The sequence below is a fragment of the Panthera uncia genome, chromosome C2 (genome assembly GCF_023721935.1).
Source record: "Panthera uncia isolate 11264 chromosome C2, Puncia_PCG_1.0, whole genome shotgun sequence".
NCBI classification, from domain to species: Eukaryota; Metazoa; Chordata; class Mammalia; order Carnivora; family Felidae; genus Panthera; species Panthera uncia.
This window is the reverse complement of record NC_064810.1, coordinates 85601795-85708987: the sequence shown is the minus strand read 5'-3', so window position 1 is coordinate 85708987 and position 107193 is coordinate 85601795. Positions and strand designations below refer to the sequence as shown.

Sequence of the window (107193 nt, the reverse complement as noted above, 5' to 3'; positions counted from 1 at the left end):
TTTGGGATGAGCACTGGGTGTTGTATGGAAACCAATTTGACAATAAACTTCATATATTGAAAAAAAGAAAAAAAGAAGAAAAAAAGAAAATCTACACTTCAAAGACTGTATCAAGAGATGCAGAAGGGCATTATATCATAATCAAGGGGTCTATCCACCAAAAAGACCTAAAAATTGTAAACATTTATGTGCCAAATGTGGCAGCACCCAAATACATAAATCAAACACAAACATAAAGAAACTCATCGATAGTAATACCTTAATAGTAGGAGACTTCAACACCCCACTCACAGGAATGGACAGATCATCTAATCAAAAAATTAACAAGGAAACAATGGCTTTTAATGACACACTGGACCAGATGGACTTAACAGATATATTCAGAACATTTCATCCTAAAGCAGCAAAATATACATTCTTCTCCAGTGCACATGGAATGTTCTCCAGAATAGACCATATACTAGGACACAAATCAGACCTAAGTAAGTACAAAAAGATCGAGATCATACCGTTCATATTTTCAGACCACAACACTATGAAACTAAAAATCAACCGCAAGAAAAAATTTGGAAAGGTAACAAAAACTTAGAGACTGAAGAACATCCTACTAAAGAATGAATGGGCTAACCAAGCAGTTAAAGAGGAAATTAAGAGGTATATGGAAGTCAATGAAAATGATACACAACCCAAAACCTCTGGGACACAGCAAAGGTGGTCATAAGAGGAAAGTATATAGCAATCCAGGCCTTCCTAAAGAAGGAAGAAAGATCTCAGATACACAACCTAACCTTATGCCTTAAGGAGCTGGAAAAAGAACAGCAAATAAAACCCAAAACCAGCAGAAGACAGGAAATAATAAAGATTAGAGCAGAAATTAATGCTATCGAAACCAAAAAAACAGTAGAACAGATCAATGAAACTAGAAGTTGGTTCTTTGAAAGAATTAACAAAAGTGATAAACCACTAGCCAGTTTGATCAAAAAGAAAAAGGAAAGGACCCAAATAAATAAAATCAAGAATGAAAGAGGAGAGATCACAACCAACACAGCAGAAATAAAAACAATAATGAGAGAATATTATGAGCAATTATATGCCAATAAAATGGGCAATCTGGAAGAAATGGACAAATTCCTAGAAACATATACACTACCAAAACTGAAACAGGACGAAATAGAAAATTTGAACAGGCCCATAACCAGTAAGGAAATCGAATTAGTAATCAAAAATCTGCCAAAAAACAAGAGTCCAGGGCCAGATGGCTTTACAGGGGAATTCTACCAAACATTTAAGGAAGAGTTAACACCTAGTCTCTTGAATGTGTTCCAAAAAATAGAAATGGAAGGAAAACTTCCAAACTCTTTCTAAGAAGCCAGCATTACCTTGATTCCAAAACCAGACAGAGACCCCACTAAAAAGGATAACTACAGACCAATTTCCCTGATGAACATGGATGCAGAAATCCTCAACAAGATATTAGCCAACTGGCTCCAACAATACATTAAAAAAATTATTCACCACGACCAAGTGGGATTTATACCTGGGTTGCAGGGCTGGTTCAATATCTGCAAAACAATTAACATGATTCATCACATCAATAAAAGAAAGGGCAAGAACCATATGATCCTCTCAATAGATTCAGAGAAAGCATTTGACAAAATACAGCATCCTTTCTTGATAAAAACCCTCAAGAAAGTAGGGATAGAAGGAGTGTACCTCAAGATCAAAAAGCCATATATGAACAACCCAACGCTAATATCATCCTCAATGGGAAAAAGCTGAGAGCTTTCCTCCTAAGGTCAGGAACAAGACAGGGATGTCCACTCTCACCACTGTTATTCAACATAGTATTGGAAATCTTAGCCTCTGCTATCAGACAACACAAATAGATAAAAGGTATTCAAATCGGCCAGAAGGAGGTCAAACTTTCACTCTTCGCAGATGACATGATACTCTATATGGAAAACCCAAAAGATTCCACCAAAAAACTGCTAGAATTGATTTATGAGTTCAGCAAAGTTGCAGGTTATAAAATCAATGCACAGAAATCGGTTGCATTCCTATACACCAACAATGAAGCAACAGAAAGAGAAATCAAGAAATCCATCCCATTTACAGTTGCACCAAAAACCATAAAATACCTAGGAATAAATCTAACCAAAGAGGTGAAAAATCTATACATTGAAAACTATAGAAAGCTTATGAAACAAATTGAAGAAGACACAAAAAAAATGGAAAAATATTCCATGCTCCTGGATAGAAAGAACAAATGTTGTTAAAATGTCGATACTACCCAAAGCAATCTACATATTCCATGCAATCCCTATCAAAGTAACACCAGCATTCTTCACAGAACTAGAACAAATCATCCTAAAATTTGTATGGAACCAGAAAAGACCCCGAATAGCCAAAGCGATCTTGAAAAAGAAAACCAAAGCAGGAGGCATCACAATCCCAGACTTCAAGCTATACTACAAAGCTGTAACCATCAAGACAGTATGGTACTAGCACAAGAACAGACACTCAGATCAATGGAACAGAATAGAGAACCCAGAAATGGACCCACAAGTGTATGGCCAACTAATCTTTGACAAAGCAGGAAAGAATATCCAATGGAATAAAGACAATCTCTTCAGCAAGTGGTGCTAGGAAAACTTGACAGCGACATGCAGAAAAATGAACCTGGACCACTTTCTTACACCACATACAAAAATAAACTCAAAATGGATGAAAGACCTAAATGTAAGACAGGAAGCCATCAAAATCCTCAAGGAGAAAGCAGGAAAAAACCTCTTTCTGATATTTCTAATGTTTGCTTGCTTTCTTTCTTTCTTTCTTTTTTTCTTTCTTTCTTTCTTCCAAGTGTTTATTTATATTTGAAAGAGAGAGACAGAGAGACAGAATGTGAGCAGGGGAGGGGCAGAGAGAGATGGAGACAGAATCTAAAGCAGGCTCTAGGCTCCAAGTTGTCAGCATAGAACTGGACATAGGGCTTGAATACATGAGCCGTGAGATTACGACCTGGGCTGAAATCAGATGCTCAACCCACTGAACCACCCAAGTGCCCTCCTTTCTTTGTTTCTTTAAACATATTACAGATACATTTACAAAAATGTTTTTAGCTTATTTTTTGAGAGAGAGAAAGAGAGAGAAGGGAAGGGACAGAGAGAGAGGGAGAGAGAGAATCCGAAGCAGGCTCTGCACTGTCAGCACAAAACCCCATGCAGGGCTTGAACCATATGGTTCTAATAAGTCAGAACCGTGAGATCATGACCTGAGTCGAATCAAGAGTTGGATGCTTAACCAAGTGAGCCATGCAGGAGCCCCCAGATACATTTTTTAGAAGTTTATTTTCATTTATTTTGAGAAACAGAAAGCAAGTGGGTGAGGGGCAGAGAGCAAGAGGGAGAGAGAATCCTAAGCAGGCTCTCTGCTGGCATGGGGCTCGAACTCACAACCTGTGAGATCATGACCTGAGCCATAATCAAGAGCTGGACGCTTAACCCACTGAGCCACCAGGTGCCCCGAGATACATTTTAATTTATTTATTAATTTTTTATTTTTTTTAACGTTTTAATGTTTATTTATTTTTGACAGAGAAAGAGAGAGAGACAGAGAGCAAGTGGGGGGGGGGAGGGCAGAGAGACAGACACACACAGAATCTGAAGCAGGCTCCAGGCTCTGAGCTGTCAGCACAGAACCCAATGTGCGTCTTGAACCCATGAGCTGTGAGACCATGACCTGAGCTGAAGTCAGACACTCAACCGGCTGAGTCACCCAGGAGCCCCAAAATACATTTTTATATACTGCCCAAATACCTGAAGTTTTTTGTGGATGCAATTCTGTTTCTCACTCAAAGGCCTTACTGTGTTTTATGACTTTTGAATGAGAACATGTACTCCGTGAAACTTCATAGGACTCCCCTGAGGCCTAGATTAGAGGTTAGCTCTTACAGAAAAGTTACGTATTTGCTTCTGCCAGTTGCCAAAGAGTACGACCTACTTGAGATAACATTAAACACAATTCTTAGGTTAAGGGTTTTGGATTGTTTAGGTAGTGTGAATTCAGGCAGAAACTGTCTTGAAGATTATGTTGAGATTAGAAAATCTCAGGGAAGATTGTAATTTTCCTGCTCTGCTCAGTGTCAAGGTTTGAGAAAGGCATTTTCCTTGCAATGTCCTGTGGAGCTGTGAGAGTGATTATTTCTAGTTCATTTTTATACTGAGTATGAGGTCCTTGGTGGTCTCAGTTCTAGTTGAGTGGTATATTAACTCTCATGCCTTGGATAGGCCCTGGGCAGTGTTTCTCATCCCTGTGTCCTTCCCCCATACTGTGAGACTGAAGCTCAAGGCCATCAGTTTCTGCAGTGCAAATGTCTTCAAGGTGAAAATTTACTTCAGTACATTTTCCCCCCCTCTAGGTTCCTACTTTCCCATAGTTTTTGTCCTTTGAGTATTTCCAACTTTTGGTAAGCTTTGACCAAAACTTTTTAGTTGTCTGCAGTTAGAGTGAGTATCTTGTTCACAGTGATGGTGAAACCAAAGCCTATCAATTCATAATAATAAAAATATATCTGAATATTCATTTTTAGTGGCTATATTATCCTTCCTCCCAAACATGAAAAAGCTGCTTCATAACACATCTATGAGGTTGTCACCTTTCCATAAAGCATTGGAATGAAATCGACAGAAATATTACAAAGAGAAAGTATAGTCTCGTATACTATCAGGTCTGTTTTATTTCTAAATTAGATCAGAATCAGGTTATGCAGTTTTTTTAATTGAAGTATAATTGACATACAATATTATATTAGTTTTGACTCAGGTCATGATCTCATGTTTCATCAGTTTGAGCCCTGTGTCAGGCTTTGTGCTGATAGCATGGGCCTGCTTGGGATTTTCTCTCTCCCTCTCTCTCTGCCCCTCCCCCACTCATGTGCACGTGCACTCCCTCTCTCTCCCTCTGTCTCTCTCAAAATAAACAAATAAACATTTTTTTTTAATCATGAGGATACACAAATGAACTACTGGGACCTCATCAAAATAAAACGTTTCTGCACAGTGAAGGAAACAATCAGCAAAACTAAAAGGCAACCAATGGAATGGGAGAAGATATTTGCAAACCACATATCAGACAAAGGGTTAGTATCCAAAATCTATAAAGAACTTATCAAATTCAGCACCCAAAAAACAAATAATCCAGTGAAGAAATGGGCAAAAGACATCAATAGACACTTCTCCAAAGAAGACATCCAGATGGCCAACCGACACATGAAAAAATGCTCCACATCACTCATCATCAGGGAAATACAAACCAAAACCACAATGAGATACCACCTTACACCTGTCAGAATGGCTAACATTAATAACTCAGGCAACAACAGATGTTGGCGAGGATGCAGAGAAAGAGGATCTCTTTTGCATTGCTGGTGGGAATGCAGACTGGTGCAGCCACTCTGGAAAACAGTATGGAGGTTCCTCAAAAAACTAAATATAGAACTACCCTATGACCCAGCAATTGCACTACTAGGCATTTATCCATGGGATATAGGTATGCTGTTTCGAAGGGACACATGCACCCCCATGTTTATAGCAGCACTATCAACAATAGTCAAAGTATGGAAAGAGCCCAAATGTCCATCGATGGATGAATGGCTAAAGAAGATGTGGTATATATATATACAATGGAATATTACTCAGCAATCAAAAAGAATGAAATCTTACCATCTGCAACTACCTGGATGGAATTGGAGGGTATTATGCTAAGTGAAATTAGTCAGTCAGAGAAAGACAAAAGTCATATGACTTCACTCATATGAGGACTTTAAGAGACAAAACAGATGAACAGAAGGGAAGGGAAACAAAAATAATATAAAAACAGGGAGGGGGACAAAACAGAAGAGACTCATAAATATGGAGAACAAACTGAGGGTTACAGGAGAGGTTGTGGGAGGGGGGATGGGCTAAATGGGTGAGGGTCACTAAGGAATCTACTCCTGAAATCATTGTTGCACTATATGCTAACTAATTTAGATGTAAATTTTTAAAAATAAAATTAATATTTTAAAAAAAGGCCCAAAAAAAAAAAAAAAGAAATATCAGAAAGAGCAAGACTCTACAATATGACCAGGCTAATATTTAAAAGAATCAAATATAATTCCTAGAAATGAAAAATAAAATAATTTAAATAAAAACTCAAATGACAAATTTAACAGTAGATTAGATACATCTAAAAATATAATTAGTAAACATAGAAATAGATCTGCAAAATAGCCAGAGTATAATACGGAATAATTTTTTGTAATGGAAAATACTGAAGAGAGATGAAGAAACATGGAAAATAAAAAGGGAATGTTTAACATGTGATCTATTCAGAATTTCAGAAATAAGGGAAATAAGTCACAAGCAATATTTTAAAAAGATAATAAACTTCAGAATTGATGAAAACCCAGTCTGTAGATTACAGAAACCCAGTGGGATAAAATAAAAAGAAACCCACATTAGGCACATCACAGAGATATTGCACAGACACCACAACAGAAAATCTTAAAAACAGCCAGAGAAAAAGACAGATTAACCCCAAAGGAATGACAGGCTGAGATCTTACTTCTCCATAACAGGAATGGCAACCAGAAGGCAGGAATATTTGCCAATAGGCTGAGAGAGACCATGGGAAATGTGCAGATGTAGAAAGGTTGAAATTTGTCAGGCAAAGTCTAATGACAAGCAAGCTGATATGAACCTTAAGGTTAAAGAGCTTTTTAGAAATAAAGAAGGTAATAATGTTGATTAAAGATTCACCTAGAAGAGCTAACAATACTAATTTATATGTACCTAATAGCATTCCCTCACTGACAGAACTATAGGAAGAAACAGACAAAACTCAGGAACAAATGATGAGATATTTTTGCATCCTCCCTCAGTAATTGATAACCAGACAAATCAGTAAGGAAATAGATTTCAGCAAAGTAATTAACATTGTAACATTACTTTGTAACATTACTTTGTAATGTTTGGGATGTCCTTTGTAAGTAATTATATTATCTAAGCAATTATGTTTTCTAAATGGTAATATAGAATGCTATCCCCTACAAAATATATATTCTTCTCAAAGATATAAGGACATTTATGAGACCTAACCATAAATGGAGCCATAAAGAAAGCCCCAACAAATGTCAAAGGATTCGTGCAAGTAATGTACTTTTCATATGCTCATGTTATGAAGCTCAGAAAGTGTGGAAAAGTCTAGAGAAGAGAATAAAACTCACCCACAGTTCTACCAGTTAGAGATCACTTCTGTTCATTTACTAGGTTATTTCCCTCCTCTATATTGTTTTAAATAGAATGAGATCATTTTGGATATAGGTTATATTTTTTTAATCTCTTTTCACTTACCATAATAAACACTTTCTTATGTCATGAACATTTCTTTGTAACCCTTCTATTGGCTACATAATATTCCATCAATTGGATATGCCATAAATTCCTTACCTATTTCCTTATTGTTAATTATTGGGTTTTTTTTTTTTCCAGGTTTCTGAGACCATAAATATCCCTGTAATTAACTTTGTGGTATTTACAAGCACCTTTCATCCAAGGACTTCAAAGCATTTCAGAATGATCTCATTTTGCTCTCTAGCCAGTGAGATGACTAGCATTTTTATTCCTTTTTGCCAGCAAAGTATTTCCACTTCTAGCCAATGTGTTACCTGGAGATGTTGTATTCATAGTCTAGGCAGCCCCCACCCCCTTCTGTTGCTTCCCTGCAGACAGAACTGACTTTCCCACCAGCTCTTTCCCACACATTGCTACAGGCACCTTCTGGCTTAGCCTCAGGCAAACTCCGTTTCAAAGAGCTTGAACATACTTCTCTGGCTGTGATCCCTGCAGAAGCCAGCAGCCTCTTCCTCCAACACTGTAACTGGTGTGAGAAGCGTCCTTGGGAAGATGCTGCTGTTCATCAAAGCTTGATAATCCATCTGACACCCATTTCACATGTGTGTGCAACTTCTAAGCATTGGGATGTTAAATTAACATTTCCCTGTAATTTGTTGGTGTTACAGAGACGATTTGGGTGATTATTCTTAAACTCATATTTTTTAAATTACAAAATTATTTAACAACTTCTTTTGAAACAGCAAATGAGGTTGAGTAAAGTCAGCATGGTTCACAGAGTTCAGCAAGAGGAAAGAGCAATAATCCAATCGTGCATCTCAGAAACGAAAATGGGAGACTGTATTGCTTTGGGGAGAAAACAACTATTCTTATATCTAGTTAATTATGTTATGAAGAGGGCACTAAAACTTGCTCCCTTGCATGTTCGTCATCTGACCTTCTGCCATAGAGTAATTCACTTTAATTGTCTTTTCACAAAAGCATTAGTGCATTTCTAGGAGAGAAGTGCTTCTGCCCCCACGTCTTTCCCCTTCTGGTCTGCTCCTTTCTTCTCCGATCCCACCTCCCCCCAAACCCCTCTATCTCACTTTCCCTGGTTCTCACTCAACTTCCCATGAGTATAGTTACAGGATTAATGTGATGGCAGCTGTGGTCTTTACTGTTTCCATTTTCTCAGCTCCCAACTCCATTGGAGCCACTAACAAACCAGCCTTTTTTCCAGATAGAGTGTGTGAACTTGGCTGTGAGGTGTGCCCCTTCCAAGAGCAAACTGGCAAGCTTTTAATATTCCATTCCTCACACACCCTCCGGCATGGCTCTTCTCTCAATTTCGGTGCCCAGTTCCAACCACCCCACTGGCCCAAACCCAGGAGCAGACAGAAGGACCACAGCTTCATTTAAGGCTCTCAGCCCCTCAGCTTTGCATTTCTCTGGGGGAGAAAAGGAAGTCCTGAAGATAGCCCCTTTCACTTCCTCCCTTAAGGAGAAGTGGGTGGCTCAGTCAGTTAAGTGCCTGACTCTTTCTTCATTTTGGCTCCAGTCATGATCTCATGGTTCATAGGATCAAGTCCTATGACTTGAGTTGGGCTAAATGCTGACACTGCAGAGCCTGCATGGGATTCTCTCTCTCCCTCCCTCTCTCTGCGCCTCCCCTGCTCACATATGCACACGCTCATTCGCTCTCAAAATAAATAAATAAACATTTTTTAAAAAGTGAGTGGTTAAAAACAGTGGCTGAAATATAGAGAAAGTATAATGGAATAGTGCCAAGAGCAGTATTAGAAAGTATGCCAAGGCTTGTAGAGACTGTTACTATCCCCACTTTATGGACAAGGAGATGAGGCAGACAGAGATTGCATGGCTTGCCCACGGTCATATAGCTAGTTAAGTGGTGGAACTGAGATTTGAATTCAGTTCAGTTCAGTTGTGACTCCAAGACCCAAGCATGCTTCACCAGGGGGACCAAATGCTGGTGGCAATTTCTTCATCCCTTCATTCAACCAAGAGATATTTATTCAGCACCAGACATGTACTGGGCCATGTCCTAGTGCTAGGGAGCCACAGGAGAGTTTAAAAAAAGGTCCCTGGCCTTCAAAATTTTGCAATGCAAATGGAGGAGGAAGCCAATAAGAAAGGATGCAGCCCCCTGAAGTCAGTGCTGCTGGGGGGAGAAGGCCCCAAGGTCCCTCAGGAGCCATGGCAAGTGGGCACCCTTAGAGGAGGACGACCAAATCTAACCTCATATTCCTTATGGCCGCTCTTGGAGCCACTATGCAGCAAGAGAGATTCTGGTGGTGGCTTACCTCCCCTGGCGCCTCCGGCCACCCTGGAGTGTAATCTGAACGGGGATGCTGAACGGCTGCATGAGACCAGGGGCCTGGCCAAAATGGACTCCTTTCACCTGAGTCATAGCCTCTGAGGGCACAAGAAGGGCGAAGCTTAGGCATCAACGGAAGTGGGGTCCCAGAGGGAGCCGCCAGTCCCAGCGCAGGCAGCCATCAGGAGCAGCGGTGCACAGCGCCCGCTTTCCTGGAGACGTGGGAAGTCGAGGCAGGCTGGGGCAGGGGCGGGTGAGGGGGTGGGGGGGATGGTCTGCATTTTCTCCAAAAGCAGAGTATCAATCCTAGACGCTCAAGAAGACCGTTAATAACCTTCTGCATCCAGACCTTCTCCCCATGGTCACCCAGTGCCTGCCTCCGCCTAGTCACCTGTGTTCCGCTTTGTCACCTATGTTCCGCTTTGTCACCTGGGTTCCGCTCCAGCAGCCAGCTGCATTGCCATAGAGACCTAACCGCTTGTGAAAAGTTGAGGCCCCAGGGACCCTATGTAATTGGTGAGAGACATACTCAGTTCAAGGTTTATAAAAAGAGGAAATGTTTTGCCCTGACTACGTTTCCTTTTTCACAAATTGTCTGTTAGAGTGCAAGCTTAGAGAGTGGATTTTTCCGGTTAATTGCATGTTCCAATTAAGAGAATTCATTTTTATACCATATGTGATTTCCCAAATTTTCAAGGGCCATAAAATAACTCACCATTAAAACTGTATCAAGGGGCGCCTGGATGGCTTAGCGGGTTAAGCATCTGGCTTGATCTCAACTCGGGTCTTCATCTCTCAGGGTCCGGAGTTCAAGCCCCCTCCCCGCACCCTTGGGGGCCACGCTGGGTGTGGGACCTAGTTACAAAAAATAAAAATAAAATTTATCAAGGTTTGAAAAAACTGTATCGAATATCATGTTATCTTTCTTTGATAACCCAGAACACATTTGGAGATGTTTCAATACTTTCAAATCATGAACATCAATTAGCTTACTAAAAGGTGAGTAATAAAATGTCAGATAGACCACTTTTGCCATATGTTTTTAATAAAGGCAATATCATCTTACCATTTTCCAAAACATTACCATGGGCAAGAATGTAAGCATAATCTCTTCTGTAAATATCCGTGTATATATAGCCAGATTAACTGTTACTTGCAGCTATTTAATATTGCTTAAAATATATATTGATATACTTCTGAGAGTATGATATTGTATTGATAGTATTGATATACTTCTTAGAGTTATAGCCTAAGTCTTTTATAAACTATATGTTTCTAATGAACTGATATAATTTGGAATAAAATCTAATAGCAACTAAAACTTTTTCCCTTCTGCCCCCTCCTTGCAACTTAACCTTATAAATATATAACCTTTCTTTTTCAGATGTAGATGTGCTAATAAATTCCCCTGAAATTTGGTATGTAACTCCCTTTGAAGAGGTAAATAATTTGCTACTATTTTTACATATTTGATTCAATCTCAAAAATATACTAATGTTTGAGCCTGTGAGATCCCTACATGGCTCCTGGGACTTGAATCCACCTTTCCTGGGGCCTTCTGGTCATCCCCTTTTTCTGATTCTTACTCCATTATGTGAAAACCCTCATGCATGATCTTTAAAAATTCATCTTAAGAGGGTATAGAGAGAGAAAGTGAGTTATTTCCAATTACTTTTAGTCTCCATTCAAGAGTTCTGAGAGACCCAGACATTTGTTTGAGGTCCTAGACAAGTCAGGGCCTGAATATGTCTGAGGCATAGCTGTCACAATTGACCATCTGAGATTGATCTCAGACCTAGTGCTTTGTTTTCTCTTCCCTTTTAAATAGGGTCAATGACAGGTGAAAAGGAGTAACATAATCTGTTGCCCTTTGATTTACCTCCTACTGCCGCTTCACTTGGTGACTCACCTCTGCCCACCACTACCAGCCCACCTCCCTCTGGCCCCTACAGCAAGTCCCCTGCACATACATACTTCACTCAAGACTCACAGTCCCAAAAATCTAGAATGGTCAGTATGAGTTGCAATGCCAGTGTGTCTATTCAGGGACATGGCAAATAAGGCAGAAGGAGTATGGTGTAAGAGACACCAGGTACGTGTGCCTTCACTATATATCAGGGCGTCTGGTCCCTTCTCTTGGTCCCCTAGACCATCCCTGAGCTCCTGGTTTATGCCTTCCTCTCAGAGTTGCCCGAGATCACTTCCTGCTCCACCAAATATCAGCTATGAGTCAACTGTCAAACCCACCATGTGGGTCCCCTTCCTCTCTGGGCCAGAAGCTTTGGGTACTGGGTTCAAATCCCAGCTCTGTAACTCCAAATAACCCTTTAAACTTTCACTGCCTTGGTTTTCCTCAGTAAAAAGGGAGTAAATAAAACACAGTGTGAATTGTATGAGTATGGTGAGGCTTAATTAGTGCCCATAAACTGTTGAGATGTGTAGATGAAAGGGGATGTTATTGAAAAATGCTGGCATCATGGACTCCTCGCTCCAGAGCCCATAGTCATTTTCCTTTGCATTTAACAAATGCTTTACTCAAGGGGAAAAAAAGAACTACTTTTCCCTTTTATCATGCTGGAGAACCTACTTCCTCATTCTTTTTCACATTCTCTCAATTACACATTACCTATCACAGCTAAGAATTCTGTAGCTGAAATTCTCCATGTTCGTGAACACTATGGCTCTCTTTTCAAATTTAGACATGCACAAGTCATTTACAGCAACCTAAAAAGTATACAACAGCCTACATTCTTGTGTGTCTGTGTGTTTGTAGGTAGGAGAATAAATAAATCCCCAACTGAAACATCATCCCATTATGAGTAGTTTCTGCTGATGCAAGCAACAATTTAAAGTATCAAAAGTAAAGTCATATCTGATCTTACATTCTCTTCACAGGAAAAAAACAACAAAAACAACAAGAGTGTATGATCTATGCCACGCACTTAAGGAGTCGTAACGGGATCTTCCATTGCCTTTATCTTAATGACTGCCTCCAGCCATCTTCCCTAATCAAATAGACACTGATCCTATGACCTAAGCTCATGTCAGAGAAACCAACATCACCCCTCTGCAGATGTTCTTCCTGCTCTAATGAGAAATAATACTAATAACTAACTCTTATTGAGCACTTGCTATGAGCCTGGCACAGTTCTAAGGCTTTACATGTATTAATTCATTCCTTGGGCTTTTGCAAGAGTAGAGAGCCACACTGAGTTATGCAATTTCACAGGAGCCAGAGAACTGAGCGTCTCCTGGCATAAAGACAACTCATTGGATAATTGAAGCAGAAAGTAATAGAAGCAATAGCTGAAATTGTTACATAGTTCAACAGTCCTGGATTTATGGTCCTATTTCAAATCCACTGCAACCAAGTCTTCAGGTGGCACTGGGTTTGGGCATGCTTTACAATATTGCAGATCAAGGTATTGATCGCTACATGAGTGGCACTTGATTTTAAGTGTGACCTGCTATGAAATACAGGTTCCTAGGTCCCATCTCTAGAGGTTCTGATAGAATAGCTTGGTTATAAGACCAAGGAACCTGCATTTTAAAAGCTCCTCATGTGATTCTAATACAAGTGGTCCTATGTTCATTCTTTGGAAACCCCCAGGTCACATTACGGGTTAAATAGGTCTTGGAAGCCTGACCTTGGAAAACTGAACTCTGTCTCTAGTCCCAGATCACACGACCTCCCTGGATCTGAGCTCAGTACAGTGAGGGGTTTAGAGCAGATGATTTAATGTACTTTCCACTTTTAAGATCCACTGAAATATATGAAACCATAAATTTGTTTGCAAGAAAATGTTATCTCCTCTCCCGGATTCACAATAAGGTAAGAACTCCTCACCTCAGCTGCTGAGTGGCAGTGCTCACCTAGAAAGGAAAGAACCCAACCTCCCACCCCACCCCACATCTCCTGGAAGTAGTGATCACAGGCTTCTGAGCAACCCCACACTAGGGATTGTGCTCAGTGCTTTGGGAACATTATTCCCTCAGTCACATAACCCAAAGAGGTAGATACTTCACTAATTTGGAAAAATGAGGCCACAGAGGCCTAGAGACGCTGAATAACTTGCCCCAAATCATAAAACCACAGTAATCAAGGGCAGGTCCAGGCCTCTAAAACAGATCAGATTCAAAGCCTTTTATTGACAGTAATATCCTGCCTCCTCTCTCAGTAGCTAGGGATATGTATGTGTCTTGTTGTTTTTTTGTTTTGTTTTGTTTTTGTTTTTTGAGAGAGAGAGAGAGAAAGAGAGAGCAGGGGAGGGACAGAGGAAGAGGGAGAGAGAGAACCCTAAGCAGGCTCCATACCTAGCATGGAACTACTACACAGGGCTTGATCTCATGACTCTGAGATCACGACCTGAGCCAAAATCAAGAATTGGACACTTTCCTGACTGAGACACCCAGGCACCCCAGGATATGTGTCTTATTATTCAGGTTCTCACAGGAATGTTGGTGGCCAGGTTTTCACAGAGACCAGATGGTCATACGTTTTGATGGGTATTGAGTGTGTCCTAATTACTTTTAGATAAATTCTTGTTCCTGACTTGACCAATTTCTTGGCAAGTGATGTCTCTTCATTAATTTTAATACATCTTTACAAACTATCGAATAACTCTATTCACTAGAACTCAATCAGAATTATCAATTAACTAGAAGTTGTCTGGGTTGTTTTGTTTTGTTGTTTTTTGCTATTTCTCTTTCTGAGGAAAAAAAGACAAATGATAGGAAAATGGATGAGTATCAGAAACTTAATTATTTTTTAATAAAATTCCAGGAGAGTTCCTGGGTTAGTAATGACTCAGGTTAACTCTTCTGTTCCAGGTAAGACACATTTGTGGCCAGTGGGTTCCTGATCTCATGGCAGACACCTTTATGTCAGCTCCTCCTGAACTCAAAATGTTAACTCTGTGAGGGCCCAAATCTGTGTCTGTTTTATTCATTACTGTATCTCCAGCTCCTAGGACCATGCCTAGCACGTGTGCTCCATCAATCATTCTGGAGCGATTGAATGAGATGGACACCACCTCGAAAATTATTCTCTATATGATGTTAAGGGCAACTACTTCTAACCAATTGGGGTAGGTGGGCTTGAAAGATGAAAACATTTGGCTATCCCTGTCTAGGTCTTCCATTTATATCTACAGGCTCTCCACAGTGTGAATTAAAGTTCTAAATGTTGGCTGTGGGGATCCTCAAGGTTTGTAATCATTTTATTCAACAAGCATTTAGTGAGCTTCTCCCAGTACATTCATATTCTGCTGCTATGGTTCTCAAAGGGGATGGTGCCACCCCCTGGTGGGCATTTTGGAAATCTGTGGAGTGTTTCTTGGTTGTCCTTATGATTGGAGGAGACAGCCAGATGGGGCAGATGTCCAGCAAGTTACAAGAAAGCCCCACACAACAAAGAACTGCCCTGAGTGCCATGGAACTTTCCATGTGTCAGTGGGCATTCATGTAGATGAAAAGCGTGTTTATAATGATCTGAGCTAAAACCTAACTTCATTTTACATATAAACACAAAATATCTGTGTTTGTTTTGCACCTTTTTCAATATCCACTGAATTTTCCAAAAATGCATCTATGGTGTAAATTCAGAGACATGTGTACCCACTTTGTCCAGAAATTCATCAGAAGTTCTTCACATTTGAGGAAATCACACCACCATCAGCAAAGCTGTTTGAATTGGCATTTAAGTTACTAATATAATAAAATACCCAATTGACCTACATTGCCAGCTGCCACATGCACAGTGATTATCCATATAGGTGTCACTATCTGTGTATTTCATTGTACTACTGATGTAGCCATGCTCAAGTATTTACATGGAGAATTACATATTTAATGGTAACTTAATTTTAATTTCCCCATATAATAAAGTTTGCACATTATGTTATTTTTTAAATGTATATGGGTAGGTTATATCATCAATGAATCTCATTTCAGAATAGTAAAGTATTTGCTATGAAGGAGGCATTGGGTCTGAAGGGGTTGAACACTACTACTACTGTTATCCTTGTTGTTAAGAAAGTGGACAATTATTTTGCAGGAATTTTTTTTAAGCTTGACTCAACATATTCTTTTCCACGCTTTTCCATACAGAGTGCCATCATCTTTCTTGGGCCACAGGGAACATGTCTATTCAAGTGGATTTGTATCCCATCTCAATCGGCTCATTTAGGGAAATAAGTCCGTTTCAATGTGCTATACAAAGAGAAGCCCACACAATTCCTACCTGAAATTGGAATTTCAGGCTGAAAACATCCAGCCTTCTCTGAGTTTCTAAGTTCACATACCATGCATAAGAAGAGCAAAGCTATGCTTTGCTTCCCCACCCCCTCCTCATCCTTATCACCCCACACTGTCCTCAGTATGTTGACCTCCCTGGTCTTCTAGGACCTGCCACACAGTAGGCTCAAAATAAAAGGCTTGAATGAATAAATGTCCTCTTGAAGATATTTGTGACAGAAGATTGAAAAAGAAGCAGGAAAAACAATAACATACCTAGGAATAAACTTAACTAAAGAGGTGAAAGATCTGTACTTTGAAAACTATAGAACACTTACGAGAGAAATTGAAGAGGACGCAAAGAAATGGAAAAAAAACCATTCCATGCTCATGGATTGGAAGACCAAATATTGTTAAAATTTCTGTACTACCCAGGGGCACCTGGGTGGCTCCGTTGGTTGAGCATTTGACTTCGGCTCAGGTCATGATCTCATGGTTTGTGACTTCAAACCCCGCATCGGGCTCTGTACTGACAGCTCAGAGCCTGGAGCCTGCTTCAGGTTCTGTGTCTCCATCTCTCTCTGCCCCTCCTCTCCTCACACTCTGTCTCTCTCTCTCACTCTCTCAAAAATAAGTAAACATTTTTTAAAATGTCTATACTACCCAAAGCAATGTACACATTTAATAAAATCCCTATCAAAATACCACTAGCATTCTTCTCAGAGGTAGATCAACAATCCTAAAATTTGTATGGAACCACAAAAGACCCTGAATAGCCAAAGCAGTCCTGAAAAAGAAAAACAAAACTGGAGGCATCAGGATTCCAGATTTCAAGCTATGTTACAAAGCTGTAGTCATCAAGACAGTATGGTACTGGCACAAAAACAGACACATAGATCAATGAAAAAGAATAGAAAACCCAGAAATGGGCGCACAACCATATGGTCAACTCATCTTCAGTAAAGCAGGAAAGAATATCCAATGGAAAAAGACAGTCTCTTCAATAAATGGTGTTGGGAAAACTGGATGGCAACATGCAGAAGAATGAAATTGGACCACTTTCTTACACAATACACAAAAATAAATTCAAAAGGATGGCAGACTTAAATGTGAGACAGGAAACCATCCAAATCCTAGAGGGGAACACAGGCAGCAACCTCTTTGACTTCAGCCAGAGCAACTTCTTAGTAAATACTTCGCCAAAGGCAAGGAAAACAAAAGCAAACACGAACTGTTGGGACTTTATCAAGATAAAAATCTTCTGCAAAGTGAAGAAAACAATCAACAAAACTAAAAGACAATCTTTGGAATGGGAGAAGATATTTGCAAATGACATATCTGCAAATGGGTTAGTATCCAAAATCTATAACGAATTTATCAAACTCAGGTCACCTGAGTGGCTCAATCAGTTAAGTGTCCAACTTCGATTCAGGCCACAATCTCGCAGCTGGTGGGTTCAAGCCCCGCATCAGGCCCTGTGCTGACAGCTCAGAGCCTGGAGCCTGCTTTGGATTCTGTCTCCTTCCCTCTCTTTCCTTCCTCCACTCTCTCTCTCTCTCTCCCTCTCTCAAAAATAAATAAGCATTAAAAAAATTTTTTTAACTTATCAAACTCAACACCCAGAAAACAAACAACCCAGTTAAGAAATGGGCAGAAGACATGAATAGACAATTTTCCAAAGAAGACATCAAGATGGCTAACAGACACTTGAAAAGATGCTCAATATCATTCATCATCAGGGAAATACAAATCAAACTCATGATGAGATACCACCTCACACCTGTCATAATGAAAGGGCAGACCTATGCCAGCTGACTCCATCTTGTTCTGTGTCCTCCACCTTGACCACGCCTCCTCCCCTTGAGTAACCTCCTGCTCACCCGTTCAAACTTCGCGATCAAAACATGCCCGGCAACCTGCGTAACAGGACTCCGACCCTTCCCCAGCCAATCGGCTGAGGCCACAGCCATTACCTCACCAACTGCCCCTAGACCCCAATGAAACCTTTGTGCTTTTGAAACTCGCTCTCTCTCCCCGGCATCTCACCGCTGCGTCGGTGCAGGTAGGGGATTGAGCTCGAGCTAGCTCAAATAAAGGCCCTTTGCTTTTTCATCGGACTCAGCTCCCTGGTGGTCTTCGGGGATCACGAATTCTGGGCATAACAATAACAACTAAAATTAACAACACAAGAAACAACAGGTGTTGGCAGGATGTGGAGAAAGGGGAACCCTCTTGCACTGCTGGTGGGAATGAAAACTGGTGCAGCCACTCTGGAAAACAGTATAGAGGTTCCTCAAACAATTAAAAATAGAACTATCCTACAATCCAGCAATTACACTATTAGGTATTTATCCAAAGAGTGGAAAAATACAGATTCGAAGGGGTACATGCATCCCAATGTTTATAGCAGCATTATCAACAATGGCCAAATTACAGACAGAACCCAAACATCCATCGACTAATGAATGAATAAAAAAAACTGTGGTATATACATACAATGGAATATTACTCAGCCATCAAAAAGAATGAAATCTTGCCATTTGCAACAAAATGGATGGAGCTAGAGTGTATTATGCTAAGTGAAATAAGTCAATAAGAGAAAGACAAATACCATAAGAGTTCACTCATATGTGGAATTTAAGAAACAAAACAGATGAATATATGGGAAGGGGTGGGGGAGAGAAGAAAGGGAAATAAACCACAAGAGATTCTTCATGATAGAGAACAAACTGAGGGTTGATGGAGGGAGGAGGGTAGGGGATGGGCTAGATGGGTGATGGGTACTAAGAAGGACACTTGTGATGAGCACTGGCTGTTGTATGTAAGTGATGAATCACTGAATTCTGCTCCTGAAACCAGTATTGCACTCTATGTTAACTAACTAGAATTTAAATTTAAAAAAAAAGAAAGAAAGAAAAGAAAAAGAAAAAGCAGGGAGGTGACACAGCAGGGAGGTTGCCTATATTTTTATCAGATATGCAGACTGGCACCAATTTATTTTAACCAAAACACGTGGCTTTTGTGTGTCCAATATTGTGAGTATTTGAAACATTTGATGAAATTCCCAATTTGCCTCTTCCTTTGCAGAGAAGAAGAGTAAGATTTTTTAACTCATCTCCTTCAGCTTCCCTCCTCCCTCTTGAAATGTCTGTTGCCACCTCACCTCTTTACCCGCCCACCCTCTTCTTCCTTTTCCTCCCAGAGGAAAAGAGTTCTCCTCCTTTTCTGTCCTCTGAAGGATCTTGATCTGTCTCCACTTTTATAACTTCCATCTTCCACTCTCCCTACAAAGATGTCCAGGTCTACCCTTTCCTCTCTTCTTCTCTCTTAAACCAGACAGTAAGGGTGTGTGTGTGTGTGTGTGTGTGTGTGTGTGTGTGTGTAAAACCTTCATTCATTATTTCCTTTGATTTTCCCAACGACCCTTTAAGGCAGCTAATATTATTCCTATGTTACAGTGAGGAATGGGGAGCGGGGAGGACTAAGAAACGCCCCCAAGTCCCATGGCTCATCCGCTAGTGAGTAGAAACATCAGGGTTCCAACAGTCCACACTGTTGCTGTCCACCAGAAAACTTTAGTCTTTGGCCTCTGCTCTCCCTTTTTCTGTCTCTTTTATCCCTCATGGTCTGACCTCCTTTCCCCATTCCTAGGGAGTTACTTTCTTTAAGCATTTAAGATTAATGATCAAATCTATCTAGCACATCTTACTTGTAATAGGAAATTTTAATCACTTATTTCACATTATTTTGTTTTTATTTTTTAATGTTTATTTATTTATTTACTTATTTATTTAGAGAGAGTGTGTGTGTAAGCAGGGGAGAGGGGCAGAGAGAGAGAGAGAGAGAATCTCAAGCAGGCTCTGTGCTGACAGCACAGATGCGGGGCTCAATCTCATGAACTGTGAGATCATGGCTTACGCTGAAATCAAGAGTCAGACTCTCAACTGACTGAGCCACCCAGGCACCCCACATTTTTTTTAATTCACTAATTAATTCCACCAGTGATTCTTTATCCTGGCTACATCTAGATCACCCAGAAGGATTTTTTTTACTTTACACATTTATTCTATAATAGGTAATATACAACCGTGGCTCACCACTCTACAGTGAGGAGTCTTCCTCCTGTCCCTGTAGTCCAGCCACCCAGGACCCCTCTCCAGAGGCAACCAACGTTACTAGTTTCCTGTGTACCCAGAGGTTTTATAAACTACAGACTGCTCTAGGAAACTCAGATTTAATAGGTCAGTATTTCAAAAAGTGAAGGTAATTGTATTTTATTGACAAGGTTGAGGATCCCTAAACTTTTTCTAAAATCTCTGACCACTTCTAAGCCACCAAGATCACAAAGTAAATGTTTTCTACCATTTGGAAAATTAAACCTAACCATATCTCTCCCCATTTGAGAACCCCTCAATGGTTCCCTATGCCAAAATTGCCATACAATTGAATGGGTGTTCTGTGAAAAAACTATACCATGGTCAGATCCACTTGGGAAATGCCTTAATACTGTGTCCAGCATTAGGAAATGCAAAAAGCGTATTCGCGTATTGTCCCAGTTAGCTTTGTTTAGACATAATAATGCTTACGAAGCTCTTAGCCCAATGTCTGCTTCATGGCAGGGCTAAAACAATGTCAGTTCTTGCTCTTATTAACCACTCTATCCTACATCCTATAACACAGTCTCCTTTCTGGGACTTTTCTCATTTGTATAGACTTAACAAATCATTTGTAGCTATTTGTTTAATTCCTACTTTCCTCATTGGCCTGGCAAGCTCCATGAGCATGGGACAGTATATATTGTTCTCCCCTGTATTCCCCTGCCTATCACAGGATAACACACAGTGCTCAGGAAAATCAGGTACCAACTGGACAGTATTAATACTGCCATTTAAGTCAGCGTTCCCCCAAATTTGGCTAATCATAAACCCTTTTACAGTGCAAAAGCAGTTATCACACAAAACAAGTATTCTTTAAAATCTATTTTAGAGGTTCTCGGTCAGTTGACCATCTGACTTCTGACCATCTGACCATCTGACTTCAGCTCAGGTCATGATCTTGCAGTTCATGAGTTCAAGCCCCCGTGGGCTGCCTGCTGTAAGTGAAAACGCCTGTCCCCTCCCCCCCGCCCCGCCTCCCGTGCTCTTCCCCCACTTGCACTCTCTCAAAAATAAATTAACATTTAAAAAATAAATAAAATAAAATATATTTTGGAAAACAGTCTGAAGGTTAAATTCAAGAGCCTTACATGGGCCAGAGCCTGCTCTGCTTTGGTCTCATGCCACTCCCTGTCCATGCTTTCCGGTCTTTTGTTCTTGCCGTCCCCTCCCTGCCCCCATCCTTTGTCTGACCAGTTTGTGTTCATCCCCCAAGACTTCACCTTAACATGGTCCTCCCAAATCAGACTAAAATCATCTACCCTTTTGTCTCGTGTTGTCCTTTTGACTGTCAGCTCCCCAAAGACAAGGACTTGATCTTACTCATCCTTGTCCTCAGGCCCAAGCACAAGGCCTGCCATGTAATCCACAACTTGCAAGTGGTTAGTGAATAAACAACTGATTTTCTTTCACAGTTAAACTTTCATCTCCAGGATGGCGTTACATAAAATTACCAACTGAATTATGGCTTTGGATCTCAAATCTGTGATAACACATTGGACCAAAGGATGCAGTGAATCAAACGTGAATAGAATGAGCCTGAGCTCATCCTTAGGTTGTATGTCATTAAATCTGCATGTGGGTGCAATGAGGTAGGGATCCTCCCCAGCACAGACACTATTATGATTGAGGAGGCTGGTCTCACAAAAGCTAGTGACTGTAACTCAGGTTAGATGAAAATAGAGTCATTCAAAAGCTTAGAACGTCAGAACCATGACTCTGGAGTTATCCCAAGTGGGTCAGGACACAACTCCGGATTTCTATCCCAGGCTTGTGAATAGGAGCGTGTGAATAGGATATGAATAAGAGGTTGGCTCAGATAAACGTAACTTGACACGATAATAATGACGTGAGCTCTTTTGCAATGGAATGGCCCACATTTCAAAGACTTTTTTCTCTAGTGACATGATTCTTGGATAAATGGCTGTTAAATCAGTTAATTTAATTATTGCGTCACTAATCTGGACTTATCTCTTGCATACCAGATTCACACACCCAGTTTCCTCATGCATTCTCCAACTTGTATATTCCCACACAAATAATTGTAGGATTGAATTGCAACTCTGTGTTAGACACCAGGGATCCAAAGACAAACCCTGCAGATTTCCAGCTGGCAAAAAGCTCACAGTCCAACTGGGAAGAAAGGCTAGCAAACAAGTACACAATGCTATGTGATGGTGTATAATTAAATATTGGGAAGAGCTTCTACCAGAGCAAGGAAGAGGAATGACTAGTACCACTCTCGAGGTGAGGGCAAGGAAAGGTGTTTGAGAGGAAAATTCTGAACTGAATCTAGGAGTCTGCTTGACAGACCAGGTGGGCAGTTTTGGCACAGGGAGTTGGACGGCTCCAAGTGGACAGCCAGCACAAGGTCCATCTCATCTCCTTCCCTGGCGTAGACCAGACATGATGTGGTCTCAGCGATCAAGAGTCATTCAATACCATTCTAGAAATAGGTTATTGAGCACCTACTGTGTAGCAGGCACTGTTCTAAGCCTTCCAATATAACAGTGAGCACAAGAGGGGAGGTGCCTACCTTGTGGGAGCTTTCATCCTAGCGAGGAAACAGATAAGAAACAAAGACCCAAATGGAAGAATTCCAAATACATTAATGTGATGAGGAAAGAGAAATGGGATGATGATGTGGAAAGAGATCAGGAAGAGGGCAGGCTACATTGGATGGGAACATGGCATTTAAGCTGGGACCTGAATGGCAAGGAAAAGCCAAGCAGACCAGAAAGCAGAGCACTGCAGGCAGGGACACAGCCAGTGGTGCAAAGGCTCAGAGGTTGGGAGAAAGTTTGGTCAGCAACAGGAACAAGAACAAACCTGATGGTTATGGAAGGGACACCCAACTGGGGGAAGCAGGATCTAAGAGCCTTGGAAGAGGCAAGCCTATTGACCCTTGGCCATGCAAATAGTCAAGCAGAGTGACACTCTGGGGCATCCCAGCTGTGGCCAATATTCAGAAGTCAAGATTATAGCACATCACTGAGGGATATTTGTCCATGTGAGGTATGGCCCTAATCAACATGCCAGAAAATCAGACAGAAGTAGGGCCCAGCCATTAGACCCATTCTCAAGGCAGCACTAGAATACTAAAACTAAGGAGGAGAAACTGAGGCAGCTTACTATGTTCTGAAACTGGCTGCTCAAGCACCAGGACTCACTCCCAGGGTCATCAAGCTCCTAGAGTCCAAGTTGGCAGCAAAGAAACCTGAGTCCCGGAGGCACTCTGAGAGAAGATGTAAAGGCTAGGCTGCTAGACCACCATAAAAGCTAGATCCAGCTATACCTTTGAATCCCAGGGCTAGAGGAAGGAGCCCCACCAGATAGGGACAGGCATAGGAGTAAGGGGGATGGTTATTGCCTAGGGCTCATCAGTAGTGGCTCAAGAACTGACTTGAGAAGAGGGATGAACCTGAGAGGCTGGGGATCATCTCCACCTGTGAGCAATATCTTAATTAATGGCAGCAGCATCCACCCCATCAGTCATCCAAGCTGGAAGGCTGAGTCATCTCCTCTCCTTCATCACCACCTCCACCTCCACCCACCATCAGTGAGTCATTCCAGTCTGCTGCTAACTCCTCTGAACTATCTCTTGAATCTATGCCCTGCTCTCATTCATACTGGACCTGCTTTTGTTGAGTGTTCTTTTTCTCTCACAGGGCAGAGTGGAAAAGGCAGGAACTATAGAATCTGACAGCCTGGGTTTGAGTGCTAGCTCCTCTGGTTACAGTTGTGTGTGGGGTTAGTTGTTTAACCTCTCCATACCTTCATTTCCTCACCTGTGGAATGAGAACAGATACAAACTTCATGTCGTTGTTATAGGGATTGGTGGATGAACTTTGTAAAATCAAAAAAGCTCTATTAGTATAGGTATTTATAATCCGGATAAGCTTATGTTTCCTTAGATCTCAATATAATGTTGCGTAGAAGGGAAAACAAATCCAACCTCAAAATTGTAAACGATAAATGCGAGCTTCTGGGGCACCCGGCTGGCTCAGTCAGTAGAGCATGCAACTCTTGATCTCACAGTTGCGAGTTCAAGCCCCGTGTTGGGCATAGAGCTTACTTTTAAAAAATGCAAGCTTCCATTGAAGTCTCTTAATATTTGTGGCCTTAGCTAGCCAACTTCTATCCTCCCTTCTGTCGGTGCCCCAATTTTCTTTCGGTACTGCTCCTCCTTCACGCTCAATTCTTGTCTTATTTCTCTGTCTCCGGAAGTGACACAGGAGACTCAGTCCTGGCCAATCAGAACATCACACTCTTTAGTCAAGTGTGTGATTTGGGGTAGGCATGTGACTTAATTATAGCCAATTAGACATAAAGGAACTTCTTCGGGGTTAGTACCTGCCATTTCCACCACAGGGATGAGTAGTTGGCCCAGACTGTCCAGTTCACGTGTACCATCCCTCCAGTCACAGGGACTCATTCAAAGATGAATACAAGGCCCCACCTGAGCAAATGAGAATTTTCTTTGAGAATGTCAGGGCAATGGAAGAGAAACCTTCTATATTCACTCAGGGTTGCTAAGCTAGAGAATATGGGCCTTGGGCTATTGTCACCCCTCTAAGGTGTCTGTAAAACAGACAAGGAAAAGCAAAAAGATACAGGAAAGTTGCCTGGATGATAATGTTTGAACCCCCGATCCAGCTGTGCCTGAAGCTATCCACTCCTGGCTATATTTCCCTGGTAAATGAGTCAATAAATTTATTTTTTGCTGAAGCTAGATAGAGTTGAGTTTATGTCAATTTCTAAGCCATTTAGAAGTAACTATCCCTATTTTCTTCTTTCCTTTACAGAAACCTGACCCATTCAGAAACTTTTGAAGATAATGAAGAGAGCATGTGAAATTACCCACTTTATTTTTTTTTTTTAAGTGGGCTCCACACCCAGCATGGAGCCCAACACAGGGCTTGTACTCACGACCCTGAGACCAAAACCTGAGCTGAGATCAAAGTCAGGGGCTTAAGCCACCCACACTGAGCCACCCAGATGCCCCCCCAAGCTTACCCACCTTAAACGTCTAATGATTTACAAAGGAGCAAATCAGCTAGAAAAACAAATTTGTTCTCTGTGCCAATTATTAATCATAAATTGAATCCCAGAACTACCTACCAATATTGGCAGAGTTAAATTATCAGATGCCCATTAGTTTGGCAACAGGGAAACAGGCCTCCATTTAAAGACATATTATACCAGTATTATTTCCAGAGCACACAACTAGGTGCCTGGCTTTGCAGCCACAGAGGCAAAAACAATCAGCAACTTCATAGATTACCCCATCTGATTCACCCAAGCTGAGAAATCTAGGTCACATTTCTCTGCCTAATTAACAACAAAGGTGGGGGGTGGGGGTGCTGCAAAGGAAACCCTGCAAGTCATAACCCTGACTGGATCCCGAGCACCAAATGCAAAGATCTACTTACCCTCTTCAAAGCTGTGTTTTATAGCATGGCCTGTCGATCCTTACTAAGCCTTTGTTAATAAACCAAATGAATTTCCATTCACTCCTCAGGAAGAGAACTATAAAAGCTTAATTTCACAAACCAGATAGGTGCCCAGCCATGCTTCCATTTTGGGTGAGGTAATTCAGATGTGTGGGGTGAGAGGTCAGGTGTAAGACAGCAACATAAGCTGCCTGAGAAAATTTGAGTGCAAACTACATTCTCGTGTCCTAACACTTGGTACTGTGTCTCTTCCTATTTCTTCCTTCCTGAAGTGTTTTCTCTCCTCAAGAAGCTGATTTGTTGAGCCTCTTGCCTTGACGTGGATTCTGTGATTACAGACAACATTTTTTTAACTTTTATTTATTTTTGAGAGAGAGAGAGAGAGAGAGAGCGTGAGAAAGGGAGACACAGATCGGAAGCAGGCTCCAGGCTCTGAGCTGTCAGCACAGAGCCCAATGCGGGGCTCGAATTCACAAACTGTGAGATCATGTGAGATCACAAGCCGAAGTCAGATGCTCAACTGACTGAGCCACCAGGTGCCCCTACAGAAAACATTGTGAAAATACAGTAATGGAAGTTCTGCCTTTGCATCTTCACCTGCGTGATCTCTTCTCTACAGGCATCCCGGGACATGTAGGCAGAGATAAGGAGGGATAGAGTTTTTACCACAGAAATGTCAAGCGGAAAGACTCAGTACTCAGTCTCTGACATCCAATTATATGATTTGGGATCAACAGGAGCACCATAGATTTTGGAAGCCAGGCCTTGCAGGACAAAAGGATTTGCTAAATGCCTTTATGTTCCTTTTCAACAAAGAGGAAGCAGGTCTGGTGAATTCAGAAGTTTAATTTCCTCAAAACCATAGGAGGAGGTGGCTTCTTTTCCCATAGAACACAAGGCTGGTGGTGTAAGGTGAAAAATCCCTGAAGGCCGTCTCAAGCCTGCACCAAGGGGGGCACTGGGTAACTTCTTACACACCTGAACTGGAGACACTCAGGGGTGAGGGCACAACTGGAGGGCTTTCCCATCCTGCTGCCATTAGCGTTCAGGGCTAACTTTCTCTTCATTGAAATATGAATTCAGGAAATCAGAAGAATCCAAAACAGATCATCCACCCACAATCTCACTCCTCAGCTCCAAACTCCAAATTTGGAAAACGGACGGAATTCATTCCCACTTTGTTTACATCCTGTGTGTCTGTTTTGGGCTGATTTTGCTGCAGCTGTGACCCAAACTCCGTGCTATTATATTCTGAAACTATAAACTTGGTTCCTTTTCCAGGGCCACATCTGTGACATTGAAAATGAGGCCAGAAGGTCGCTGAGTTGTTTCTCAGCATCCAAAGTGGGTCAAGCAGAGACACAACTATCTCCCCAGGTCCACTCACTCCAGCAGGCAAGACCCCAGTGGCATTAAGCAGCCTGAATACTCCCCAGCTCCCTCCATGTGGGAGCTCACCTCTCTAAGAGTTTTGCTGGATGCACAAAAACATCAATAACATCAATCCTTTGGGGTAGGGAGCAGGGGGGGCTCATCATAACAGGATTAGGAAAATGGCCAAATCAATTTAAAATAAATGATAGGGCCAGTGTCATTCATTCAAAAACTATTTGTTGAGTAAGTATGTGCCATGTACCAGATGTCAGGATAAAAGATGTACAAGGCAGGGCACCTGAGTGGCTCAGTCAGATAAGCATCTGACTTTTGGTTTTGGCTCAGGTCATGATCTCATGATTTCATGGAGTCGAGCCCCACATCGGGCTCTGCACTGGCAGCACAGAGCCTGCTCGGGGTTCTCTGTCTCCTCTCTCTCTGACCCTCCCCCACTCATGCTGTCTCTGTCTCTCTCAAAATAAATAAAAATTTTAAAAACTTAAAAGTTAAAAAAAAAGATGCACAAGGTGAATCTACTACACCCACTCCAACCCATCCCCAGCTGAGCTGCTGCAGGACTGCTAAGGCTGTGCACTGCACACCTCAGGAAGGCACCATTCACACCAGCTACCATGTGAAAGATGCCCCTGGCAGTTTACAACCCTACCAGAGGCATTCCTATTCCTGCGGAGGACAAAGCCATAAAAAAAATAATTGTGGGTGACAAGTATAGAAATAAAGGTATGTGCAAAGGGTCATGGGAACCTGGTCAAGTAATGAAATGTCTCTATCCATCCTGTTTGACACCCACAGCAGCCCAGGGTTTGGATGCCTCTGCACATTCCTGCATGGTTCATTCCTGTGCATCCAGGAAAGCAATTCATACTGGATCAAAGGAAGATTTCTTAGCTTCCAGATCCACTCCCAACGCACAGCTCCTGGGCAGTAGTGAGGTGTGGGGCTGACTTTTGATGCTCCATAGCCTACGGAGCAGATGACTCAAGAATCCTAAACGCTGATGACTCCTTTAGCCTTTTCTTCCCAGGATTATGCTACTGATTGGCTGGTGTTAAAGCGTAAAACCAGGTCTCCCTGGGTGGCTCAGTAGGTTAAGTGTCTGACTTCGGCTCAGGTCATGATCTCACGGTTTGTGGGTTAGAGCCCCACGTGGGGATCTGTGCTGGCAGCTCAGAGCCTGGAGCCTGCTTTGGATTCTGTATCTCCCTGTCTCTCTGTTCCTCCCCCACTCACTCTCCGTCTATCTCTCAAAAATAAATAAACATTAAAAAAATAAAGAAAGAAAGAATAAAAACAACAGGTGGTTAAAAAAAATTTTTTTTGAGAGAGAGAGGGTGCGAGTGAGCGAGGGGCAAAGAGAGAGGGAGGAAGAGAGAGAGCATCCCACAAGGGGGAGAGAGAGAGAGAGAGAGAGAGAGAAGCAGGGCTCACCTGAACCGGGGCTCATGTTTTTGTTTTTGTTTTTGTTTTTTACCTGAAGCAGGGCTCAAGCTCACCCAATGCAGGACTCTAACTCACGAACTGTGAGATCGTGACCTGAGCCGAAGTCAGAGGCTTAACAACTGAGCCACCAGGCGCCCAAACATTTTTAAATTTAATCCCTTGGGTGGTTTTCCCCATTTTCTAGAGGGGAAACCTTAGTGCCAAGTTCATCAGATCCTTTGAGCATCTCTACTGCTGGGGGGTGGCAGGGAGCAGCTGAGGACATCAAATGACGTCAGTCGCCTTAGTTGACTCAAGGGACACATAGAAGAATCCCACTTCAACCACCCACAGGGACAACATAACTGAAACAATCACCCTCTGAGACAAGATAATGTTTAGAGTTACAAGTCACAAGTTAGGATATTGTCTTTCCTGATTTATATTATAATTCTTTGCTTTACGCATCAAAGTGAACCAATTACACAGATACCAAAGAAATAAAGTAACCCTAACAGAAATCAGGCAAGAGATGAAAAGCGGCTTCAAAAAAGACTAGTTTTATGTGTCTGTTAAGTAATAATTGAATAATAATCTTAAGTAAGTAAATATTACAAGATCAATAAATAATAACAACCATTTCTCGAGCCCTCACCATGAGTGGAAGCCCTTGCCATCACAGGAGGAAATTTAGACCCAGAGAGGGCATGTCACTTTCCAAGAATACACAGTAGTGAGTATCATGACTAACATCCAAATCTAGGTTTTTCTCACCCCAGGGCTTATTTTTCTCATCACTATGAATAATCAATAATGATAAAATTAAAACTTGTGATGAATAAATAGATTCAATAAAACTAGAGTATGCCATAAATCTATTATCCTTAACGTTTCAGATTGCCCCATTTCCTAAAGAAAGTGTTGTGTTGGACTCCTTGCCTTTTTTTATTTTTCAACATTCTGCCTGGGGAACTCGGTTGGTGATTAGACTCATGGGGAGGCCTTGAGGGGCCTATACAAAGTAGGATGACGCCGGCACCTGCTGCAGGGTTTTCTCTCATCTTCTTCCTCGGGAACCTCCATGCTCCACAGTGATACCCAGGAAAGGAAGGCGCGTGTCTTCTTTCCCAAACAGTCTCAATTATGTCTTCCAACATTCCTACATCCCGAGGACAGGACGCTTCAAAAGTCTGGACTACAACTAACTACAAAGACCGTCAGGGCAAAAGGAAGAGGGTAAAGGGAGAGAGATATGACCATATGCGGCTAGAAAGTGAGCACCTGGATCACATCAAGGATCCAACCTGAGAATAGCGGACTCCTGTTAACCAAGCCACCCATTTTCCGTGACCACCTAACCTCTTCTCACCTTGGCTCTTCATAAGGGCTGGAGCTTGTGCTAAAACCCTCATGTCCTGACTTCCTCTTTTGGTCCTCATGGGTATTAAAAATTACAATCAGAGAGATGAGACGATTGGAGAATATTTATTTCTACATGGTCACATGCACTTTGGTACCTTACATACACTATTTCATATAACCCTTACAACAAGTCTATGAGGTAAATGTATTTATTCCCCAAATGAGGAAACTGAGGCCCATCGAGGTTAAGTAGCTGCCCCAAATCACACAGCTAGCACTGGGAGCTTACAACTCACAATCTCTTGTTAAATTCTTTGAAATTCATGCTCCAAGCCACTCAGAGCTGAACTTTTACAATAGCTGCCTAGAACAATAGGCTGCATATCTGGGAGATGTGATTGAAATCATCTAACCCATCACTATCCAATTAGATATAATGTGAGCCATGTATGTAGTTCAGATTTTTCTAGAAGCCACATTTTATCTAATGTTTATTTATTTTGAGAGAGAAAGCACATGTGAGAGAGTAGGGCAGGGACAGAGAGAAGAGAGTCCCAAGCAGGCTCTGCACTCCTGAAGCCAGGCTCAATCCCATGACCCTGGGATCATGACCTGAGCAAAAGTCAAGAGTCAGATGCTTAACTGACTGAGCTGCACAGGCAACCCAAATTGTAGCCACATTTTAAAAAGTAAAAAAGAGGCAGGTGAAATTAATCTTAATAACATATTTTATTTAACCCCATAGATCCAAAATATTATCATTTCAGTATGTAACCAATACAAACAGAAATACTATTAATGAGATATTTTACCATCTTTTGCATACTTTGAAATGCAGTGTGTATTTTACATTTGTAACACATCTCAGTAAGGATGCCAAATTTTGAGCAGTTAAAATAAAATGTAGTCCTACCAATGTTATAAGATTGTATTTAAGGGGCGCCTGGGTGGCTCAGTCAGTTAAGCATCCGACTTCGGCTCAGGTCCTGATCTCGCGGTTTATGAGTTCGAGCCCCGCATCAGGCTCTGTGCTGATGGCTCAGAGCCTGGAGCCTGCTTCAGATTCTGTGTCTCCTTCTCTCTCTGCCCCTCCCCCAACTTGTGTTCTGTCTCCCTCTGTCTCTCAAAAATAAATAAATGTAAAAAGAAATTGTTTTAAGGTTGTATTTAAAAGAAAAAATTATTACACTGCTTCCATTTTTAATTTAAATTCAAATTCAATAAAATTAAATTAGAAAATTCAGTTGTTCTCAATCCCATCAACCACATTTCAAGTGTTCAATAGCCACACATGGCCAATAAGTGGCTACTCTATTGGACAGTGTAGATCTAGCCCAAACCCTCTAGACTTACTTACAAAGAAACCAAAGCCCAAAGAGTTTGTGTCTCGCTCAGCGTTGTTGCCAGTTGGTAGCTGAGCCAGAACTAACCCAAGCTTCCTAACACTGACCTTTCTACCACACCACCGGTAGTTAGGCACTATTGAACTTATGGACTACTATGGTTGATTTGCTGGCATTTGGGGGATCATCCCTCAAACTAACCACATTCCTATACCAGCCCTCTCCCTCCTTGGTTAAGTTCATCAAGGTGATTCCTGCTTCCTCACCATGATTCACTCACTCTGCAAACCTCAGGCACTGGGTGCCCCAAAGTTGAGTCCCATGTAGCCCCATTGAGAAAGAAAGCTAAAAGTATGAATAAAGACTTTTTTTTAATATATGACTAAATGACTTCAAAGTTAGTCCTTTTAACACTATTTTCAGGGACAACTTAACATTACATGTCAAGAATTTTTAAGCAGACTTCCACCTTCAACAGGAAGAATATAATGAACTTCTCTTGGTAACATTACTTTATGGGTAGGAGAATGTGATGCTAAGAAATTGGGCAATCTACCTAAGATTATATAAGAATTCAGGAGCATGCTTCAGGTTGGGACATTTTCTATTTCTGCCCTGGATCTAGCTCTCTTCTAAGTCATAGCATTTCTCTCAAATTATTTGTATTTTTCAAACAAGCAATGAGATCTGAATTTAAAGCAGAAAAGATTGATGTGGAATAGCCCAATAATTGAGACTTTTATTGTCCAAACAAAAATCAAGGTAAAACTAGTATATTTAATTCAAGATGCCATTCATGTTAGTAACAAGGTGATGTATAAATAATACCAAGAGCAACAGACACAGCACTGTCTACAGAGACTAATTTTTCACATTGATTTGAGAAGAGTCCTTAGCAATAAGATACTCATCAGGAGCAATGTGGAGGTCTAGTTAGTCCTGAAATTGATTCACATCTTATCACATGTCTTAGATCTCATTTTTATAGACAAAGGTAGACCGGTATTGTTCTTAGCTGATTGTAGCATGGAATCCTAAGCCTTGAAATATGTATGGAATGACCCAGAAAGAATCATCATTCCCTAGGAAACAGATATGCTGAGTGAGAGCTGGAGTTGGCCTGCTGAATAAGGAACTCGTACAATGAACCTCAGAGAAAATAAGGGAATGAATAATAGGGGGAAATGAGGTGCCTCACAACAAATCCTGAGAAAAAATAAGACCAAAAAATAAATACAAAAAAATGCAATTTTTCTTATTTCCAGATTTTGGTTTTGAGATCAAGTTGTTCCTCTGCTGATGTGTGACAAATAACAATCTGCCTGTTAGAAGCATCCACATAGTGTCTTCATTTGACTCCCCTGCCACAGGTTAGGTTTTCAAGTATCCAAAGACTACGATCTTGTCTCCTCCCCAAGACCTTTCCTTCTCCAGGTTAATCATCCTTGGTTCCTCAACTCTTCTTTATAGGATCGATTCATGCATTCAACTGACATGATTGAGTCCTATTATATGTCTCGTGATGTTCACTAAGAACACAAAGATGATTATGATGCTGCCCCACCCACACCCTTCCTGCCTCAGGGCTTATTTCCAACAGACAAAAAATACTGCAAAGAATGTGTTGATTTGCAATGAATTAAATTATAATTCCAGGTAAACTGTGTTGAAACAATGTTCACACTTTGCACACTTTTTTGAAAACCTTTCATGTACAGAGCTATATTAGGCATTTCTAAGACACAGGATCCTTAGAAATAGAAGAGAGGAAAGCAGTTTTTGCCCTCAAGAACTAAAACTTTTCTTTAAGATATGACTGTATGTAGTTTTATGACTGTAAAACTATTCTCGTGCTCATTAGTTATTTATACACACTCTCCTCGAAAGGGCAGAAATTTTCCATCTCTTTGCCTAGAAAGTCATGAACATGGTCAAATCAAAGCAGTGACTGCGTGTGCCTGCATATGTTCACATAATAATAAGCATCATCTTTGTTTCTTTCTGTTCTAGGCTATTAGCTTTCAATACCCCCTAGTTCCGGAAAGTCATTTATTCATTCATTTATTCAATGAATATTTGAGTGCCTGCCATGCACCAGACCCTGCTCTAGGCTCTGGAAAAACAGTGGTGAATACAAGAGACCCAAACTCCTGCCCTTGTGGAGTTTAATCAAAAGCTGTAATTTCATTTTTCTTTGAGAAATAAAGATTTACAAAATTTCAACCATCTCAAGCATTATTAAAAAACAAACAAACAAAATACTCTTAATAAGAAAAACTTTTTTCTGGATAGAAAAAAAATGTTCAAATGCAGAAACTACCAGTCATTATGTTGCAAAGTCAACCTGTCAACTCTGTTTAGAACAACATTTAAAGACGTACAGAAATGCTCCAGCAGCTTATTTATTAGTAACAGCAAGTAACTCTATCCTACTTTTCCTCTCTATCCTCCACTTTATTTAAGGAGAGGGAAGACACATTCCTCCAGGAAATTGTTTCAGAGAATCCCCTTCTCATTTGACTCATTTCCAAGTAAACATTAGTTTCCAGATGAACTAATTAGTCTGATGGGAATTTAAATGTCTTCAAAACACTGATTAAAGGGGACTCACCAGTTTGGGAATTGATCAGACCATGCTATGCTTTTGGCTTCTAGGTAATAATTAACTGGAGGCCTTCCCCAAGCAATGAACATCCTTAGATGTCCTCCATTAAATGATTTCCTGATTGCAACGTGTAGGAAAGTTTTCCTGTGCCCTCCCTTGATGGCACTTACTCAAATCTTACCAAGAGTCACTTGCTCAGGCTCAAGGACAGAAAACTCATGAACCACCTGGAGGTAACATCAGAAAAGGAGAACTGACTGGTTACAACCTCTTCCCCAAAAACTTAAACTGCTCTTGGCAGATTTCAAAAAGGTTGGCAATGACCACGAGACTCCATTCTCTGTCAACATCCACCTATATTACTCATGAAAGGAAGGACAGGCCAAATTTACTGAGAAAAAGGTATGCAGTCCAACAAATAAAATGAGTAAGACTTAAACAGATGCTTCACAAAACAGAAAATCCAAACTGCCAATGAAAAGGCACTAAATTTCATTAGTCATCCTGGAAATGCAAATGCCAACCACAACAATATATACTCTACTGGCAGTGGAATTGCTACAAAAAGAAGGAAAGGAAAAAGGAAAAGGAAAGATCAAATGTTGTTAAAGATGCAGAGCCACTGGAACTCTATTCATACATCGCTGGTGAGGTTGTACTGTCACCTTGGAAAACAACTTGGTAGTATCCAGTTAAGTTGAAGATCTGCATACCCAGTGATGTAGCAAGTATGTTCCTGGGTATATATCCTAGAGAAAGTATGTACATGTAAACCAGAATACATATATGAAAATGTACATAGGAAGCAACCTATTTTCAGTAGAATGGATAAAAGTATATATTCTGTATACTCATCCAAGAATATCACTCAGCAACAAAATTGATAAATTTCAACTACATGTAACAATAATGGTGACTTACAGCATAATGTTGAGCAAAAAGCCAAAAGCAAGATGCAAAAGAGTATATACAGTATGATTTATATACAGTTTTAAAACAGGCAAAAACTGCACAATATTGTTTAAGGATATTGCACACATAAGCAGTATAACTATAAAGAAAAGCAAGAAAATGATTAACATAAAAGAAAGATAACAATTACCTTTGGGGAGTGAATAGGGGTTGAGATCAGAAATTAATACATGGAGGAGCGCCTGGGTGGCTCAGTCGGTTAAGCGTCCCACTTCAGCTCAGGTCATGATCTCCCGGTTCACAAGTTCAAGCCTCATGTCGGGCTCTGTGCTGCCCCACCCCCCCAAAAAAAATTTTTAAAAATAATTAAAAAAACATGAAATTAATACCTGGATTGGGACGAAGCGCTCACAATGTTCAATTTCTTAACGTGAGTGCCAGTTACATGGGTGTCTATAAATACTTGTTAAGCTGCACAGATACATTGCTGCATGTTTCTGAACAAATGTGCAATATTTTACAATAGAAGTGTTTTAAAAGCTGAGAAGGGGTGGCAGGCTAAATAAACCATCAATCAACTGCCTCACCTTTCACCTGGATGGTTTATTAATTTTGATGCTTCTTACTTGGAATACCATTTTTCACCTGTGGGAAGTGAAGAAATAACTTTTTTTCCTTTTCTTTTAACATTTATTTATTTTTGAGATAAAGAGACAGAGCGTGAGCGGGAAAGAGGCAGAGAGAGATGGAGACACAGAATCTGAAGCAGGCTCCAGACTCTGAGCTGTCAGCATAGAGCCTGACGCGGGGCTCAAACTCACCAGCGGTGAGGTCATGACCTGAGCTGAAGTCAGAAGCTTAACTGACTGAGCCACCCAGGTGCCCCAAGAAATAAGAACTTGAGAGATGATGTTTATATAATAGATTCTCTATACATAATAGAAAAGCAGAAGAAAAGAGAGTTTAGCAGAATAAAAAAATTAAAAAAAAAAAGAATTCTATGACTGTGAAGCCTAAACATTCTAGTGCTAATTTCACTGCAAAGTCTGTGATATAAATCCCTGAGTTCTCTAAATCTCCATCACCCTGCAGTAAGGGAAAATAGTGGGGAAAAAACACTTGCAAGTGAAGCATTCAGAGCATATAAAAACTTCATTCAGAAAAAACAAACTTCAATCAAATCTTCTATGAAAACAAACAAGCAGTGAAGCATGTGACTCTTGATCTCAGGGTCTGAGTTCAAGCCCCACACTGGGTGTAGAGTTTACTTTAAAAAAAAACAAAGCAGCGTGACTTCAAGAAAGTGACTTCAGAAAAAAGAAAAACATGCAGGAAAAAAAATGCAAGACACAATCGCACCACTGAAAGTTTCATTACTTATTTATATCAGGGACTCCAATAAAGACCACTCCACTCACTCACTCACTTGCTCAGTCACTCATTCATTCAACAAACTTTATTGAGTCTCAACTCTGTTAGGCATTGCGGGTATAAAAACTGGTTGCTGTCCTGAAAGGGCTTATAATTGAGTAAAAAAGAACATGTATATGCACTTCTCTTGTTAGTTCCCAATTGCTGAAACTTATCCAAGTTCCAAACACTATATGCTAAATCATTAATCATTATTATCTTGTTTAATCCTCATAAACAATCCTTTCAGGAGGTCGGCAATTGTAGAAACAGACTCAGATAGATTAAGCAATTTACCCAAGGGAAAACACCCAGTAGGCTAGAACCTAGACTTGTCTGACCCCATAGCCCACGCCTTTTTACTCATGGTATAGTGCTTTTTCGTTTAGAAAACACAAAGAGATGATCAGCTAAATGCTGTACATACAAACCAGATATTTGCTTCCTTAGTACTGGAATTTCTTACCACACCAACTATTACTCAAGCAATTTTCAATGAGAAAAAAACTATAATGCTTTGGAGTGTAAGGCAAACTTCACTTTAGATTACCTTAACCAGAAACTTCTATAATTTTCCAAAATCTTAATTTAGGGACATTTAGAATGGAAAGGTAAATTCAACCAAAACAATTCTTGAATTCTCAAGTTTCTGTAAAAATCTGGGACCTTAAAATTGCACACCTGACACTCTTCAAGTTTTCTTTCTGATTCCGGAGTAGGGTTTTGTGTTCCTGCTTCCCCTCTTAAATTTCTAATTTCACAACTAACACATGTGATTAAAGACAAATCATTAGGTTCCTCTTGTACTTTACTATCGCCACCTGGAAAGTACCCTCTGCATCCTGAGTAAAGGAAGAGAGGGACACTCTAGGCAAAGCTATCGAGGGGTAGTCCTCCTGTTCCCCTCTTGTGTCTGGGAGCTGCCCACAGCCTCCTGCAACCAGGCACATGGGCTGTCACACAAGGTCACCAGCAGATGGTGTGGGAGGACCCCCAGCTGAGGAACTACTCAATGTGCCTGCCATCCCACTCCCTCCAGAGAAAGGGGAGCTTTTGTAAGCGGACATCTGGAATCTTGACTCACTCCCAGCTTTCTCTCACTCCAGGTATGTTCTGGTTGGAGCAACCTGACCTTGATGGTCAGCGTCTCGATGCACTCTAGCATATGAACATATGAACATTTTCATAAACAACTTAAGCAAAATGAAAAATACAAGTGTACTTTGAACTCTCCCACTCCTCCCCCAAAAGTAGTTTTGACTACATTTCTCACATGTTTTGCAATAATTAAGAAGAGAGGATGAAAGAGACACCCTGGGGAATAAGAAGGTGGAGGAGGAGAGGCAAGGTTTTCCTCCATCTTCTATCAAAACTAAGCACATAGCAGACTGAGCAAACATAGCATGGGGATTGAGATGGGCAGAGATGGAGGAGAAGGCACCTCACTTGGACTTTTAAGGATATGGCACGACACACAGAGGGGGAAAGGAGGCACATTACAAGAAGAAAGCAGAGCACAAGACCTGTTGGAGAAATTTGGAGAAGTCCAGTTTGGCTGTCACCTAGCACAGACGGAGGATAAAAGGAGATAAAGCTAAAGTTTGAACAGAGCAGAAGCCCTAACCCTAGATAACAGTGAAAATCAGGCTAAGGCGTTCAAAAAACTCAGAAGGTAATTTCTTTTTTTTTTCCCCATATATGAAGTTTATTGTCAAACTGGTTTCCATACAACACCCAGTGCTCATCCCAAAAGGTGCCCTCCTCAATACCCATCACGCACCCTCCCCTCCCTCCCACCCCCCATCAACCCCTCAGTTTGTTCTCAGTTTTTAAGAGTCTCTTACGCTTTGGCTCTCTCCCACTCTAACCTCTTTTTTTTTTTTCCTTCCCCTCCCCCATGGGTTTCTGTTAAGTTTCTCAGGATCCACATAAGAGTGAACACATATGGTATCTGTCTTTCTCTGTATGGCTTATTTCACTTAGCATCACACTCTCCAGTTCCGTCCACGTTGCTACAAAGGGCCATATTTCATTCTTTCTCATTGCCATGTAGTACTCCATTGTGTATATAAACCACAATTTCTTTATCCATTCATCAGTTGATGGACATTTAGGCTCTTTCCATAATTTGCTATTGTTGAGAGTGCTGCTATAAACATTGGGGTACGAGTGCCCCTATGCATCAGCACTCCTGTATCCCTTGGGTAAATTTCTAGCAATGCTACTGCTGGGTCATAGGGTAGGTTTATTTTTAATTTTCTGAGGAACCTCCACACTGTTTTCCAGAGTGGCTGCACCAATTTGCATTCCCACCAACAGTGCAAGAGGGTTCCTGTTTCTCCACATCCTCTCCAGCATCTATAGTCTCCTGATTTGTTCATTTTGGCCACTCTGACTGGCGTGAGGTGATATCTGAGTGTGGTTTTGATTTGTATTTCCCTGATGAGGAGCGACGTTGAACATCTTTTCATGTGCCTGTTGGCCATCCGGATGTCTTCTCTAGAGAAGTGTCTATTCATGTTTTCTGCCCATTTCTTCACTGGGTTATTTGTTTTTCGGGTGTGGAGTTTGGTGAGCTCTTTGTAGATTTTGGATACTAGCCCTTTGTCCGATATGTCATTTGCAAATATCTTTTCCCATTCCGTTGGTTGCCTTTTAGTTTTCTTGGTTGTTTCCTTTGCTGTGCAGAAGCTTTTTATCTTCATAAGGTCCCAGTGGTTTATTTTTGCTTTTAATTCCCTTGCCTTTGGGGATGTGTCAAGTAAGAAATTGCTGTGGCTGAGGTCAGAGAGGTCTTTTCCTATTTTCTCTTCTAGGGTTTTGATGGTTTCCTGTCTCACATTCAGGTCCTTTATCCATTTTGAGTTTATTTTTGTGAATGGTGTGAGAAAGTGGTCTAGTTTCAATCTTCTGCATGTTGCTGTCCAGTTCTCCCAGCACCATTTGTTAAAGAGACTGTGTTTTTTCCATTGGATGTTCTTTCCTGCTTTGTCAAAGATGAGTTGGCCATACGTTTGTGGGTCTAGTTCTGGGGTTTCTATTCTATTCCATTGGTCTATGTGTCTGTTTTTGTGCCAATACCATGCTGTCTTGGTGATTACAGCTTTGTAGTAGAGGCTAAAGTCTGGGATTGTGATGCCTCCTGCTTTGGTCTTCTTCTTCAAAATTACTTTGGCTATTCGGGGCCTTTTGTGGTTCCATATGAATTTTAGGATTGCTTGTTCTAGTTTCGAGAAGAATGCTGGTGCAATTTTGATTGGGATTGCATTGAATGTGTAGATAGCTTTGGGTAGTATTGACATTTTGACAATATTTATTCTTCCAATCCATGAGCACGGAATGTTTTTCCATTTCTTTATATCTTCTTCAATTTAGAAGGTAATTTCTTTAAGTGTATAGTCCAGTGGCTTTTTGTATCTTCATAGAGTTGGGTATCTATTGTTACAGTCAATTTGAGAACATTTCATTACCTAAAAGGAAACCCCCTACCCCTAACCATCACTCCCCACTACCTCTTGTCCCTCCAACCCTAGATAACCACTAATATACTGTCTGTCTCTATAGATGTGCCTATTTGGGTCAGTTCATATCAATGGAGTCATGTGATAATATGGTCATTTGGAACTGACTTCTTTCACTTGGTATATTTTCAAAGTTCATCCATGTTGCAGCATGTTATCAGTACTTCATTTCTTTTTATTGATGAATAACATTCCATTGTGTGGATATATCAGATTTTATTTATCCATTCATCAGTTGATGGACATTTGGATTGTTTCCACCTTTTGGCTATTATAAATAATGCTGCTCTGAAGATTTGCATACAAGTTTTTGTGTGGATACATGTCTTCAATTCTCTTGGGTATAAGTACCCAGGAGTGGAATTGCTGGGTCATATGGTTCCATGATGAACTTTTTGAGGACCTGCTAGACTATTTTCCAAAGCTATTGCACTATTGTATATTCCCACCAATGAACGAGGGTTCCAATTTTCCCATCTTATCACCAACACTTGTCATTATCTAACTTTTTTATTATAGCCATCCTACTGGGTGCAAAGTGTTATTTCATTGTGATTTTGATTTGCATTTGCCTGATGACTAATGATGTTGAGCATCTTTTCGTCTGCTTATTGGCCATCACCTATCTTTCGGGAAATGCCTCTTCCTTTGCCTATTTTAAATTGGGTTATTTATCTTTGTATTAGGTTGTAATAGCTCTTTATATGTCTAGATACAAATCTCTTATCAGATATATATTTGGAAATTTTTTCCCAGTGTGTGGGAAATGGGGGTGTCCTTTGAAGTACAGGAGTTTTTAATTTTAATAATGCCCAACTTATCTATTTTTTCTTTTATTCCTTGTGCTTTTGGTGTCATATCTAAGAAATCATTGTCTAATCCAAGGTCACAAAGTTCATTCTTAGGTTTTCATCTAAGAATTTTATACTTTCAGCTCCTCCAGTTAAATCTTTGATCTGTTTTGAGTTAATTTTTGTGCATAGTGAGGAGAGGCAGAAGATCATTTTTTACCTTTAATCTTTTAAACACATCAATTTAGGTTTCAGAAAGATTTACCTGTCAGGAATATGTAGTATATATTAGTTTGCTAACAGACTAAAGGTGGGGAGGCTACTGTACAAGTCCAAACATACAGTTATAGAAGCAGCAGCTAAGGAAATCAAACTCCTTGAGGTAGGGGCATAGGCATCATTTTTTTAAAAAACTCACAGGTGATTCTAATGTGCATTAAGTCCTTAGAGGAAGAGGTGGAAAAATACATTGTCGAATGATAAATGAAAGGCAAATGCAAAACGGTCCTTCTGAGGGGCCATGTCTAAGGATTAGTCCTGAGGTTGCTCTAGTGTGGACTGACCACTCCCAGGAAAAAAAAGAGGTACAGCAGGACCTCTTCTTACAGAAGGGCTGGAAATGGGGGTGCCTGGGTGGCTCAGTCAGTTAAATGTCCAACTCTTGATTTTGGCTCAGGTCATGATCTCATGGCTCATGAATTAGAGCCCTGCATTGGACTCTGCACTGACAGTACAGAGCCTGCTTGGAATTCTCTCTCTCCCTCTCTCTCTCTGCCCTTACCCTGCTTGTGCGAAAGAAAGAAAGAAAGAAAGAAAGAAAGAAAGAAAGAAAGAAAGAAAGAAAGAAAAGAGGGAAGGAAGGAAAGGCTGGAAATGCCCAGTGAGTGAACATATGTTGCTAAAATTTTAGAAAAATTACCTCAGAATTTAATAAATTTGAGTCCTTGTTTTAAATTACCTATAAAGCACATTTTTCTCTTTTGTAATAGGTAAAAATACTGTTTTGGACACCATTCTTATTTCATGAACTTACAATAGATCATTATCTCCACACGTTCCCATCAGTCGCATCTCTACCCCAAAATGATTCTTGAGGACCTGGTCATGGAAATTCACCTGATGAGACAACTAAGTTTAATTTGGAGGTTCAATTGCAAAGGAAAGAAGTGTCTTTGGGGAAATGCTTTCTCCACTCAGAAGCAGGAGACTAATTATAAGAAAAACACCTTAGCAGATTGAACTGAGGCATTAACATGTTGGGTTAATTAGCATTTCCACCCTGAGGAAGCTCAAAGACAGTTCAGCTGATCTTTGTGAACTAGGTTAAGCAAATACTGCATAGACTTTAATCCTAGGAAGTCTAATTGTAAGGTTGCTCAGAACACACTACAAACTAATTGAGTGACCCTCAATCCTGGCCACTCATTAGAACTTCTGAGTTGTATTTCTTTCTTTTTAAAGCTCATTCCCCAGAGTTCCTTGTTGAGACATATTTGTAGTAGGTTCGGAGTAGCTCCATTTTTAGAAAGCTCCACAGGTGATTCCTATGCCAACCAGGATTTAGAATCAGAGAACCTATCTGGAATGAAGAAATCTGGTTCTCACCCAGGTCTGCCATAATTAACTACTTTAAGCTTGAGCCATTCCCTGAAATCTGAACCTAGGTTCCTCATTAAGAAAAGAAAGGTAGGGGGGCCTGGGTGGCTCAGTCGGTTAAGAGTCCGACTTCAGCTCAGGTCACGATCTCGCGGTCCGTGAGTTTGAGCCCCACGTCGGGCTCTGGGCTGATGGCTCAGAGGCTGGAGCCTGCTTCCGATTGTGTGTCTCCCTCTCTCTCTGCCTCTCCCCTGTTCATGCTCTGTCTCTCTCTGTCTCAAAAATAAATAAACGTCAAAAAAAATTAAAGAAAAGAAAGATAATAATGACCATAACAACTTCCCAATGACTCATGTAAGAAAAAACTGACATTCCAGTTTTCACAAAAGTGTTCCAAAATGTATTATACAAACACTGAGTCATTGTCATTATCAAATCCAATGGCCACCTTACTTTACTCAACAGTTCACCAGTATTAGACTCATTTGGCCTCTCCTTTCTTGAAACACTGTCTTCTAGGGGCTTCTGTGACATGACAGTCCTCTCGTTCTCTCTTACCTCAGGGACCACTCCTTTTCCATGCTGTTTTTGGCTTCCCTGCTCTGTTGGAGCTCTAAATGTTGGGCCATCCAGGACTCAATCATTTCCCTTCATGTTCTCTCTATGTACTCTCTCTTGGTGATCCCAACCAATTTTGTGAGATAAGCATCTCTACAATCATGACTCCCAAAATTTATGTCTTCAGCCCCAACCCTTCAATCTTCTCTCTCTCTCCCTCTCTCTCTCTTTCTGTGTGTGTGTGTGTGTGTGTGTGTGTTCACAAGGAATTAGCTTCTTTGATTATGAGGGCCGTCTAAGCAAATCCAAAATCTGCAAGACATGCAGTCAGGAAGGGAAGATCTGGCAGGCTCAAACTGTGAACTTCACAGGCAAAGGCTGAAGCCATCATTTTCTCTCTTCCTTTCTCTCTCTCTCTCTCTCAGGCCATCTGACAATTATCCAATAATCAAATAATTCAGTGAACATTCTATGCTGACACTTGGTATCCCTGGCATGTGGTATTGTGAAGCACTAGGACAGTCTTCTCAAAACTTCTACTTGAAGAGATTTTGGAGTCTCTCTCCCTCACTTCCTTCTGGTCCACACACTTTAGTAAGGTAGCTTGGCCAATGAATGTGGCTATCCCGAGATATAGATCATTTCCTTTTTCTTTGTTCACATTTCACTGAGTTGTATGGATATAGAGAATCAAAATTCGGATATAGACCAAAGTATCCTACTACAGTTAATTTGCCTTTCTGAATCATTTGCATGGTAATTAAGTTCACTTGGCTCCTAATTGTGTAAGATACCGTTTTGAAAACAAATCCTTTTTTCTTTATAATTTATAAATTGTGGGATTTTTTTTTCCTGTAAGGTTCTTTGAAGTTCTATCCTAAAATATTTTCTTGAGTTAAAAGGAGAAAAGAATACCCCTTTCTTGAAAGTTTTCTCTCTTGAACTACAATTAATTTATAATATAGGATGCTTAACAGATATCTCTAAGGAATGATTTTTTTCTTTTAAGAAATAATTGACATATATTAGGCTCAGGTGTACAACATAATGATTTCACATCTGTATATATTGCAAAATGATTACCCTAATAATTAGTTTAGTTAACATCCATTGCCACAGAGTCACAATTTTTTTCTTGTGATAAGAAATTTTAAGATCTACTTTCTTAGCAATTTCAAATATACAATACGGTATTACATTACATATAATCTATAATATATTATAGATTATAGATTATATATATATAGATTATATATAATCTATAATCTATACTACATTATATTCATATAATAATCATACTATATTACATTATACTATATATATTATTATATACATACTATACATTATAATCATATATAGTTGCTATGCTGTACTTTACATTCCCAGGACTTACTTATTTTATAAAAGGACAGTCCGTTAAGCGTCTGACTTTGGCTCAGGACATGATCTCACAGTCCGTGAATTCCAGCCAGGAGTTGGGCTCGGTACTGACAGCTCAGAGGCTGGAGCCTGTTTCAGATTCTCTGTCTCCCTCTTACTCTCTGCCCCTCCCCCACTCGTGCCCTGTCTCTCTCTCTCTCTCTCAAAAATAAATCAACATTGAAAAAAAAAATTTTAAGGATGTTTTTACCTTTTTACCACAATTACCCATTTCACCCACCTCTCAGCCTCCTCATATGTAAAGGGAGAGTAAAATATATACCGCGCAGGGTTAAGAGGTTTAAATACGTACAATGCCTAGCATCTCGCAGTTTCATAATAATGATACTGTCGCTAACAAATGATTCTGCAGAATTTACAGATTTCTAAAATTTAAGGTTTTAAGGCTTTTGATTTTAGGTTCTAAATTAAGTTTTAGAAATCTTTGATGCACATGAGAATTCTCAAGGAAACTTTTAAAAAACTGATGTCAGGCTTTACCCTTGAGATCCTGATCTACTTAGTCTGGAGGCTGGGCTTTTTAAACACACACACACACATGCACACTTTTTGTACGTGATTGTTCATGGTAGATTCCTTTGTAATAGCCCCAAAATGGAAACAAGCAAAATGTCCTGAAAGAAACAATGGAATACCATTCCTCAAGAAAAAAAGAAAAATCTATTGATACAAGCAACAAGTTAATGGATCTCAAGGATTACACTATGTGGGGGAAAAAAAGCCAATCTGAAAAGGTTATAGGTGCATGATTCCATTGATATGACATTCTTGAAATGACAAAATTATAAAGATGGAGAACAGATTAACGGCTGTCAGTGGTTAGAGATGGAGTAGAAGAGGGAAGGGGGATGGGGACCATAAAGGGGTAACGCAAGGATCTGAGTGGTGATCGAGTAGTTTTGAATCTTGATTATGGTGTTGGTTCTATGAATCTACACATGTTAAAATTGCATAGAACTACATAGACATTAACATACAAACGAGTGCACATAAAACTGATAAAATCTGAATAAGATCTGTGGCTTGTACCAATATCAGTTTCCTGCTTTTGACATTGTGCTATAGTTACCTAAGATGGTACCGTTGTGGAAAACAGGGGTTCTCTGTACTGTTTTTGCAATCCTCTGTGGATCTATAATTATTTCAAGATAAAAAGGAAAAGGAAAAAACTATCGCTTCACGCAACAGTTTGTATAGGTCTCAAGGGCATTTATGCAGAGTGAGGGAAGCCAATCTCAAGAGGCCACATATTGTGGACTCCATTTATATAACATTTCTCAACCTGACAAAAAGTAGAGATGGAACACAGATTACTTGTCAGAGGTTAAATGGTAAGTGGAGAAAAAGGAGTACATGTGATTGTAAAGGGAAAATATAAGCCAGAATTTTGTGGTTATGGAATAGTTCTATATTTGTACCGACATGGATTTCCTGGTTTTGATACTGCACTATAGTTACACAAAATGTAACCATTAGGGGAAACTGAGTGAAGGGTACCCAGATCCTCTCTCTATTGTCTTTGCAGCTTCCTGTGAATCTACAACTATTTTGAAATAAAAAGTTAAAAAAAAAAAGACCCCCCAGGTGATCTATATGAACACAAATTTTTGAGAAACACTGATTCTGTTAACTCAGTCACAAATACTAAATAAGCAGGAATACAATTATGATTTGCTCAGACCATTAGTTAACAACCTAGTTACCTGGAGCGCTAAAATATATATATATACACGCGCCAAGGTAACTAAGTTAGATTCTAGCACAATGAATCTCAGATTCTGGGGTTTGAATTCTGCATTTCTAACAAGATTTTAGCGATAAATAGTGAAGAACAATTTCTGCCAAGAAAGGAGCACCACTAGGGGCGCCTGGGTGTCTCAGTCTGTTAAGCCTCTGACTTTGGCTCAGGTCATGATCTCGTGGCTCGTAAGTTCAAGCCCCAAGTCAGGCTCTGTGCTGACATCTTGGAGCCTGGAGCCTGCTTCGGATTCTGTGTCTCCCTCTCTCTGCCCCTCCCCTGCTCATGCTCTCTCTCTCTGTCAAAAATAAATAAACATTAAAAAAAAAAAAAAGAATTCTACATTGGATTTCATTTTCCCTTGCAATTTTGAAGGCATTTCCTTATGGTAGTCCAGCTTTCCTCTCCTTTGCATATGATCACTTCCCCTCCCATCCCTAGAGTTTTAGAACCTTCTTTTTAACCCTAACATTTTAAAATCTCACGATTTTTTGTCTTTGTGTGGGATTTTTGTTGTTGTTGTTCATTCAATTTGCTGGGCCCTCAGTGGGCTCTTTCAATCTGGAGACTCCTGTGCTTCTGTTCTGAGAAATTTTCTTGTATTTTTTTCCTTGATTATTTCCTCTTCTCTTTTCTATGTTCTGTCTTTTGGGAACTCTTTTATTTGAAAATTGGTTCTGATACTTTCCTTATACTTTCTCTCCTAATTCAGACCTTTTTTTCCTACTGTGAAGGAGAAGTCTATCTTCCAAGACTTCTATTAATTTGATTTTTAGATTAGCTAATGTATTTTTATTATAAAAAAAAAAAACACCCTCTTTCTTGACCACTGAATATTCATGTTTAAAGTACCGTTTTCTTATCTCATGGATTCAATATCTTCTCCTCGGATTGCTTCTTCTCCTCTAGATGTTTTAAATGTTTTATTTTCTCATTCATATTAAATACTTTTCTCAAGTCTCTCATGGTCCTCAGGTGCTGTCCATGTTTAAGAGTAAGGCACCAAAAAAGCTAGTTAGAAACTAAATGTGGGCTTCACTATAGGGTGATCAGGCTAGGACCCAGCTATTTCTTTTGGGGCCCACTTTCCCTGCTGCCGTATCTGTAAGCTTTTTCTTTGGAACAACTGGCATCCCGAGAGAAGAATCTTCCCATTTCTAATCCCAAAAATTAGTCTTCTGACAACTGAGCTGGGCGGGAGGCCACAGTCTATTAATTGTGTAAACTTTCCCTCACTTCCAGTAGACTCTCCCTCCCCTTTGCTATTTCTCATATTCCCAGAACTAGTCTCTCTAATTCAACCTCTTTACAGAGTAAACTCTCCACCTTCTATTGAGGTAGTGACTTGGAGCCTAGGTATGTAGAGAAAAAAAGTTCTAGAGGCTTTCTTAATTTGTTCTGGCTGCTATAACAAAAATACATAGACTGAGTGTTTAAATTTTTTTTAATATTTATTTATTTTTGAGAGAGACAGAGACAGAGCACGAGTGGGGGAGGGGCAGAGAGTGAGACACACAGAATCTGAAGCAGGCTCCAGGCTCTGAGCTGTCAGCACAGAGCCCAATGTGGGGCTCAAACTCACGAGCTGTGAGATCACAACCTGAGCCAAAGTCAAATGCTTAACCGACTGAGCCACCTAGGCACCCCTATAGACTGAGTGCTTAAACAACAAATATTTATTTCTCACAGTTCTGGAAGCTGGGAAGTCTAAGATCAAGAAATGAGAGGGGCACCTGTGTGGCTGAGTCAGTTAAGCACCTGACTCTTGGTTTGGGCTCAGGACATATCTCATGATTTTGTGAGTTCAAGCCCTGCATCAGGTTTGGAGCTGACAGTGCAGAGCCTGCTTGGGATTCTCAGTCTCCCTCTCTCCTCTGCCCCTCCTCCACTCTCACTGTCTCTGTCTCTCTCAAAATAAATAAATAAACTTAAAAAAAAATTTTTAAAAAGACATGGGCAGATTTGGTGTCTGGTGAGAGCCTGCTTCCTGGTTCAGAGACAGCTATCTTCTCACTGTGTCCTCAAATGGTGGAATTAACAAAGGAACTCTCTAGGGTCTCTATAAGGGCACTAAACATGAAGGTTCCATCCTCATGACCTAATCACCTCCCAAAGGTGCCACCTACTAATAACGTCATATTATTGGTTAGGATTTCAACATATGAATTTGGCGGGGGGGGGGGGGCAAGGCGGGGACAGTAGTAGACAGAAATATTCAGTCCATAACAAGTCCTAACTCCTTTCTTAAGTAGACTTTAATTTTCATGTAGACTTTCTCAAATGTTCAGTCTCACTCATTCCTATGCCTGCTGTATCTAATTCAGGTCTTTCCAGGATACTGCTGTGAAAATTGGCTTGCTTCTTGGAGTTACCCCCTTATAGGCAGTTGGATTTGAGAAAATGAAAATCAGCCCTGGTGGTAATCATACTGTGATATTCCTAAAAGAACATAAACAATGTTTCCAGTGGACGGGACAAGGTCACATAGACAGTATTTCTATACAGAGCTACACCACAGCTGCCAAAATGACTAACAATCTTTTCTTGGGACTGGTGCTTTGCTATCAGTGACATGCCCAGTCTGGTTTTGTTCCTTCAGTTTCCTGAACAAAGATTTCTGAGATATCCAATTGCTGAAATTCCCCTATTTCTCAACTACATCCCATCCAGCGATGGCACACTTCTTTCCTAATCCCCCTTTAGAATCATGCAGCACAGACCAATCCTGTAAGAATTCCTTCCCAATTCTTCCTTACTGAGATGCTTCCAAGATTCCTCTAGCGTGTGTTCTCTCTTGCTGCAGAAAACTAAATAAACATAACTTTGTTTAACTCCCGGTGTGTTTCTGGTGTGCTCCACCTGGTGAATGTTGACAGAACGCAGAGCTCTCTGTGGTCTGCTAAATTAACTAACCCTTGTGCATCTACCTTCCAGATTCTAAAATATTGTTGACCTCTCTCTGAGGTTGTATTCTCTCTCTCCAGCTTGTTGTGGACCAATACTCTATGGCTGAAGATGCTTTGTATTGGATTTCTATCACTTGCAATGAGTTCTTGCCGGTGTTAAAGGAAGAAAGTATACTGAGACAGGAGTCAATGAATGAACAAATCTGACACAGCATCTGCCATGCTAGGCATGTAAGCTATGGCACTGAATCCTGACCACATATGTATATCTTCAGACCTAGTCCTTCTACAAAGTATTAGACCTGCCTACCAAACTCCAATTGTATGTCAAATTCAACCGGACCAAAACTTAATTCATCCTCTTTTGCCACCAGGTTTGCTTCCCTCCCCCTTGTTTAAGCCAGTTAATCTACCATTCAATTAGTCACACAAGGCAGACACTGGGAATTCTGTCTGTGCTGTTTCTTCTTCCTCACCTCCAAACATCCTATTGTCACCAAGTTGTGACAATTTTACCTCCTAAATATTTCTTGAATTTGTGTTGATTCCTCCATCCCTAATGCTACTACCCTGTTTCAGAGTCTTTATCATTGGTCACCTAGAATATTGCCATAGCTTCTAACTCTTCTCTCTACCTCCAGGGAAGCAACCCCTATTCCATACTGTTCTTGGTAAAATGCAAATCTGAAGTTTATGCTACTGTTTATCAATAGGTTCCTACTGGCTACAGGATAAACTCTAAGCTTCTTGGTTAGATAAACAAAACCCTCCCATACTTGGTCACTGTTCCATTTCTCCAGTGTAAGAATGCATCCACCTTCAAATGTAACCCTTTCTTCCAGAAATGCCAAAACATGTTGTTTCTCATTTCCTTTGTATGTGCATTCTCTCTGGCCAATAAATTCACCCCTCTTTACCACATGGCTAATTCCGGCCAATTTTCCAAGAAGCCCTTTCACCGTGGACTCACCAGCCCAGAGAATATTTGTCTAACCCAAAAGACTATCAGGTTTTCATGGGTGGGGGCTTTCTTTTATTCAACTTTGCCTTCCCCAGTAAGTAGCAAAACACAGGCACATAATATGCATTCTACAAATTATTGCTATCAATTTAAAAAATACAATATAATTGTATATTTTATGTAAGCCTCATGGTAACCACAAAGAAAAAACTTATCTTAGATACACAAAACATTGTGACAAAGAAGTCAAAGCATATTGCCACCAAAACTCATCAAATCACAAAGGAAGACAGAAGAGAGGAAGCAATGAACAAAGGGTCTACAAAACAGCCAGAAAACAATTGACAATATGGAAATAATAAGTCCTTAACTATCAATAATTACTTTAACATAAACGGATTAAATTCTCTAATCAAAAAACATAGAATGGATGAGTGAATTAAGAAAAATAGATCCAATGATATGTTGCCTACAAGAGATTCACTATAGTTTTAAGGTCACATGTAGGCTACAGTGAAGGGATGGAAAAAGATATTTATTCCAAGCAAATATTGACCAAAAAAAAGAAGAGCTAGACTTTACTAAAAGAGACTTTACGTTAAAAAATGGAAAGGAGGTGCCTGGGCCTGGGTGGCTCAGTTGGTTGAGCATCCAACTCTTGATATCAGCTTAGATCATGATCTCATGGTCATGAGATTGAGCCACTCAACAGGCTCCATGCTGGGTGTGGGACCTGCTTAAGATTCTCTCTCCCTCTCCCCCTGCCCTGCTCATGCACACATGTGCACTCTGTCTCTCCTCTCTCTCTCAAAAATAATAATAATAACAATAATAATAATAATAATAAAATTTTAAAATGGTCAAAAAAGACAAAGATGGTCACTATATAATGATAAAGTGGTCAATTCATAAAGAAGATATAACATTTGTAAATATTCTTGTACCCATCAGTGCACCTAAATATATATAGCAAATATTAACTGAACAAAAATGAGAAATAAACAGCAATGCAGTAATAGTTGGGACTTTAACACCCCACTCTAAACAATGGATAGATCAGACAGAGAATCAAAAAGGAGACTGCAGATTTGAACAGCACTATAGACCAAATGGACCTAGCAAACATATACAGAACATTCATTCCAAAGCAGCAGAATACACATTTTTCCAAAGTGCAAGTGGAACATCTTCTAGGATAGACCATATATTAGGTCACAAAACAAGTCTCAACAAATTTAAGAAGATAAAATTACATGAAGTATCTTTTCTGACCACAATGGTATGAAACTAGAAATCATAACAGGAGGAAAGCTGGAAAATTCACAAATATGTTGATATTAAACAACACATTCCTGAACAACCAGTAGATCAAAGAATAAATCAAAAGAGATTAAAAAATATCTTGAGACAAAAATAGAAACACAACATACCAAAACTTATGGGATGCAACAAAAGCAAATCTAAGATAAAAGTTTATAGTTATAAATACCTACATTAAGGAAAAGGAAAATCTTGGAGCACCTGTCTGGCTCAATCAGTAGAGCATCCAACTCTTTTTTTTTTTTAATGTTTATTTATTTTTGAAAAAGAGAGACAGAGCATGAGTGGGGAAGGGGCAGAGAGGGAAGGAGACACATAACCCAAAGCAGGCTCCAGGCTCTGAGCTGTCAGCACAGAGCCTGACACAGGGCTCAAACTCGTGAACCACAAGATCATGACCTCAGCTGAAGTCAGACGCTTAACCAGCTGAGCCATGCAGGCACCCCTCCCAAATCCTGATCCCAAGACTGTGATTTCAAACCCCACCTTGGGCATGAAGACTACTTTAAAAAAAGAAAAGAAAAAGATCTCAAACAACCCAACACTGTGCCTCAAGACACTATAAAAAGAACAAACTAAGCCAAAATTAGCATAAGGAAAGAAATACTAAACATTAGAGCAGAAATAAATGAGATAGAGAATAATAAAATAATAGAAAAGATTAACGAGAGTTAAGAGTTGGTTCTTTGAAAAGATAAAATTGACATTTAGTCAGACTATACACTGACAATGAAAAATCCGAAAAAACAAGGAAAACAATCCCATCCACAATAGCATCAAAAATAATAAAACACTTAGTAATAAACTTAACCAAGAAGATGAAAAAATCTGATCACTGAAAACTATAAGACATTGATGAAAAAAATTAAAGAAGATACAAATCAGTGGAAAGATAACTCGTGCTCATGGACCAGAAAAATATTGTTAAAGTGTCTATACTGCCTAAACCATCTATTACATCTATAGACTCAATGCAATCCCTAAGAAAATTCTAATGGCAATTTTTTTTTACAGAAATCAAAAAAAATCCTAAATTTGTATGGAGGAAGGCCTTGAATATCCACAGAAATCTTCAGAGAGAAGAACAAAGCTGGAGGCATTATGCTTCCTGATTTCAAGCTATATCATAAAGCTATAGTAATCAAACTGTTACTGACATATAAAGAACTTATCAAACTCAACACCCAGAAAACAAATAATCCAACTTAAAAATGGGCAGGAGACATGAACAGACATTTCTCCACAGAAGACATCCAGATTGCCAAAAGACACCTGAAAAGATGTTCATCATCATTTATCATCAGGGAAATGCAAATCAAAACTACAATGCGATATCACTTCACACTTGTCAGAATGGCTAAAATCAACAACCCAGGAAGCAACGGTTTTGGCGAGGCTATGGAGAAAAAAGGAACACTTGTGCCCTGTTGATGGGAATGTAACCTGGTACAGCCACTCTGGAAAACAGTATGGCGGTTCCTCAAAAAGTTAAAAATAGAACTACCTCATGATCTAGAAATCTCCCTACTGGGTATTTATCCAAAGAATACAAGAACAGTAATTCAAATGATACATACACCTATATATTTATGGCAGCATTATTCACAATAGCCAAAATATGGAAGCAACCCACGTGTCCATCAATTGATGAATGGATAAAGAAGATGTGGTATACACAATGGAATATTATTCAGCCATAAAAAATAATGAAATCTTGCCATTTTCAATGACGTGGCTGGAGCTAGAGAGTATAATGCTAAGCCAAATAAGTCAGTCAGAGAAAGAAAAATACCATATGATTTCATTCATATGTGGAATTTAAGAAACAAAACAAGCCAAGGAGGGAAAAAAAGGGAGAAAGAAAAAAACAAATCAAGAAACAGACTCTTAATTATAAAGAATAAACTGATAGTTACCAGAGAGGAGAGGGTGAGAAGATAGGTTAAATAGGTGTTGGGGATTAAGGAGTGCACTTGTCATGATGAGCATAGGATGATATGTGGAAGTGTTGAATCACTATATTGTACACCTGAAACTAACATAAAACTATATGTTAACTAATTGGAATTAAAAATAAAAACAAAAAAAATATGGCAGTTCAAGAAAATGTAAACAAAAACCAGATACTGAGATAAAAACAGACACAAAGACCAATAGAACACAACTGAGAACCCAGAAATAAGCCAATGCATTTATAATCAACTAATATTTGACAAGGTAGCTAAGAATACTCACTAGGGAAAAAATAGTCTCTTTGATACATGGTGCTGGGAAAACTGGCTATTCACATTCAAAAGAATGAAACTAAACCTCTTTTTTACATCACTCACAAAAGTTAACTTTAAATGGATTAAAACTTTAATGTAAGCCCTGAAAGCATAAAACTAGAAGAAAACATAGGTAGCAAAGTCTTTCACATTGATCTTGACAATTTTTTTATATGACACCAAAACTAAGCAATGAAAGCAAAAATAAACAAGTGGGAATACATCAAACTAAAAAACTTCTGCACAGTAAAAGAAAATACTAACAACATGGAAAGGAAACCTATATAATGGGAGAAAATCTTTACAAACCCTTCTATCTAATAAGGGGTTAATATTACAAAATATATATGGAACTCATCTCAATAGAAAAAAAAAATCTGATTTGAAAATGGACAAAAGACCTGAACAGACATTTTTCCAAAAGAAAGATATACAGTGGCCAAAAAGTATATGAAAATGTGCTCAACATCACTAATTATCAGTGAAATGTAAGTCAAAACCACAAAGAGCTATAACTTTGCACCTGTTAGAATAGCTATTATCAAAAAAAAAAAAGATAACAAGTGCTACATGTATTTACAAAAATGGGAACACTTGTACACTGCTCATGGGAATATAAATTGGTGCAGCCACTATAAAAACACTATGGAGGGGGCGCCTGGGTGGCTCAGTCGGTTAAACGTCCGACTTCAGCTCAGGTCACGATCTCACAGTCTGTGGGTTCGAGCCCCACGTCGGGCTCTGGGCTGATGGCTCAGAGCCTGGAGCCTGCTTCCGATTCTGTGTCTCCCTCTCTCTCTGCCCCTCCCCCGTTCATGCTCTGTCTCTCTCTGTCTCAAAAATAAACGTTAAAAAAAATTTAAAAACACTATGGAGGTTCCTCAAAAAGTTAAAAATAGAGCTATCATATCATCCAACAATTCCACTTCTTTGTATATATCTGAAGGAAATGAAATCACTGTCTTGAAGAGATATTTACACTACTATGTTCACTGCAGCATTATTTACAAAAGCCAAGACATGGAAACAACTTAAGTGTCCATCAATGGATGATGGATAAAGAATCTGTGGCATATATACACAATGGAATATTATTCAGCCATAAAAAAGAAGGAACTTCTGCTATTGTGACAACATGGATGACCTTTGAATGTGTTATGCAAAGTAAGTTAAGTCAGACAGAGAAAGATAAATACTATATGATCTCACTTGTATGTGGAATCTAAAAACAAACAAACAAACAAACAAAAAACAAAAAACAGACTTCTAGAAATGGAGAATAAATTGGTGCTTTCCAGGGACCAGTGGGGAGGTGATGAGGGAAGTAGGTGAAGGCGGTCAAAGAGTACAAATTTTCACTGATAAAATAAATAAGTTCTGGTGATGTAATGTACAGCATGGTGACTACAGTTAACAATACTGTATTGTATACTTGAAAGTTGCTAAGAGAATAGATCTTAAAAATGCTTGCTACATGCAAAAAAAAAAATGGTAACTATGTGAGGTGATAGATGTGTTAGCTAACCATCTCGTGGCAGCCATTTTGTGACATATACATATAGCAAATCATCATGTTGTACACATTAACCTTACAGAATATTATATATCAATTATCTCTCAACAAAGCTGGAAAAAATAATTTAAAAATGGATCAAAGACTTTGGCAGAAAATAAAAACAATTTTGAATTTGCACTCTCCATAAAAATTTCGAACAAAATGTCACTAAATAATGTTAGCAAAAGCTTACCAAAATAATCAAATAAATATTTTTTTGGTCATTTTACTTTCTCTTTCAGTTTCAGCCTATGCGTATGCCTTTGAATTTGAAGTAAGTTTCTTATAAGCAGCATACTGTTGGATCAAATTTTATTTTATTTTATTTTAGTATAGTTGACACACAATGTTACATTAGTTTCACATGCACAACATAATGATTCAACATCTCTATGCATTATGCTATGCTCACCACAAGTATAGCTACCTTCTGTCACCATACAACACTATTGAAATACAACTGACTATACTTCCTGTGCTGTGCCTTTTATCCCCTTGACTTACTTATTCCATAACTGGAAGCTTATATCTCCATCTCCCTTTCACCCATTTTCCTCACACTAGATCAAAAAAAATTTTAATCCATACTGCCAATCTTTTAATGATATATTTAAACCACTCACATTTAAAGTAATTATTGATATGCAAGGGCTTAAGCATCATTTTATTATTTGTTTTCTGTTTGTTTCCTCTGTATCTCATTCGTCTTTTCCTACCTTCCTATGGATTAATTAGACACATAGGATTCCATCTTGATTGATTTGAAGGGTTCTTTTAGTATATTACATTGTATGGATTTCTTAGTATTTGTTCTTTTATTAGAATATACACATGCAAGTTACCATAGCTTACTGGTATGAATGTTTTACCACTTCATGGGAAATGCAGAAACCTTATTTCATTTAGGTCCCTTTGCCCTCTCCACTTTTTAAAAAGAGTCATCTTATGTATTTCCTTTACACACAGTGTGCACCACATTAGATAATGTTATGATTTTTGCTTCAATAATCAAATATGATTTAAGAAACTCAGGAAGAGGCTAACACACACACGCACGCATGCACACACACACACATCTTGTGCATGTGTGACTTCATATTTGTGCTGGTATGTTTTAAGTGTAAATTTCAAGAAGTGGGATGTATCAATCGAATGGCAACTTTATCTGTAATTTTGCTAGTATTGTCCAGATCTTCCCCCAGGTGTTGTATCATTTTGCATTCATGAAATCACCTGTTTCCCCATAAACCTCTCTGAAAGAGTTCATTTTCAATTTTTTGGATTTATGTCAATCTGACAGTGAGAAATGATAGCTCAGGATAGCTTTAATCTGTGTTTATATTATTATGGATTAACTTGAGCTTTTTTTTCATATATTTAAGGGCCATCTCTATTTCTTTCTCTGTGAACTGTTTTGTCTCCATTTTTTAAAAGGTTTCCTTGCTTCCTCCTCACAACCAACTGTGCTTACTTCTTATTGGCCAGACCTATTTTAATACTACCTCTATCTTCAAGGAAGTCTGGAAAATACATTTTGGCCTCACATCAAGTCAGGATTTAGTTCATAAGGAAGAAGGCAAGATAGGGAACTGAAAATCTCAGTCTCAATTTATCTTGATTTGCATTTAACCTTTAATTTTCAGAGGTCCTTATAGATGTAAAAATGAAGTAACCAGAGAAGGAAGAAGGGTTAATAGTGATAAGCTAGGAAAATGTGACAGAATGACTTATGCTGCACTCAATAATGTTTAGTTTCTCCTTGAAAAATGAGATTTCCCTCTCTGCTTAATATCATGAAGCCAAATAAATTAATAGAAACAGAGTAATTCCCTCTCCACATCCCCACCCCATAAGACTGGTTATTGTGTTTTGAAATTCTTCCTGCTTTTTGTAAACTGGCAAAGACTAAGAGCTGGAAATATTCTTTAAAGTACAAATCTTTGGAGTTCTGTTTGTAACAAATTTTGAATATATGAAAGTAAAAAATTCATCTTTCATAAATCAATGATATGAAAAATGTGGGAAGGGGATTTCTCTGACTTAATTGAGACTATATAAACATGACAACTAGTTTTCATTATGGGCTTTATTGGATCTTGTTTTTGAACAAACCAACTGAAAAATGATATTTAGGAGAACAGAAATTTGTGTCTTTGATGATACTGAGGAATTAATGTTCTTTTTATTAGGTGTGAAAATGCCCACATTCTATAGAAAATTACATAGGACTGAAATGACCTATGATCTTCTTAAAATGCTTGAGACAAGTGAGAAAAGGATAAAAGGAAGTAAGGGAGGGTGGGAGAGCAAAAGGAAAAAGAAAAGATAAAGCAAGTAAAGTATGGCTTGATAATTACTGAAAATGGTATGCTGAGTATATGAGGGTTCATTGATTATTCTCTGTAATGTACGTTTGAAAAAGTTTATAAAAGCTATGAAAAATACCCAAAGAGCATGCAGATTAAAAATGGAAAAAATAGGGGCACCTAGATAACTCACTTAGTTAAGCATCCGACTTTGGCTTAGGTCATGATCTCATGGTTTGTGAGATGGAGCCCCACATTGGGCTCTGCACTGAGAGCACGGAGCCTGCTTGGGATTCTCTCCCTCTCTCCCTCTCTCTCTCTCTCTCTGCCCTTCCCCACTTGTGTTCCCCCTTTCTTTCAAAATAAATAAGTAAACATTTAAAATTTTTTATTTAAAAAAATAGAAAAAATAGGGGGTCCTGGGTGGCTCAGTTAAACAACCTACTCTTGATTTCAGCTCAGGTCATGATCTCACAGTTTGTGATTTCAAGCCCTCATAGGGCTCCACGCTGACAACGCAGAGCCTGCTTGGAATTATCTGTCTCCCACTCTCTCTGCACCTCCCCTGCTAGTTCTATCTCTCTCAAAATAAATAAATAAACATTTTTTTAGAAATGGAGAAAATAGGGGCACCTGGGTGGCTCAGTCGGTTGAGCGTCCAACTTCAACTCAGGTCATGATCTCACAGCTCATGAGTTCGAGCCCCGCGTTGGGCTCTGTGCTGACAGCTCGGAGCCTGCAGCCTGCTTCAGATTCTGTGCCTCCCTGTCTCTCTGCCCCAACCCACTCACATTCTGTCTGTCTCTCTCAAAAATAAACATCAAAAAAAATCTTTAAAAGAAATGGAAAAAATAAATTTAAGTGAGATTCTCATCCAAATAAACTACCCTTTGAATATATCAAACCTCATCATTTTTATGAACAAATCAATGACGTAATCTCTTTAAAAATTCTTTTTTTTTTAATGTTTCAAGTTTTTATTTAAATTCTAGTTATTTAGCATATAGTGTAATATTAGTTTCAGGAGTAGAATTTAGTTATTCATCACTTACATATAACACCCAGTGCTCAGCACAAGTGCCCTCCTTAATACCCATCATTCACTTCCACCCACCTTCCCTCCAGCAACACTCAGTTTGTTCTCTATAGATGAGTCTCTTTTTTTCCCTTTACCCTATTTTCATCTATTTTGTTTCTTAAATTCCACGTATAAGTGAAATCATATGGTATTTGTCTTTTCTCTGACTTTTTTTCTCTGAAAAAAAAAAAAAAGTGAAAGTGCAGAAACTTTTTATCTTGATGAAGTCCCAACAGTTAGTGTTTGCTTTCATTGCCCTTGCCTGGAGAGACATGTCTAGTAAGTTGCTATGGCTGATGCCAAAGCAGTTGCTGCCTGTGTTCTCCTCTAGGATTTTGATGATTTTCTGTCTCACATTTAGGTGTTTCACCATTTTGAATCTATTCTTGCGTATGGTGTAAGAAAGTGATCCAGTTTCATTCTTCTGTACGTTGCTGTCCAGTTGTTCCCAACACCATTTGTTAAAGAGACTGACCTTTTTCCATTGGATAATCTTTCCTGCTTTGCCAAAGATTAGTTGACTAGAGAGTTGTGGGTCCATTTCTGAATTTTCTATTATGTCCCACTGACCTATGTATTTGTTTTTGTGCCCGTACCGTACTGTCTTGATCACTTCAGCTTTGTAATATAGCTTGAGGTCCAGAATTGTGATGCCTCCAGCTTTGTTTTGCTTTTTCAAGATTGTTTTTTCTATTCGGGGTCTTTTGTGGTTACATATAAATTTTAGGATTGTTTACTCCAGCTCTGTGAAAAATGCTGGTGATATTTTGATAAGGATTTTATTAAATGTGTAGATTGCTTTGGGTAGTATAGACACTTTAACAATGTTTGTTCTTCCAATCCATGAGCATGGAATGTTTTTCCGTTTATTTGTGTCCTCTTCAATCTCTTTCATAAGTTTTCTATAGTTTTCAGAGTATATAGATCTTTTACCTCTTTGGTTAGGTTTATTGCTAGATGTCTTATATAGGTTTTGTAATTGTAATTGTAATTACAATTGTAAAAGGGATCAATTCCTTGATGTCTCTGTCTGCTGTTTCATTATTGGTATATAGAAATGCAACAGATTTCTGTACAATGACTTTGCTAAAATCGTATATCGGTTCTGGATGGTTTTTTTTTTTTTTTAATGTTTATTTATTTTTGAGAGAGAGGGGCAGAGAGAGAGAGATGGAGGGATACACAGAATACGAAGCAAGATCCAGGCTGTGAGCGGTCAACACAGAGCCTGACTCGGGGCTCAAACCAACGAACCATGAGATTATGGCCTGAGCCGAAGTCGGACGCTTATCCAACTGAGCCACGCAGGTGCCCCAGTTCTGGCTGGTTTTTGGTGGAGTCTTTTGGGTTCTCTAGATAGAGTATCATGTCATCTGCAAATAGTCAAGTTTGACTTCTTCCATGCTTTATATTTCCATGCTTTATATATCCATGCCTTATATTTCTTTTTGTTGTCTCATTGCTGGGGCTAGGAATTTCAAGACTATGTTAAATAACAGTGGTGAGAGTGGACATCCCTGCCTTGTTTTCGACCATAGAGGATAAACTCTCAGTTTTTCCCCATTGAGGATGGTATTAGCTGTGGGTCTTTTGTATATGGCCTTTATGATGTTGAGGTATGTTCCCTCTATCCCTACTTTGTTGAGGGTTTTTATCAAGAATAAAAAGAGCTATACTCCAGCTCCCACTGATGGCAGTGAGCCAGCGAAGGCTCCCATTGGCAATGGAGACATCCCCAGCCAGTTTATACCAGTGATGGGCAAAGTGTGCACCCGGCTCTTGGTGTCCCAACCAGACCAGGAGAACATCACCAGTTACCTCCAGCTCACTGAAAAGTGCCTGACTCATGAGGCATTCACAGAGATGCAGAAGAAACAGCTGTCGTCTTAGAAACAGCAAGTGCTGAAGTTCCTCAGCATGGTCCCACACAAAGCAGCATTAGAGATGCAGAACTACCAGCAGCAGAAAGGCTGGGCATTCGGCTCCAACTCACTTCCTGTACCTGGGTCTGTGTGGATGGGGATGACGGGGGGGGGGGGGACCCAGCAGTGGTTCCCCATGCCTCCCCAGGCCTTCCCGCCTGGCAGGATGGGCCATCTGAGCCCTTCAGGCATTGGGGGCGTCTTTCCCCGACATGCCCACACTAGCCCCAGCCTTGGGAGTCAGAGCCCACAGAACCTGTGGTTTGCCAACTCCAGAGGCAGCAACAACATGTCTAGCCAGAGCCGCAGCTCTGTGCAGAGCACCCATTCTCTCCCTGTCCATTTCTCACCCCAGGCCATTCTCATGGTCCCTGGGCCTGATCACTCTGAAGTCTTTTTGTCTGAGCATGATAGAACACACCTTGGGTGGTGAGCATTTCCTCTTTCCCTGACCCAGCTCCCACCTACCCAGGATCATTTCCACTTCTGAAATGAGCAACTCAGAGCATCCTGAGGGGTCCCCAGGGGAGCCCAGCCTCCAGGGAGGACATGACTGGGATGACAGGCTACCTTATCTTGGGCCTCCCACCAGTTCCTGATCTTCCTCCCTTCCTCTCTTTCCTACCACAGATGGGACAGACAAAACCTCCACCATCTGATGGGACCCACAGCCCAGCGCACGCACAGCTTCCCTGGGTGGTGGTGGAGGGGGGGAGGGCTAACCCCCAAAGGGCTTCTCCATGACAGTGAGAAGGTGAGCTGGCTCAGCTATACATGCTAGTAATTCTCTACCCTCTCATCCTTTTAACTTTTGTTTAACATTGGCACATGCCTTGCTCACTCCCAGGCTCAATGAGGGATCTCTGTGGAGGCTCAGGTAAGTAGGGAGCAACCAGGATAAAGGGGGCAGGGACCAGCCAGCCCAACTGCCCCTCCTTCCCTCCTTCATCCGCAACCTGGCCCCGCCCCACCCCTGCTCCTCCCAAGGGAGTAGCTTCCTCCTATCTTGTGGGGCCTGCTCAGAACCACCTGACATTTGCAGAGAGAGAAGTGGGGTAGATAACCTGCTCTCCTGGATGTTATTTGAGAGGAGCTGAGGAGAAGGTGGTGGATGAGGGGAGGAGCCTCTTTCTCTCTCCTCGCCACTTTCTTCTCCTTCCCCATTCCCATCATTCCCGGAGGACAGGAGCCACCCTCCGTTCCCTCACTTCCTTTCTGCCCTGTTTATATCAGAGGTTCTCTACAATTAATTTCTTTGGCCTATTTAAGATGCATATTTATATAGTTCTTAATGGTTTATCTCTCTTATCATTCCCTCTCATTTTTAGAATCCCCAGGCCTCTCTCTGAGCCAAGAAAGTGGCAGGGGAGCCTAAATTTTACGAGGGGAAAGGGTAAAGCAAGACCCTCCTCCAGACCCCCTAGACCTTCCCCACTTCCCGCCCCTCCCCCAGCCCTGGCTCTCCAGATGCAAAGGTTGAAGGCCAGAAACTAGGGCAGCAAGTGAGGTCAGGAAATCTGTTGCCTTAACATCCCCTTCCCACAACCAATACACACCCTTGTCCACTCCCAGGTCTTCTTGCTGAAAGACATGGGGGAAAAGAATAAGGGAAAGGATTATTTGGCTTTTGGTTTCTTTCCCCACCCTCTTTTCTTTCATCCTTTCCCCACCCTCTACTCTGTCATGACCTCACTTAAGTGGAACACTATATCATAACCCAGAGATTTGTCCCAGCCATGGAGTCATACAGACCCTCTGGTCTCTCTATTCCTGCTGAAGAGTTGTGCTGGAGCCCAGGTGGAGGGAGGGGATATGGGGGTTCAGGCTGTAGGGAATCAAGGGCCCCCTATTCCAACCCCATCTTCCTACTCAACCCACCCCCACCCACCACTGGGACATTCTCAACATTTTCACACCAAAAAGTGGGAAAATGTTATTTTTAGGTATATTTTATGAATAACTTTCATTATGAATATGGTTGGTAACCATTGTGTATGTTGTTAAAGATACAAAATGTTGGGGGAAAAATGAATGCTATACTTGTTAGATGCTTTCTGGATCTATTGACAGGATCCTGTGGTTCTTTTCTTTTATTAATGTGGTGTATCATGTCTATTGATTTGTGAATATTGAACCACCCTTGCAACCCAGGAATAAACCCCATTTGATTTTGGTGAATGATTCTTTTAATGTACTGTTGGATTTGATATGCCAGTATTTTGTTGAGAATTTTTACATCCATTTTCATCATGGATATTGGCCTGTAATTCTCCTTTTTAGTGCAGTCTTTGTATGGTTTTTAAATCAAGGTAATGCTGACACTGTAGAATAATTTGGGAAGTTTTCCTTCCATTTCTATTTTTCAGAACAGTTTAAGAAGAATAGGTATTAACTCTTTTAAATGTTTGATAGAATTCCCCTAGGAAGCCACCTGGCCCTGGACTTTTGTTTGTTGGGAGATTTTTTATTATTGATTCAATTTCTTTGCTGGTTTTCAGTCTGTTCAAATTCCCTATTTCTTCCTGTTTCAGTTTTTGTAGTTTATATGTTTCTAGCTTTATCCATTTCTTCCAGATTACTATTAGCATTATAATTTTTATAATATTCTAATTGTTTGTATTTCTGTAGTATTGGTTGTCATCTCTTCTGTCTCATTCATGATTTTATTTATTTGGGTCCTTTCTCTCTTCTTTTTGATAAGTCTGGATAGGGAGTTATCAACTTTATTAATTTTTTCAAAGAACCAGCTCCTAGTTTCATTGATCTGTTCTACTCGGTTTTTTGGTGTTTTTTTTTTAATTTCTATATCATTTTTTTCTGCTGTAATATTTATTATTTCCCTTCTTCTGCTGGCTTTAGGCTTCATTTGCTGTTCTTTTTCTATTTCCTTTAAGTGTAAGGTTAGGTTGTATATTTGAGATTTTTCTTGCTTCTTCAGGTAGACCTGTATTGCTATATACTTCCCTCTTATGACTGCTTTTGCTGCATCTCAAAGGTTTTAGACTTGTCATGATTTCATATTTATTTGCTTCTATGTATTTTTTTTTATTTCTTCTTTAGTTTCCTGGTTAATGCATTCATTCTTTAGTAGGATGTTCTTCAACCTCCATGTATTTGTGGTCTTTCCAAACTTTGTGTGTGTGTGTGTGGTTTTGATTTCAAAATTTCATTGTGGTTGGAAAATATGCATGGTATGATCTCAATCTTTCTGTATTTGTTGAGGTCTGGCTTGTGACCCAGTATGTGATCTATTCTGCATAATATCCCATGTGCACATGAAAAGAATGTGTATTTTGCTGCGTTAGGATGAAATGCTCTGAATATCTGTTAAGTCCATCTGGTCCAGTGTGTCATTCAAAGTCATTGTTTCCTTGTTGGTTTTCTGCTTAGATTATCTGTCCATTGATATAGGTGGGGTATTATAGTCCCCTACTATTACTGTATTATTATCAATTAATTTATTTGTTTGTTATTAATCATTTTACATATTTAGCTATTCCAAGTTGGAGGCATAAATATTTACAATCGTTAGGTCTTCTTGTTGGATAAATACCTTTATTATGATAAAGTGGTCTTCTTCATCTCTTGTTACAGTCTTTGGTTTAAAATCTAGTTTATCTTGGGGCACCTGGGTGGCTCAGTCAGTTAAGCGTCTGACTTCGGCTCAGGTCATGATCTCACGGTCCGTGGGTTCGAGCCCTGCGTCGGGCTCTGCTGACAGCTCAGAGCCTGGAGCCTGTTTCAGATTCTGTGTCTCCCTCTTTCTCTGACCCTCCCCTGTTCATGCTCTCTCTCTCTGTCTCAAAAATAAATAAACGTTAAAAAACAAATTTTAAATCTAGTTTATCTGATATAAGTATGGCTACTCCAGCTTTCTTTTGACATCCATTAGCATGATAAATTGTTTTCCATCCCCCCACTTTCAATCTGCAGGTGTCTTTAGGTTGAAAATGAGTCTCTTGCAGGCAGCACATAGATACATCTTTCTTGCTTTTTTATCCATTCTGATACCCTATGTCTTTCAATTGGGGCATTTAGTCCATTTACATTCAGACTGATTCTTGCTAGATATAAATTTAGTGCCATCGTATTACCAGTAAAGTCAAAGTTTCTGGAGATTTTCTCAGTTCCTTTCTAGTCTTTGTTGCTTTGGGTCTTTCTTTCCCACTTAAAGAGTCCCCTATAATATTTCTTGCAGGGCTGATTTAGTGGTCATGAACTCCTTCAGTTTTTGTCTGGAAAACTCTTTATCTCTCCTATTATGAACGATAGCCATGCTGGATAAAGTATTCTTGGCTGCATATTTTTCCCATTTGGCACATTGAATATATCATGCCACTTCCTTCTGGCCTGCCATGTTTCCGAGTAGAGATGTGCTTCTTCCCTTATAAGTTAGGGACTTCTTTTGCCTTGCTGCTTTTAGGATTTTTTTTATCTCTGTATTTTGCAATTTTGATTACAATATGTCTTGGTGTTGGCCTGGTTTTGTTGATTTTGATGGCAGTTCTCTCTGCCTCCTGGATTTGGAAGTCTGTTTCCTTCCCCAGATTAGGGAAGTTTTCAGCTATAATTTCCTCAAATAAACTCCAGTTTCTCTCTCTTCTTCTTCTGGGACTTCAATGATACCAATGTTATTACATTTCATGGAGTCACTAAGCTAAACTTGCTTCGATGTTACCCTCTCTTAAGGATCCATATCAATTTTTCTATTTCAGAATGAATTTCACATTTCAAAACACATTTTGGAGGAAAGCTTAAAATGAGAAGGAATGGTACTAAGTAAATTTTTACTATTAAACATAGTTTGAACACACAAAATGAGCTAAACATTTTACCAATATTTACCTGTGGTACAGATTTCAGGCATCCTTTCCTTTTTTCCTTCATTCACACAATAAATATTAAGTGATTACTCTGTGTCAACATTGTGCTAGGCTTCAGGATCTACATTCAACAAGGCAGACTCATTTCTTACCTTCACAAAGCATACAGTCCACTTGGGAAGATGCCACAGAGCTCCTATCTACCCCCTCCCAGAAGTGGTATTTTATGGTGATTAGCATTCATAATGAATAATTATGCCTTCAATTTTTTGACTCCCATTGCCAACAAGGAAAGCAATGCTATTCATTTTGGGCTAGTCAAAGTTTGAAACAGGTAAGTCATCTGGATATTCCCAATCGTCAAAAGCAGCCCCCATGGTTATCATTTGGTATATGGCACCACTTGGTGTGAAATGTGAGAAGTGCTACATGAAAATACTACAAGAAAATTATAGTTCTAATAGATTTACATGGATTTTCATTGTGACCTGGTAAGACTGCCATAAAAGTAATCAAAAACATAGTTTTGTTTTTTCCCCTCCACAGTGGCTACTATAGTTATCTTACAAATGGTAGGCTTTCATAAATGCTTGTTAATTGAATAAATAATTGAACTTAAAGTCCAAAGACACTCTAATGGAATACAGATTTTAATAGATTCTGTTCTTTGGCCTCAGACCACAATGAAGGGAATGTATAAATTCAGCCCGTATATCAGTCAATGATTATTGATGAATTAGTGATTCTTCAATAACAATCCCAAAGCTTATCAATTTCATACAACAAAATTTCTTGTTCATGTCATGTCTGTTATGAGTGCTGATAGCTCTTCAGTCAGAGGAAGGGGAGGCTAGGGAAGCAAGTGCTAGAAATGAAATGCTTCCACCTAGAAGTAACACATAACACTTGTACAGACATCTCAATGGCCAATGCACATCATGTGGTTCTACCTAACTTTAAACAGGGCAGGGAGTATAATCTCCTGTATGCCTGAAAGCAGAGAGCACCAGACATTGGATATTGTGCAACAATAGTAACACCTTCCGCAAATCTATACAATCAATGAGTTTTCTTCCTAGGGACAACAAATATACCTATTTGCTGGGAAAATGCTTCCTCTTTGTCATCTATTAATCTCAATCTCCCTTAATATGGTTCAGTCTTCAGATCTTTGCAGGTATATATGTCTGAGTTTAAATCTATCAAATGGATACAACTCTTGACCTTCATTCCCAGATGCTGTAAAGTCAGTACTCTAGAAAAGTGCTGTACAGTATACAAGTTATTATTAATATTATAATAAGGAAGTCTAGTCAGATTTTATCATTCATTAATTTGTTCATTCCATTAAAGAAAAAATAAAGACTAATAGCAGTTGAAGATTCAGCACTGAGTGGAAAAGTTTGATAGCCAAGCAGAGAACTTGATCCAGAATACAGTCTAGGTAGACTCTCAGTGATAAGGTTCAGGGAAGGGAAGATGGAGTGTCTTTTAAAGCTAAAAGACTGTCTCTGTTCCATTTTAAGGAAGCAGAGTGTGAGTGGGCTGACTACGTACATCTGGTTGCTGGTTTTGAAAGCATTGGGCTGGGGCACCTTGATGGCTCAGTCAGTTGAGTGTCCAACTTCAGCTCAGGTCATGATCTCATGGTTGGTGAGTTCAGGCCCTGGGTCGGGCTCTGTGCTGGTAGCTCAGAGCCTGGAACCTACTTTGGATTCTGTGTTTCCCTCTCTCTCTGCCCCTCTCACACTAGCATTCTCTCTATCTCTCAAAAATAAGTAAACTTACACAAAAAAAAGCACTGGGCTGGCTGTTTAGAGGACCTCTGTCTCAGTGGTTCAAAATTATGGAGTCCAGTTGTCTCTATTGGGGATGTAAGGTCCCTGACGCTAGGCTATGGCATGCAGCTGCCTCATGTCTGAGTCATAAGTATGTCACTCAGTCAGGTCTGCACTAGCATCAGCAAGCTAGGTGGCCAGGACAATAAGTTGAATACCTAGATTCTCTACCTGCCCCATCCTTTTAGACCAAGTAAGGCAACCTGTCATATGGTCCCATAACATTTTTCACTTACTTTATATAAGTTTAGTCATCACATTCTAGTGCCATCTAATTGCCTATCTTCCCTACTGTACTATAAGGAACAGCAAGGCAAGCATATGTCTATCCGGATCACACTATATCCCTAGGACCTAGTATAGTGCTGGACCCAAGGTATATGTGCAGTGAATATTTTACCTAAAAAATGAATGAGTTGGGCACTTGGGTGGCTTAGTCGGTTAAGCATTTGACTTCTGCTCAGGTCATGATCTCACAGTTCATGGGTTCATGCCCCACATTGGGCTCTGCATTGATGGTACAGAGCCTGCTTCAGATTCTCTGTCTCCCTCTCTCTCTGCCTCTCCCTACTCTCTCAAAAATAAATAAATATTTTTTTAACTTTTTTTAACATTTATTTATTTTTGGGAGACAGAGCATGAGCAGGGGAGAGGCAGAGAGAAAAGGAGACACAATCCAAAGCAGGCCCCAGGCTTTGAGGTGTCAGCATTCAGCCCGACGCGGGGCTCGAACCCACAAACTGAGATCATGACCTGAGCCAACGTCAGATGCTTAACCGACTGAGCCACCCAGGCACCCCATAAATAAATATTTTTAAAAAAAGAAAACATTTACTTTATTTTTTTAATTTAGATCCAAGCTAGTTAACATACAAAAATAAAACACTTTTTTTAATTAAAAATGAATAAGGGTCTATGCAAGACACTGCTAAGCAGGGAGATGGAGCAGACTGGAATATAATAAAACCAGAATTCAAAGTCTGTGGAGAAACAATATGATAAACAGGGGTGAAGCCAATGTTTGTGAGAAAGGAAGTTTATGCAAATTGGGGGAACCAAATTAAGAAAAAGAATATAAAATTATAAATACAAAATGTGATTTAATTTAAATACAAAATTACACAAGAATATAAAATTACAAATACCTCATTTTGGAAGAGATTCATGCAACTGAGGGGACTTGAGGCTTAAGCATTGTTTCCTTCACAGTAAATGCATCTCTGGTGTAAGTGGACCAATGTACCAAATACTGTTGAGTCTCTGAAGAGTGATAAGATATCTCTGCTAGGGAAAGTCAAAGATTTCACAAAATACATAAATTGTGAGCTTGATCTTACAGACACAAACAAGGTAAAGAAATTGCTGAACCACATCCTGAACCACACAGGCAAGAAAAGCTAGAGCCTGTCTGTGGAAGAGTGAAAAGCCTATTTGCTAGGATGGGGTTGGGCGGGGAAAGCCTTAGGATAGTGGCTCTCAAAGCATGATCCTAAGGTCAACAACATCAGCAGCACTCAGCTCCAGCCCAGATTTATCCAATGAGAAACTGGGGCTAGTGCACAGAAATTTATAGTATGACAAGACCTGCTAGTGATTCTGATGCAATTAAAGTTTGAAAACCAATGCCTTAAGAAGTTAATTGAGCATCAGATGAAGCTACTCTTACAAATTTAATTTCAGGCTGCTATCCACGATGGAGAGAAATGCGAAAAAAGTATTATGACAGAAAGAGGGTGAGAGAGTTCTCTTCATCTCACACCCCAAAATAAATTACAAACTAAAAAGCTAAAGTAAAAAATGCAACTAGATATTGGATAGAAGAAAAGTTTATTTCAGCATAAGGCCAATAATAGAATCTGTAAAGGAAAAGATTAATAGACACGATTTCACAACAGTTTAAAACATTTGCACCATTAACAAAATTGAAAAGCAAACAACAAACTAGAAAGAAATATATGCAATATATATCTCAGATAAAAGGCTAAAAATTTCCATTTTCTTTAAAAAGATAAATAGCCTATAGAAAAATGGACAAAGAATACCAACTGCAAATTCTCAAGAGAAATACAAATGGCCAATAAACACGAGAAAATATTCAAGTTCACAAAAATATATATATAAATTAAAACGGAATACTGTATTTTATTTAGCAAATTAGCAAGCATTTTTTAAGATAGAAACAACCTAACCATCCACTATTTAACTGTATGGTTGCTTATAGTAGAATTCCAAGGTGCCATTAACATTAATAGCATAAAAAATATTCATGCCATATTTGAGTGGGGGGAAAAGCTGTTATAGAATAACATAAACAATAATATCCAAATTTTTAAAACAAATTCTAGATGGATATAGAGTTTTAAAAAATGTACAGCTCTTGAGCAAAATGTTACCATTGGTTAGCTCTGGGTTGTAGGATTATGATACCTTTTCCTTTTGTTACTCATACCTTTCTATTGTCTCTTTTATGGAATAAAGATGTATGCCTTTTCTAATCAGGAAAAAATTAAGCTGTGCTACAAATGTGATTTTAAAAAGTTGGAAGAAAGGATGATTCAATAGCCCTTTAGTCAAAATTATAGATCGCAAACTCTACAACTTGGTACTTTTTTGAGATCTGAGGGTTTCATCCCTGCCGCCACCACCCTCCCTTTAAGAGGAAGGAGCGGAAAAGGGAGAGGCAAAAAATGAAACTGGAAAACATACTCCAGCTAATCAAAGAACATCAAGTAGCCTCTGCCTTGTGATTATGCTAAAGGACATGTAAACATTGTGATGCTCTTATTTACTTCTCTGGTTAAGGGAAAATCATGTGGGTTTGTTTGTTTGCTTAAGTAATGCGCTGAAGTGGGGGGGTGGGGGTGGGGTTTCTCTTACTGCAAAATGTTTTGAAATAAAACTTCAGCCTAAAATGTAATGATTTCGTTTGGCACAAGGCTAAGCGAGAGCAAAACAGTAACTTAAAATGGTCCCATACCACCCCCTTGTGGCTTCCACTGTGTCACATCCGGAAACAGCCCAGCCAGAGGAGAGAAAGAGGCATACTGTTCTTCATAAATTCAACAAACGTGTCCATTCCCTATTCGGTGGCAGGTACTAACTATACTAGGATTAAAAGATACCACTAAATCTCTTCTTACTTTATTCAGGCCACGGCTGCATTCGTAAACATTCACTTATTTGGGCTGAGTATACACTTAAAAGTTGAGGTCATAAAAATTGAGCCTCACAAACTGTCTCTTTAAAATCAGGCTTTATCTTCTGGGATACAGCTGGAGGGATCGGAGTAAGGTCTGTGATTATTACTCTCCAGCGTTTGGTTGGGTAGCATGTGGTAATCAGAAAAAGCACAATGGCCATGGATGAAAAGACACAGATTGCGGCCCTAACTATCCGAGTGACCTTGAGCATGTGATAATCCACATGGGCCTCATTCATCTACTTAACAATTATTGTAACCCGGGTGCTGAGGTTACAAAAATGAATAAAATCTAGTGTCTAGTCCTTTGCTTTTCTAATTTGTAAATTGGGACTGACAACTTCAATTTACTATTAAAAATTAAACATATGACCACACTTGTACAGAGATCATTTATGAAACCGTGTTCACAAATTTACTTATGCTTGTTCAATTTAATCCTCTCTACATCTGCTCCTAGTAGCTCACAATCAGAAAAAGAATTAAATAATCAAATCCAATCCCCCATTATTTCACATTCATTCCACCGGGATTTCTTGAATCAAGGCTTCCCACTGAAGCCTAGTAACGACTCATCGATCTTCAAGATTTTCACCTTCTTGCCCTGGTAAACAGCATCACAGCCCTGCGTAATTCTTTGAAGGGGCCTCGGTAAAACCGTGACTCTGCCGTCTCCCTTTACATACGCAGCAAGCATCTGCCACTCTGGGGCTTGAAATGCCATTTGCCACGCCTAACCCGTCCCAGACCACTCTAGCACGCCCCCTGGAGGAGCCGGGTGGGAAAGGGGCCGCTGGCACGCAGCGCTTCTCCCACTTCTCTAGGGGCGGGAGAAAGGGCTGAAAGCCCGCCCGGGGCGGGGGGGGAGTCCCCTTGGTGGCCTCGTCGGGAGCAATTCTAGGGAGTGGAATCACCCGCTCCGCATGGGAGGGGCGGTACCCCGTCCGGAAGAAGCCTGCGGCGGCGCAGAGGTGCCAGCAGGGGGCGCGGGCCGAAGGGCCACCCCCGGGCTAAAGGCCGGTGGTCCCTCCCAAGTCTGGAGTGCGGCGTGGCCTCGCAGCCCGATTCCCCCCCCCCCCCGCCCTCCCCCCTCTCACTCTCACCTAGTCACCTCCCCGCCTAGTCGGCGGGCCCCTGAGGTGCGCGGCGCAGGCGCGGAGCGAGGCGGTGAGTGCGGCAGCAAGCCTGGGCCTAGGGCCTGGCGGGCAGGGCGTGAGGCGCGCGGGAGGGAGAGGGGCTGCCCCGCAGGAGCGCCCGGGAGCGCGAGGGCCACAGTGGCGCGGCCCCTCCTCCCGCGCTCGGGCGCCTTGGCCGCCGCCGCCTCGGAGCTGCGCCTGGGCTGGCCGGACAGGCCCTGGGGTCCCGGTGAGTGTGAGGGAAGAGCGGGCCGGCGGTGTGCGGGCGCAGCCTCCCACGCGAGAGGACATGGAAGACCGGACGGCGTCTTTTAAACTGAAACCCTGCCTCCGTTTTATGGCGGGATGCCGGCCCCTCCCCCATCCCGAAGGCAGTTCCCCCTCCCGGGGAGGACGCCTAGGCCCCCTGCGGCTCTTTCCTTATGGCGCCTTTGGGGCCGGGGTTTGGGAGTCCCCGCTGGTCACCCGGCCCCTGTGGGCCTGGCGCGTGGCACGGGCGTGGAGGCGGCTGGGTCCCGGAGGCTCCTGCGCGGCCCCTCCGACAGTCGTGTCCTACGGCGGCTGGGCTCCCGCCCCCGGTCGTGCGGGGCGGCTTCGAGACCCTCTGGCGGCGCATCCCTTGTTCGCCCCGAGCCACAGCCGCAGAAAGCAGGCGTTGGTTCTGGCGCTCCAGTCTCAGGGCGGTGGCCTCGGCCCCTTGTTAGGGTGCTTATACACCCCTTTGGTTTTCTTTTTCAGCATAACCTGGGACGCAAGTAATTTGAAGCAGTTTATCTCTTTACAAAGATAAAAATTTGTATTTCAGGGAAGACACTCAAGTTGGGCACACAGTTGGTTCTAGTTCAAAGACTCTCCCGAAACATTTTTATGTTTCAATTCTTTTAACATCTGGAGCGTATATACTTATTTTGAAATGAGGCTAGAAAAGAACTTGCTGTTAAAATGCTGTTGTAAAAATAGAGCTTTGGATTGTAAATACTTGCCTTATTTCTGTATCTGCTAGAGAATATTTACACTGAGTGAAAGGCCTTAAAATGTTGATCTTTTTGATACAAGTACTAACTGCCTGTTAATGTGGTGTTTTGTACATTCTTATTGAAAAAAAATGACAGGTGGAAAGAGGCTGATATGTATTTTTTAAGTTGCTTTTAAAAAAAATTGTTTCATGTGTCAAACATGAAACATATACATTTTTACAAAAATGTAAAATGTTAAGGTATATATACCTCAACATAGGGAAATGCCTAGATGTCTATACCCCAAAATGCTAATGGTTTTTCTGGGTGAATAGATTCTAGGTGATTTAATTAACTTGGTTTCTAAACCTTTTCTTAATTTTCCTGCAGTGACATGTATTACATGTGCAGTTTAAGTGGGGAAGAGGGAGTGAATGATAAGTTGCATGTGATTCAGAATCTTACCCATGAGAGGAAGACTAGTGAGCAAATGTTTATGTGACATCTCTGAGTAAAAAGCCAAACTTCTTCATCAGGGTAGTTATGTATACAAAAAGTCCATAAGAATATTTGCTGAAATGAAGGATGGATAGCATTTTTGGTCTTGAGTAGGCATCTTAGCATCCTGCCAAAGCGGGGGGTCTGATAAATGTTTGGATATTGTTCAGCCCTGAGTAGGAGTCAGACCTTTCCTGATCAAGCTGATCCTATTCCTCTCACCTGAATCCATGCCAGCTTGCAACATCAATTTTAATGCCATGCTTGGTTTCCTTTCCTTACTTTTTCATTCTTCTGGTTGGAAAGAATTTGAAGTGTATTCTGAAATTGCAAGAAGATACTGTAATGTTTGGCTGACAGTTTTAGAGCATTTAAAACATGAAGTGTGATGCTCTGGGCTTTTTAAATGTTAGAAGCATACAGAAGAGATATTAGGAATAAGTCTTGAAATTTTAGTTTATTACATAATGGGAAATTTTTGATTTTTTAAGGCACTTGACTGGGAAGGGTTCAAGGAATGCTATTTGTGGTAGGTGAGGCATGATAGATAGATAGATAGATAGATAGATAGATAGATATAATAGATATTTCTATAAATCTCACTGTTGTCTGTTTCTTTGGGTGATTTCCTTCCCTTCCTCCCGGTGGTGGCTAAGTAAGAACTGGAACCAAGATGTAACTTACTGGTGATAGTGATTAGCAATGAAAATTACTTACACAGAGTTAGTTCAGAACTCAGAAGGCATGCTTTTTCATCTCTGGTTCTGCAACTTAGATGACTTGACTTTCCCTGAATCTGTTTCCTCATCAGTAAAATAAGATAGAGAAATGTTCAGTAAACTAAAAAGCACTGTCTTAATACTGTGTTATCACATCACCTGTAGTGCTAATTAATACACCCAGAACCTAATGAAGCAGCAGACAGTATGTACACTTATCATTAGAAATGAGATGGTCTCACTAATGGTACCAAGTTCTACCTGCTATATATATTGCTTTGATGGTAAGAAAAGCAGCATGTAAAGGTGGCGGAGAAAACTTCAATATCTTTTTCTGACATTCCTTACTTGCCCATTTCTACAGTGAAGGAACACTAACCTGAAATGGAAGAGGTAGTTCTGATTCTGACACTAATCTGTTACTTGAATTGGGGTGATCTCTTTATTTCCCTATTTGTTTTCAAAGCATGTGCTTTAAAATTTGATCTTTATTCAAATTCCCACTCTACCAGTTATTAAGATTGTCTTTATTTAATCTTACTATGCTTCAGTTTCCTCATCAATAACAAGGGGTAAATAATTTTGAGAGACTGTTGTACATTTATCATGTTATAGGATTAAATAAGATAAAGTAGGTGCACAACCTGTTACGTGATTGGTGCTCAGTAAGTGGTCATTGTTCTTATATTGTTGGATAATCTATAAGGACTTAAACAGTTTGAAGTCTGATTTGGTTTGCTTTCATTCTATTTGCTTTCATTATGGCTGAATAAAGTAGGCTGATTTATATTCCTGTTTTGGTGTTAAAATATAGCTATAGCTTTAGAAGGTAAGTTTATTTCAGAGAAATATGACACATATATATTTATCAATTTTTAGTGTTTATACAGTATATCCAAAAGCTTATTTATACTTGAATTATTTCCATATAATTTTCTAGTTAATTAAAGACCTGGTGCCATTGTATTCTTGAGTCTCAGAAGTGAACTACATTTTTGCTTATATGACTTCTGTTGTGTATTTTGCTACAGGCTATTTTTTTACCATCTGTGAAAACTTCCCTGTAATTCATTTCTCCTCACCACAGTATTAAGAATTATACCAAGTAAGTGGAATGTGGCAAAACCAATTAGTCAATTTTATAACAGTCTGTGGAAATTCAATCACTTAATGATGATTTGATTAATTGTTTGAGTAAATGATTAATCATTAAATGATTGCTACCTGTTTTGTTCTCAGTAGAGTGTTGAATGTGACCTTACAAGTAAGAAAAGGATTTTTTCTTGAAAATTGTATTCTGAGCTTCTATGTGATGAGTATATTTTTTGAAAGTCAGGAGATAAAGATTTGTGACAATATTTTTTGAAGGCATTATATCCACCTTTAGATTGAAAAGTGTATCAAAATATTCTCAGTTGTAAGAAATTATTCTTAACATGGTACCATAAGAGCAATTTTTTTTAAATAAAAGCTAAGAGTACAGCTTATTGTAATTGTCCAGTATTCACAATTACATGAACATTTGAAATGGATTTCTCAACCTCACCAAGAGAAAAAAAAAAAAAAAAAAAAACAACGCAGATATTGGTGTCCTACTTTTAAACTTGATCAGAAAAATAAATCCAAAATACAAATGGAGGCATTATTTAACATTTCTCTTAGGAAATAGATTTTCAAGTGGCACACACATTTCTTATTGCCAATAAATTCTTTGGTTAGGTGGAATTTTTATAAAATATTAACAGTCTTTATTTTTGATACTTTTGTTAAAATTTTTCCATTTTCAGATTGAAAAGATATGAATGAATATCCTAAAAAAAGAAAAAGGAAGACATTACACCCTTCTCGTTACTCAGGTCAGTAGACTTTTAAAGTTGGGCCATGGATTAATTCCCATACAATTGTATTCTTACCCATTTTCTCATAAATGGATCAGATAACAGTTAAATATCTGGGTCCATTTTCAGGTAAGAGAAAACTTTAAATTCTCTGAACATACATTGTTCATTGTCTACCATGTGCTAGGCACACATCGGAACTTTACAAACATTATTTAATACAATTTAATGGTTGATAGATACTTAAAATTAGATACCCAAGGTTGCATACTTATACAGCATAATTGAGATTTGTCTGTGTGATTCCCAGACTTGTTCTTAAGGCACAACATTAACCTTGGTGGGAGATATTTTGCATGATTGCGGAAAAAAATGTTTTATTCTGTACATTATTTTCAGAAATGTGAACTTCCATTTTGATTGTGTTATTTTAGATCTTTTGGTTGAGGTTGGCTCTGCTGTCTTGGTAGCAAGAGAGGTCTTAAGAAGAGAAGTCTTTGTGACCACATGTATTTGAGACAGTCTCTAGCATACCTATTAACCCACCCAAGCTACACATTCTTCATATCTGAGGAAATTAAATCTAGTTCAGTGCTTGCCAGCTCATCCCATACAAGACTTGAAATGACTATTCAGAAGCCCTAACTGATCCTCAGACCATTTCCCCTATGCCTTGGGTTTTGCCTTCACTATATGGCAGATCTTGGTAGTTAATTCAATGTTTTTTGCAGTTAATACATTATCACATATTTATAATTTGTGGAATTCTGACTATAAGGCAAGTCTATTTTTGTGTGCTTCAAGGTGTTATATTGTAAATTGTGTAATTTGTGGTTCTTTCAAAGCTCAGTTATCAGGTCTGAAATGTAGAAGCTTTCAGAATTAAGGGAAATGTTAATACTTTATTACAAATATGAAAATTTCAAATATGAAAATATGTTGGATAATGGGATGGCTGTTATTAAGTGTATGTATGTTTATCTGGAATTTGTAAAATTTTGCTCTTATGTTCAGATTCCTCTGGAATAAGCAGAATTGCAGATGGATTCAATGGAATTTTTTCTGATCATTGTTACAGTGTTTGTTCTATGAGACAACCAGACTTAAAATATTTTGACAACAAAGGTATATCTAATATTTTCCGAAATATTCTTTAAGTTGCTTTTATGTATTTGTATTTCTTTGAAAATGTGGGTGAAAATGATGATTTCTAAGTGGGCAAGTGTTTAAATTTCTTTAAATGTAAGGAAACAATTTTTTGTAAGAAAACAAGTATGTGAATTTTTTATTTTTAATGTTATTTCAGACCTATAAATAAAAACACATTCTCCTAAGTCCATTTTAGGTGGCTAGGAGTTGATGGCAAAGTGAGACCAATCCAGAGTTGGGAGGATTTATGAAGAAAGGTTAGGAATAGTATTACGTACAGTTCTTCCACTTAGCTGTAGTCTAGAGGGCTAATGGAAGGAAGAAACAGGGTGAATGATTTAGTGTTTTTCAATGTTGCATCTTCTATTGAGGCTTTTCTAGAGCATTGGGTAAATGATAACAACTTGCATTTGTTCTTTTCTTTGCAACCATCAAAACTGCCAATTTCCTTGAACTCCTCTCATAGACACAGAAACATAAATTTTTAAAAAACATGAGGCGTTGGAGACATCTGTGTGAACTCCTGTTTGGCTTAATAGAGACATAGATGGTTACATACAGAGATATTTATAGATATGTCTCTGTATATCTGGCAGTGTACACACATTTTTGGTCTGTTAGCCGAGAGGGCCTAAAAGAAATGACACCCCAGTAGGAGTGAGCACACCAGTGCCCAGATTTTGGTTTCTAAAACCATTCTCCAGTAAAAAGAACTGGTACTTAGAGAAATGGCTGATTCTAGTTCTGAAGCAGGAAATATATGAGACTGGAGCATTTTGTAGTGCCAGAAAATAAGGAGGTACTCAAAACACATACATACACACACAATACAGGTATGTCAAAGGAACACAGGGGCTGACTGAAAGAGCTCCCAGCAGCCAAAGCTGAAACAATTAGAGAGGAAAAAAAAAAAAAAAAAAAAAAGAATTATAACCCAAAGTATAAAATAAATACACATGAGTTCATACTGATATGACTAAGTAAATAAGAAAGGAATTTTTTTTTTAAGTTTATTTATTTATTTTAAAAGAGAAACAGAGCATGCATGGGGAGGGGGAGAGAATCCCAAGCAGGCTCTGCACTGTCAGCACAGAGCCTGATGTAGGGCTCAAACTCAGGAACCATGAGTTCATGACCTGAGCTGAAATCAAGAGTCGGATGCTCAACCGACCAAGCCACCCAGGCACCCTCATGTAAGAAAGGAATCTATACAGAAGAATTCCAAGTTATTTATATGAACACTCCTCCCTCAAGGAGGTGGAGCATGACTTCCCACTCCTTAAGTAAGGACTGCAAGCAGGGACTTCCTTCCAAAGTAGAAGAGTGACTTTACAGCAGAGAAACCTGCTAAATACTACTTCAACCAGGTAATCAGTCTATAGTAATAAATCATGTTAATAGTGTGTACCCTTTATATGATGTGGTAAAAATGGTAGTTTGCCTCTCTGGTCTACCTCCAGTAACCCATAATCCCAGTCTAATCATGAAAAAAACAACATTTCATTAATGGGACATCCTACAAAATACCTGACTTGTACTCCTCAAAACTGTCATGATCATCAAAAACAAGGAAAGTCTGAGAAACTGCCACAGCTAACAGAGGCCTAGAGAGAGATGACAACTGAATGTAATGTGGAATCTTAGGATCTTGGAACAGAAAAAGGACATTAGGTAAAAACTAAGGAAATCCGGATAAGTATGGACTTTAGTTAATACCATCTTATCAGTATTGGTTATTAATTGGAACAAATGTACCATCTTTTTGTAAGAGAATAGAGAAACTGGATTCAGGTTATGTGGGAATTCTGTGTACAATCTTCTCAAATTTTTTTTTGAGAACTTCTAAAAATTTAAAGTCTATTAAAAACAACACTGACATGATGTTGAAGCCCAGCGTTTTCTATTGACCTGTATTTCAGTTTCCCCATGCTAACTTTAAAACATTGGGGCTGGGCTAAGGGAATAAAGGTTTATTCAAAGTCAGAAATTTAAACTTAAAATTCCTGAGTAACTTTAAAAAGTAGATTGTAGTACAAATGGGGCACACGGAAGCAAAAGCAGTTGCTTGATTGGACAGATTTTTTGGGTATCTGTGGTATATGGATAACATCTCTTTTCCTGGCTAAATCTAAGTCCTTTAGTTCCTATCAGAATTCAAAATTATATCGAAAACGCTTAGTGCTTTAGTAATAATTAATATTTAATACTTTGGTATAAATAATAAGTATTTTTCCAAATCTCTTTCTACAGATGATGATTCTGATACAGAGACATCAAATGACTTGCCAAAATTTACAGATGGGATCAAGGCCAGAAATAGAAATCAGAACTACCTGGTTCCCAGTCCTGTACTTAGAATTCTAGACCACACTGCCTTTTCTACAGGTTAGGGAAACTAGTTAATAGCATTTATTTATTTTATATACATTAATAAAATGTGTAAAATAAATTTTGTACCAATTATTTATTTAATAGGTCTTATTTAATGATAATAATAGACTTATTACATTTTTTCAGAAAAATCTGCTGATATTGAAATTTGTGATGAAGAGTGTGACTCACCTGAATCAGTCAACCAACAAACACAAGAAGAGAGTCCTATAGAAGTTCACACCGCTGAAGATGTTCCAATTGCTGCAGAAGTGCATGCAATTTCTGAAGATTATGATATAGAAACAGAAAACAATTCCTCTGAGAGTCTCCAAGACCAAACTGATGAGGAGCCGCCATCTAAACTTTGCAAAATTCTTGACAAGAGCCAAGCTTTGAATGTGACTGCCCAGCAGAAGTGGCCTTTACTGAGAGCTAATAGCAGTGGCCTCTATAAATGTGAACTTTGTGAGTTCAACAGCAAATATTTTTCTGACTTAAAGCAGCATATGATCCTGAAGCATAAGCGTACTGATTCAAATGTATGTCGAGTATGCAAGGAAAGTTTCTCTACCAATGTGCTTCTGATCGAGCACGCCAAACTGCATGAAGAGGATCCCTACATTTGTAAATACTGTGATTATAAAACAGTGATTTTTGAGAACCTCAGCCAGCACATTGCAGACACCCATTTTAGTGACCACCTTTATTGGTGTGAGCAGTGTGATGTACAGTTCTCCTCAAGCAGTGAACTCTACCTACATTTCCAGGAGCACAGCTGTGATGAACAGTACTTGTGTCAGTTTTGTGAACATGAAACAAATGATCCAGAAGACTTGCATAGCCACGTGGTAAATGAACATGCATGTAAATTAATTGAGTTAAGTGATAAGTATAACAATGGAGAACATGGACAGTATAGCCTCTTAAGCAAAATTACCTTTGACAAATGTAAAAACTTCTTTGTATGTCAAGTATGTGGTTTTCGGAGTAGACTTCATACAAATGTTAACAGGCATGTTGCTATCGAACATACTAAAATTTTTCCTCATGTTTGTGATGACTGTGGGAAAGGCTTTTCAAGTATGCTAGAATATTGCAAACATTTAAATTCACATTTATCTGAAGGGATTTATTTATGTCAATACTGTGAATATTCAACAGGACAAATTGAAGATCTTAAAATTCATCTAGATTTTAAGCATGCAGCTGACTTACCTCATAAATGTAGTGACTGCTTGATGAGGTTTGGAAATGAGAGGGAATTAATAAGTCACCTTCCAGTCCATGAGACAACTTGATTATTTTCTTTAACTGCCATAATATTAATGTAAAATAATAAATTTGACTTTTGGAGATGTTAAAATAGATGATTTTAAGCAACTTATGAGAATCGTCTTTAACAAGTAAGATTTTTTTTAATTGTCCCATTTTCTTAGCATTGCTACATTTTTCATTACATTTATAATGGTATCCTAAATGTGGTATTTTCAATGCAGATAGTTCATAGTTTTAACCACTATTGGTGTCTTGTTTCTTACATACGCTCTGATTTCATGAATTGATGAGAAAGAGATATACTAAAGAAACTAGACCACAGTTTTCCTTCTGTAACCATGAGTGCTATTAACTTTTTTAAACTCAAGACAAGCTCAGTTTTTTATATATAAAGTCATTAAAATGCAATGTAACATACAATTAAGTCCACTGATACTCCCATTAATAAGAACCCAGACTCTCCTTCTTGCATGCCCCATCAGGAATTATCCTCAAGGCTGTCAGTAGACTCTCCATCTGTGTAATTCTTTTAATAACACTAGGAGGCAAAAGTTACAATAGGAAGCTAAGATCCAGTTTTGTTGGCAGTCTTTATTTTATTCTGTTTCAACCCCTATCCATGAGTTAAATAATTTAAGATAGGAGTGAGGAGGAACTGGTAAGGGCATTGACAATAAAAAGTAACATTTTATAACTCACAACCTGTTCACAATTTATTTTAAGTTATGCAACAGCAAAGTCAGCCCAAACTTCCAATGTCAAATCATTTATTGACTGAGAAAACCCACTATAGTGGGTATATTAACACTGTAGTGTTAACATAGAATTACGAAGATCTGAGAGATAAGGTGTTCTTGGTTTGTAGATGGCGGTCTTTATTCACGTGCTGTTCTCTTTGTGTACAAGTCTGTCTCCCAAATTTCCCCTTTTATAAGGTCACCAGTCATAACTGGATTAGTGCTAACGCTAATGATCTTATTTTAACCTAGTAAAGACCTTATCCCCAAATAAGCTCATATTTTGAGGTACTGGGGCTCAGGACTTCAACATATGAATTGGAGGATGGGAGGAAGAGATATAACAACTACAATTCAATAGCAGCTTCTTAAATAGCAGTATCACAAAAATAGAATTTTGTCTATCATTGGACTCCAATAAACACTGCTGCTAACAATATTCTTGTTCAGGAATATTGATATAGTTGAAGAGACCAATTTACAACATATGGTTCTCCCACTACAAGAACCATGGAAATGTAGCCTATTTTGAGAATGGTGGCAGCAACAAGTTTTTAAAAACCATTTTTATCTCTACAATTGTCATATATTGTATAGTTATATTCCTAGAAACTCATCTGATTGGAACATTCCAGGTAGGGTTACCTGATAGAAATGTTTCTTAGAAGACTTAAAATCATAGTGGTTTAAACAGGCAGGGAATCTTAGAAACCATTTGGTGTAAACCCTCCAGTTTTCTATTGTAGAAATAGGCCAAGGTCACAACATCAGTTGTAGCAGACAGGAGTGGAATCCAAGTTATTTGGCTTCTAGTCTAGTGTTGTTTCCATTACACCATGTTACATTAAGATCTAAGGTTTGTCCTTGGTGTGTTTTCCATGACTACTTAACTTAGCCACTCGGCTACCTTCTTGGTAATTCTGTTTTTATGCTTTTTTGATATACAGCTTCAGGAATTTTATTTTCAGGAAACAAACTTTAAATAAGTAATGCCTTGGTGGGTTTTTTTTTTTTCCTCAGTTCTGTATTTTACTGCTTTACATTTGATCACATTAGTAATCAAAGTGATTGTAAGGAAACCTCAGGAAATATTAATCCAAGTTTTAGAACCATATATAATTTTGTACTTTTTGATGAATCTGCAGCTTAAGGCCACATCTCACTGACAGTTTGTCCAATAAAAACTTTTTACTTTGACTCAGCTTTCAGATAAGTTGATGACACCACAAATTGCTTGGATAGCTGGTCTATATTTCTAGCTTAAAAAACTTCTTTGTAAAAACAACCCTACTTAAAAAGAAATTTTTCTCATTACTCTGGGTTTTTTCTCCTCAGAAACAATTCCACTGACCTCTTTTGTGACTTGAACCACATTTCAAGTCTAAGAATACATAACTGATAGTGATGTTTATTAGCACTACAATAGAATTCTTGGCATCAAGAATTCTTGGCAGTAGTGTTGGGCCATTTTTTTTCTTGTTTTTTTTTTTTTTTTTTGTCTTCACGTTACTATTAGTTATTACTTATGAAATTCCAAATTTCCCCTGTACTCCAAAATTTGGAAGTGATTGTGCACTACTCAAAAACTTCTCTTCCTGCCTGCAAATTTGCCAGTTTTACCATTTAAAATCACCTGTCTTTGGTTTCCTGAATACGTGTCATCACGTATTAACCAGTTTCTCCATTTCACAGGGCCTATAGCCTGTTAGGTGATTGCTGAGTTGTTGGCAGGTGTAATATATACAAGTTTTTATTTTTTGGTTGTTTTTTTTTTTTTTCCAATAGACTAACACTGTCCCTAATTTTTAAATCTGATTTGCAAAGCACTGTATTACTTAATTCCTGGCACTTTACCATTAACCTTACTTTGCTTGTTTTTGTCAGTATAACTACCTTTTGCAAGAAGTTTAATATATTTCCCAAACTACTATGATTAGTTTTTTAGTAGAATTTTTATGTCTAAAAGCACTACAAGCTATAATATGAAAAAGCTAATAAAAATCAAATGGCCATGGGGTGCCTGAGTGGATCAGTCAGTTAAGCGTCCAACTCTTGATTTCAGCTCAGGTCATGAGTTTGTGAGTTCAAGCCTCGTGTTGGGCTGAGCATGGAGCCTGCTTGGGATATTCTCTGTCTCCCCTTCCCCGCTCCCTCTCTCTGTTTCTCCCCCACTCATGTTCACTCTCTCTCTCTCTCAAAAAAAAAAAAAAGCCTTAAAAATAAATAAAAAATCAAATGGCCACATTCGGAAAGTAGATTGGCTTACCAAATATCAATACTCGTTAAGAATTTAAGTGAAAACAAGTAGTTAAGGCCAAATGTTAATCCCAATGGAGAAGCAAATTTGGTTGGTCAGGTTTACCCTACAATTAGCACAGTCTCATTCCTATAAATTAAAATGAAATTTGGGGATATATATTTCTTTACCTGTAACTTTCAGTTCTGATGACCAAAGATAGAGTATTTACAAGAATTTTTAGACATGGTACTTAGGTTATGGATTTACATATACTCCTTATATTGGTTTAACTTTCCATAAATTAGTCTTTTAAGACAACATTCAACTCTAAGAAGAATGTGTACATTTGTATTGTATAATATAAATTCACAAAGCTTAAAGTTGTCAGGTGCCTGGATGGCTCAGTCATTAAGCATCTGACTTCAACTCAAGTCATGATGTCCGGGTTCATGAGTTTGAGACACACATGGGGTGAGCATGAGCCCCGTTTCAGGTAAGTCCCACCTCTCTCTCTCTCTCTCTCTCTCTCTCTCTCTCTCTTTTTCCCTCTGCCCCTTGTGGGATTCTCTCTCTCTCTCTCTCTCTCTCTCTCTGCTCCTCTTGGCCCCTTGCTCACTTGTGCTCTCTCAAAAAAAAAAAAAAAAAAACACTAAAAGTTATGATATGTAATTCACATTTATATGAAGTGATATGTTCAATTTGTAAATTTAAAAACTAAAAATTTTAAGAGTAACAGTTGTTTGAAGCCTACTTCCATACAAGTGATGGAAAAATAATTTTCCTGGATAAAGACTTTGCATTTTAAAGCATCAGTTACCACACTTCCTTAAGTTCATTCTCCTTAATAATCTTAGTGTTAAACAGGTAACTACTCAAACCCAAAATAAATCACATTTGTGAAGAGTAATTTCTTCATTCTAAAAAGAAGCAATTTTCTCACTTTGCTACATAGGAATATTATATTATCTACTAGTATTATTCCCACAGTTAAAGAAGGATGATTATTTAGACAGTTTTTGTTTTTTAAGTAGGCTCCATGCTCCAACACGGGGCTTGAACTCAAGAGATCAAGATCTAAGCTGAGATCAAGAGTGAGATGATTAACCGACAGAGCCACCCAGGCACCACTATTTACACAGTTTTTTTAAAGAATTTTTGTTACCAAAACCTTTAAAATCGTTACTTATTTTTGGTTTTAAAAAAGCAAATGAATATAACTTGGATAGGCTTTCTCTTGCTGAAAATATTGAGCTGAATGACTTATGCCCTGAAATTTTTAATAAAAAGTAGGTTTTGAATGAAAACTCAAAAGTTTTCTAGTTTTTAATCTTACCCAGATAGTGTCCACTACCAAAAAACATTATAGTTGAAACAATTGACACTTTTGTTGCCCTTCTTTTTCAGAGTAACCTGAGACCAAGAATTGGAATCATACCCATCAAATGTAATTTCTGGTGGGTAATTTTTTCTTCTTTAATTCTCTATTTAAAGGCCATTCACCATTCTGTTCTGAATTTTGATTGGCTGAAGTTTGAGAACATTAAATTCTCTTCTGTCTACCCTGTTCGTTTTATTAGGGTTGCCTCTTCTTTTTATGGCCTTATTCCTGTTTCTGAAACGTATTCCTCAGACAAAATCTATGGTTAATTACCCTCATCTTTGCAACTCTTACACACCTCCATTTGAGTCTCCAGAAGGTCTAAAAGAGTAAAGTTTTCCCAATGAACAAGGTGAGAGTAAATTTGTTTTCTTTAATTCTTCTATTCTCCTAACTTAAAATAAGTTACTTCCTTCATACCATATACCACATCACTTTTTTCTATACCCTCTAAATATTTTATATGTTCCAATCTAACAGCTGTTTGGCTGTACTGAATTTATAAATTTCAGCATATCTATCTTGGATTGTATGAAGCAGAATATCATGGCACAGATCTTAGTAAATACTTCTTTATGGTTACAAGATTATAGTTAAATTCCTTATGGCACTGATCAGTTTTCTTTACTGAATAATTAAAATGCTCAGGTAGAGGAACTAGCCTAGAATGACAGAATATTAGTCTATCTGGGAGGGACCTCAGAGGTCATCTAATCCAAACTCAAGTGCACAACATATAAACATAATTGTATGTGGTATAAGTTTTATTTTCATGGTTGTAAATTATATGTTAACTATCACATCAAATCTGATTATTAATATTTTTACTTAGGACAAAACTGATTTTTTAAGAAAAAAACAAATTGATTTGAAGAAAAATATGAAGTAAATAATAATGATACATGGGCATGGAAAAAGGACTGTAGGTGATACATGAAAGACTAAAATTTGAGAATACAAAATCCTGATCTAAGCTTCTTGTTTATAGCTTAGAAAAATGGTTCTCTAATACCATTAGTCAAATGTTTTTTAAGCTAGAGTAAACAAAACTTCTAATTCCCCACTACACTTCAAAAAATTTTCTTTAGAAAAATAAAATGTGCCCTATTTGGGGGGCACTTGGGTGGCTCAGTTGGTTAAGCCTCCAACTTCAGCTCAGGTCATGATCTCATAGTTCATGAGTCAAGCCCCATGTCAGGCTCTGTGCTGACAGCTCAGAGCCTGGAGCCTGCTTCAGATTCTGTATCTCCCTCTTTCTGACCCTCCCTAACTCATTCTCTCTCTCTCTCTCTCTCTCTCTCTCTCTCTCTCTCTCTCTCTCTTTCTGTCTCCTCTGTCCCAAAAAAGTAATAAATATTAAAAAAAATTTTTTTAAATGTGCCCATTTTTTTCACAAAATGTTATACCAGACACCTAAAGAGAGAAGATGACATATTAGAGAGTACTGGACCAAAGCATATGACTTTGATATTTGATCCCTGTTTGCTAACTATAATTGTGTGACTGTAACCATGGACAGTGGATGTAATGTTACTAAATTTTTCTCAAACAGTTCATGGACTCTGCAGCTCCTTAAAAACGTCTATTTCACTACTCTTCAGTTTGACAAATAGCTATAGGATATTTACTATCAAGCCATGTGTTCAGGAATATAAGAATAAATAAACTACGGTTCTTGTCCTCAAAGAGATTTACCACATAAGGTAGAAAATGCTTCTCTGTCACCTTTCTGAAGTCAATTCAGTTAAATATCAAACTGAGTGACTTTTGCACTTCTAAGTATTTTTTTAATGCATGAGACTGTCATAACATTCTTTTATGTGTTGAAGTTTTTTGGGTTTGTTTTGGTTTTCTTTGGGGGTGTGTGGGTGGGTTGAGTTATATACATACACATAGTATACCTGTGATTGAAATACTTCCAAAATATTATCCAGAGTAGCTAAAGTTTATATTCCCATCAGCAGACCATATTTCCCTACATCCTCACCAAAAATTAGTATCATACCACTTTTTAATTTTCTGCAGATCGTAGGGGCATAAAGTAGTACATTATTATTATTTGAGTTTGCATTATCTGATTGCTAACAAGATTGGAAATGCTTATGAGACATTTTGGTTTCTTATTTTGTGGACTGCCTCTCCTGGTCGATTTTCAAAAGTTCTTTATAAATTGTAAATATCAGTCCTTTGTTTTCTATATACACTGCAAAAAAAATTCCCAGATTATTATGTTACTAATGTCTTTTGTTGAACAGAAATCTTTAATGTAGATAGATCCATTACATTTTCCCTTTACAAGTTATGCTTTCTGCATTTTGTTTACAGAATCTTCTCTAACCCCAGTGTCATAAAATTATTTTCCTACATTTTCCCCTAATAATTTTCTGGATATACCCTTCATGTCTACATCTGAGTTTCTTTGTGTGTTGGTATGATTCAAGTTGTTTGTTTTTTCATTCAAATGTGACAATTTCCCTAATACTATTTGTTAAATAATGCATCTTCCCCCAGTGATCATGATATCAATTTTATCATATATCAACTCCTCATGGGCATGACTGGTATATGAATCTTTGTACTTATTATATTCCTCTGTTCTAGCAACAGTATCACAGGCTTTAACAGATACAGGATGCTTACAATATTAGGGCTTTGCAATATGTCTTAACATCAGGTAGTGTGAACTTATTTCCTCTACTCTTTTTTTTTTTTTTTTTTTTTTTTAATAATCTGTAAACTCAACATGGGGCTTGAACTCACAACCCCGACATCAAGAGTTGCGTGCTCTTCTGACTGAGCCAGCCAAGTGCCCCTCCTCTACTATTTTTTTTGAGAACTTTTTAGTTATTGGTGGACTTTTTTCTTCTTCCATGTAAATTTAGGATTAGTTCTAATTCCATCTAAAGTCTTGTTGTAATTACATGAAAATTATAAATCATTTTAGAGGGAATTAACATCTTTACAATGTTAAAATCTTTCCTTTTGTAAAAATTGTGTATTTCTCCTCTTATGTCTCTTTTTAACGTTCTTTTGAATTTTTTCATAAAGGTCATTTGTAGTTTTTGTAAAGTCAATGCCTGGATTCTTTACAGTTTGGGTTGTTTTGACATGTTTATTTTCTAACTGGTTATTACAGGTATATTGGAAGGCTTCTGGCTTTTTAAACATTGATTTTGTATACAAATACCTTGTTCAGGTTTTAGTCTTCTTAGTTCTAATAGCTATCTTTGCTTAATTTGTAATGTAAATAATCATATAATCTGCTATAAATAACATAAATTTAAGGAATTAAATGTCCCTAATAGCTCTTTTTTTCTTATCACAGAATTTGGTAGTAACTTCCACTATTATTACTAATGAGCACCATTATTAATGAGGAGAAGTAGCAATAGCAGGCATTCTTTTTGTTTGTTTGTTTCTAGTCTTAGATGTAAGACTCCTAAAGTTTCCCCAGTAAGTATATTTAAAGGATATCTACTATAGGTTTTGGTAGGTAGTTTTATCAGGTTCCTTAGTTTTCTAAGAACTTTTATTATAAGTAGGTGTTAAACTTAAGTAATGACTTTTTCTGTACCTATTAAGATAAATATATGAGGTTTCTCCCTTACTCTGCTAATATAAATTACATTTGTTGATTTTCAGATGTTGAATTATCTATGTATTCCTAGGAAAATCCTATTTAGACAAAAACTTTGTTTTATTTTGTTTATTTTGAGAGACACTGAGAGCGTGAGTGGGGGAGGGGCAGAGAGAGAGGGAGAGAGAATCCCAAGCAGGCTTCACACTGTCAGCATAGAGCCCGATGCAGGCCTCGATCCCACAAACTGAGAGACCATGACCTGAGCGGAAATCAAGAGTCAGAAGCTGAACCGACTGAGCCATCTAGGCATCCTAAAAGCTTTTAATCTAATGTTGGATTCAGTTAGCTAACATTTCATAGAGAATGTTTGCCTCTGTGTTCTTAAGTGTAATTTTTCCAGGAAGGCTGGAGGACAACGGGAGGGAGAGTTGCTGAGTCCCGGACGACAGAGCTCAGCTTGGTGGGGAACAAAGGCGCTCGCCAGCGCCATCTCCCTCGCCCATCCCCCAGCCAAAATCCCAAAGGGAACCAGTTCCTGTCAGGGAACTTGCTTAAGTGTAATTTTCCTTACTTATATCGCCTATCCAGTGTGGTATCAAGGTTATCCTTTTTTTCTTTTTAAGTTTATTTATTTATTTTGAGAGAGAGAGAGAAAGAGAGAACACACAGGCAAGCCAGGGAGGGGCAGAGAGAGAGAGAGGGAGGGAGAGAATCCCAAGCAGGCTCCTTGCTGACAGTGCAGAGCCCTACCCAGGGCTCAATTCCACAAAGCACAACATCATGACCTGAGCAGAAATCAAGAACCGGACACTTAACCAGCTGAGCCACCCAGCTGCACCTCAAGGTTATTCTACTCTTCTAAGTGAGTTGGCTGTTTCTTCTCTTCTGTTCTCAGGAAAAAAAAAAAAAAAAAAAGTTTGAGATAAGATTAATCTCTTTTTAAAAGATTTGGTAAAAAGTCACCTCTGAAATGATCTAGGCCTGGCTTTTAAACACACACACACACTGGAAATTGCCATTTCAGTTTTTTGAATGCTTATTAACTTAGTCAATTTTTTTTTCCCCTGGGACAATTTTGGTATTTGATGGCTTCCCAGAAATTTTACACTTCATTTAAGTTTTCAAATTTATTGGTATTTATAGTATATATCTGGAGTTATTTCCCCCTTGCTTTATGTCTTCTCTTGTTTTTGACATTCTGGAAAGTGTGCTCACAAGTAGGGGAAGGGCAGACCGAAGAAGGGAGGGAGAGAGAGAGAGAGAGAGAGAGAGAGAGAGAGAATCTGAGAATCTTAAGCAGGCTCCATGCTCAGTGCAGAGTCCAATTGCAAGCTTGATCCCACAACCCTGGGATCATGACCTGAGCCAAAACCATGAGTCAAACATTCAACTGACTGAGCCACCCAGGCACCCATTTTTTACATTCTTGAACAGATTGGCAGTGGTATGTCAAATTTGTAAGGTTTTTGAACAATTACATTTTAGTTTTTGTTAATCTGTATCTGTTTTAGCCTTTATATATTTTTTCTTCTTTTTAAAAAACTGTTTATTTATTTACTTTTAGAGAGAGAGAGAAAACGAGCAGGGGAGGGGCAGAGAGAGAGAGAATCCCGAGCAGGTTCCATGTTCACCGTGGAGCCCAAATGGGGCTCGATCTTAAGACCCCAAGATCACAACCTGAGTGGATATCAAGAGTTGGACACTTAACAGACTGAGCCACTAGGCACCCCAGTTTTTGTCTTCTTTATGTTTACTCTGTTGGTCTTTGCTTACAAAGTCTGCTCCATTAAAAGAAAAGCAATGAATTAAATTATTCATTACTTATTATATTAAAATATTTATTATAATATAATTTATAACAATGTGATTTTTACTTTAAAATACAATAATTAGGGGCACCTGGGTGGCCCAGTTGGTTAAGCATCCGACTTCGGCTCAGGTCATGATCTCACAGTTCGTGGGTTCGAGCCCCATATCCCACTCTGTGCTGACAGCTCAGAGCCTGCAGCCTTCTTCATATTCTGTGTCTCTCTCTGTGCCCTTCTCTCTCTCTCTCTCAAAAATGAATAAACACTAAAAAATTTTTAAATACATATATAATACAATAATTACATTAAGCATGTAATTATTGTTTACAGAACTAATCATGATTTTTACTATGATGATTTTAAAAATTCAAACAATATAAATAAAGCAAAAGTTCCCTTTGAGATTCCCTATGCTCAAAAATGATTTTAGTAGTTAAGGATTTCACATAGCTATTAAGTGGCATAGTCTAGACTTGAACTACGGTCTTCAGATTTCAAGTTGCACACTTTACCATTAAAAGATTTCTCCTTAAATAGGTATTTGTTGAATGAACATATGAATAGATCTTAAAAGTGGTAAAGGCTTTCACCCTCCACATGCTGGTTGATGCTTGAAATTCATCCTTAAAATTTCATCCCTCTTTGGTTAATGCCTTAACACCATTGTAAATTATAGTACTTACGAGCCAGTATTGGTAATAGACATGTATATGTGTTATTAAGAATTTAAAAATATAAACTATGTGGGGTGCCTGGGTGGCTCAGTGGGTTAGCCTCTGACTCTTGATTTTAGGTCAGGTCATGACTCACAGTAGGTTTGTAAGTTTGAGCCCATGTCAAGCTCTGTGCTGTCAGCATTAGGACTCTCTCCCTCCCTCTCTCTCTCTCTCTCTCTCAAAATAAATAATTAAACATATAAAAATTTTAAAAATAAACTATGTATTATATTTTCTCATTATAGAAATACATGCTCAATATAGAAAATGTGAAAACCAAGAAGTACAAAGGAAAAAAAATCACATGTAATATCGTCATCCAGAAATAAAATATATGTATTACACATAATTTATGAAAATATTTTTATATACTGGTGAATAAGTCTGTGTAAGTATTTTTCTAAAACAATCTTTAATGACTACATCATATTCCATCCTGTCCACATACCATAATTTATCTAAGCCCTCTCCTCTGGGGGAACACTTAAATTGTTCACAATTTTTCATGGTTTTAAATAATATTTTACTCTATATTTCTTTGTACTTTTAAATATATTTATAATATTTGGTTATACATTTCAAGGTTGTTTTGTTTTGTTTTGTTTTTTTATTTAAATAATCTCTACACCAGGGCGCCTGCATGGTTCAGTCGGTTGAGCATCTGACTTCCACTCAGGTCATGATCTCGAGGTTTGTGAGTTCAAGCTCCGCATCAGGCTCTGTGCTGCCAGCTTGGAGCCTGGAGCCTGCTTAGGATTCTGTGTCTCCCTGTGTCTCAGCCCCTCCCCTGTTTGCACTCTGTCTCTCAAAAATGAATAAAAACGTTAAAAATTAAAAAAAAAAAAAAGGAGGGGGCCGCCTGGGTGGCTCAGTCGGTTAGGCATCCAACTTTGGCTCAGGTCATGATCTTGCGGTTTGTGAGTTCCAGCTCTGCATCAGGCTCTGTGCTGACAGCTCAGAGCCTGGAGCTTGCTTCAGATTCTGTGTCTCTGTCTCTCTCTGCCCCTCCCCTACTTGTGCTCTGTCTCTCTATCAAAAATAAATAAAATGTAAAAAAAAAAAAAATTAAGCAATCTCTACACCTAATGTGGGGCTCAAACACAACCCCAAGATCGAGTTGAATGCCCTACTACTGAGCCAGCCAGGCACCCCAGTTATATATTTATAGCTAAGTGTCTGTCCACATGTTTACTTTCCTGGGATTGCTACGTCAAAAGGCCTTCACATTATAAATTTTGAATAATTTCCCAAATAGACAATAACATTGTGATAGACAGTTTTACGTGTCAATTTGAATAGACGATGGTACCCAGTTATTCAATCAAACACTAATCTAGATGTTTCTGGGAAAGTATTAGTGATTAACATCTACAAGTCTTTGATTTTATATGAAGAAGATTATTTGGGGATAATCTGGGTAGGCTTGATCCAACCAGTTAAAAGTCTTTAAAAGAAAAATAGAGGTTTTCCTAGAAAGGAATGGTGCCTGTGGGCTGCAGTATCATCTCCTGCCCAAGAATTTCCATTCTGCCCTTATTGATGGCTTGCCCTACATATTTTGGATTTACCTAGCCAGCCGTCACAATCACAGAAGCTAATGCTTTGTGATAAGTTTCTTGCCCTGTGAACCCTGACTGATACACACTGTAACCCTCCTGCCAGAAAAGTATGCGACTGCCCTTGGTCATTTACATCATAATGTGAAGTTTTTTACATAAGCAGATCTTTATCTATTGTAGAAATAGAACTTTATTGGAAAACAAATTTTGATAGAGGACAATATAAGGATTCTTAGCAGAATGATTAGCTTACTGTATTTGTGTGTATTTGTTTATGGAGAGGTGAGAAGAGATAAGGGATTAAAAATCATAAAATACTGAAGTCAAATGATTCTAGTTTATTTTGCAATTATGCCTAGGGCTTTAGTATATTATTAATATTAAAAGCCATTTTTAGTTTGTTTTAATAATTTTTTTAATTTGTATTTTAGAGAGAGATAAAGTGGGAGCAGGGGAGGGGGGAGAGAGAATCTCAAGCAGGCTCCAAGCTCAGCGCAGAGCCGATGCCGGGCTTGATCCCACAACCCTGGGATTATGACCTGAGCCAAAATCAAGAGTCGGACACTCAACTGACTGAGCCACCCAGGCGTCCCTAAAATCCATTTTTTAAATGAGAGGTCTCTAATTCCAGCCAGTGGACTGGGCCCTTTAATAAACATTGTCTGTGGAATCTTGGTAGAGTCCACTACCCACAGAGCAACCAAAGTGACCCTTTAAAAGGAAAATCAGATCATATCAGTCCCCACGTTTAAAACAGCTAGCCACTGCACTTACAATAAAATCCAAACTTCAGACCTTGACCTATATGATTCTAAACCTCCTGCCTCTCTAAACTTCCCACATTTTCTCTCCCTCTCTGCATTTCAGATATACTGGCCTTTTTTCTTTTCACCCAGCATACCACTCTCCTTTCTATGGGCCTTTGGACTTCCTGTCCCCACTATTTTGGGCACTCTTCCTCCAGATATTCCAAGGATTGGCTTCCTGGGAAAAATCAAGGAAATATTACCTTCTCAGAAAAGATCAACCTATGTGGCTGTTTTTCTCATTTTTCTTCATCTATCCTATCGTTATTTTTTTCTTTTTCAGAATACTAAGCACGTCTGAAATGATGTAATTTATTTCATTTTTTGATATTCATCTGTTCCAATAGAAGATCAATATTTCTAACTATATTCTTAGCAATATTATAAGGACTTTACATGCTATCGACCCATTTAATTTTCACAACCTATAAGGTAAGTATTATTAATTAGTAGTCCAGTTTTACAGGTGAAGTGCCTGAGGTTCAGAAAGGTGAAGTGGCTTCACTTGCAAAGCTGCATCTCACTAGCTCTGGAAAGAAATCTCCAGGACATCTGTTAAGCTATGTACGGACCAGCAGCATCCAAGGATGTTAGAAATGCATGTTCTCAGGCCTCATCTCTGACCCAAAGAATCAGAATGTGCAGTTTTAACAAGATCCCCAGGTGATTCTTAAGTATAAAGTTTGAGAAGCACTAGTCACCAATACATCAGTTTCCTAAGTCTCACCTCGAAAGTAATTGAACACACACACACACAACACAGCTGTACTCCCAGCCCAGAAAGCAATTACACAACAGAAGAGAGTAGTGAAGTGGTGAAAAGGTTTTCCTTTATTGTGGCTAGTACAACAAGCAGGAATCCCTCATCTGGCAGTCCTAACCCCACGTCATTCCACTTCACCCCAACTCCTTTTAGCTCTCCCTCGCTACGCTAGAAGCTACCCACGCCTAAACTAGACAGAGCTCTGAAGACTTTGAAGGGAGAAGAGACGGAAGGCAGAAATACGGGGGAAATGGAAAACAATTCCGGTAGCATTCCTTAACCTCAACAGGACCTGCCTTCTGCCCTTAAGAAAAATGGCGCTCAGCGTAGATGCACTTCCGGTCACGGAACCAAACAAAATAGGGGAGGACAAGAGACCGGAAGTGACCGCCCTTTTGGCACCCCCTCCTACCCCTTCTCCGCCTCCCGGCCCCTCTAGGGAGGCTGAGGAGGCCTAAGGGCTGAGGCTGGTTTGCGGTTGGCGGGTGACAAGCCGGAGCCGGGACAGTGTGAGTGCTTCCTGCCTCGGCTGCCGGCCGCTTCACTTCGCTTTGGGTGACCTTCGTGAGGCCAGGGACAGGGGGCGGAGAGTCGCGCGGGAGCTGTGTGACGAGGCGCCGCCGCGGTTCTGCGTGAAAGCAGCTAGCCGGCAGGTCTGCCAACGGGGCCATCGGCCGTGTGGGGCCGGCGGAGCCCGCGAGGCTCGGGCCTGAAGCCCGGGGGCTGGGGAACCCGGTCCGGGGCTGGCGCACTCGGGACAGCGGTGAGGTCCGGCCCTTAGCTCTGCGAGCGGGGTTCCAGCGCCCGGTGTGGAAGGCCTTTCCCCAAGGTAGGTGTTCACACCCGACTGAGCCGGCTCGTTGCCCTCACCCCGGTTTTCCCACGCAGCTCCTTCACTCAGTCATTTCCTGACCCTCGGGAAGGCTCAGCTCTTTTTTCATGGCCACTCCGTTTCATTCCACACGCATACACAGCAGGAAAGGACTGGCGTGTAGTCGTTTTTGTTTAGTGTCTTTTTCGTGAGAAGTTGCCAGAAAAAAATTTTTGAACTTAAATTCCTTGAAGTTCTTGGTACTTTGGCTGGAAACGTTAATGGTCGCGTTTACTTGTTGTGATGAGAGGTTTTTTGTTTTTTTTTTTTAAGTGTCAGTATTACATTATGATCTTGGAATTTTATTTCCTCACTCTGTATCCACCTCCACCCTCTAGAGCTCCAGGTTGAGAAACTTGTTTGTGAACTTGCTCCTTCTTGCTAACCCTGTTCCTTGATGTGCCTAAGAGTTGGGAGTAGTCACAATTTAGCCACAATTAGTTTCATCTTCACCAAAGGGAAATAAAGTAGAAATTGGCAACCAAGGTTTTGTCCAATAGAGTTAACTTATTTTGGTGGAGTATCACAAGTTTAAAACACTTCTCCCCAAAATAAAATTATCTCAAAGTATTTTGGCAGTTTATTTTACTGGGGAATTAATGTGGCAGGAAGGTGTCATTCACTTGCATGTCTTTATCATATAGTTTAATTTGTGCTTTCTAACTTTTATTTTCTTTCCCCAGTAACATAATGGCGGAAACTGCTTCTCCACTGAAGCACTTTGTGCTGGCTAAGAAGGCAATTACTGCAATCTTTGACCAATTACTGGAGTTTGTTACTGAAGGATCCCATTTTGTTGAAGGTTAGTTTCTCTAAGTTTTTTAAATACTACTGTTGAGAATATATGAAAAATATGAAGGTGGGGCACTTGGGTGGCTCAGTTGGTTAAGCGCTCCATTTCGGCTCACGTCATGATCTCAATGTTTGTCGGTTCAAGCCCCATGTTGGGCTCTGTGCTGACAGCTCAGAGCCTGGAGCCCGTTTCAGATTCTGTGTCTCCCTCTCTCTCTGTCCCTCCCCCACTCATGCTCTGTCTCTCTCAAAAATAAACATTAAAAACAAAAAAAATTTTTTTAAAGAAAATAAGGTGTTTTATCCTTTTCACCCTTAGTTACAGAACGCATATATAAGGCATTGTGTTAATAATCTAGGAGAGATGCCATAACAAAACCCATTTTTGCCCTCCATAAGAGGAAGATTAAATGTTATTAATAACAACTTAAGAAATAAGTGCTTGCATGTGAGGTACTATTCTAAGCACTTTATTATATCAATAATGCATTAAATATCAACACTGGAACAGATTTTAATTATAATTATTTTAAAGATGAAGAAACCAAGACACAGAAAATTTAAGCAACTTGCCCAAGAGCACCTAGCTAGTAAATGCCCAGACTTAAAAGTCAGGCAGCCCACATTTAAGCTATTATACCTCTCTTTTCCCCAAGTCAGCTGTCAGCCTAGATCTCAGACCTATCTTATCTTCTCAAATGAGGCTGGAATTCGGTGGGGAAAGGGCAAAAGAAATTTTCTTTGAGTGTCACTGTTCAATGTTGGTGAGGAATGTCTTATTAGGGAATACTGCTTTGGAGAGAACTGTTGAAATATTTTCTGGTTCCTAAGATTACATGACCATCAACGGTACAATGAAAAGGGAGGGATTTTATAAACTTCTCCAGTGACTGTGAGGAAACATTTGGTAGGTTGGTAAAATCAAACTTTGTCCTTGTCCCTCCTAACCCTCCCTCACCAGATTTTTAGCTTGAGGATAGGGATCATGCCTTATTATTGCGTCCTTATCACCAAACCTGACACAATTCAAGTTTTGTTGAATGAGAGGGGAAAAAAGTAATGGTATCGAATCTCTGTTTCCAGTTTTGAAAGAATTTGAGCTGGCACAGTGACTTTTAAATTGTTTTTAAAAAGTTGATAGGTCAGCTATGTATACTCAAAACAAAGTTGATGGGAAGTGAAATTAAATGCAATATCTTCTATGTGTTGAACCCATTATAGATTGAGCATAATATTAGGAGCTAGTGAATGACAGCTTTATAGTCCGAGTTCAATTTTACTGCTTTTACAATCTCACAGAAAATCTCTTGCAAAAAAGAGACAAAAAGATAAATTAGGAAGAACATAGAAGAGAAAGAATAACATGAAAAACAAGGTGAATGTAATGATACTTAATCCAGTCTCATCTTTATTCACCTAATTGCATATATTTTACTAATGTGCTTGAAAAGGATGATGAGATTTGTAAAAGCTGGAGTTTAATTAGATGAGCACTGGGTAAGCTGTGTCAGTGTGTGTGTGTCTCATTAGTACCAGATAGCCAAACGAATCTCCATGTTTTTACCTTTAAAATGAGATAATGAAAATGTAAGTTGTCAGTTCACTGGGGTGAAGTTAATACAACATTGTAAGTCAACTATACTTCAATAAAAAAAGATAAAAAATAGAAAACTGTCTGTAATGGATACTGTAGTAACCACTTAAAATATATATGTAAATGTAAAAGTGTATGTTCCTGAAATATAAACAAAACTGAAAGGCTTCTGCTTTTCACACCCAAGTTTTTCCCCCCGCCCCCATCCTTGGAGGACAAGAGGTTATGTCTGGGATGAGCAGTTACCTCTAGCCTGACTGGAGTAGGATATAGTTGGTAATTCTCTTTTTATGTTAAATGAGCTGTTTTGCTCCATTCCTCTGAGAAGACAAGAAGTTTTAAGGTAGCGATGTCTTACCTAGCTTGAAGACCCACTTGAACCATATCTTTATTTTATAGGGGTGGCCATTCACAAACCTCGCTATTTCTTAGTATGTGGATCCCTCTTTTCCCTTTAGTCAGGATGGAACAATAATAGGTAGATAATTAGGTTCTAATTTCTCTGTTCAGAAAAACATTTTTGTCTTAGATGGGTGTTTTTGTTTTTGTTTTTTTAGTTTAGTCATTTTGAGTGACAGTGTGCGTGTGAGTGGGTGAGGGGCAGAGAGGGAAGGGGAATGAGAGAACCCCAAGCAGGCTCGACCCCATGAACCATGAGATCATGACCTGAACTAAAATCAGATGCTTAACCGATTAAGCCACCCAGGTGTCCCTGTCTGAGATGAGTATCTTGTATTTTTGAGACTTAGGTGAATAATAAATACCCTTTGGACTGGGCCTCTATAATTTTTAATAATTTTGAAGCTTTTTTGGGGCAGGATTCTTATGACCTGTTGCAATAAAGTATTCACCTTTTGCCAAATATTCAGATAGTATGGCATTTTTACTTTTTAAATGGCCACATTAATACAGAGCAAAGCCAAAATATATGCATATCTTAGCTATTCCTTTGTATAATTCACTTAATGTTCATCTTTACCACTTTTTCTAACACCATTTCAATTTTGTAGCAACATACAAGAATCCAGAACTTGATCAAATAGCTACTGAGGATGATCTGATAGAAATACAGGGTTATAAAAACAAGCTTTCCATCATTGGTGAGGTGCTGTCTCGGAGGCATATGAAAGTGGCATTTTTTGGCAGGTAATCCTTTATTATTTCTCTCAAGGGTAGTTTCCAGAAATCAGGTTTTCTAAGTCCTATCCACAACTTTGTTTCTGATGTTTCAGCAAGGGATGGTTCTCCCCCTTCTCCCTGTAAGAGTTTCTCCTTGTGTTAAATGCTAAAGCTATTAGCATCTAAAAGAATTTGTTCATTTTAGTTCTTGGTATAAAAGGCTTTATGAAGGTCATATTTTTATTTTTTAAGGATGCTCATCTCTAAGAATTGGATTCTTAGCCAAATCCTAAGCATAGAAATACAGGTTAATGATATGCATAATTTTTGACTTTTTAAAAGTTCTCTTATTACCAGGTATGTCTTCCGAAAGAATTCTCAGCCCCACGATTCCCAGAGAGAGGGAGAGTAGGAAGAGTCATTTGTTAACATAACTGTTGAGATGATAGTGTGATCTCTGCCACAGCTTATATGTTCATTTAGGAATCATTTGTTAACTTCCTTTGTGGCATGCACTGTATGAGGCACTAGGGATACAAAAACAAATGACTAGGCCCATACTTGTTTGCTCAAATATGTGCTGTGTATCAACAGAAGCATTTATTTACTCACTAAACTAACTTGTAGGCCTTTTAAATCCATCTTGGGGCTTTTTTTAGCACTTGGGATTTCCTGTACCTAGAATTCCCTTTGCCTTGTTTTATCTATGTCTGGCTCTTTCTCAGTTTTCAAACCTTTCCTAAATGTTACAACCTCAGAAACCTTTCCTGACCGCTGCGTCTAAAGTATTTCTTCTCATTTATTCTCTGAAGTTTTTACTGTTCTATTTTGTCTTCATGATTTTATATATTCATTCTTCAGGACAAGCAGTGGGAAGAGCTCTGTTATCAATGCAATGTTGTGGGATAAAGTCCTCCCTAGTGGGATTGGCCATACAACCAATTGCTTCCTGAGTGTTGAAGGAACTGATGGAGATAAAGCCTATCTTATGACAGAAGGATCAGATGAAAAAAAGAGCGTGAAGGTATAATATTTTGACTGTTAGCAACATAATGTACCTGAAATAATGCCCTTAACTTGTTCTTTTTAAAAATTTTTTTGTAGGATGTCTGCATTGCTAGAGATAGAAGAACTACTGATGTTTTAATTCATAGCTTTTAAAGCCATCACTAATATTTTGAATTCTGTAAAATTCCTTTGCTTCAGAGCTAAATTATTAGAAAAATAAAATATGCCCTTAAAGTAAACTAGAGTTAAAAGTTTATTACATTTTAAAAATAATGTTCTGAAAATAACATTATTGAAGTGTATTGTTGCTGTTTAATCTCATCTACTCTCATCTTTTAAAAAAAAAAATTTGTTTAAAAAATTGGGCCTTGGCATGTGTTTGATGCATGTCTGTGTCTTTAGAAACTGTTTTATCTTTGGAGTATTAATAAACACATTCGTGAATAAATGTAATAGTTTTATCAGATAAGGGTCAGTGACAATTCCCTACTTTTCATAAATTTCTTAAGTAGACTCCATGCCTTACATGGAGCCCAACATAGGGCTTGAACTCACGACCCTGAGCTCAAGACCTGAGCTGAGATCAAGAGTTGGATGCATGGGGTGCCTGAGTGGCTCAGTCAAAGATCCAACTCTTGATTTTAGCTCAGGTCATGATCTCAGTCTCTGGGATCATGCCCACATCAGGCTCCATCCTCTTAATGTTAAGCCTGCTTGGGATTCTCTCTCTCCATCTCTCTCTGCCCCTCCCCTCGCCTACTCTCTCTCAAAATAAATAAACAAACATTAAAAAAAAAAAAAAAAGGGGCGCCTGGGTGGCTCAGTCGGTTGAGCATCCAACTTTGGCTCAGGTCATAATCTTGCTGTTTGTGAGTTCAAGCCCCACGTTGGGCTCTGTACTAAAGCAGCTCTGGAGCCTGCTTCGGATTCTGTGTCTCCCTCTCTCTCTGCCCCTCCCCTGCTCATGCTGTCTCTCTCTGTCTCAAAAATAAATAAAACATTAAAAAAATTTTTTTTTAAATAAAAAATTAAAAAAACAGATGTTTAACCTACTGAGCCACTCAGGTGCCCCTTTTTTAATAAATTTCTTAAGGAGTTCAGTGCCACTAAGTTCCTTCAGCCAAAAGAAAAAAGTGTTTCTCATTATGATCACTTTCTTTCTTTTTTTTTTTTTTTTAACGTTTATTTATTTTTGAGACAGAGACAGAGCATGAACAGGGGAGGGGCAGAGAGAGAGGGAGACACAGAATCTGAAACGGGCTCCAGGCTCTGAGCTGTCAGCACAGAGCCCGACGCGAGGCTCGAACTCACGGATCATGAGATCATGACCTGAGCCGAAGTCGGAAACTTAACCGACTGAGCCACCCAGGCGCCCCTATGATCACTTTCTTAAGTCTTTTCTTTTTTCCACTTGAGTCTTTTATTTATTTTTATTTTTTTAACGTTTTATTTATTTTTGAGACAGGGAGAATCAGAGCACGAACAGGGGAGGGTCAGAGAGAGGGAGACACAGAATCTGAGACAGGCTCCAGGCCTTGAGCTGTCAGCACAGAGCCTGACGCGGGGCTCGAACTCATGGACTGCGAGATCATGACCTGAGCAGAAGTCGGCCGCTTAACCGACTGAGCCACCCAGGTGCCCCATCCACTTGTGTCTTAAGATCTCTTCCACAAGTGCAAAAGTTCAGTGTTTAAAGATCCATGCTGTTTTAATTTTTGCAAAACTGAGTTGAATTCATCGGTCTAGTTCTTGTTCTGTGAGTTTGTTGTTTGAGCTAGCTCAGGTAACTTCATCTGTGTAATACTCTTCAGATTAGTTAGAAGGAATAAAGGAGGTGATGTTTGTGAAAATTTTTTTAATGTTTTATTTTTTATTTATTTTTGAGAGAGAGAGAGACAGAGAGTCTGAAGCAGGCTCCATACTATCAGCACAGAACCTGATGTGGGGCTTGAACTCACAAGCTGTGAGATCATGACCTGAGCCAAAGTCAGATGCTTAACTGACTGAGCCACCCAGGCACCCCTCTGAAAATATTTTCAAACTTTTAACCCATATAAATGAAGGAATCATTTATTTTGTGATCAAGTTTTTACCAAATCAAAATTCAAACTACCTGTGGCTTTAGATCCTTAAAGTAGTTACCTCCTATTTCTTGGTCTGTGCTCTCTACTTCCAATCCTTCATACTCTTGTCCTCCTCTCCCCTACTCCAAAATTTAAATTTGTTCACCTCAAGCAGTGGCCTATGTTAAAGTATAGACTTTGAGTTTCATGCTGTAATAGTTTTCCTTAGTAAAAGAAATGCCTGGGGCACACATCTGTGTTGGACTTCAGCTCAGGTCATGATCTTACAGCTTGTGGGTTCAAGTCCTGCGTCAGGCTCTCTGCTGACAGCTCAGAGCCTGGAGCCTACTTCAGATTTCCTCTCTCTCTCTCTCAAAAATAAATAAGCATTAAAAAAAAGTAAAAGAAATGCACTAATTACAGCTAATACTTTATTGCGCACTTGCTAAGTACCAAACACTATTCTAAATACCTGCAGTAACTCCAGTCATACCACAACTATATCAGATAGGTGCTTTTTATTATCTTAATTTTATAGACCAGGCATCAAGACATTGGTACACATTTATAATTCTATCAAAAAGTTGATGAAAGCAAACAAAACTAAAACCTAGCTAACATTGTCACTGTGAAGATTCACTTCAACCCTGATCAGGACTATTGTGCCCATTTGAAAATAGATGTTTCCCTTTAAAATTGGATACAAAGCACAGATTAATTGTAAAGATATGTGTGCTGGTGCCCTTTCCTTGAATATTAATTTTACTTTAAATATTTTTTTTTAATGTTTATTTTAGAGAGAGTGCGCATGAGCAGGGGAGAGCAGAGAGAGAGAGAGAGAGAGAGGGAGACACAGAATCAGAAGCAGGCTCCAGGCTCTGAGCTGTCAGCACAGGGCTTGACTTGAGGCTCAAACCCATGGACCATGAGATCATGATCTGAGCTGAAGTCAGATGCTTAACTGACTGAGCCACTCAGGTGCCCTGGTGTTTTTAATGGAAAACAAAAAAATTTTTTAATGTTTATTTATTTGAGAGAGAGAATGAGACCATGGAAGTGTAGGAGGGGTAGAGGGAGAGGGGGAGGGAAAATCCCAAGCAGGTTCCTCGCTGTCAGTGCATAGCCTGACTCAGGGCTCGATCCCACAAACCATGAGATCACAACCTGAGCGGAAATCAGGAGTTGGGTGCTCAACTGGCTGAGCCACCCAGTCGCCCCTTGAATATTAATTTTATATTAAGCTCTTTGTATTTATTGTGTATTTAACATGTACACATGAAAGATACTAAAGTAACACATTAGTAAATTAGTATATCTCAGAAGTTATCTTGAGAAATAGAAATATTTTAGTGAGTTTAAATGGAAAGAGAAGGTATAGTCATTGATGTTAAACATGCTTATGTGAGTAAGTGCCTGGTGAGAAAAATCCTTTATTAAAAAAGTATGTATTGAACTTCTCATATTGCTTTGGGTGTTTTTTCTTTTTAAGTTTATTTATTTTGAGAGAGAGCCAGGGACAGGTAGAGAGAGAGAGGGAGAGAAAATCTCAAGCAGGCTCCACGCTGTCAGCGCAGAGCCCAGTGTGAGGCTCGAATCCACAAACCATGAGATCATAACCTAAGCCAAAACCCGAGAGCCAGATGCTTAACTGATTGACCCACCCAGGTGCCTCACTTTGGTCTTATTATTACTCTGGTGTTTTTAAACCTTTGTTAATAATGACGTTTCTTCTATTTTCACCCCTTATTAAGCAATACATTTTAGGGGCGCCTGGGTGGCTCAGTTGATTAAGCATCCGACTTCAGCTCAGGTCACTCATGGCTCGTGAGTTCAAGCCCCACAGGGCTCTGTGCTGACAGCTCAGAGCCTGGAGCCTGCTTCAGATTCTGTGTCCCTCTGCTCCTCCCCCACTCACACTCTGTCTCTCTCAAGAATAAGTTAACATTAAAAAAATAATTTAAAAAAAAGGCAATACATTTTAGAAGAGACAGAAAATACTAACGGTATTTCCAAAACTCACATGCTTCCCAAAACCAGTGGAAGTCCTTGCCTTTGGTATAGAGTTAAATGTGTGTTTCTCAGTATTTTGTAAACAAAATGGTTTCATATGTGCTATTTTGACTTCTTTTAATATATTGTGAATTTGTTTTCATATATATAATATCAGCTTCAAGAGTTGCATAGGATTCCATTGCCAGAGGTCATTTGTTGGACATTTAGAATGTTACCAGCTCTGATTATTTGTGCAGAATGATATGAGTAAACTGTTTCAAGGGTTCCATTTTTTTTCTACTTGGTAATTCTAAAACTCATTTTCTCAAGATTGCTGAGATGGTTTTATTTCAAGTTATTTAAACTTCTGCTTTTTATACATGTTTTGCAAAAGTGAACGCCCCAAATCATAGTGTTTTTTATTGAATTTTATTATAAGCACAGTTTTGTATTTTCTTTCTCTTCTACTTTAGACAGTTAATCAGCTGGCCCATGCCCTTCATATGGATAAAGACTTGAAAGCTGGCTGTCTTGTGCATGTATTTTGGCCAAAGGCAAAATGTGCCCTCTTGAGAGATGACCTGGTTTTAGTGGACAGGTAAAATTACATACATATGAATTGGTTTTCTCCTTTAAAGATTCATTTAATAGAATAATACTGCTTGTTTTAGCATGTAACACATAAAAATTTAAGTGCTCAATTGCTGCTTTGTTCTCATTTGCTAGATTGTTAAAGGACACATAAGGTATTGGTTTTATTTTTTATTGGTTACATAAAGTGCCAGTTTCCCAGTCTAATTCTATTACAAGAAATTTCAAGGATAGCCACTTTGTTTTCCCCCTCTATATTGACTGTAGTTTGGATAAATAGCTGGACCTTGCAGATTGTCTAATTCTAAATAACCAGAGAGATAAAGATAACTCTGATAGGTAAAGTTTTTAACTAGTAATAAATTCATTCTTGAGACCAAGTTTCCCAAAATAACTTTCCTGGACAGTTCACATAACTTTTCATGGTTCAAGAATTAAGTACTTTGGGAATTTTTTTTCAACTCTGCTGATTAGTCTTCATTTACTATGTGTTTTTTGCTACATTGGTGTTTAATAAAATGATAATGTATATCTAAGCAATGTCCTACCAAAAAAGGTAGTTAAATGATTTTTTTAAAGTTTTGGTATGCTCTTTTGTTTTCTTCAGTTAAAATTTTAGCATTCTCTGGAAACCATGTTGGTTCTGGTGATGAGCTTTTAATTTTGCTTTATTTCATGACCAGACTATATCCATGACCCCGCCTGTCATCTTGCCACCTTGTTACAGGGATACATCAAACCAGTGTATGGACAGTTGCGTTATAATTTTTATGGTATCAATTATATATTAAAGTTATGCCTAGCAGAGGGTGTTTTATTCTTTATGCTCACGAGCACTGCAGTATTTACTGAGCTGTACTGGACATGGGTGCTTGCACGTTCATTTTTGTTACCTATTTGCCTGTTTTTTTTCAGTACTTATTTTTCATCCTTTCAGAGCATAAAGATTTGAAAGATTAAAATAGTGACCATGTTACTTGCTTTATCAAAAATTATAAGGTTGTCTTCAGTAAGTAAAATTTTTTAGCACTTGTTGTTAATTGGCTAGGCTCTGAGAGTTCCTTGTCAGCAGAATAAATATAGAAGTTTATAAAACAGAGACTCACCTTGCCACAAATGCTCTCTTATACATGAGAAAGTAAATCTCTTAGGCTTTGTGCTGAAAACTGGTAGAAATAGTTTTTAGACTTCAAACAATTTATAAAAGTTAAAAGAATTCTTTCTATAATCACATTTTCTTTTTAAAAAATATTATTATATAATACAAGTTTATCTTATTTCCATTAGTCCGGGTACAGATGTCACTACAGAGCTGGATAGCTGGATTGATAAATTTTGCTTAGATGCTGATGTCTTCGTTTTGGTTGCAAACTCTGAATCAACACTAATGAACACGGTAGGATTTAATCATTATTATGTTTGAATGGTAGGAAATGAAATGGTGTCTGTTAATTCTGAAAAGTAAGGGAAATCCAGATCCTGGATTCGAAAGAAGCTCTGGTATCAAGGGAGGGCAAAGGAGTTTGTGTTTCCATGGGACTGAAGAGCTGATTGTGGTCTTGAGTGTTCCCAGAGTATCATTGGGAATCTAGGGAATGATGGCTCTAGTTGCTAGTAAATCTTTATATTCAAGGTGTGATACATGTATGTTGTTGACATTGATTGTGGTTATTTGCCAGTTTCGGAAGGAATGGGCACGAGAATTGTTAGGATGATGACTTAAGCCTTTTGAATAATGTTTAACACTCCCACCTCACCACTGCCCCCCAACCCTCATGTCTGGCAGACAAGGCTTTTCATATTTTTAGTTTTGTCAGCCTTTTCCAGCTTTACCCATGTACACACTAGGTTCCAGCTTACCTATATGCATTCTAAAGTGCTCTCAGACTTCACAGATTTTTGAGGATGTCTAGAGCCAGACTCATCCCAAATAAACTCGAGTTTATAGGTATCTAATATCCAAACCTATAGTATGATTTTCTTAAAATTGTTATTCCTGGAAAGTATATAAATGGGCAAAGATCATTTATAACCTAGGTGTTACCAGCCAGACCTCTGTTTTGTCACTGTTAGTTGTGTGCTCTCCAATAATCCGTTACCACATAGACCAGGCTACTCTGACAGCACAGACAGTTTATAGTCTGATGATTAAAAAAACAGATCTATGTTTAAAATCTTTGTTAGAGTAACTCCATTATTTGGGTAAACAAACTTTGATGTACATTCTGACTTCTCCGTCTTTGTTTATGCTCTTCTTTGCACACAGTTCTCCTACTCCCAGCTTCTCATCTTTCAGAAAGCCATTGTCAGTACTTTTAAGCTCTTTATCTTTATCACCACTTTCTTAATGGAGCTTTTTCTAATTCTAGCTAGATATGGTGTCTCTTCTTTGAATAAGAATGCTTCTTTGAATAAGCATTCTAATTCTAGCTAGATATGATGTCTCTTCTTTGAATAAGCATGTATTTGCAGCATTTATGGCACATACCTTTCTCTGTTGTTTATTATGATGTACACAGGTCTTAAATTGTTATTAATTTACTTAGTCTAAACATTAAAAGAGATTTGAGGTAGCTTTTTGAAAATATATGTTTATATCCAGCGGTACCTATTGTATTCAGCAAATAGTAGAGACAGATAAATATCTGTTAAATTGAATTTCACAAAAGACTCATGGCAAGGGCAGAAAATCTTCACTTTTGCCTTCTTACAATATTCTCACCTTTGAGAATCTTAATGTTCAGAGTGCTTTGGGATCCTTTATCAGTGGGCATTAATCACTGTTGTCTAAATGGTTCAAACTTTTAGATTAGAGCTTCAGTTATAAATGTAAATATAAAATAGCTGTTAAAAGTGAACATAACACTGGTATTTGATGTTTTATAGGAAAAGCAGTTTTTTCACAAGGTAAATGAGCGACTTTCCAAACCTAACATTTTCATTTTGAATAATCGTTGGGATGCCTCTGCATCAGAGCCAGAATATATGGAAGATGTAAGTTATTTAAGTTTTGCAATATAGTAATGTACACTGTTATCTGAGAAAACAGTATACCTTATATAATAAAACATCATAAGCAGCTGTTCTCTTACTTGAGAAAAGACTGTAATTATAGAAACCCTGAAGTGGATACGTGATAGAGACCAGAATATTAAGCTACTGTGAAGGAAAAGTCTGTTATAGAAGTACCATGTAATCATTTTATTTGTTTATTTATTTATTTTTTAAATTTTTTTTTTTTAACGTTTATTTATTTTTGAGACAGAGAGAAACAGAGCATGAACAGGGGTGGGGCAGAGAGAGAGGGAGACACAGAATCTGAAACAGGATCCAGGCTCTGAGCTGTCAGCACAGAGCCCGACGCGGGGCTCGAACTCACGGACCGCGAGATCGTGACCTGAGCCGAAGTCGGCCGCTTAACCGACTGAACCACCCAGGCGCCCCCATGTAATCATTTTAGATCTTGAAACTTTGTTACAATTTTTTATTAAAGTATAACATACCAGAAAAGTATACAGATCATAAGTGTCCAACTCAAGAAGCAGAACATTCGCAGCACTTCAGAATGCACCCCCTCCATCCTCTGGCAGGAATGAGCACTTAACCATGACTTCTAATGCCCTTGATTAATTTTTTGGTTATTCAGCTTCATGTAATGGAATCATATATAGTATCTACTTTTGTGTCCAGTTTTCTTTTGCTCAACGTTATATTTGTGATATGTGTCCATACCTTTGTGCATAAAGTGCATTTCATTACTGTATATTTCAGCCTATAAATAACTACATTTGAAATTTATTCAGTCTGCTAGTGATGGCC

General features: G+C 39.0%; 4 protein-coding genes across 7 annotated transcripts in view; 3 read left to right on the top strand and 1 right to left on the bottom strand.

Moving 5' to 3' along the window:
- KCNMB3 (potassium calcium-activated channel subfamily M regulatory beta subunit 3) overlaps positions 1-9918 on the bottom strand; it is a 31416-nt gene extending 21498 nt beyond the window's left edge. The window contains 1 exon segment of the mRNA XM_049629582.1: positions 9695-9918. Within this exon segment, the coding sequence (XP_049485539.1) occupies positions 9695-9801 (107 nt within the window). The 5' untranslated portion in view covers positions 9802-9918.
- A 12865-nt stretch (positions 9919-22783) lies between these two features.
- On the top strand, positions 22784-60406 carry LOC125921593 (protein Smaug homolog 2-like). Its single transcript, XM_049629194.1, is given in 5 exon segments — positions 22784-22985; positions 36916-37101; positions 54891-54922; positions 59692-60335; positions 60337-60406. Coding segments are annotated over 5 exon segments (1134 nt in total).
- A 10068-nt stretch (positions 60407-70474) lies between these two features.
- On the top strand, positions 70475-87472 carry ZNF639 (zinc finger protein 639). Of its 3 annotated transcripts, XM_049629565.1 has the most exons (8): positions 70475-71179; positions 74155-74228; positions 74911-74979; positions 75976-76086; positions 78361-78495; positions 78628-79331; positions 84139-84188; positions 84312-87472. In XM_049629565.1, exons 3-8 carry the CDS (start codon positions 74922-74924, stop codon positions 84379-84381), a joined length of 1128 nt encoding a protein of 375 aa, XP_049485522.1. In that variant the 5' UTR covers positions 70475-71179; positions 74155-74228; positions 74911-74921; the 3' UTR covers positions 84382-87472. The 3 variants fall into 3 exon arrangements, with proteins under 3 accessions (XP_049485522.1, XP_049485521.1, XP_049485520.1); XM_049629564.1 differs by lacking the exons at positions 84139-84188; positions 84312-87472 and having other exon boundaries at positions 70699-70981; positions 78628-79867; XM_049629563.1 differs by lacking the exons at positions 84139-84188; positions 84312-87472 and having other exon boundaries at positions 70699-71179; positions 78628-79867.
- A 6235-nt stretch (positions 87473-93707) lies between these two features.
- Positions 93708-107193, top strand: part of MFN1 (mitofusin 1) — a 35247-nt gene continuing 21761 nt past the window's right edge. The window contains exons 1-7 of one of the 2 annotated variants that reach the window (XM_049629556.1): positions 93708-93853; positions 94899-95017; positions 97612-97747; positions 98582-98744; positions 103257-103381; positions 104662-104770; positions 106261-106368. In XM_049629556.1, coding sequence (XP_049485513.1) covers positions 94906-95017; positions 97612-97747; positions 98582-98744; positions 103257-103381; positions 104662-104770; positions 106261-106368 — 753 coding nt within the window. In that variant the 5' untranslated portion in view covers positions 93708-93853; positions 94899-94905. The other variant, XM_049629555.1, reaches the window with a different exon arrangement.

What these genes read in the sequence shown, in the direction of transcription:
- ZNF639 (XM_049629564.1), top strand. Translation starts at nt 74,922, where the DNA reads ATGAATGAATATCCTAAAAAAAGAAAAAGGAAGACATTACACCCTTCT. An exon ending in ACACCCTTCTCGTTACTCAG is followed by an intron (nt 74,980 to 75,975) that starts GTCAGTAGACTT and finishes TCTTATGTTCAG; the next exon opens with ATTCCTCTGGAATAAGCAGA. An exon ending in AAAATATTTTGACAACAAAG is followed by an intron (nt 76,087 to 78,360) that starts GTATATCTAATA and finishes CTCTTTCTACAG; the next exon opens with ATGATGATTCTGATACAGAG.